The 144179-nt window shown below is 39.9% G+C and overlaps 1 protein-coding gene and 1 long non-coding RNA gene across 2 annotated transcripts; one reads left to right on the forward strand and one right to left on the reverse strand.

Moving 5' to 3' along the window:
* Positions 1-16786: 16786 nt before the first annotated feature.
* KLHL14 (kelch like family member 14) lies at positions 16787-110533 on the reverse strand. The gene is made up of 8 exons (XM_037032601.1): positions 108698-110533; positions 82386-82507; positions 39507-39596; positions 31329-31407; positions 23197-23387; positions 22959-23117; positions 19794-19951; positions 16787-17461 (listed from the first exon to the last, which is right to left on the reverse strand). Exons 1-8 carry the CDS (start codon positions 109642-109644, stop codon positions 17321-17323), a joined length of 1887 nt encoding a protein of 628 aa, XP_036888496.1. The 5' UTR covers positions 109645-110533; the 3' UTR covers positions 16787-17320.
* LOC118977651 (uncharacterized) lies at positions 108933-112455 on the forward strand. Its single transcript, XR_005064576.1, has 4 exons — positions 108933-109020; positions 110637-110768; positions 111075-111286; positions 112329-112455. It is a non-coding gene; the product is annotated as an uncharacterized LOC118977651 (long non-coding RNA).
* The last annotated feature ends 31724 nt before the right edge of the window (positions 112456-144179 follow it).

The raw sequence follows: 144179 nt of genomic DNA on the forward strand, positions 1-144179 counted from the left end.
CTCTCCTTCCTTCCCTCTTCCCGTCTTTCTCTCTCCCTTCCTTCCCCCTTTCTTTTTTTTTCTGAGCACCTGTCACATGGTTAAGCACAATACTTAAGCAATGGAAGTAAACATTGAGATGACTAAAACAGTAAAGAAATTGGCTCTATCTCATAGTCATGATAATGAAAGAATAGGTTATCCTGATTCTGCTCACACTTTTTTCTTCCAGGTTCTGCCAGTTTTCAGTACTTATTACTCCTTGTTTCTCTTCCACCCTCTCCCTGCCCCTTTCCTCGTTCCTTCTTCCTCCTGATGCAGCTTTACCTGACACCCACTATCATGCTGAACCTACCTCATCGCTTTTCTTTTTGTGTGGGCAAATGGGCTGAGATATTTTAAACTTTCCTTGGTAGAAAGAAGCCTATGTTCTGACCCATATTTCCCAACCCTTTGACTCAGCAGCTTCTTGGGGACTTGTTTTAATATTTGAAACCACCATTTAGTGCAGGAAGTGTCATCCCCCTTCTTCACCAAGTTGGGCTTGAACAGAGGTATAAAAAAATGGGAATGACTATGTAGAAAAAGAACTAAGAAAGACAGTGATATTTTTTATTCACAAAGCATGAATTTATTTTCTTGATTTTTATTATAAAAACATTAACAACTTATTTTCAACCACTTATTCCAAAAATAATACAACTGTATAAAGAATACAAATGACTTTAGTTGAGTTCTGATAACCCACTACCATCTCTGAGAAGGTCAGATTCAGAGAGTTCATCATCAGCAAGCCCTTATTATATGAAATGTTAAAGGGACTTATCTAAGAAAAAGAAGATAAAAAATATGAACAGTGAAGGGACTGTAAGCAAACTCACAGTTATTAACAACCACACCTAAAACAAAAGCAAACTAAGAGGACAGCTAGATTGGGAGTGGAACCATAGAAATGGAGATCACATGGAGGGTTAGCAACAGGGGAGTGGGAGGAGGAGAAGGGGGGAGAAGGTACAGAGAATAAGTTGCATAGATGGTAGGTAGAAAATAGAGGGGAGTACAAGGATAGTATGGGAAATATAGAATCTAAAGAACTTGTGACACATGGACATAAAGTGGGGAATGGTGGGGGAGGGGATGTGCAGGGTAGAGGGGAATGAAGGGGGAATGGGACAACTGTAATGGTACAATCAATAAAATATATTTAAAAAATACAAATAAGCCCATGTAAACATTCACCTCAATTTAAAAATATATTGGAATTAGATCTGCACTAAAGAATCTATAACATATATTAAAAGTAATACCCCTGGGGAGGGATTGCTGGTATAGTAATTTCATTTTTATGTTTCCTTAGGAGAGAACCAGTGAGTTGCTTTAAAAGACACTGTTGATTTAGACTTTTGTGGAAGGTAGCTATAAAGTGCTTGAAAAAGAAGAAAAAACAAAAACCAAAAATACAGGCAAAAACTTAGAAATGGAGGACTCTGGTCATGTCCCTTGTTCTTCAAGCTCCTTTTTTTTCTTTAAAGAACCAACCCAGAAATAGTAGACACCACAATCTGGGTGTGTGCCACCAACATAGTTCTAACCTCATTTGAAACTCAAAGAACAGCCATAAATGTACACGTGAATATTTTAAGTTACAACCACATTTCAAGGTACATTTGTATTACCTCTCTTTCTCTCCCTCAATGGACTGTATTGGACAACTCGTCCTAATCTTTCTACCTTTCGTTTCATACAGTGGTAGAAAACACGATGCAGTTAACTCCAGGAAAATGTCATCACTTTTGGTTTTCTTAATTAAACTTTAAGATTTTTTTTTAAAAAAGATGAAACATTTTATGGTAAGGTAATTGTAGATTTACATACAGCTGTAAGAAATAATGCATGGAGTCTCTGTGCCCTTCACTCAGTGTCCTGCAGTGGTAACTAACCCCTTGCAGAACTATGGTGAAATATACCTGGGAAACTGACAACGATGCAGTCAAAACAGAACATTTCACCACTGCAAGGATTCCTCATGTTGCCCTACTTTCTGCTGCCGCCAGTTCTGTCTTAACCTCTGACAACCACTAATCTGTTCTCCGTTCTTTAATTGTGTCAGTTTAAGAATGTGATATAGATGGATTCATACAGTATGTAACTTTTGGGGATTAGCTTTTCCTCCCAACCTAATCCTCTGGAGATATATCCAGGCTGTCACCTGTATCAATAGTTCATTCCTTTTTATTGTTTAGTACTCCATGGTGCAGGTTTACCACAGTTTTTTAACATCTACCTACGGAGGGATATTTCAGTTGTTTCCTATACTGGGTTACTATGAATATGGTTGTTGTAAACACAATGTATGGATATTTGTATAGCATACATTTGCATTTCTCTGAGATAAATGTCTAGAAGTATACTTGTTGGATTGTACCGTAGTTGCATACTTAATTGTTAAGAAACCCCAAAACTGTTGTCTAGAGTGGCTGTACCATTTCCTTTCCCATCAGCGATGCATGAGCAATCCATACCATAGCTGACACTTGATGATGCCATTCTTCCTTTAATTCTCGCTATTCCAATTGGTGTGCAGTACTATCGTTGTGGTTTCAATTTGCATTTCTTTGATGGTTCATGATATTGAGGATCTTTTTATGAGCTCGTTTGCCATCTCTATGTCTATTTGTGTCCTTTGTCCATTTTCTAATTGGATTGCTTGTGTTTTTACCGTTGAATTTTAAAAGTTCTTTATTCTGGATATTCACCCATTGTCAGATTTATGATTTGTAAATATTTTCTTCCAAACCGTGGCTTGTTTTATCATTCCCTTAATAGGTAGGGACTTTGCCAAAGCAGACTCAGTGTCTCCCTTGTGGAGCTCAGAGATTAGCAGAACAAATGGAAAAATGGGACCAATTAAATTTACTTCCCATGCTTGTTTTTGATGCAATGTGCCCTTGCCTCTCCATAGAACCTTTACAGAAGGTAAATGTATACAGATAGTTTCTAAAAATCAGCCATGTCATATGAAAAATAGAGACATTTATTGAAGAAGATAAAGCTATAAGAAACATTGTACAAAGGACCATAATGTCTTAGTTCCTTTCGAAGTAGGAGTTTTAGGGCCTCACACAGTTCTCCCAGTGTCTCTTCCACTGTTCAAAACACTCTGCAAAGTCCTTTGTAGGAATTGCCATCAGCTGCTCTGTCGTATTTTTCTGAATCTCATCGACAGTCTGAAATCTCTTCCCTTTCAAAGGTGATTTCAGTTTTGGAAAAAGGCAGAAGTCACAGGGCCCCAAATCTGGGATACAGGGGGTTGAGTCACCTGGGTGATTTGATGTTTTGCCAAAACACTCTGCACGAGACACAATGCATGAGTGGGCCCATTGTTGTGATGAAGCTGCCAGTCACCAGTTGCCCATAGCTGTGGCCTTCTGAATCATCCAAACAGTTTCCGCGGAGGAATGTTCAAGCTTAATGTAAAATTTGATGCAGACTTCTTGCTCTACTGGTTCAGTCATTTTGAATGTGAGGGCCACACAGTGCACATGCTCACTCAACAAGTCTACCACCCCCACTGACTAGTACAGTGAAGTTGTCATTGTTCACACATGCTCATTTCAGTCCACTCTCCTTGGCTGCCAGCTTACATCGATGCCACAACGCCACACAAACTGTTTTGTTATGTTAACAATGGTGGACTTTTTTCTGGACAGACCTGGTATATACACATATATATCAGTTCTAAACATCACAATGACATGGCATAGTATAAATTGTCAGGCATATTGTTTTGGGTTCCACAGAAAAACAAAAGAAGGTGTTGTACCCTCCCATAGCATCATCTGTATTCTGTACAGACAGGCTCTAGGTACTTAGAAATAAGGTATAGCTAAACATGTGTCTAAACACGGGGATGGCGCTGATAAATGAATCTATAATGAACATCAGGTGGTCAATGAAAGGTGGAAACAGACAGGTCTCTTGACATACGTTTCTTCTTCACAGTGGTGGCTGTTGCAAGTGTAGGTTTTCTGTGTCCACAAGGGCTGCGGGTGCACTGATGGCAAGTGTGAAGAGTGGGGCCTCCAATCATGGGAACCCTGTTATTCCCTCCCATCACGCCACCGCCTGTGTTATGGACAGGTGGGCTCCAGATGACCAGATATAAGGTGGAACCAACAGTGTATCCAAGCACTGGGGTGCTGCTTATCTTTCCTACTATAGTAGCCTTGCTGCAGTCAGGTAGATCCCAGGTTGTATGGGCAAAAATGGCACATAAAAGTAGTGCTGTGCGCCCTCCTAAGTGTATCTCTACTGTTAATGCTCTGGATGCCTGGGAATGAGTGGGGACTTGGGTGGACATACCGATCCCATATTTCCCACCATCCATGGGAGCTGTAGGCCTCACAATCACAAGTGGACCTGGAGTCATACCGGCAAACCATGAGCTTATTGTACACAGTGTTAGGCATTCTGGTGGCAACTCAAAAACCAGCAGTACTGGATGTGTCAATGGGTAGAATACCTGGGTTGTCACCAAAGGCCAGCTGGGTGTTGATGGTGGTATCAGATGTGGAATCTGGCAATTGTAAATCAGTACCACCTGAGTGTGCGCTATTCTGCCTCTGGTTGGCTAGGACTACAGCCTGTGCTGGGGCTACCACATTTCCCAACAGCAAAGAGTGTCCAGGCTGCTGGCCATTGTTGGCCCCAGATGTGGGCTGAAAGGTGGTTCCTGGGTCCAAGGAAAGGTTGGAAACTTGAGTCCCTCTGCTGACGGACTTTTTAGGGAAATGGGTGGAGGCACCGGCCAAGTTAACTTTTGTCATTGGTGGTGTGTTTTCAGGATTAGGAAGTCACGTGTACAATGGGGACTGGTTCTCTCTGGAGATAGGGGGAGACAGAAAAATCACAGTGTGGGAGGAAGGAGCAGTGCCCATTGCCTTGGTGTCAACAGGCTTCTTTGGAGGGTCCTTCCAGCTCACCAAGGGGAGAATCTCTTGGGGGGAGCACATGTCCTTTCCCTTTTGGTGAGGGACACCCCCTCCGTGCTCCATGTTAAAGCTGGATGGCAGAGGCCCACTATTGCAGTGGAACAGCCTTTGACCAGGGAGGAGGGCAGATGGGAGAGCAGCGGAGTGGTTCCAGCAAGGTGGCCAGTAGGCCAGGTAGAACATCATCACACTGGATGGGGAAAAGCATTGGTTGTTGGCCACTGGGCAAGGGAAGGTAGAGAGGTGAGACACCAAACTTACAAAACAAATTGCCCACCTAGAGCCACTTGTGTGTCAAATGAAGCTGAGAATAGAGTAGAATCTGAGAGGGCTTCTTCTTAGCTTCCCACTCCTCTCGATGACTAGCACACACTGAACTAACTCCAGCCAGGTGCTTGTGGTATCTCCTCCAGCACATCACAGAGGAAGGCGTGATGTGGGAGGGAGCATGTGCTCAAGCTCCAGTTGCGTGTGTGGGGAGGGGTGTGTTAGTCCAACATAATGCCAAAGGGAAAAGGGCAAGGCCTCCGCAAACAGCTGGTTCAGCCCTTCTTGACTTCCTAATACCTGGGCCCTCCTGCGGGGGGTTTGCAGGTGTTTGGTACCAGATGGGCCACCATGCAGACTGTTCGGGACTGGAGGCTTCAGCTGCCAGAGCTCACCTAGCTTGGCCTGAAGGCCAGAGCCTGATCAAAGCCAAGTGCTGGAGCCATCCTGATCCTATCCGGATGTAGTTCACTTCCTCTGGTGACCTCCCCAACTTCTCTGAGAGGCCTGGAGTCAGGTCCACTTTCTCCAGGGCTGCCCTGGCCACCAGTGTCACCAGCCAGGTGCAAACATTTCTGAGGAGTGTATGAGGAGGTGCCACACCCTGTGCTGTCCCCTCCTGGCAGACAGGTTTTTCTCTCACTTCTCTTTAGAAACTTGGTGAGACAACATTTAAACCTTGGACCTGTCCACAGGTCATACAGTTGACAGCGGCTTGGCCAGGATTCAAACCTCACTTTTGTGAACACAGCTCTTGCTCTGGACTATGGTGTTTCCTTAGTGAAATCCACATTTTTTAAAACTGTGTGAGGATTTTCTGTTATTGAAGGCAACTATGGTACCTTCCTGGAGGATTTTAGTTTATTTTTCATTGGTTGCTTTACTGAGCCTAATCAAATGTATTTGCTTTGCAGAGCTGCAGTGGATTAATCCTGAATAAGTAATTTGGAAATGTTTTTATTCATTTCTGTGGAAACCACCTATTTGGATTTTCATATATCAAGATCATAGAGATTTGTCCCAGTCCAATTGCAATCTTAGTTACAGCAGTGTCGGCTTACATATCAAGGGCAGGGTTTTGCTCTGATGGCCCTTCAGAAATCTGTAATTGGTATGGAACACTGACGCGAACAGAATGTGTCTTAGAGGTCCTGTGACTTATGCTTCTGCAGATTAGTGGCATCTTTTTAGATGGAACAAGCCCCTTGGAATTGATTAACACTATCTGCCTCTCCCATTAACTACTCACTTCTCATACAATTTCTTTGGTCTGCCTTTGCTGGCATCTTTAAGAGTCAGACCTGACTCTGAGAGTCTAGTTCATTTCCAAGGTGATATACACTAGACATATTCCTTGACTTTTTACCTCCCCAAAGGGCTTTTTCTGTGTGTGTCTACTTTGGAATGAATGATAATTTCTACATTTCCTTTCCAGAGAATAAACCTCTATCTTTTTATTCTCAGAATATGTCATCTTGCCAACAAGCTCACTTTGCATCTCCTCTTTACCCCAGGGTTTTAGGGCATTTGGGGACCTAGTGTCTGTTCCGTAAACATTACTGAGAGGGTTGTGTGTTTGTGGGGTAAGCCTCTGGAGATGTGCAGTGTAGACCTCCTGAAGGCTGTAAAATATGTTTAAAGAAACAATTCTGTACGGATGGCCTAAGGATCTAAGAATCGTGTTAGAAATTTAAGCAATAGACATAAATTTTAGGAAAGTTTATAGTAAATATCCAAGATTATCTATCTATCTATCTATCATCTATTTATCTTAATAATATCCAATCTATTATCTTGTTTCCTTTTTAAAATCATGTCAAATAACTTTTCATAAAAAAATTATTTCCTAAAACATTGATTAGCTGCAATGGATTTATAACATGCAAAACAGCATCCAATGTGCCAAATTATTACCAACTTAGAGTTGCTAGGCTTTTAATGTAGAAAGGAGTCATGCCTATTTTGATGAACTTTGTCTATTCTGTCTTTATACTATATCTAATGGTAGTATAGTCACATTAGCTTTCTTTTGGTATGTTTGCATAATTAAAATTTGTCTCCTATAAGCATCCTATGAGTTTTTTTTCAAAAACAGCCCGATAATCTTATTTTTTAACTTGAAGTGTTTAGTACACTGATTTGGAATAAAATTATTGACATTTGGTTTTATGCCTCCACTTACTATTTGTTTTTTTATTTGGTCTGTTTTATATTCTTTTCTCTTTTTCCTTGCTTTTTCTTAAATTAATTAAAAACTTTTATTATATTTTTCTCTTATTTATTTGTTAATTTTATATTTTTTATTACTCATGTAACGGTTAACCTAGAGGTCACAATATGCCTCCTTGACGTATCACAAATTATTACTTTTATCTCTTTCCTAACACTGAAAGGAACTTAGAACACTTAAACTCTATTTAACACTCACATCTGTCTTTTAAATTATTCTTGGTGTATGACTAAGTTTTAATTTTAAAGAATTCACAATTACTTTTTGTATGGCCAATATTCATCTATAGTTACCCAAATATTTATCTTTTCCTATGTTTTTAATTCCTTCCTATTTTTTTCATGATTCCATCTGTGATCACTTTCTTTTGCCTGAAAATGTCTTTTTGGTATTTCTTTTAACATAGACCTACTGTTAATGAACTTACTTGGTTTTCATTTGTCTAAAATGGTTTTTTGTTCATTTTCAGATTTTTGAGAATATTTTCACTAGATATAAAATTCTGAGTTGGCTTTTATTTTCTTTCAGCACTTTAAAATGTTATAATAATGTCTTTTGGCTTTCATCCTTTCTGCTGAAAACTAAGTTGAAAATTTAATTGTCATTCCTTTAAAATAAGGTGACTTTTTATTTTTTGCCCTTGGTTTTCATGAATTTTACTGAGATATACTGTGTGATTTTATCCTTATTCAAGCTTCTTGAATCTGTGGGTTGATACCATTTAATAATTTTGGAAAATTCTTGGACAATATTGTTTAGAATATGGCTTTACCACCATCTCTCCTCTTTCTTTCTGGAATTATAACAGCACATATGTTAGACATTTAGAGCTTTTCCTAGAAGTCTCTTTCACTTTAATGTATGTATTAGTCTATTTTTTTCTCTTCATACTTCATTTTAGGCATTTTCTATTAATCTCTCTTCCAGTTTACCAGTCCTGTGTTTGGCTGTGTCTAATTTACTGTTAACTCCATTAATTGAGTTCTTAATTTATCATATTGTTGTTTTTTCTTAAATAACCATTTAATGTTTTAAAAGTCTAATTCTTGGATGAAATTCTTCATCCTTTCATTGATTTGTCTACTTTTCCTTCATTTTAGCATGTCAATCATAGTTATTTGTTTGCTAACTCAAAACTCTGGATCAGCAGTGAATCTATTTTTAATCTGTTTAATTCTATTATTTTTTCTAATGTCTAGAAATTTTTGGCTGAATGTACAGTTTATGTTAAAAGAACTGTAGAGGCTCCGTATAATTTTATCTTCTACCAGAGAAGGCTCTTGCCTTTCTCTCTTATGCAGATAGAATATGAAGGTGATTATTTCAATTCCACCAGGGACTGAGCCTGACTAGGGCTCATTTCAGTATATCTCAGTCTACTTTTGATATGTCCCTACTCTTAAGGCAGACTCTCTCTCAAGCTTTTGGCTGAGAGTCTGATCTTTGTCCCCTCAGCCTCGAAGTCTGGAGAAGATTTAGCTCTTCTTTCCTCCCGTGGTTTTCAGCTTACCTCTTTATCCTCCTAACTCATACAACTTTACATACAACTTTACTTTGTCATACAAGACATTTGCAAATGTCTTACAAGGATGAGCAGTCATGTATTTGAAGTCGATCTCTTCCCCTGGCAAGTCTAGTTCCTGAGTGCTGTAAATTTGTGGGAACTTTTTGTTGCCTTCTAGAAGTTTTTGGTCTAGTTCCCCATCTTCCTGTGTAACACCAGAACTCCAAAGATGACCCTCAGGGAAAATTGGCTGTGTGTTTTCCCTGAGGAAAACCTAGGGCTCCTCAGGCTTTCGTTTTGTCACTCTAGTTCTTTGTGACAGCTGAGAGTTGGCCGGTTTCCCTTTCCCACAGAATAGGCTCTCTATGTGGGTCAAGATTGAACAATTTGTGGCCAAAACTTAAAAATGTCCCCAGAGGAAAAAATGACTGGCTATTATCAGCTCTCCTCAGAACGCTGTTTCTGCCTCTGGCACCTCTGGAACTTTAGTTCATCTAGTCCTAATTACTTTCATACCTGTGTAATATTTAATATAAAATCTGTTTTAAAAACTTATTCATATTTTGCTAGTCATCACGGTGAAAATCTTGTCTTGCCACAGATTTATTTTATTCTATGTAAACATGAAAAGTCCTTGCCCTCACACTTTTTCATTTTCTTTGTCAATTATACCACATTCCATACACTAATCTGGAGGTGATTATAATACCTAACAGTTTTCCATATGAAACTGGCTTAGTTGTTATACACTGTATTTTGAAGAACTAGCTTATGAACATTAATTGAGGAAAAATATTTCTTTGTTTTCTACCTATTCTTCAGGACTGACTTTATATATTCTCTCTGCCCCCACCTCCCCTGATTCCCCTAGTTGGACACAAATTCTTCCCTTCTGGAACTTCCACATCCACCTATTTGTATTTCTTTTTGCACATATACTTTGCGCTACAATTACTTACATATACTTATATTCTTGACAGGGCGTCTCATATTGGTTTGTCCCAAGTAGAAGGAATAAATGAACAAAAGACTGACAGTATAATACTGAAAATATTCTCTGAAAATACCAAGAGATTTATTGTATATTCATCCTCATTATTTGTGAAGAGATCACTCTTCACAGTATTTGTAAATGTTTTCTGAGCTGGAGGCCAGGATTACACAATTACTCTCCCATTTATGTACTGGGGCAAAGGTTTTCATAATAGTAGGGCTTTTTTAACACAACTGAACAAGGGTTTTTGCATTAAAAATTCTGATTTTCACAGTCATTAAATAGAAAAAAAGCATGGTTAATTTAACAAAGGCAACTAACTTGCACACACTTGCAGACAGGGTTTGTCATATTGGCAGCAGCCAGAACTTTGAGAAAATCCTTTGAGAAAATCCATGTATAATTTACATTTTAAAGATTGTGAGCATGAAACGTTTGAGTCAGAAGTGCCTGTGCTACTCCAGGATGCTAATCCCTCTGAAATAACCATTTACTGAGGACCACAGGGGGCAAAGCATTGTGGGGAGACACATTCCAGGCATTGTCTACTCTACAGGAAGAGGATTAGTTAAAACAAGGCATAAATATACCATAAAACACCATCAATATAATCTGACATGATAGGTGCTATCTGAACAGTATAGATAATAAATATTCTAGGAATTTAGAGGAGATGATGACCGCCTTAGGGATGGGCTTGCCGGAGAGTTGGATTATATTTTCTCATCAGACATGTAGCCTCCAGGGTTTTTTGGCTTTAAAGTTCCTTTTCTTTTCTTTCTTTCCTGCAAGTCAGATTAACATTGGTCAATCACGTTGGCAAAGAAATGAGTAAATTTAACGTGGCATTCCATCCCAGCTGGTTTTAATTGTCTGAATTACTTTTAAGACAAACTTGTAAGACAAGTAAAGAACTTCCTGCCAAACTGTATGAATGCCATGTGGCCTGAAGTGGAATCTTTGGTGGTCTAAGTCCATTCACAAGGAAAGTACAATTTACCACAAGCATTCTGGAAGATCCTGGAGGTTGGGGGAATAGCCGCATTTCTCGGCAGAGATGTTAAATGAGGAAAATGACCAGAGATGAACTAAATAAGCAATATCTCCAGAGAGCCAGAAGTTTTAAAGTGTTTGTTATGGTGAAACAATACTGGCAGTTGAGGAGAACGCGAACTGTGGCATGAAATCTGTGGGAGGAAATCAGAAAGAACACACGAGAATGTTGTTTGAGGGCATAAGTCAAAATTTGCCAATGCTTGAATGTTCTTTCAGCATACTATGACATCATTAAAACTTGCTATAAAGACCACCTAGGCACAGGGAAACATGCCTGTGAAGGGCTAAAAAGTTAAGATGTCAAGATATAAGTTCAGTTGTGCAGAACGCAATGAAAAGACCAGTGAGAGCTCACACTGCCTAAAAGGAAAAGTTAGTGTGTAGGATGGTGGGGTCAAAGTAAGTTTCTTTTCTCCCCTTGTATTCCCCAAATGTTTATAATTTGATCACATTATACATTAAATATAGTACTTTATTCAGAAAATACTTCATGGCTTTATTTAAGACATACTGCACTCATCTTTACCCTCAAAGAACAATGAATACTTATCTAGTATGAGATAAGACACAAAATCTTACAAATAGCATTGAATAGGTGCAGGGATGTCCAGCCCATGGCCCAGGATGGCTATGAATGTGGCCCAACACAAAATCATAAATTGACTTCAAATATTATGAGATTTTTGTTTTTGTTGGTGTTTGTATACTTAATGGGTGGCCTGAGACAATTCTTCTTCATCCAGTGTGGCCCAGAGACACCAAAGGGTGGGTCACCGAAGTCAGATGAAAAGTATGACATAAAACTGTCATGATCCTGAAGCCTTGATGAAGGCAGTGGTGTTTGAATGGGGACCTTGAAGGACAGGATTTTAATATATAGTGTTGAGCATGAAATGGCATTCTCGGTGGAGAAAATATACAAGCAAAAGGGTAAAGTTGGAAAAGCATAGCTGTGTTTGTGGAAAAGCAAGGATTCATGTCGCTCAATAAACAGAGCAGTAAAGAAGAATGTGACTTAAAAGTGAGGCTGGGGCCACATTTTAAGGTATCTCACATGGCAGGCTAAAACTTGAACTTAGTTGTCATATCCTAACAGCTGATATGTGTCTTATATTTTACTTTGGAGCTTACAAGGTAGAGTGTTTTATTTACATATTCTTTACAAATGATTTTCACAATAGTTTTTTGAAGAAGGATCATCACTCCATAGACAGATAACAAACCTAAAGACGCAGAAACTAAGTGACTTCCCAAGGACACAGAGCAAGTTCCTGCTAGCTCTGCTCACCTCTGTGCTTCCCCGTAGTTCATTCGCACAAACAGTATAGCATTAACCATAACACGTCATCATTAATCGTTCACTTCCCCCCAGCATGTTTTATTCACATGTGGAAAAGCAGCCAATCCACCAGGATTCCCACCGGACTTCAGGTGATTGACTTAGGAAATTTCTTTGTGAGCAGGAGACTGTGGTGATTTGAGGATGACCTTAGATTAATGCCTTGGTGCAAATCCCACCTCTGCTACTTATCAGCTACTTAACTTCGTCACGTAGTTTATCTTTCCTGTGCAGAGTTGCCCTCACCTTTAGTACAAGAATATCATTTACCTTATAGAGCTGTTCAGAGGAGTACATGAGAAAATACGTATTAAATGCCCAGCATTGTGCCTGGCTCAGTAAGCACTCAGTTAGTGGAAATGTTACATAATATTCTTGATATAATAACTTTGAATTAATAACTAAATACTGTTCTTTTTATTCCTTTTTCTTAATTTAGTTCAATCAGTTCCCAAATGTCCCAGATTTGAGCAACTTAATTGGAAGCCAGGAGCCTGCCATCTCCCTAAATGCGGGATGACCTCTGTCCTGCAGCCAAGTGTTTACCTGCCCCGCCCCCCAGATGTCATTATTTTGTACATGGAAGATTTGGAAGGTCACAGAGGAGTCAGGTTATGATGTTAAAATGAAAGAGAAAGTTACCATAGGCATAACTTTGCCTGAAGTAGTCTAATTCTTCAGAGCCTGAGCAGTATGTGGTCTTACATGTTGACTCCAAAGCCATCTCGTTTTTAGCATTATTAAAGAGTTAAAAACACTAACGTACTACTACTTTTGTTAATGTGGAGAATTGAGATTTGCTGAGTTCTTAATATATGCAGACAATAGCCTAGAAAAGAATAAAAAAGAACAGAATAATCCACACGATTTGTAGATTTGTTTCTTATTCCTAAACTTTTGTACTGTATTTTTTTTAAAGATTTTATTTATTTATTTTTAGAGGGGAAGGGAAGGAGAGGAGAGAAACATCAATGTATGGTTGCCTCTTGTGAGTGCCCTGCCGGGAACTGATCTGCAACCCAGGCATGTGCCCTGACTGGGAATTGAACCGCAATTGTTTGGTTCACAGGCCCGCGCTCAATCCACTGAGCTACACCAGCCAGGGTAATGTACTGTATTCTTGAAGCACATTTTTCAAATGTATCTCTAGAACTGAACTTCTTGTCATGGCATCAGGTCTATCGAGTCAACAAATACTAAATACCTCCTTTAGGAAACCCCACATAATAATGGTCCACACTGAATACACTATTCAGAGCATCATTATGCAACTACGGCTACTGCCACGCAAGGCAAACGTACTATTTGGATATATTCTTAGTGTGGCCTTTTTGCTTCTCATTGCCATTTTGTTTTCTATCAATGGCAACACTCTCTAGTCGGTTGCTCCTAGGAAGTCAGGCTTGATCAGTCAAGATCTTCCTGCTACCCCACCTATGGGAACTCACTTTATCAAGATACCCACCAGTGTGTATTAGTTGGCTTTGGTATGCTTACCAATCCTGTTTTGGCCCATTGAGTCATTCATTTAAAAATATTTTGATCTAGAGAACCCAGTTTAATGAGAACTCTGGCATTTATGGGCTGCTTTTTGGGATATGTTCGATAAATACTTGATACTTACAATGTTGATAATTTCACAATTTGCTAAGTGCTATCAGTGTCAAGCAGCTGGGAAAATAGAAATTTGGTTTTATTTTATTTATTTATTTTTTGGGGGGGAAATTCAGGTAATAACTTGAAGTCTACAGACACAATAAGTTACTTAAAAGCTCTAGTCCCTGTGCTCACTCTCCCAGTTCTAGCCTGGCTAGTTATGGACTTAAAGAAGGTGGTTGCTTGGGATTAGGAAAAGATCATTATACTCACTTAATCACTCTTGTTAGCTGGTCAGCACTAGAGTTTAGGATTCGGGGCACTTGGAAGAAGCCCCATGACAACTAGCCATTGGCTCTGGAGAAGGTGGTAACTCGGGCTACCACAGAGAGAGGCCTTTCTCTGGTATGCCATGCTGGTGTCTAGACGTGAAGGCGCAGGGGAAGAAGACAGAAATCTCACTACTCTTGCTTTCAGGAAATACTTCTAGGAAGGATCAAATAATCCTTTGTGAGTTTAAAGCCTAATCATGGTAGATTTAACTGGGAAGCGTTGAAGTAAATGCTTTCTAAATGGTAAGTTTCAGGAAGTTGCCTCCAACCCTTCATAACTGTTTACCTGGAAGGTTGCCCAACTATACCTTCAACTGCATACCTCAGTTTTTCCTATTGTCTCCCACAGCCTCTTTTCTTGCCCTACAGCTTCTTTCTCAGATTTTTTAAAAAAGAAAATAAAGTTAAATGTATTTAGAGAATTTACCTAATTAAATGTGTGGTTCACTTATTCTTTCCCTGACCAGCATGGCTCAGTTGGTTGAGCATGATCTTGTAAAGCAAAAGGTTGTTGGTTCGATTCCTGGTCAGGGTGCATGTCTGGGTTGTGGGACAGCTCCTGGGTGGGGCATGTGCAAGAGACAACCTATCTGTTTCTCTTGAGTATCAATGTTTTTCCCTTCCTTTCTCCCTCCCTTCCCCTCTCTCTAAAAATAAGTTTAAAAAATCTTAAAAAAATAAATGGCTGGTTCACTTATTCTTTAGAAAGTATACAAGTACTATTTAACACATATGGTGCTTCTAATAATTTCTATAAGTATTTAGATATTAGATCTTGGGTAAGTTATGCCTTATAACAGTTTTACAGTGGAAAATCAGATTCAACTCACAATATTCTTCCTGAAGCATTCCATAATTTTTAGTACTGTCCATTGTGTGTGTGTGTGTGTGTATTGCCAGGAAGCTAAGTAAACTTGTAAAGTATACTGTAGAATAAAAATATTGGGCCTTTGTATACTATAAACATTTAAACAATTCAATGTAGGGATTTATACATATGCTTTATAAGTAAAAATATGAGAGACAGTTGAATTAGTACATAAAGTTTTTATTTAAAGTTTTCCCCTTCCAAGCAAGCTTCATTTACACATTCTAATACTGTACAAAATTTACATCCTCTGTGACTTATTTATTCACTTTTCACTTTCTAATAGTTGTGTCTTTCTGAAATACAGAAAGCTTTACTTATAGTTCTCATAAATGCTTTTATTTATGTTGGCTAGAAGTAAAAATAAATGAAGAACCAGTCTAGAGAAAGCAAATACCCTTGTATAAACTGAGACATCCAGACGAGGTGGTGACCACGGACAGTAAACGTTTCAAAGCAGACCATGTTCTCTTTGTGATGTCAGCTGGGATGTTCCCACAAAGTACTGTAACTTTTCTCTCTCTCTATTCATATGCTTTCAAGGAAAAGGAAATGAAAGTTAATTGCACTGGATATATATTTATATATATATTTTACAACGGATCCTTTGGATCTGAACATACAAATAAATACAAAAACAATGAAGATTGCACTCGACTGTGGAAACGGCACTGGATTCCAGGACATCGGTCCATCTTGACATGTTCCGCAGTGAAGCATGTCACCAGGCTTTTTTAACCTGTGGCTTCCCCCATGGTGTAGTTTAGAATGACACGTTTGTTGAGGGAATCAACAACATCTCTGGGTGATTAAAAAACATGTTAAGCTTTTTTATTTACTCCTAACAGATGTTGTTCCAGATCCAAAGAGCTTGAAAATCAAATTCATGTTCTTGGCAGTTTGTTTCTTTCCATTGGTCAGACTGAGAGGATCTCACGCTCTCCGAATCTTCGGTTCCTGAATCCTCAGGCTCCTAAGGGCAACTAGCAATTGCTCGCTCAACTGAGCTCAGGCGTCTCTGGTGATGACAAACACACATGATGAGTCGGGGGAATAATTAGGGGAAGTCATGTGCTTTTTCTAGAGCCATATCTAAAGCCGTTTCTAGAGCCAAGGTAAGGAAAGAAGGGGAAGTATTTGATAGGAGCTATAGTTTGCTACTGTGGCTCTTTTAAGTTGTGTGTTTAGGGACAGAGGGACAACTGGGGCTGTACTTAAAAAATTATTTTTTTCTTTTTATTCCTGAATTACTGAAAGCAATCTCCCAGTTTTTACTGTGGGTTGTTTGGGTCAGATATGCCATCCAACAGAAAATACAATATTGTATGACTGCCTGATAATCCTACGATTTGAAGCGAATAACAGGTGTGTTCACCACTTATCTATATACTGCAAAAAAGAAAAAAGAAAGAAAAATCCTCCCTGAACGGAATAGTGATGCTGTGTACTTTGTTTTCATCTTTCAGATAAAACTGAGGACACAGAAATGATGACTTCGGTTAGCATGGAGCTGATAGGGCAGAAAGCAACTGCTATAAGAACCAGCATCTTCTCTTCTCTGATCCCATGAGGATGTAAGGGGCAGAAGGTATGTGAAATAAAGTCATACGGAAACGAAAGTGTTTCTCTCTGATCTTACACGATTTCCCATGAGTGTGTTGCCTATGGAGTCTGTGAAGCAGCCACAGGTTAGGAATATAAAATCAAGTGGCAATTTCCATAATGCAGGGCAAGTATTTTAGGGGGTCCAGTTTTGAATCATTCATGAACACAATATCCCCAAAACTTCAACATAGATCACATGCGGGCAGACTACAATGCACAATACTGATCTTAGGTCCTTCTGAGGGTACTCTTCTGTATTTATCTTTCTCCTTTTGTAAGTTAAGATCCACAGGAGGAGTTTTTGTAAAGCTGGGATGAGTTAAAACCAGTCTGAAATGGAAGAGTTTGTCACCACAGGAAGTTTGCTGTGACTCGAATGACAGACCGTATCTGCTGAAGAACAGGTCTTTCTCTTTTGCAGGGACTTGTAAGTCATCAGCAACCAAAGGTGGGTTGCAGCAGCTGTACCATTCAAATGCACTGTTCCTAGTTGTAAGTGTGATGTCACCTGCCATTATTTCCTAGAAAGGAATACTGTTCACCCCAGGGTTTCCTGGTGTTATTTATTGTAAGGTACACAGGCGGGCAGGATAACCGTTGCACAGGCCGGGCCTGCCAGTGGTTCTGCTACATCTCCTTCCAGTTCTGTCCAGGTGCCTTTTTCTGGACAATAGCATATTGTAGATGACTTGTAGGCCCCCTGTAATGGTAGAACAGGGAGCATTTAGGGAAGAGTATTCAGAAAAGTGCAATGGCAACCTTGCTTATCACATTCACCTGGCAAAGACCATATCAACTCTCTGCTCTTGTCTATGAACTTCAAAATGAAAGCAATGGATTTGAAACTGTTTTAGTCCAAGGCAAAATTTGAGATTGACAAGATTTTAAAATCTGCTTTTATGTGTGTGTGTGTGTGTGTGTGTGTGTGTGTGTGACAAATAATAAAACTCAAGTACCTAGCACATCCTAGATGATCAACAAATCCCTTAAAATAATTGACAAAAAAATAGAAATTACCCTGTTGGTTTAACTTTGAAAAATTTTACCTTAAATAGTCAACTAATTGAAATAAATTGGATTCTAGATTACTGCCTCGTGTTTTCATTTTTATTTTACAACTGTAGAGAGAATTAGAGCTGGGATTCAAAACCGTTTAAAAATAAACTGGAAACAAAATCTTGCTGATTTTTTCACACATTTATTTATTTATTTTAAAAAAGATTTCATTTATTTATCTTTTAGAGGGGAGTGGAAGGAGACAGGGAGAGAAACATCAATGTATGGTTGCCTCTCATGTGTCCCCTGCTGGGAACTGGCCTGCAACCCAGACATGTGTCCTGACTGGGCACACATTTATTTATGTCCAAAAGGCCACATGATTTATTTATTTTCAAGGGGCCAGCTGCATGAGAAACAAACAAACAAAAAATCTTGTTTTCTTTGTCAACCTCTGGGGCTAGTGCTTATATAACATTTCCCTTCCCAGACCAAAACAGCTTTCTTTTTATCATAAGTGACAAACGAAATTCCCTACCAACCTAACAATCATTTTCTGAAAGTGTACTCCTGGTGTCTGATTCCAAATGTGTTCACTCTCGCAGCTAGTGACTCGTACCAGCAACCAGGCACGTGTGCAGATAGCTGGTTATATAAGTCAATATATATTTGCCTCCATATAACTAATAACTTTTTAAAGCTTCCCCCCAAAACTTTATATAACAACCTTATTTGATGCCAAAGAAATAAAACTCATGTTATTGAAGCCACAAATTAATCTTACAAAACCAATACATACAAATAAGAAAAAATAAGATGTCATTATTTAAAACGTGATTATGTAGACCACTAGACCTTATGTGTCTCCTGATATCATGTAATTTGAATGATAGAGCCACCTCCTCAAGTGTTTTTGCCAAAAATAAACAACATTTTTTTAAAGAAAAAGCTGAACATAAGCTCTTACCTCTTACTTCCTGTCTATGGGAAATATGGGGCAAGATGATTGTAAATGACACCACAAGGAAGTCATTAGCTAATAACAGAGTACTGGATATTCTACACCCTAACTGACCCTGCTTTTCAATGAGCCAACAGCATGGAACGTGAGGTGGGGCAGGGATAACGTTCCAGTCTGCAGGAAATGTGTAAGAGGTGATAACTAATATGAGTGAGACTTGTTTTAACATATTGATTTGAAAAATGCATGTTTTTCAATGAACAGAAGTTTAAATATAGATTAGATATAAAGACATTGTTGTTAGTTTTGTTGGATGTGATAATAACTGTGTGTTTGTATAAATGATGATTTTTTAAAAAGATAACTACTGACACATTCAGAGTAAAATAATATGATGTCTAGAATTTGCTTCATTAAAATTTTTTTGAAGAAAGTACACATGGGTAGGGTGGGGGAGTTGTGGGGGGAAAATGGGGATAACTGTAATTGAACAATAATGCAAAACATAAGAAATATTTATAAAAGTAAAAAAAGAAAGGATAAATGACGTTAAGGATGCCAAAATGGTGACGGATGCTGAAGTTGGATGATAGGTGCATAAGGCCCATGGTACTCTCAATTTTGGTGCATGTTTGGAAACTTCAATGATAAGGCAGGGAGAAAAGTGAAACACAATGGCAAATTACATATCCTAAATGGAATTTGTCGATATTGAACAGTTGATTTCTGTTTTCATACCTTACTGGCCAGAAACTTTTTAGACTCTCCAATGCAAACGATTTCAATAGAACATCAGTAAGACCACATTGGTCTGTCTGTCAGTTGAAAAGCCGTAACTGCAAAGACTTGGGGAAGGGAGAGAACCACAGACCTCGCCCATTTCACAATACAGTTGATCCGGGAGCAGACCAGCTCCACGGCAACCACACTGGTTCTATTACTTAAAATGATTTGCTGTTTGCATATAAGCATGATACTCTTAAAAGGTACGTGCACGGGTGCTAACACATTTTGAGGGAAACAATGAGGAAGCACAAAGAAAAAGAAAAAGGAGCAGTTCACTGTGGGTACTTACCATGCTCCAGCTGTAGCCCCCCACAAGGTAAATGCTGTCATCAAGCACCGCGCAGCCAGGACCACTTCGGCCCTCCAAAATGGGAGTCTGGAGAATGTTCCACTGGTCCCCTTTCGGGTCATAGCACTCCACGAGCATTACGTCAAGGTGGGAGAAACCTAAGTGACATAGCAAAATGGAATTACAGAAGAACAAACTCTCACGGTCCCGATTTAAGGCTAGGGTTTTTTTTTTTTTTAAAGGGTCTAGAGCCAAAGAGCAGATAATTGTGTCTTTAAGGCAAAAATGTATAAATGTACTGATGAAATGAGGAGATATGTCAGAAAGATCTAAAACAAACAACCTAACTCTGGATGTTTCAGATTAATTCAAAGCAAAAATACCTGATTACATGGGGGTAGATCTTACTAAAAATGGTTTCTTAAAACCTCTTTTAAAGATTTAAAAAAGGTCTAATAGTTAAAGCAAGCATTTTGTAGCTTTTTAAAGTGCTTTACATAAAGCACTTTACTGCTCTCATCCTATTAGAACTCATTTACTCCTGTCAGTCATCCTATTAGATAGTTATACCATTGTTTTCATTTTACAGATAAGGAAACTGAGGGTTAGAGAGAGTTAATGACTTGAGTAAGTCACATGGCTAAGTAAGTAGATAGGCTGAGATATGAATCCAGGAGAACAGGCTTTGAAGTTCACACTTTTTCAGACAAAACTATATTGCTTTTCTTAAATGAGTAGTTAACTCTCTTAAAATGTTTTAGTTAATTAAAATTTGTTGTTCAGCATATTTTATCTTTTTCACAGCCTATGTTTATAAATAGCCATGATGATGTTAACTGTCTCCAGTATCCACCAAGGATCAAGGTTTTGAGTAGGGGGCTAACTCTCATTGAAGGGCTTCCCTTCCCGATTCTGATAAAGCTTCTTAGTGGCTGGGGCAGTTACTAGGTCACAGTGAACAATTTAGGTTACTAGACTCTAATTGGACCCTTGCCTTTAATTTAAGGAGTCAAAAATCCCAAGTGGGGGCTTCATGGTCACTGAGCAAACTAAATCTTTCATGATTTTTGTCCTAGTTAAATGCATGGTATAGATGTTTGCTAGCTGACAATTACAAGGCATATAATATAATTAAAACAATATACTGAACTGTTCAAATTAATTGAGAAGGTAGACCAAAGAGCAAAAGATTTTCATTTTTGAAGAGGCAGACAGAATATCTAAGGCCACTTACTTTTTATGTAAAGTAAGTCATGAAGATTTTGGAACAATGGATCAATATGCTTACTGCAGTTATGTGGTATATTCCTTTCTTTTACCATTAAGATAGTTGATAAAATTTTTTGAAGCATACCTACTTGCAATGAGGATTTGGGCAAATTCCTGGTTCTAAGATTCTAGTGGTACCATGTGAGAATATGTGTGGTTTCTCTGGACCAAGTAAACATTTTACATTTGTTGACTGTAATCCTCACAACTACGACAGAGAGGATCACTATCCCTTGTTTACAGACATGAGATTAAGTGTCAGGAGTCAGACCACCCAGCTGCAAGTGCAGAGCTGGGATTCAAACATGAGCTTAGAGGCGATGCCCACGCCCTGTCCTCTACGCCACATTGCCTCTCTGAGCCAGGCTAATTTGATGTGTGCATGCTACTTTTTATTTAGGTCAATACCCAAACCTTTTCTGTCCAAGTAAAACCATAGGAGTAGAAGTTCCTAAAACAGTTAGGCATCCTTGTGCAAAAAAAACTAGCAGAAATCATATTTCAATGTGAAAACTACAAAGTCAATATAAAACATGTTGATATAATGGCATGATGTATGGGTTGACAGGAAGAAGCTCCAGTGAAAGAGAAAAAAGCATGAAAGGCAACAGTCTCAGCAGTAGAGGCGATCCTGTTCCGCGGGGAGAGCTCTAAGGTGAGCAGTGGGCATAGACCAGGAAGACAACATTTCCGACTCAGTGTGAAGGTGGATGAATTGTACATAGAAAGTATACTTGTCTGGTCTTTATTATATTTAGGGGTGATTATATATTAAAAAAAAGAAAAAATGTCTCTGCCTAACCCATCTTTAAAGATGGTATCTAATTGAAAAATGATGCACAGACAAGCCTTATCTACCACACCCAGATGGCCTAGTTTTCCTTTATTTCAATTTCAAGGGTTATGGAAGGTCAGAGCTGGAGGAGAGTTGAGAGACCAACCAGACCAGTTTCTTCATTTTCAGATGAGGAGACTGAGGCCCAGAGCAGTTAACATTCTCAATATTATACATCTCTCTGCTTTTCTATCAAATTCCATGTTATGGAAATGCACTTAAAGTTACATACGTGCACATATACTACAAAAAGTCGCAGGCATATACAAATATGGAGAAGAAAAGGAACCAAGACACAGCACTAAACAATTATGATATAATTTTTTTAAATTTAAAAAGACAAGTAGAAAAACTTGAGAATTATAAATGGTTTTTTAAAAGAAATAATTCAAAATTTAGACATCAAATTCCACGTGTTGCCCTGGCTGGGGTAGCTCAGTGGATTGAGCATGGGCCTGCGAATCAAAGGGTTACTGGTTCGATTCTTAGTCAGGGCACATTTCTGGGTTGCAGGCCAGGTCCCTGGTAGGGGGGTCATGAGAGGCAACCACAAATTGATGTTTCTCTCTCTCCTTCCCTTCACCTCTCTCTAAGAGTAAATAAATAAAATCTTTTAAAAAAAGAAATTCCAAGTGTTTTCTTTAAGGAAAATCACATACTAGTTTCTTTGCACAGCTATGACTAAAGTTTTTATGATCACCACAGAAAACAATTTTCTGGGCAAAATTCATGACTATAACTTTGGTGAAAATAGGTAAATTATTTTATTGAATTCACCATTACAACAAATTGTCTGTGCTTTTGCAGTTATTAATGCTTTCTTTTTAAATTTTCGGTAGTCATCATTACTCATTTCTTTAACGTGTGTGGTAACTTAAAAACAATTCCTTCTGCAGAGGAACCAAAGTAAATGCTTGCCCAAGGGTATTGGTAATTCACACAGAGTAAATTTTATTTGGTCAACATAGTTCTTCCTTGGTTAAATTAACTATGATTATCTTACAAGAAACCCCCTTAGCAAGAAACATGGTATGGAAATGTTACTGTGATTAAAAAGAGACCTTTCAGATGGTTTCCTCCAATTGCATACAAGCGATCATTCATTACAGCCAAAGTGTGGATGGCGCGTTTTGTGTTCATATCTTGTTTTCGAGCCCAGACATCCATCACCGGGTCATAGCAATATAGCCATGGCACATATTCTCCGTTGTGCACACCCCCTGGGAATTAAACATACATACAAGTCAAGAATGTGCCTTGGAACTGAAATTTGTAACAGAACGTGGAGGAATGACTTGCCTGAAATGTATATTTTCCCATTGTGCACTGCTCCTGCATGAGCTGCCAGAGGCTGTGGCAAAGAGGACACGTAACGCCATTCATTTGTTTCTAGGTTATAGCACTCCACGCTGGACAAATAGCCGGTTTCATTCCTCCCACCAATAACGTATAAATGTTTGTCCAACCGACATGCATAGAAACTGGCTCTTCTGCAATGAAAACAAAAACCCCACTGTAAATCACAAAAGGAGCCCAGTCCGTCAGGGAAAGGAAGCTCAGCAGCCTCAGAAAGGGTGGCAAACCTTTGGAAATCACGCATATACCTACCTTCTACAATGGAAACCTTATACAGTAATCATATGCATTGCCCATTCTGGGTAACATTCTGATATTAAAGTAACAGTAGAGGAGCAAGCAATTCACAAACTCTTTGTTTTAGCTCTTCTTATCTTGCTTTTGGTACACTGGTAAAGTTCATTAATGTTTGGGAAATTTGGTACCCTGAAAGGATATCACAGCTCAGTAAGACAAAGTAAAAAATGAGGTAGATAATGTAACAATAATAAATTATCTTGACATTCACTTTCTTTATGGTCCTTCAAGGGTCATTGTTCCCAATTTATAAGAGAACTACATCATCAAAAATTTTCTTCAATTATCTTTTTTCCCCTTTTTTTCTTCCCACTACTATGGCAAATGGAGACATTTTTGTGAACTGAATAGTATTGAAATTTTGCTGTTATATAATCCATTGTAGAGATTTCACCTATGTAGTGTTTGGTGTTGATTCTTACACATATTTTACACACATGTTTTAGTAGCTATTTGATAAATTATCTCACTATGTCACCAAAAGAAAAAGATGCAAGCTGTGTTGAAAGGACTGGAGACACGAAGACCAATTCTGAGGTAGACTGTAAGGTGGAAGTGAGGTACTGAGGACCTAAATTAGAGTTTTAGTAGAAAACATGGAAAGGGGTGACAAAAATATTTTAAAGGCAAATACATATGACTGGGTTACTAATAAGATATGAGAGCTGAGGGAGAATATAGGTTTAAAGAGGACTGAAAAATTTGGAGTTAGAGAGACTAGGTTGATATCTTAAGCAAATCCTTGGCCCTTTGCTTCTTTTTTCTCATTGATGCTACTGGAATTATACATTCATAAGGATAGCATGTAGTTCAACACTGACAAAGTACAATTGTTAAGTGCCAAGTCTCTTAGTGAATATAATTTATGTTCAATGAATTACGGTCTTCATAAAAATTGATGCTAAGACTCTTGGGCAATGTCAATAGCAATGTGAGAAGTCCCAGAAATTGTATCAGGTAAACCTACATGGTTTTGAAATTTTCTGGGTTGTGTTTACAAAGCACCCAAACCTCTGGGAAGCAGCATGTAGCATCCTGATTAATAGTTTGGTCTCTGGAATAAGATTGCCTGGCTCTATGGCCTTTGACTTATTACTTAACCCCTCTTAGCCTCAGGTTGCTCCTCCACAACATGGGGTTATTTGCAAATACACATATAAAGTGTTTGTTATAGTGTCTGACATTTTGTTCATGCTCACAACCCATCAGTTAATATTACCTGAGTAACTTTAAAAACCAGTCATCAAGATGTTTGCATATAAGCCACAGTGGGAAAACGCTGTAGAGATTCCTCAGAAAATTAAAAATGAAAGTGCCTTCTAACCCAGTGATTCCACTTCTGGGTTTATACCTAAGAAACTCAAAACACTAATTCAAAAGAATTTATGCACCTCTATCATCATTGCAGCATTATGTACAAAAGCCAAGATTTGGAAACAGCCTAAGTGCCCATCAGTACAGAGTGGATAAAAAAACTGTGGTACATACAATGGAATATTATTCAGCCATAAAAATAATGAAATCTTATCATTTACAACAGCATGGGTGGACCTAGAAGGTATTGTGCTAAGCGAAATAAGCTGGGCAAAGAAAGACAAATATCATATGAATTCACCTATATACATATATATATGGAATCTAAATAACAAAACAAATAAAATAGAAACATACATATAGATACAGAGAACAGACTGATGGATGCCAAAGTGGGTGGGGTAGAGTTCAGGGGCTGGGTGAAAAAGATCAAGGATTTAGAAGTACTAATTGGCAGTTACAAAATAGTCATGGACATGTTAAGTAAAGCACAGAGAATTTAGTCAACAATATTGTAATAACTATGGTGCCAGGTGGTTACTTGAAATGCTGGGGGGAATACTTCATAAATATATGATTGTCTAACCATTATGCTGTACAACTAAAACTAATACAAAATAATGTTGAATGCAATTGAAAATAAAATTTAAAAACTATTTGCATATCAATTTTTCTTAGTAATTTAGGGGTGGGGCAAAAGTAGGTATACAGTGTTGTAAGTACCTACTTTCGTTGCTCATTGGTTAAATTACCAGCCATCATTACTTAAAAGAGAAATCACCAGTAAGGATACAAAATAATAACAAGACCATTAATACAAATAATTAATATAATAACTAATAAATAAATAACAGTACAAGAATAAACTCTGTGTTTCATGTTCCAACAACTGTAAACATACTTTTGCTCCCCTGTATTTTAAGTGACAACTGAGTTCTTTAATATTTGTATAGATGATTTATTTTCATACTATATGTTATACATGGTGATGTATTCACTTTTATTTTCAGCTTTATTGAGGTATAATAGACAAATGTTTTGTAATATACTTAAAGTGTAAAATATGATGATTTAATATATGCATATATTGTAAAAGGATACCCACTATGAAGTTAATGAACACACCCATCACCTGACACAGTTACCCCCACCTCTTTTTTTATGAGAACACTTAAGATCTACTCTCTTAGCAAATTTCAGGTGTACAATACAGTATTAACTACAGTCCTTTACATTAATTAGATCCTCAGAACTTATTCTTAGAACTGAAATTTTGTATGTGACCAACTGCTTCCCCTTCCCCCACTCCTAGCCCCTGGAAGGTCTATTCTCTACTTCCTTAAGGTCAACATTTTTTCGATTCCACATATAAATGATATCACATAGTGTTTGTCTTTCTCCATCGGGCTTATTTCACTTAGCACAATGACTTCCGGTTTCAAATGGCAGGATTTCCTTCAATTCTATGGCTGAATAATGTTCTATTATATGCACACATCGTGTTTTCTTTATCCGTTTTTCTGTTGAAAAAGTTGTTTTCCCACCTTGGCTATAGTGAGTGATGCTACAGTGAAGTGGGAGTGCAGGCGTCTCTTCCAGACACTGGTCTCCATTCCTCTGGATGCAGGTGCGGAAGTGGGACTGGGGGATCATACGGTTCAGTTATTTTTTAGAGTCCTGAAATTGTTACTATTATTAATAATTTTGGAATAATATCTGGCTGTTTTCTTTCATTTCTTTTTGTTTTTGAAAACTGTATGTGCTGTGGAAAATTCAGAAAAGTCATGAACAACTATGACGGAAAAAGAGGAAGGGAAAATGTAGGAAGGAGGATAGAGAGCAGGAGAGACAGATTTCACAAAGTAAGGGTGGTTAGCCTGGGCCCATGTCTTCTGAGGAGTGCATGAAGGCCTTTTGAAGTTGTAATAAACTGTTGTATATATGTGTTTTGCCTATGTGCATTTGGGGGAAGAGTATGGAGAAAGATTTTGGAAGAGGATTTCATCAGATTTTCAAAGGAATGCAAACCTAAACAATTTGGGATTTCCTTTACTCCAGGAGTAAAATGTCACTGAAATACAAAATTAGGTTTGAAAATGATGGTACGGGCCTGTGAACCAGAGGATCCCGGTTCAATTCCCAGTCAGGGCACATGCCTGGGTTAAAGGCCAGTTCCCAGCAGGGGACGCATGGGAGGCAACTATATATTGATATGTCTCTTCCTTTCTCCTTCTCTTCCCCTCTAAAGATAAATAAATAAAATCTTAAAAATACAAAATAAAAAAGATTGCAAAATTAATTGCATACAGATGAGCTACTGGTTTCTTCATTTCTCTAGCCAGATTTCAATAGCTCTCTAATGAAATATAATAAGTCAAGATTATTTTACTGGTGCTTTTACCTTCTCAATTAAACTGTTTCACTGAAGAGGCTGATACCCATTTACAAAAATCTGTACAAGGATGTTGCTTTGCACCATTGACCCAGGGTAGATCAGTCCCTCTGCTCCGTGACTCTATGACAGGCCTTGGAGCCTCTGAAATACTGTACTAATTTCACTAAAGTGCCATTTTAACATAATTTGGACTACGTGGGTTGTATGGTGAGTTCTCCTGTGCATTATATATAATTCTAAGAGAAAATGTCCATCAGTCACAACAAGTACGAAAACCCATCATTTAAGTTTTGATAGTGAAGAACAAGAGAAGGAGCTCTCTTTAGAAGTGTGAACTCCTTTTATCTAGTCCGAACTGCCATTTCCTTGCTTTTCCTTCCTCCCTCACTGTGACGCTGAGTCAGCCTGCCAGAGCTCGCTCTCCTTTTTGGGGAGGAATTCTTAACCGGATGCTTGGCGTGTACGCCTGGCTCTATCCACACAGTGTCACTGTTAGGAACTAAGGGCGGGTGGAGAGGCAGAGGACAAAATACAACACGACACGTTTTACTTCCTGACAAAAGCTCATTTTTATGTAGAAATTCCAATAGTGAAGGTTCTGAGCCTCTGACTTCATCCCTTGCATGTCCAAAGTGGGAATTCATGAAATGCATGATAGAAACACTGGCGAATGGTCTGTCGGCAACTGTGAACTTTTGCCGGAGGCTCAGATTTTACTGTACCAGGTCTCTTGGGAATGCTCCCTGCCCTGTCTCTCCACGTGAAGATCACACCTGGTTTAGGCTATTTAGGCTAGTTTTGGAGAAGTAAGTTAAGATTATTAATGATTCCTTAATGGGATTACCCTGTTTGTATTTTATATCTATCATGTCTTCCCCCCACGACAGCCCCTTACCCCATCACAGGCAGTATTCAGTGTATTGAGATAAGTTAAAAAGCACTCATACAACTTCTACAAATATGCACTGAATCCTGAGTATTGCCCATGTCTTTACAAGTCCTTTCTTACCCTTAGGGTGGCTGGTTTATATCCTACAGCATGAGATGGAATTATTACAATCTTATCTCTGTTTAAATTTTTGAGTTTCATCATCTGCTTGAAAACGATAGATTTTTCAAACGCAATATTTTCTTTTTTAAAAATATTTATTTATTTATCTTTAGAGGGGAAGGGAAGGAGAGAGGAAGAGAAACATCAATGTATGGTTGCTTCTGGTGCATCCCTTGCTGGGAACTGGACCCTGCCGGGAACTGGCCTGCAACCCAGGCATGTGCCCTGACTGGGAATTGAACCGCAATCGCGTGGTTCGCAGGCCCGTGCTCAATCCACTGAGCTACACCAGCCAGGGCTCTCAAACAGAATATTTTCTCACACTGTCTCTTGTAGGTGTCTAGAAACAAAATAGTTAAATTTGGAAAATTTCTGATGTCCTTGCTTCTAGAGTTCACATACTCTGTGAAACACATGCTTTGTTGTTATTCTCCAAACTGCTTTTACTGTCTACTTTTTTCCCTGGACTAGCTAGGGAGTAAGATCTCCACAAGAATAATAACTAAAATGTCTATTTTTATTTAAAAAAAGTGAAGTCAATGAAGCATTTCTATTGATTCCTTTTTTCTTTTTGCCCTCTTCTCTCTGAAGAATCAAATCCAAATAACTCATCTGCATGACATTTAAATTTATATTTCTGTGTAATCATTTCTGTCAGTAAATTCATAGGTAGCAGGTATGCAGTTCATGAGTGAACCCCTGGTTGAGGAAGTTTAGAGGCCGTGTGTCCACTTTCTGGCTGAACTGGACGGTATTCTGCGCTTCATTATACTCTTTTGGATGCTCTGATTAAGTAAGCTATCTTAAGAATCCGTCAAGCCAGGTCTGTAAAAACACTCTGTAAAATGAGTGTTTTACAACTTCTTTCTATTATTCTCAACCAGTTTGGTAACTGACTGGCAGTTCGGTAGCAGCGAACAGATGTGGGGTGGGGCGGAGAACTGCGGCTGAGTTTGATTCAGAACCTGTACAATGCAAAACCAACTCAATGAACTGTTTCAGGGAATTATTTTCTGATCTGAAGCCTATCTCATATATTTTAGTTTTTCTTTGTTTAGTCACTAATTAGACCATGCTGGTAACTGATTATACTTGTGATGTTGAGTGGAAGCTCAGCAATGACAGAAAAAATTCATTTTAAGTTACGACTTGCTGCCTGGGTCAGCCACCCCATAGGACACACGAAGCTAGAAGATTGACCGGGGAAGCTACGAGTTCTGCCTTTCCCCATTCTGCTCCGTTAGGAGCTCTTTATTTGGTCTATCGAGTTGATTGTTCTAAATCTAAAAAAAAAAAAAAACTTCTCTTACTAGGGACCTGACATGATATACCATAATGACTTAGAAAGAAACGTTAAACAGTCCATCCTGTCAACGGTGGCTGCCGGGCGCCGTCGGACCGTGGCGGGTCTTTTTATCAGGTCAATGAGCTGCTCCAAACTGTCTAAGTAAGACCCTGCCATGATAGGCCATAGTGCCTCAGAGGAAGTCATTACAGAATATCAAGTAAACAATACACATTTGAAAAAAATTACTAATTAGGTTTTGCAGCAACACTTCTCATCCTTAGGGGCTCCAGAGTGAAATAATTGACCGCGACGTGAGTTATGCCTCCCAAACCCAAGGCGTGAAGTTCATTATCGTGGCGTGCAGCCCCCAGCAAAGGGGACTATGGTGATGAGATGCTGACATTTCAGATATGTTACTGATGTTTATTTTTTAGAGATTGTTTAAGTAAAACTTTTTTCAGTGGTTTTGATTAAAGAGTAAAGTGATGGCAGTTACGATAACAGCAACTGGGAAATAAGTCCCAGAAAAAGGGGAACAAGGAGAAAGACATCAAGGGTTTAAGTGTCACTATATATAAACAGGAAGGTTGAGAAGTTTGTCAAGACATTAACTTAGGTTCATTTCTTGGGGTACCTTAGAATTAGACATTCCTGAGAGTGTCTGGGTCCTTTTAATATATTGTGCCTTATTATTTTCAGTGCACAACTTTGAGTCTCCTGAAAGAACATTTCATCATTTATCTGGAATAGTAAGTGAGTTTCTTTATAATAACATAGATTCGTAGTCTTCCTGCAGCAATGTCCATTTTTGAATGAATGCTATGGTCAGAAAATTTCTTTTTAGCTTGGAATTTATGATTAAGGATCGAATTTGAGTGGATTGAATACTTAAAAAAAGGAAACCTTAAGGTGAAGGGTCTTCAAGGAAATAAGAATATTTATTTCTTAAATAATTCCATTGAGAAAATAGTTTGTAGATTGTTGTTACTGTTATATCGAGGAATTTGTTCACAAGGATGTTGAGGTAGTAATTGAAAAGAACCAAGTGTTCAAAATGAAGCATGCAGATTAACATAGGCATATCGAGACACAGCCTCACGCCTAAGTAACAGTCAGGAAAACCAAATAGGTATAAATGTAGTTGTCATCTTGTCCTTTGGTACTAGGAGAATTGGGTGAGACAAACACTGTACATAAAAAATGAGAGGACACCTTGCAAAACTGTTCCTTTTTAAAAGCTAACAAATGACCTGTTCCTGAACGTATGATGGAAAGATATTTGAAGAGGCAGATGTAAAGGATTTGAATCAGCGAGACTTGAAAAATTTAATAATAAAATTTCTGCATCAAAATGCATATCGCGGTCAGAATGGTGTTTTATATTTCAATTATAGGATTTAAATGTATCACACACAACCAAGGAGAGTGGGATAGCCAGTGAGATTGCTTGCCAAAAAAAAAAAATCGATGCAATTGTACTAAAGGGAGAAAAGTCATACGATATTTTTCTTCCTATGTTAGGATAAATAATTGACTTTTTAAATTATTTTTCTCCATTGAGTCAATAAGGCAGTTAATCTATGTTGGCCGGCCCAAGTATTGTATTTTGCCTCATCTGTCTCATCGGTGCCATTTAGCACACCTTACCATGGAACCGTTCAGCATCAGTGGGGTAAGTGCTTCCTGTAAAGCAGCCACAAATGTTTCAGATGCAAGAAATGAGCACTTACCTTTCTTGCATGGGTGGAAGTTGTATCCAGCTATTAAATCGGGGGTCGTATCGGCTGACAAAATTGGTACTGTGTTTTCCTGTAAAAATATATTTGAGACACTTAAAACTTGAATGTCTTTGTTGTTCTCCACATTTAATAGTATTTTATAAGATGCCTCTGTTCGCATATTTAACAAATAGATGAATTAAGTAGAGGGAGCATCTACCATGGTCTGAGAAGCGACAAAGTCAGTGGAAGAATAAACGAGCTACCTACAATGTTTTTCCTTTTTTTTCACTTCTCCTTTGTACTTTAAAAAAATGAGTTAGAATAAAAACAAATGAGCCATAATAATAAAAGTTAGTATGTTTATCAAACAACTTTTATCCTAAAGTTAGGGTAAAACTTTCTGGGTTTGGGGGTTTTTATGCCTTAAACATATGAAGTTATTGCCTATAAATAACCCGTTCTAGAGAATACCCTATGTGATACATCTGATTAGAGGGTTGGGGGTTTTTTTGTTTTTGTTTTTTTTAATGAACCAAGAATTCTAGCTGCAGCAGAGTTCACCCTCTCTCCGGGGAAATAACAGCAATCCCTCAATAAGAGTTTTAAGAAAATCAGTTTTATTCTGTGCTGTAAGTTCTGTGTGTGTATTTGAGGGAAACACAGTTGCGGTGACCTATCGCAGGCGCAAGTACTGGGTGGGAATCATGAGTCCCTGGAGCTGGTTAACTAGCTTATCTCCTCTGTAGAACCTAATAAGCACAGTAATGCCTGTGAGGCTTGAAAATTATTCTCATTTTGCATACAGGTTCCCATCAAGACATGGAAGCCAAAGAGTGCATTCTACTTTCTGTGTAGCACCTGATGACAATCATCTAAAGCACCTGAAGTTTTAACTCTAAAAGTCTGCTTTTTATCCATATATGTACAACTACCCATTGAAATACAGGTACCGAATTTAACCACAGGAATAAACAGATAGGAGTGAATGTGTGTATGTGTGTGCACACATAGGCATGTATACAAAACACAATTATTAATTGCACAATTACATACTTAGCACTTATTATGTGTCTTATTATTCTAGCTTCTACTGATGAAAAAAAGAAAGGCCAGATTCCTGTTTTGGTATGTGAATANGTGTTTTTTTTTTTTTTTTTTTTTTTTAATGAACCAAGAATTCTAGCAGCAGCAGAGTTCACCCTCTCTCCAGGGAAATAACAGCAATCACTACAATAAGAGTTTTAAGAAAATCAGTTTTATTCTGTGCTGTAAGTTCTGTGTGTGTATTTGAGAGAAGCACAGTTGCTGTGACCTATCGCAGGCGCAAGTACTGGGTGGGAATCATGAGTCCCTGGAGCTGGTTAACTAGCTTATCTCCTCTGTTGAACCTAATAAGCACAGTAATGCCTGTGAGGCTTGAAAATTATTCTCATTTTGCATACAGGTTCCCATCAAGACATGGAAGCCAAAGAGTGCATTCTACTTTCTGTGTAGCACCTGATGACAATCATCTAAAGCACCTGAAGTTTTAACTCTAAAAGTCTGCTTTTTATCCATATATGTACAACTACCCATTGAAATACAGGTACCGAATTTAACCACAGGAATAAACAGATAGGAGTGAATGTGTGTATGTGTGTGCACACATAGGCATGTATACAAAACACAATTATTAATTGCACAATTACATACTTAGCACTTATTATGTGTCTTATTATTCTAGCTTCTACTGATGAAAAAAAGAAAGGCCAGATTCCTGTTTTGGTATGTGAATAAACAAATATATAGCACGAGGAAGGCTGTACAGAGGGGAGGCCAGTTTAAGTAGAATGGCCATAGATGCCGTTTGCAAGCCATGCAAATACCTGTGGAATGAGCCTGTGAGGCAGGTAAGTATAAAGTCCCTGGGCAGCTCCTGAATCCCAAACCAGCAAGAATCCTAGAGTGACTTGGACAGAAGTCAGAGAGGTATAAGATCCAGGACAGTGTGCCTCATGGACTAGTGTAGGATTGTGCCTTTTGTTATAAGAACAACAGGTAGGCATGGGAGGGCTTTGAGCAGTCAGGGAATATGGTCTCATTTCTCTTTTACAAAGATTACCCTGGCTGCTGTGTGAAGAGCAGATTATAGAGGGGCCACTCTTGAAGTGGGGTCAGGAGGTCACTGAATAAAGGTGCAGGCAGTGAGACATGGTCGGATTTGAGCTCTATTGCATGGAACCATAAAAATTATTTTCTAATTGATTATTAGTATGAGGTAAAAGGGATTTAATTAAGGAAGTTTGCCAGGTTTTGAGCCTGAGTAACTCAAAACTTGAATTTTAGAGGTAGGGAAGACCAGGCAGGATTAGTTTGCAGGTTGGGGAGAGAAGTCGTGAGTTCTGTTTTGGACTTAACCTTGAGAAGCCTATGGGATCTCAAAGTGGAAATATCTGGAAGGACACTGGCTAAATGAAGCTGTAGGTGCAAAATTTGGAGGCTATTATTCCAGAAATATTATTTCAAGTCATAGAACAGAATGAAATCTCTCTAGGGAGAGGGTATGTAAATGGAAGGTAATGTAAATCCTGGGAATTAGCCCTGTGATAGAAGGAAAACCAGCAAAGAAAAGAAATTGGCAGAGATAGAAGGAAGTGTGGTACTTTGAAAGCTTTGTCAAATAGTGTTTCAAAATGGGGCATTAGCATCTGAGAACTGACCATAAGATTTGGAGGCATGGAGGCTGGCGGTGGTGGCTGCACCAGTGTCACGCCAATGGGAGGGTAGGGAAGAAGGCCTGAGTGGGGACCCCTCTGGGGCAATGGAAATGGGATAAAGCAGGGAAAAGAGGATAGGGAATACTTTTTAGAACTTCTGCCATAAAAAGGAGATTATAGCTGGACGATGCCACATCCAGGGAAGCTTTTATTGGCTCGTTTTTTTTTTAAATTTGGGAGTATTCAAAGGTGCTCGAGCAAGCAAGAGGGAGTGAAAAATAGGCCTTAGACTGGAGCAGAACAATAATAGGAGAAAGGATAGAGTAATACATGAATAGATTTGGTAGTAGCAGGATAAAGATTTTTATCCTGACTGCTTCTATTGTAATTGAACTCAGAAGATGGCCTATGCACTGCAAGGGAGGAGGGGGGGTTTGGAGAAAGGCATTTATTTGAGAGAGAAGGTGTGGAGTAGTTAACCTGGAGGGAGGGAGAGTGCACTGACCAGGAAAATTAAGTGGAGTTGGCTAGTAATCAACATAGTTGTTAGTAGTCAGAGTGGCTGTTGGCTCTCTACATCCACATTTAGTTGCTCAGGGGCAGGGGCAAGGTGGAAAAGAGTGGATTTAACCAGGATCGAAGCTTTACTCGGTAAGTGTAACAGAAGGAGGTGGCCATGAGGATTGCTGGTGTGTGTGTTGGAGTGACTGATTATGGGGATGGGTGATAAGAGTATAAACTCAGTAAGGCGGGCATAAGAGCAGGAGGGGATGATGGACAGTGAGAAAGCAGTGGGGTCAAGTGAAGGTGGTAGTATTATCAGGAGAGCGGTGGGTAGCTGCCCCACAAAGGGCCAGCAGGTGGTATAATCTGGAGACATCCAATAAAGTGATGAGTTTTAAGGGTATGGGACTCACAATGAAGAGGAAGTCAAAAAGCTCCCCACCTCCAAGAACAAGAAGAATGGGAAGGTTGGAAAACCAGGTCCCCATTAGAGAGGGTGGCTGGGGAAATAGCCAGGTTATGATTAGAAAAGTGGGGGGAAGCATTCAGAGGAGAGTTCAAGGACTATTGGGATTTTGTTGGTGTGAGATCATGAGTTCTTAGGATCCCGTGGGAGGGTTTGGATGACCTGGTTAGGTGACAACTTCAGTTTTATTTGGGGAGCACAGAAGGAGTTAAGAGTTCTTGGATTGAGGATAATCCAAAAGGTTCGGATTCCACAAAGAGAGGCCCCAACGCAAGGAATAATTATGTCTAGAGTTGGTTTATAAGGGAGTCTGTAGATTTTGCAATCATTAACCCTGTAGATTCCAAGATGCATCTGAAGATTAATGCTATTAGTAGAAATACAGAACACATCCACCATGTACAAGAATGTTTCTCAATGAAATTTTGTTCATAATTTCCATTTGGAAGAAGACGTCTGCTTCCTGTCTGTAACAGGACTGAGAGGGCCTTCACATGCTAAGCAGTGGTGGTAGAAACCGGAATGTTTGTCTCTGGTGGTAATGGTAGTGGCCTTCAATCAGAGAAAAGGCTAAGCAGGGTCTGGTGTGGTATGTATGCAGGATAAAGAAAGTTTCCAGAGGCAGGGTCAATGGTGCCCAAAGGGGCAAGGAGCGACTCGGGAGCTAAGAAGAAGGAAGACATTCTGGAGTTGGCAAGGGATGTGCAAGGGGCACAGTGAACCTCAGAGGGAATGAGTGTGGTGGAGTGAGGGAGGTGAGGTTAAATGAGGTTTCACTCCATCCTTGCGGCTTCTAATGAGACCCTATTAGCAGCTTGAGAGCGGTGGCCACATTCAATGAGATTTTGGATTACTCTTCACTATTTTAGTTTTTTCTCATCTTTTCCATTTTTTTCTAACTCTTCTTCCTTTTCTTCTCTTTCTGTGGGGAGTCTCTGCCACCAGACACCATTTTTTAATGAGTTTGTGAAAAGTTTTATTTTTTAATTTTTTAAAAAACGTAATCGTTAATTGTATTTTTTCTGTTACCATTTAGTCCCCTTATACCCTCCTCCCTCTCTGCCCACCCAGAAATCACCACACTGTTCCATAAATTCTTTTTCCTTTGTGCTCATTGCTGACTATTACTTAGGTCACAGGTACAATGGAGCAAGCGTGGCGGTTTCCAGCCAGTGGTGGAGTGGAAGAAAATGGGAGGGAAAGGAAGTCCCCCATGAGCAGTATTTTGGGAGTCAGTCGTCAGGAAGTGACAAATGGAAATTTGTTCTCTGTAAGCTGGGGCTCTGACAGAATATATGCATCTATATTAGACTATTATAATGCATTTCTGGCACTCATGACATGAAGGATGTTAGTAGGAGTTAATATCTATGGCTAAGTAGAAAAATTTATATCCTGTTTATATTCCCAGTAACATATTTTAAAACTTCAAATTTTGGTCTTATAATCAAGACAATCAATAAATAAAATAAACTTGTGTTTTATGAGTGCATATTTGTGTTTTATGAGCAGATACTGAAATTTACAATTCTGTATGTCTTTAAAGGACATGCATCTCAGGCACCATTTCATAAGAACTAAAATTTAACTTCAGAAGATTCCATCTTTGGAACTGATGTATATGTAATATTTCAACCTATGGGTTTTGAATTTTTCCTCCCTGCCAGAAATGAAATTAAAGCACATTATATGTTTTCTTGGGATTATTATCTTTTATACATTTTGGTATCACATGCTTATTTTAATTGCAGAAGGTATTATGATACGAAAATCCCATATTTTTGAGACAATTGAGTTCCTTTTTGGTTTCCTAACTGGAGAATAATGAAGAGATTTGTTTCTGAGAGAGTGAGAACCCCTGGCCATTGTGATACAATAAAGATTGAATTTCACAAGATCAGTGGAAAAAATGACTATTGTTTCATATTTACTCAAATACAAATGTTGGTCTGGGAAGGCAGTGTAGTATTGTGGTTTGAAGACTAAGGCCCTGAAGTCAGATACACCTATATTAAATCAGCTCAGCTTCTTGCAAGCTCTGTGTGCTAGCAAGTTCTTTAACCTCTTCAGGCTTAGTCTCCTCATGGTAGAACTAGAGCAATCGTGGCCTGGGCCTCAGGGAACGGGTGTGAGGATGAAGTGAAATGATGAGGTGAGTGCTTAGCAAAGTTCCCCGCAAAAATTAGTACTCCATGCATATTACTACTAATGCTAAAAGGAGTCCACTACGGTTTACCAGATGGGTGGTATATGAAGCTACATGGAAAATGTTGGAGGGATTGTAGTGAATGTGTGTTTTGGTTCCTGGTCCAGATCTCTTCACCAGACTGGTGCCCCCCTTTCCTACCTGCTGTGAGGGCTGGGTGCTCATGATGGCAGCTGCTCCCACCCTGGGGAACTGTCCTCAGCAGAACAGGCCACCTCCCTGCTCACCCTCATCCCCAACCTGGGAGAAGGCCTCAGCCAAGAAGTGACTGATTGACAAGAAGGTCTGCTTGCCTCGCAGTGTAACAATTCTCCTCTGTTTAGAAAGGAGGGCCAATCAGTGGTTCCTCAGCATTTTCTCAGATCTGTACTAAACGACTCCGCCTGCCACATGAGCCAGGAAGCACGGCTCAGCATTGCAGGTGGGGGCAGGTTTCAAAAAGGGTCTCACAGAAAGAGGGGGTGAGCCGTCAGGCCCACACTGAGACTAAAAATACCAGAATTCAATTCTGAGCCTCTTAGTGGCTGGAGCAAAAGGGAACAGATGCATTCAGTCACAGGAATAGCATCAGTCACAATTTTCAAAAGTGACTCAGTCCTTTGATCTGACAAGAGCGTGCCTTCACATGGGGCACGTTGGGTGGTGACAGGCATGCCCACAGGAAATGTAGTGCTGTGCGTTCAACAGTTTTGTTAGAGCATCTTCACTGAGGGCTTTAAAGCAAATTGCTGTTCTTCTCGGGGGTGGGGGAAGGCAAATCAGTGAGGTCCTAGGACACAGGTTTATGGAATATTAGTTTGAAGATAACATCTTGATTCTCTCTAGAGTTGAAGAAGGAATATATCTATTAACTCTCCCCTAATTCCCCAGCCCAATCCTCTCAGCATGTGTCTTCCATAGAAGTTGAACAGAAAGCCGTTACAGGTCATTGGGGCAAGGGGGCGGGTTGTGAACCTAGGGAGCAGGTCTCCTATGTTGTTGATTAAGGTCTGCCTCATAGGCATGGTCGGTTCATCAAGTCTGGTGAGCACTGAGTTGTGGCGTCGAGGATGGTATTTTGACAGAGGCTCATTCCACCTGGGAAGAGGGGTGGGCTGAGGGGGCACAGCCATCAGAAACAGGGCTCTCCAGCCTCTTTGGGGGTCAGGGGTTAGTTTTCATCTAAAACAGATTAAACAGCAAATGAGGAGTTTGCAGGGCATTGTACGTATTCCAGGGTTTTCGGTCATGTCAAGTTCATTATTTCAAAGATAAGTTAGAGCAGAGATACTGCCTATCATTTTTTGCTCCCGTTCCAAATCCGTTTCTCACAAAGCCCAGGAACTGTCTCCTTTCCACCCATTAAAGACGTGGACCAATCGAGCTGCAGGTCTTGAGAAAGAATGTGCCCCTCGCTTGCTTCAAAGAAGTGTTCTTGGAGGGTGGCCTGGGTTGTTTTCCTTTAAGATTTTCTAGAGTGAACAGATGTAACAATTTCCTATAATTTGCCTTGGTGCAGATGCTGAAAGAGAGCATTCACAATAAAATATAGGCAGTATATGTAATTTCATCTGGATGTTCTGGGGTTTTAAAGTAAAAATGTGTACCTGCAAGCTGTTTTATGGTTTCTCAGTCATAATTATCTCTGTTACACAGAAGGCTACAACGGCAACTCCTGCTTCACGTGCAAGCTTCCCCCAAAATATCCTGATAATTTCCCGTGTTTTCTGCAAGACACAATGCTCCCCCTGTGTTTGGCTTGGGAAATCCATTAAAGTGTTTGATTTCCCTTTGCGATAAATTTATGAAGGAACCCCATCCACAGGGAGGATGGTGGGTGATCTCTGAAAGAAGCTCTTGAAACGGTGGGACAACGCGAAGTAGTAAATGTTGCAAAAGAACTTCAGCGAAGGTTATGTGCAGTGTGGCTGCAGATAATGCTTCATTATTGAAAGTGCATCATCGTGCTGGTGAAATGGGAGAAGAGCGGTGGAGAAGGTGGTGAGAATTCTAAGTAGCTGCAGCCTGCCACCTGCCTCTGGGGAGTCCATGTCTGAGCTGTGGCATTCCTCAAGGGACGGACGGGAGAGGGGCTGGGCCATCAGTGCGAAGCTAAATCCCCAGGCAGTCAGTGAGTGAACGCTCTGCTGCGTAGTCCTCTGCGAGCTCAGTGATTGACCCTCCCTCCAATTGTCAGCCCACTCCACCGACTGCTTCACTTGTCCCTGCTGCACAGATAGATACACGTTCTCCCCAGTGATTACGGGATGGACTGTTACTGGTGACTCTCACTGAACACACATTGAGCAGCCACTATTATGTTGTTCAATAGTTACCATTAGGGTTCCATTGGTCCTCTCCGCCCAACACAAACAAGAAATTCTCTACCTCCACAACGCAGTGGTGGGCACTGTTGTACGGCATAACTGGAATTAAGAAGAAAAAAAACAGATGTATCAAATTTTCCATCTTAGAACTTGCCCGTTGGCTCACTGGTTATTTGCTTTCACCGAAATGTATAAAATGTGAGACAAAGTCAGTAGGAAGAAGAGAGCCAAGCAGCAGAGCAAGGCACCCCCCACCACCCCTGATCCTCAGTGGCTCAGTGATGTGTTCTCAGCAACTGCAAGCCCGACCCCTTTTGATTAATTTTACATAATGTTATTCCACAAATTAGTCAAGAACAACCTGTCATGCTGCTTTCAATTCTTAAGTTCTCCTCACTTGCCTGATGATGGGGATCTCATTCCAGAGCAGTGACTGAAACTCCCAAATGGTCAGGGCTGAGGTTACTTCTTGGAAGAAATAACCCTGCATACACTTGGAACCATTAGGATGCTCTGCCCAGACTTGGTTTGCTGGCAGTCTTTCCATAAACAGGCTCGGTGTGCTTGGGAGCTTTCTATTCCGCAGCAATGAGCAAGCTGAATTTCCATACAGTTTTAAGTTTTTAAATTAAGGTCCTGCTGATTTAATGCCTTCTCCAAATGTATACGCTTAATTTCCTGTACAATGTCATTAGCAGCACAATCTCACATTTTCTATCTATCTGCTTAGGAGCTCTTCTGTGACAAAGACCCAAACCGTCAGGAACATCACAAATATTCATTCCCCTCGTCTCGCCCTTCTCCCTGCCCCGATCTGGTGGCTGTGGGGAGGGGGTGTCGTTCAGAAACCCGTGAAAGCCAGCTTCCTCTGCATTTGTTCTCATTTACATTTTCATGTGGGAGACACACACAGGCAGGAGAGGACACCCCTGTGACCCCACACGCAGTGCAGGGTTGGTCTCTGCTGTTAGGATATCATGTGGTAAATGTAAACGGACACAGCATTAGTTATCACACATGCAGGGGTTTGGGCCCAGTGACACCAGCAGTAAAAATGATGTCCTTGTTCAGCTCATCATATGGGCACCTTAAATCTAGGTGAGGAAAAATGGGGAGGCGATGTGCATGTGCAGCCAGGGAACTTATTGCTTGACACGGATCAGCAGAGCACTTGAGAAACCAGTGCGGTGGGAAATCAGTATGAGCCAAGGCCAGCTCTGACTCAGTGCTCTTCCAGGGGGAGAGAGGGAGAGAGAGAGCACACCTATCTCATCCCCAGCACATCTGGGGTGGCACATATGTCTCATTCCATTTGTTGTTCTGTTTTAATTTTTCTCAGAATGTGCAGAGCAGGCTAAGATACGTAAATAAAAATAATAGGAAACAGGCAAGGCTTTGGAATCTATAGGACAGTCTCTGAGAGAGCAAGCCAGATCATTGGCATTTTTTACTGAATGAAGGATTTTAGGAGTTTTGATTATTTTATCATTTATTTATTTTTTTTACTGTGACTATTCATTGCTTTTGAACTTTTATGCACAAAGGAGGGGGCATTGGTATGTAAACCTCTGATTTAGGAGATAATGTAGAAGAAATTGGGTGTGCTGTGGCTTTGTGAGGTCCATTAATTAGGTCAATTGACTTAGGGAGTCATCTTGGGAATGTCCTTTGTCCCCCCAGCCCTCACTTATCTCTTCGGGAAATGCTTTTAACCATACAGATTCTGCAGAATCCATTTGGGGCAGAATGTATGCTGGGTACATTGAGCAACTAAAATTAAACAACAAAACAAATAAGCAAGCAAAATATGACCAAAGATACTGAAATACGGAACAGGCTGACAGGGACCAGAGGGGAGAGGAGAGAGAATCACGGGGGAAAAGGGGAAGGACTCACATGAACAAGTTAAGTATAAAGGACACATGGACAATAAGTAAGGTGGGGGGCGGAAATGGGAGGGAGGTGGGGAGCACTGGGGGAGGCATGGCTGGGAATATAAGACAGAAATCTGTACTTGAACAAGAATTAAATAAAAAAATAAAATAAAATAAAAAATAAAATTGGATATAGTTTGAACGTTTTTTTAAAAAACATTAACTCATCATTGTTTAGAGTATGATGATGGTTCTAGAATACCAAACACTAAACTATGCTACCCATATGTTATGTCTATCCTGACCAGCCTGGGGCTGCTCCGTTCATCGTCATGTCATCTGGTCAGTGTAAACGTATGGCACTGGTTGGCATCCGCATGCACCTACTCACATGAGAAGTGAGTGTGCAAACAGAGGCCACTGACTATCACCGACTCACACTATGATCACCACTCTTCCGATATTTACTGTAAACTTTTGGTCCATTCAATGTCCAACTCTTATAAGTAATAAAAAACTGTATTACCTTCTTTTTCACTAGAAGTCCAGCTTTCTAATACAGCACTATCTCTGAAAACGAACACTGGGATTTTGTTCTTGCCATTCCTTTGCTCCCATTCAGGCAAGCAGAAATTAAGTGAAGGAAATAATGGACGATTTATTCTTAAGCCTCTTTTTCATTTGATTACCCCTATTGTTATGCTTTATGCAAACGAATGAAACTATTGCACTAAACTGTTGAAACCTTTAAAATAAGAGAGAAGGTCTTTGAAGTTCTAATGTAAAGGCTACTTGAAGGCATTCTTATTTATCTACACATATTTACTCTGGTTTTTAAGCCTTGTGTGCTATATTTCTTGGCAGAGTATTTCAGTATTCTCATTCCTGAATTATTGTCTTTTTCGAGTTATTACCATGAATTAAGAGGCTATAAATAAATATACACAAAACCTCTTTGAAATTATTTGGAATGTAAAATGCTCCAAATTTATTAGAAGGAAATCTATATTAAATCAATGTTTGAGTTTTGCAAAAGACCTACTTTCTTTGATTTCTGATTAAACCTGAAGGAAAATAAAGCAGATAGGGCAGTGAGCAAGGGCAGACATCTGTTTAAAATGGCATTAGGTACCCTACTTATTGATTACCTTTTAAGTCACAAAGAGTGCATGCCTGACCCTTTCTAGATTTCTCTAGAGGTGGACACTAGCCCCGCCCTCACAAGCAGGTCATGGAGGAGAAGCCTGTACTCCACGTTCACAGGCAGCCCAGTGTGGGCTTTTAGCGTGTCAGTCAGTGAGTTAGAGGGAAAGGGTAAAGAGAAGCTAATCAGGATGAAATGAGATTAAAGGCTGTCTAATTTTACAGCAACTGTGATCCATCAGCCACTGTGAAAGTGACAGTGGAAATGAATGATGGAGACAGACAGGTGGGGCTGTACATTTCACTGATTTATCCTCAAATGCACTGGGCCTTATTTTATTGAGTGAACATGACCGCATTTATCATGACTGTCATCTAAACCCACTTCCCTCCATTTAAAAAGGTCACTTTACTCAGAGGGAGCAGGAGAGAGGCACTTTCAAATCAGATTTAAAATCTAATAACACGTGTTTATAAGGCCCTTTGTGAGAATTCTCAACTTTTATTAAATAAATTGCAAGTGTTAGAAGGAAAGGAGGGGGAAGGCCAGAAAATTGGTGAAAAAAAAGAAAAGAAAAAGAAACCTTTGGCCATCTGTGGGAATATAGTCATTCGGTCTCTAAATTTGAAGCAATTTGTACAATTTTTGCCTTTCCCACTCCAAGCAAGTGACATTGTGTTACAGCCCGGGAAATTAAATGCAACATTTACATTGAATAGTTTTAAGTAAGAAAGTAGGAAGCAGGTAATATTATAAAATAAATTTGGAGAGGATATGAAGTCCCAGTGTTCACTCTGCAGAATGACTCATCACCACACACTCAATACATGTTAACAGTTGTTGCGAGTTGAATCTCTGTCAATTCACGTATATGTCTGTTAATTGTTTCCCCATAACCATAAGGCCATAAAATCTCAGTTACACCATCTTTTACTCCTCCTTGTTCCAGTGCAATAAAGTACCCTGGAATGTTAGGTAATAAATAAGTCTTTTTGGCTAAGAAATCATTCAAACCCTCAGAGTACTTTGTGTTACAGTTACTGAATATTCACCACGTGCCAGGTACTGTGCTGGTACTATGTGTATATATATATGTTTATAATATATAAGTGCTTATATTGTATTGCTGAAAATATAATAGCATTTATGTGTTGTTCTTGCCATTCCTTTGCTCCCATTCAGGCAAGCAGATATTAAATGAGGGAAATAATAGATAATAGTTACTACATGATAAAATATAAGATGTGATAAAAGACACCTGTATTTGATTTACCTGCATTTATCTATACCCTTCATTTAATACAACAAACTACAAGGGTGGTGTTGCTCGCTCGTTTTATTTCTTTAAGAAATACTGAGGTTTTCAGAGGTTCTGTCACTTGTTGAAGGTCGTGCTCAGCTAATGAACGGCAGAGGGAATCCAGACACAGGGACGTCCAGATCCCAACCCGAGCTCTTACCCATCCCACTCTGCTGAGTTTCAATAGGTGTGTTCATCCAACCAGCAAGTAATTACCGAGTACCTGTATCTCCAGTGATGATGTTCCTGAAATTTCTGTATAATTTTTTGTACTAAATCATATTTAAAGTGCTCGTTATTTCCATATTTAAAGGAATTCTAATTAAAGCAAGGGGGCACTTCTTTAGAGATTTTTTCTATAAATCCGATATTCAAATTTTTTTAAAGGAGGATGCATTTATTTGATGGGGTCAGAAAAACACTGAGAAAAATAAACCAGTCAGAGATGGGTAGAGTCTATTGGCAGAGGGCTTTTATTTTTATTTATTTTTTAGCACTGAAGGCATATTTCAACACTGCAAGCAGATTCGAAGTATCTTGGGCATAGAGGCCCTTTTCCTGTTATAGTAAATGTGCAGAGGCTTGTTGTGTTTACGAAGGCCGTATTCTGCTAGAGATTGGCAGTATTTCCTCCCACATTTCATATCTAAAGAATGTATAGCTCTTCTACAAGAAAGTTATAGGTATCCTTCAAACCACAAAATTTTCATGGACATCTAAGCAAGAGATTGCATAGGGCTAAGCTGAGTTTACAAATGCCCAACAAATGGTTATTGAATGTTTATCATTTCAATGTCACATTTATGAGGGCCTTGATTTCCTTTCAGCCTTAAATACATAAACTTGAAAAACTGTCAAACTGACATTCTTCTTGCTTTTTTTAAACAGTAATGTCCCTGGTGAAAATACGAGCTTACAAAAAATAAGAAGATAGAGGACCCATAAGTCTCCCTCCCATTCCCGACCCTCCGCCTCTCAGCACCTTAGCACAGAGGCTGCCTCTGTCACTGCGTTCTTCATGTTCTTCCACAGGGAGTGTACTTGAGTCCTTTTCTTTAACACAAATGGCAGCAGTGTCCTATGGGTGCATGTTCAGTACTTCGCTTCTTTTTGTTCTCAAGAATACATTCATTTATTCCCCACCAATCAAATCATTTTTCAGCTGTGACTCTAGGCCAGGCAATGTTCTACCTGCTGGGAGGTCATGATGAACAGCAACAAGGAATGTGTTGGCCAGGAGGAGCACATAATAAACATGTGCGTGCTAAATAGGTACTTCCAGATGACAAGTACCGTAAAGAAAAGTAAAGCAGGGTCTGAGGGGAGGGAAGGACAGGGTGAGGAATCTTGAGAGTGGTCCGTGAATGCCTTCCTGCGTGGATGAATTTTGAGGAGAAGATTGATGGAAGAGAGACATGTACGATGTAGATTCAGGAATAGCAAGTGCAAAGGCCCTGAGGCACAGGGGCAGAGTACATCAAGAACAGCAAGAAGACCAAGAACAGAGGGATTTGAGATGAGGTCTAGAGGGAGACTCAGCGCAGATCAGGGGTCCTCATGCTGTCTTGGTCAAAAGACAACCCTTGGATCATCAACTACCACATTCTTTTAACAGCCACACAGTATTCCACTTGATGTGTCTCCTATGGTGTACTCCACAGGATGGTCATGTATGAATTCATTCAACAAACTTTACTAAACACTCCTGTGCAGACTGTTTTGTGGTTGCTGATAATACGGCACGGAACTACACTGACGATGCCCTTGTTCTTATAGTGCTTACATTACAGGGGAAAGAACATAAACAGATAAATACAGACCTCATAGCAACACAGCTGTCATGGTGATGTGATATAAAGAGAAATAAAATAAGCCAGGTGTTGAAGGACAAATACCATATGATTTCACCTTTAACAGGAAGCTAAACAACAAAACAAACAAGCAAGCAAAATATAACCAAAGACACTGAAATAGAGAGCAGGCTGACAGTGACCAGAGGGAAGAGGGGAGGGAATTTCAGGGGAAACAGGGGAGGGATTTAGAGGAACAAATACAAAGGATACATGGATGACAACAAGAAGGATGGAAATGGGAGGGAGGGGGGAGTAATAGACAGAAAACTGTACTTGAAAAATAGTTAAATAAAATTTTAAAAAAGAGAAATAAAGTGGGACAGTGTGTTACAGAGGGAGTGCCTGGTTACCACCCTAGCTGGCCTGGTCAGGGAAGACCCCCTCAATGGGGGACCACACTGACGGTGGGATTTGAAGGGTGAGAAGTCACCCTTGTTAGAAAATAAGGGGAAGGAATCCACGCAGAGGCCCTGAAGCACAAATGAGCCGGACGTGCCCGAGAAGCCTGGAGGATGCCTCTGCGGGTGGAGCAGCACGGGTAAGGACCAAAGCGGCGTGAGAGGAAGTCAGGGGGAGGGCGCAGGCTGGGTAGGTGGGTCTCCATCAACCGGGATTTTATTCTTCGCTTGGTGGAAAGACACTGGCTGGGTTTTAAGCAGCAGAGTGACACAGTCTGATTTACGTTTTAAAAATATTACTCTGGCCATTACAGATGTTTCGGGTAGAAGAGGGGAAAAAAGGAGATCACAGAGGGTGGTGTAGAGAGATGGTGGAGGCTCAATCAGGGAGGGGCTCTAGGGATGGACAGAAGGGGACACGCTTGGCAGCTGCTCCGAATACCAGATACGCTCTGCTGAGCGTCCTTGTAGCCACTCCGCACACACCCAGGAGTTTATCTGTAGGATCAATTCCCCCAAGAGAAAGTTCTGGGCTAAAGGATGGGTGCATTTTACATTTTGATGGATATTGTACCCCCTTTTACACTTGTGTCTTTGCCCATCTGTGAGGTGAACAATTGGAACCTAGTTAAAATTTAAATTTGCGTTTATTTCATTATGAAATAGGTTGGGCGTCTTTCCATATGTTTAAAATCCATTGCATTTTATAGATTTTTCTGCTGGATACTAATTTCTTCATATAATTTATGCTACCTGCAATTATTTTTGTCTTTAAAAAGTGCTTTTCTACGGAGTTATCTAAACAGGCAAAATAAATGACATCTTGAAAGCTATTGCATTGCTAGAATACGTATTTGTGAAATATTTACTCATTGACCTAAATTCAAATAGCAATTACATGCTATTGAAGACAAATATAACCTGAAAGAAAGATGCCTCATTTAACAATACTGAATAAGTATACCTTGGCATGAGATTGTAGAGGGTTTTTTAAATGATTTTTTGTTTTATACTAAGTGTAATTGAGAAACAATAATGTTAAAAATGTTACTAGTTTGTTTATTCCTACCACCCCATCTTTCTGCAAAAATCTAGCGGTTTCTGTCTCTGCAGACAGAAACAGGCATCCTACACAAAGCCGTGCTTGAAAGATACTATTGATAATCTACAGAAAAGGCTCTGTTACTTTTTTCTGTTTTCTTTGGATTGTACTATCTCCGCTGACTACAAATGAATGGGAATGTGTTGTGTATTGGAAATGATTTGATCACTATGGACACTTAGTCTGGAAAATTAAATCCCACAAGAAAGTCACATAGTCTGACTCCAGCGATGAGCTGGTGGAGGTTCTGAATTAACCCAAAGGTTGTTATCACTTTCTCCCTCATTCCTGATTTGTTCTGCACACAGCAAGCCAGGTTTCCACAGCCCCACCGGAGACATAGTTTTGGAAGGGAGTTCAAGATGTGAGAATGGGGAAGAAAGTGCACATGCGTTAGGCTTTGGAGGCTGTGCAAAAACCGAGAGAGTAAGAGCTTGTTTCTCTGCCATAGGAACTCGTATCTCAGGGGGATTTTTCCTGACAGTGAGTGTCCCCTTGTTCCTCCCTCTCTGTACAGTCATTGTACTGAATGCCGGCTTTTACCGTGCACTTGCCACGTCATGGCGCAACGTACTGAAACTGCCGGTCTTTTGTTTGTCACCCTTCGGGATCTGTGAGCTCCTTGAGGCCAGGCTGTGTCATCCCTACAGCTTTATTCCTGACATTATGCTCAGTACATAAAGCTGGGTCAGACTCAGGCATCCCTATACCTAACACAGTAATTAGAAACATTAGTAGAACAATAAATGTCAGTAGCATGAATGACTGAATGCTAGCCAGCCAAGGGAGACTGCGGAATTTTCTTCTTTGGAATTTGTAAAGAATGTGCTGGGTACCAGAATATGAAGGAGGGAGGAAGGGAGGAAGATGTGCCTTAGATTAGGATTCTATGGCTTCTAGAGTAGATGTTACCCTATATGCCATGCATATGTTAGCTTTCAACAATGGAGGTTTATAAGTTCTTCAAAGACTGGGACGTATTTCATTAGAAACTATCTTGGGTCTGATTGCACCAAGGTCAAAGATTTTTAGTAAATCCTTGTCTGTTTACAGTTTTAGCTCTGAGCAGGGGGAGACTGCTAACAACCAGTGAGACTAAGGGGTTTAAAATAGCACTTCTACTAGCTAGAAATGCAAAACTGACTTCCTTTTATTTAAATTAGAATATTGTCACCAATACAGTCCTAAATTATGTTATTACAATATTGACTATTTTATTCTGGATACTTCCTAGCATGTTAGTTAGAAATTTAAAATAGTTTTATTTTCACTTTTGGAAAGTAAAAAAAAAATCCTTGGGAATAAAAGCCGCAATTTATTCCAATCTTTTTTCTTTTTTGCCAAGTGGCAAAACATGCTAATACTTTGATGTTGCTTTGCTGTTTCTTTTCCTAAGTGCCAACACCATGTCTTCCTGACAGCATCTTTCAGTGCAATAGGAAATTGAAGTATTCATTGTTCTACACCTAAAAAGGTTCATTAAAACACAGTCAACATTGTAAATAGATTAAAGTAGTAAAGCAACACATATTATTGAAACTTATGAATACAAAAATCCTTGACAAAGGACGAGGGAGGCAGTGCTACTTAAACTGTGGGTGAAATGGCAAGAGGACAGCAAAACTGATTGCGAAATAGCTTCAATTTTCTTAGAGGGTGGTCCCACAATTGTTCCCAGTTACTGAGGGAAGGAGGAAGGAAATGGGTGTGGTCTGTATAATGATAATTTATTAGGAAGTGTTTTCGGATGTAGACCACACACACACTTAATGTGGGAAAATGAACTCTGGTTGTTCACCTCATAACCCACAAGATATCAAAGGTACACTTAACAAGCATTTGTGTATCAACACATTCATTCACTCATTTCATTCAACATATGCATTTGAGGAACTATTAGTTATCGTGCTAAACTCTGAGCATGTGAAGATTAATTGGATACTATTCTTGCATCCCCAAGCCCACCGTGCAGAAAGAGAACACCGAGACAGCTAACAGACTCACAGTGCTCTGGGGGACCCGCAGGAGAAGCACCAGACGGGACACAACTAACGCTTCAGAGGGAAAGAGAGGCTTAAGCTAAATTACAAGATTAAAAAAGGTTTTCCAGGTTGTCTGTCACATCAGGAAGATCATTACCAATAAAACAAACAAACAAACATGGATTTAACAAATATTAATTGAGCACCTACTATCCGCCAGAGCTTGGGTTAGGCCCTAGCACTCTGATTATTTTAATTAGATTATTTTATAAAAATTGACTACTACAATTAGGTGAATTCCCAAAATGTTCTCAATATTAGAATTATATTATTACACTATCAGTTATGTTGTGGAAGCCAGAAGAAATGTGTTTATGGAACCTGGGAGCAAAACAGGGGAGGTGCTGTTGTCTGCACTGTCCTGGTGGGCCGCTGGCCCACTCCCCACCTCCGGTGCCCTCTGAGCATGTTCTCCTTAGGCAAGCCAAAGCAACGGCCTCTGCACCAACTAAATCTCTGACATTTCCATCCACCTGATCATTCTGGAAGCAGTTGCTTCAGTGTACTATTGCGCTATTGCACTTATCTGACTTCAAAGCATATTTCACTATAAAGATTCAGAAAGATTTGCTACATATTTCTCCCAAAGCCATTTCCTGGTGTGCGCATGTGTATGTGTATGTTCCTGTGTACGTGTGTGTGTGTGTTATATCCGGGAAGTACTAGTCAGGCTGGCCACTCAAGGTTATACTAATCAATAGCTTTAACGCCCATGGGAAATTAAAGTGCAGCCCATGATCAACGGAGATGAGCCCCAGGCAGGTGGTCTTGGCCTGGAATGGCACCCGGCACTGCCTCTTGAGAAACCTCTGACCCCTGCACTGCTGGGGAAAAGTGGAGAACTGAAGACCCAAAGATCCGCAGAGAGAAACATGTAGGGCAATAGGATGAATATTGAAGTTCCATTTTCTTTTTTTGGCACCATCATTTATTGGCAAAACTAGACAGTAATTGAGTGTTAAGTGATATTTACTTACAAATGTATTTATGACTGTGCACAAATCTTTGGCACTTCTCCTGTGTTAGAATTTAGACCTGAGACTCCTAAGATCGAAGCTAATCTAAAGATATATGCCAGGCCATCTTTGTAGGACTTGCTTACCGTTGTTCCTAAACTGGTTTTGATTGATCGTATCTACGTATGTAAATAGATACACATATACATATTTAGCCTATATATACAATTATATGGAAGGCTATTAGTGAGTAGGGGTTTTTTTTTAGAGAGAGTATTTGTGGGTGATTGTGGGAGCCCTGGGCATTTTTCATCCACAGAAGAAGTCAACCCTTCTCCCATCCTCTGCCCCCAAAACAAAGCAGATGCTGGTGGAACAGAGACTTGGGCCAGATGTTTTCATGCCTCCTGGGGATGGACAGACACAGGGGAAGTCTGAAGCAAAAGGCTGGCAGAAGCTGTCTGTGATGGGAGTGGAAGGGGAGAGAGCTGGGAGAAGTGGCCGGTACTTGTGGATTTGGGGGGACACTTCTACCTAGTATCTTCCTAGTACCCCCCTAGTACCTGGGGGCTGAGTTGGTGCTTGGGACGCTTGCTTGACCAGAACTTCACAAAGGGATCCTCCACCCAAGAAGATCAATGGCCAGGTCCCTCTGTCTCTAACAGAAGCTATGTGGCCGATAGCCTGTGGCGCAATAGGAAGTTTTTACAAAGCTTCACAGTGGAACCCATAAAGACAGCTATTCAAAACACAAAAGTCAGCTTTATAGCATTTGCCTCCTGAAAGCAACACCAAGCAAAAAAAAAAGGGTTAAAAGAGCAGGCCTGAGTCTGCTATCCTTGCAAGGCCTGCTTGCAAGGCTGGCCTTTGGCTGAGGCCTGGGAACTTAGATTTGAGGAGTGTTCCCATGGCCCTAAATAAGAGAGGCTGTTTGTGCCCAAATTAGACAATGTGATTCATGCTACACACCTGCTTTTCTTATGAGGGTATGAAATTTTGGTATGTGCTAGGCAGAAGATGCCTGCCTGACCAGCCCCCAGTAGAAACCTTGGGCTCTGGGTCTCTAATGAGCTTCCCTGGTTGTTGTCACAATTCATGTTGGAGGAATAAGTGTGTCCTGTCCCGTGTGACTCCACTGAGATGAGACTCTTGGCCTTGCACCTGGTTTCCTTCGGACTTTGTCCCATGCACCTTTTCCCTTTGTTGATTTTCCTTTTTTGTTTTGCTGTAACAAGTCATAGTTGTGAGGACCACTCCACACTGTCCTGTTGGTCACCCTAGAGAATCACTGGACCTGGGGGTGCTCTTAGGGGTCTCCGGTACAACAGGAGACAGAAAAACCTCTGACGTATTTGGAAAACCAGATTTTGATTTAACGCACTGGTGTTGCTTTAAGAACGTCATGAGGTATGGCTCACAGAAAGAGATGAGACATCCGGCAGAGAGGTTCTGAAAAATCAGTGGTTGGGAAAAATCAAATTGCTTTCCATTGGCTCCATATGGGAAGCTCGTTCCATAAAGGATTCTGGATGTACATATTTATGACAAGACTGCTTCTGGACTCCCCATGAATAGGTTCAGCTGGGGCAGCGTGGCTCCAGATTTCCTCTGGTTGGAGCGTGCAGATCTTCTGAGAATCCACTCGTGGCTAACATTGTCCTGTTGCAGGTACTAGAAAATTTGGCAGAGAACTTGACACTACGCCCTTTTTATTTTCTCAGAAAATGTGCAGACGAGTTGAGACTGATACAAACACATATGAGACCACCTGAAAGGAGTGACACGGTGGAAACGCAGCACAGGAACGTTGTGTCCAAGATTCTAGAGAGGAGGAAGTAAGTCACGGGGGCTTGGCTCCTGCAGGCAAGGATGTGCCGTCCTTCTCTCTCCCCAGCCGTCATACCCTTCTGCTGCCTTCACAGGGTGCTTCACCTTGTCTTTAAAAAACAACAGAAGGTGCTAACTTCTCTCGTTCTGTTGCTTCTTCCAGCTCTCACTAAAGCACCCCATTCCCTGGGCCAGAAAGCTGGACCCTTAATCACTGTGCTGGACACAGTGAGTGACTGTTCTAGAGATGGTCCCATGACCCCACCAGGCCCTTCTCAGGCCTGCAGCTGCTTGTGGCAAAGAGAAGCAGGTCCTAGTGGAGAAGGAGTGAGGAGAAATGAAGCCCACAAAGAATGAGTATTGATGGTATTTTGACATTTTGCTTCTGAATCATCCCTAAGGCCCCTTCTATCATGCCCTCCTGGTTATGTGGCCCCATAAATTCTTTCTGTTCCAGAGTTTTACAATAACTTCCTAACCAGCCCTTTGTTCTCTTCTTTGTTCCTTTTGGCCTCATCTCTACAGAACACTCAGAATGATTTCCCCAAAACCTGGGTCAGATGATGACATTCACTTCTATGTCCTTTTCTTACTTCTCATTACCCTTAGAATAAAGCTTTCAGAATGGCCTACAAGGAGCACAGGGCCTGGCTTCTGGCCACCTCTTCCACCTCCTTTCCCACCACTGTGCCCTCACTGATGGTGTGCACCAGCCATACCGGCTTTCTCGCCATCTCCCCACGGCGCAAACACACCTCTGCCTCGTGCCTGGGTGTTTCCCCACCTCATCTGTTCTTCCCTGTGCACTCCCATGGCTCACTCTGTCGCTGTCCTCGGGTGTCCGCTGGAAAGAGAGACCTTCTCTAACAATCCCACTTTAAAAAGGCTTCCCCTGCCGTCCACTGCTCCACATTCATTTAGTGTTCTTAGTAGCACTCAGCAATGCCAATCATCATTCAGGTTTTTACTTGTTTATAAACTATTTCCACATTAATATACTAGCTACATGGGTAGATAGTATTCTAATATTTTAGCCGTGTAGCTGCATGATTGTCTTGTTCACCGCTGAACCCCAAGTGCCTAGAAAAATGTCTTGCACACACTAGGCACTGGCTACATGTTTGTTCAATTAATGGCAAAATAGGCTGCATTGCATTGGGTCTGTAACTTGCAACCAATGCTTTGACATTTCGGGTGGAGAGATTTGGTTAAGGTGAACTGCAGTTCAAAAAGCATGGGGCTTTAGCTGCTTGGTTCAATATTGGAGACACGTGCACTTTGCCTTTTAAAATGGAAGATAGTGCCGTACAGGCCTGGGTTTTATATCATTTCACTGCGTGAGTTTTGGAGTCTCAATTTTCTTCATCAGTAAGATGTGGATTATAATATCCACCTCACAGGGCTATTGTGAGAACTTAATTTAATTGGATAACTTATGTCAAGCACCAGGCTTATTACAAACTATCAATGTTAGTTCTTTTATTGTCCCCTTTCTTTAGTTCGTTCACTAAGTATTCTTACACTGTTTAATTTTACAAAAGACAAAATATTTCCAAACAAGCCAATTTACTTCACTTGCACTATTAAGTAATTAATAAAAGTGTGGAATGGTTAAAGCATGAATTTGATAGAGAATTAACTTAAAACACTGTTTGAGCTTATGGGGTAGAAATTAATGGTTCCCCAAAGAGGATCACATCCGGGTAGATGTTTAGAATGAATGACACAAGCTCCCAGTTTCAAATTATGTTGGCAATGCTTAAAGTGGTTTAAACTCACATTCTAACGATATGCATTGCATGACAAGGATGAGAGATTCCGCTTCCCTTTTACCCAATATATATTAGACATCTACCATGTGCTGTGTATGAAACAGAGAAGAAAACAAGCATAGTGCCCAACTATGGGGCCCACGTCCAACAGAAGAGAAATTTACATGTACACAGAAATAAAATACAAAGCAGACTGTAGGCTGTAATATGATAGATGTCCGAAGTGTAGAGAAAGATGAGGCAAATGAAGAGTTATTCTTTTCAGTTGTCTTCGAAAATAATAGCTACCAGAAGATTTGTGCTGGGTCCTTGAAGGATGGGTGAGGAACGGACCGATGGAGAGATGCTCTGGGCATTCCAGTCAATGCCATCTGTGTGCACAAAGGCACAGTGGCTGGGGAACTGTTAGCAGGTGTGTGGGGCTGGAGTGTAAAGTGAGGTTTGAGGGGCAATGAGATGTAAAGTTGGAAAAGCAGCGAGAGACAAGGTCAGGGAGGTCCCTGAATACCAAAGAGTCTGTTACTCTCAGTGGAGAGGCCTTGAAGGCGTCAGAAGCAGAGGAAAGCTTGAATGGCGTGAACAGGGAATAGGTCCTGTCCTTTGATCCTGCTAACATTCTTTCATCACCTGGGTATGTTTCTGCTAGAATTAAAAGCCATCATATTAAAGCTCAATAATCCAACAGAAGAGAAAAGGTCAATAGGAGGAAAATTATGAAAAGTATAAAAACCTTCAAGTGTCAACCCAGAAAATGTGAAACATAACCACATATAAAGGCTAACAGGAAAAAAATGAAGGAGACATTAAAAGAAAAAAAAAAGAAAAACTATTAACTAAAAATGACTATGGGATATATATTATTCATGGAGGGTGAATGGACAAGATCATTTTAATATAATAAAGGGGAAGAAGAGGGAGAATAATAAGTTTCACCTTCATAAATAAGAAAGTAGATATTATTGTAAACAAGACTGCCATTCGAATACCACTTCCATCTCGAATTTGAATTCTCCTTCCCTTCATGTTGCCAAAATGGGGAGAAACATTATATCTATTCCACATAATGATGACTGCTCTATCCATTGCCACCCAACAAAGTGACATCATTTGAATCACTATTTAGTTCTTGCTCATCAATAAATTAGCGAATGAATTGTTCTCTTTCCTCGAGGAAAGTGTCAGAGCATCGAAGTCTAGTAGTGAGGTCTACATCCATTGATACCTCCCTTCACTCTCCCTTCTACCCCATAGCCCTCACGTTCTCCCTTCCCTCCTGACCAGGCTTAGATTTTACTGCTCATCTTTGCAATAACCCCCTGGCACACAATCTTAACTCTCTTGCTCTTTTCTTTATGCTTCTTATTTGCACAGCGAAACCAAATCTCAGTTGTATGCAGCCCCATGTCCTCACCAACACAACCGAACGTAGCTATGCCATCATGTGAATAGCCTCTTTTAAAATTGCTGTCATTGTTGCCTAACATTTCTACTGTGTTTTCCCTGTACTATTAAGTACCCCATTTTTCTAGATCAAAGTTTAACAAACTATGGCCCGTGGACCAAATGAGGCCCACACCCTGATTTTGTAAATAAAGTTTCACTGAAACATAGTCACACCTATCAGTTTGTGTGACTGCCTTCTTGTTGCCGTGACAGAGCTGAATAGTTGCAACAGAGAGAGAATGGCCTATAAAGAACAGAATATTTGCCCTTTTGCGGAAAATTTTCTGACTTGTCCTAAAAGACTATTTCACATCTTCTTTCTTCTCAAGACTCTAACATCTGCTTTCTGATTTACTTTTAGCTTATAACCTTGTTCTCTATTTCACGAGGAAAATGGAAACATTTAGAAAAGAACTCCCACAGGCTCCCCGAATTGTACATACCAAATTACCTTCATCAGCATACCTAGACCCGCAATCTGCCTTTCTGTTTCCTTTTGTTATCAAGGGTGGATAAACTGTCCACGGTAATGTCTAAAGTCAAGACCTCTATGTGTGTACTAGGTCTCACTCCCTCTTAACCCCTCCAGGATAATTTTCCCAGGCATTTTATCACATCTTGTATCATTAATTCCTCCTTCTGTATCAGATCTCTCTCATCAGCAGAGAAACATGCTGTTACATTTTCACCTTACAAAAATTCTTGGATCAGTATCCTCTTCTTCCTACCTAACTCATGTCTCTGTTTCTTTTTATGTAAATAACCCTTGGAAAGTTGTCTTTACCCCGACTTTCCAATTTTTCCCTTTCCCCTTTCGCTTGAACCCTTTCTCATTACACTTTAGATTCATCGTCCCACTGAAGCGGCTGGTGTGAACGTGCACGTCCGTGTTGCTAAACAGGATGTTGCTCCTCCGTGTGCATCTCACGTGATCTATGATTTGACACAGTCGACGGCTCCGTCCTTCACATGTGTCCTTCTGGGACACCATGCTCTCTGGATCTGCCTTCTACCAGATCGACTATTCCGTGGTCTGAAAACTTGCTGGTGGTTGGTCATCTCTTCAAGTCTGTAGACATTGGCGTGTCCCGAGAACCTGCCTCCTTTTGCCTTCACCCACACTCACCACCTCGGTGATCTCCCAGCCACACGGCAGCACAGATTCACTTGGGTATCACATGGGCTCTCCTGCTTCACATGCCCCAAACCAACCCCTGGCTTTCCCCATCAAACACTCCTTTCCACCAAAGTCAATGCCAACTCTATCTTTCCACTTGCTCTGGACAAAAAAACCTTTAAAGGCATCCTTGACTCCTTTCTTTCTCTTATATTATGCTTGATAAAATACATTATTTATTCCTCTTGGAGTAAAAGACATCCTTGTAGACTTTTTCTTTGTCTCCATACAGATACATCAGAGTGGATTATGATATACATGCTTTTCTAATCTTCCCTTTTTACCTGTAAGTATGTGATAAACTATTTTCATTTCAAAAAATACAGATGAATCTTAATGAATAGTTTTGAATAGTGTTATGCTATTTTGGGGGCATGGATAAACTAAAACTTATTCAACAATCCCTAACCGTCCAACAGGAGTTTGGTTCCAATTAGTTGCTACGATAAACGAAACTAAAACAAATATCTTTAAACATATAAATTTCCAGAAGTGGGGACTGCTGAAATCAGGACCATCACGTTTCTTTAAAATCAATCTTTTATGTAATTTACATATAAATGTATAGTATAAATATATTTTTCCAGATTCTAAAATGACAGCAATGCACTACTATTTACTGATGAAAATTATATAATGAATAAATTACTTGTAATTCAGTCATTCTCTTTTACTAAATACATCTGAATTGTATGTATGAATCCAATGTACATAAAAGACACCATATATTCAATTTATAGAGTATGTGCCTTGTGGCTTTAGATGCAGGACCCAAGGACCCTTGGTCATAGCTTCACGGCTCTCCCGGAGTCCACAGACTGGCAACCACAGCTTTGGCTGATGATGGCTTAGAGAGGCAATTCACTTAGCGTATGATCACAAATGGAACCTATTTCCTCTTTCACTGTAGTTGCTTACTTCATGATGTAACAAAGTGTTACAGTAGTAATATTAATTCTGGCACTAAGCAGGCAAGTAAAAAGCTCTCATTAAAGCAGAGCAATTATAGATATGTAGCCAGAATAAAGTGGCGTTTTAACTGTGGGCTATTTAAATTAACATCCTAGATTGAATCTTTTTATGTGCTGTGAGAGCTTCCCTTTGGAATTCATGGCAACCACTTCAGCGTTCCTCAGGCACTTGGAGAAATGCTGAAGGAAGAACTAAGTCTGTTAATTGCCATGGCGGCAGATGCCCGTTGCTGCATCTTGGTTGAAGGCGCCTTTCTTGGACAGCCGCAATTTTGAACGGAGCCACTAGATGGTGTACTCTGTTCTTTGCTTGCCCCCCAGAAAAAAGCGTTGAGAACTAGGCTAAGATATGGGGCCCTTAGGAAACACAACAAAAACAAAGAGGAAAACTGCAACAGGAAGACAAGAATTAGGGGGGTTTCTTTAAAACTCTGGCGTTCATTTTTTTTTTGATGCAGATCCTGTCGAGGTAGAGAATAATACTAGTATTATTTTCTTCATTCCTCCTAAGTAATTTCAAATATTTGAGCTGGACCAAAATCTCTTTATTCTCTAGCTATTCATGGTAACCTACATTCGAACTTTATACTTCAGTGCTTCAGGCAAATACATATTCAATAGTTTATTTCCTCTTTTAGAAACTCAGATGGACAAACACTTAGCAGCAATATCCTAAGAGCTAATATTGTTAAAGAGAGATATTTAAAGTAAGCCAGATTTTCCAATAACCTGAATGTCCACCAAGAAGCCCTGTGACAGAGATGTAATGAGTGAGAATTTACCGCTTCTCTTTGTCTATAAGCAACTTTGATCATGTATCAATATAAACTTGTATTTCTATATATTGCATATATACAGTTGGAAAAATGATTTGGCTTTCTTTACATTTTAGAGAATACTTCCATAAAATAATTATTCCAGATGTTTTTTAAATGGAAAATTTCTTTAAGTCAAAAAGTAAAAATTTTAGAAAAGTTGAAAAAAAATAAAGTTCTCTTCCTTTCCGTAAAGCTCTCTATTAGACTTTAACAAATACACAGGCATTTAACTACGGATGATGTTTTCTGTAGTAGATTCAATGCATTTTTTACATCTTATTGAATTCAATTTTAAAACAGTAAAGTACCTTCACTGAACAGACAAACAATTAAGTGAAGAAGGTGAGAGAATAAAAAGAGTCCTCTTTCTTACTTTAAAGGATTCTTGCAGCTTTTTCTAAATGACACATGTATTTAAACTATGGATGATCCTTTTTTGAGTAAGTCATTTCAACATTATTTTTTACTCTTTTTTGTCATATTAGCCTGGGTCCTCTATGAATTATAATACCTCATCTCAAGCAGCAGTTTAACTTTCAGAATTCTTAATAGTCAAAGATGACTGTGGCAAATCAGTATGATCATCCTTTGTGGGAAAAGTAGTATTTGAACGAGTCAGGGCCTTCAAGATGACAAGAGCTGCCTGAAATTCATGTCCACTATGCCACATGAGATGAGAAAATGTCCACAGGTGGCTCTTCAGTTGCAAAATGTAAAAAATCAGTGAAATTGCTAAAAGGCCTTGATGGTACTTCGGAAAGAGACACTAATTTTATGTTCTCATTTTTTGAATTACATTCATATGACATTTAGAAGTAACTTTAATAGAAATTTTTTATTAACTGAGAAATAAGATTTCTTGGACTATAATGATAAATCATATTATAGTCAACTCATGATTACTCAATGACCAGTGACCTGGTTTGTATATTATTCTGGTATTATTACTTTTTTGTTTCCTCTTTCCACACTGTCCCTTGGTTATTTAAATCTTCAGACAGTGAATACAGCCAAAAAGTGTTAGTAAATGCAAGTAAATTGATCATGTATCCAGTATGGAAAAAATTTTTTTTCTTGGCATGTGGTGAGAGAACGAAGTGATAAAGTTAAAATTTTGTAAATTGTGAAGTTTTTAGTATCCTTGGGTTTTAATAATCAACTTGACTGCTTTATTTCATATAATTAATGTTTAGAAATTGGCTCTTTTGATCACATTATGTTTTATATCTAGTTTATATTTTAAATTTCTTTTCAAATACTAATTTTAAAGATAAAAGTCTGTACCTTATGACTCCTGAAAGCTTTAAGTTTAATTCCTTATTATTTACACATTCTTATTCATCCTAAGAACTTCGTCTGCCAGTCTGGTTTGGGCCTATAAGAGCAAAAAACCAATTCAGATTGAGATCCAAAGGTCCTCCCTCCAAAATGGGCCCAGTGACGATCAAGGCGTTGGACCAGTACTCCAAAACCTCTCCCGTGGGTCACAGTAAATGAAGTGAATGAATTGGATATTTTTATTGTATTTGGCCCACATTTAGTACATGAAAAAGTGCTTTCAGTTCCTGTCATTGTAGTATAGGCAGTCTTGAAGAAAGACTTGTTATAACTGCAGTTCGATAGTAGATTTAAGTAAATAAATCCTGTGGAAGTAAATAAAACACATGGAAGTGAAAATGAAAAGGGAAAAAATTCCTCATGGTTGCCTTAAATTTAGGCCATATAATTCACTTTTCCTCATGGGGGCCAGATGGTGGATTGCAGAATTAGTCCATGCTTCAGATAAAACACTTCAGACAAATCAAAGGGCTACTACAAGATGCCCAGCTGTTCTTTATCTATTCCTGAAATGGTGTTCATTCGTTCCTTCATTTATGTATTGAGCACATACCTGCTTATGGAAGCCTGCTTTATGCCAGACATGGACATACATAATCTTATTCTCTGAGTTGAGTCATTAGTTCTTTCACTCCATCTCTTCTCCTTTTCAGATGCCAATGATGCTGTTTGCTTACATGCTGACTTCAGAATTTGCATTTCTAGCTTTTTCTTTCCTGTCATGTAGACCAATATTCCCCAATCTTTTTCTGGATAACTTCCTTTAAATACCTCCCAGTCTTTAATTCTTCATTCCTTCACTGATGCATTCAACAAATATTTATTACACACCTGCAACATGCCAGGCGCAAGGCTGAGTATGGTGCATGTAGACACCACAACTCATCATGTTTAAGATTAAACTTACTTTATTCTCCTCTGAACTTGGATCTTCTTGCTTCCCTCTTTTGAGCCAACGCATCAGCTCAAATTGGCCAATAAACTGGACTGTGTCTTACCTCCTGCTGCCCAGAATTACCAAATGATGTTCAATTCTATCTATGAAATGTGTTTTAATTTTGCCATTCTTTCGTTGTTTTCATAGCCATGGCTGTAAATCAGGTCCTTAGTATCCCCTGCCTGGGTTATGTAAGAAATAATTACCCTGTTTCCAATCTCTCCTTTCCAATTCATCTGAAATTAACTTTTAAACCACAGATTTAATTATGTTATTTCCCTGCTCAAAGATTTTTTGGTGACTCCCCAGTGACTACAGAATAAGATTTAAATTGTTTTCACTTGACTCTTTGTACCTGATCTCAACCCACCTTTCAGAAGTTCCCAACTTTTTGCAATTTTCTCATTATATTTTTTGCCACTTTCCAGATTACAAGGGACTTTTCCATTTACCTTCTGTGAGGTAGGTGGGTATTCCCCAGAATTTAAAATTTAAAAAAGGCCAAGAGGCTCTGAACATGTCAATGATTTGCTGAGGGTCTTATGATTAGCAAGAGAGCTCAGATACTAAACCTCAATGGGCACTAGCACCAAAAGAGAAATTAGATGGAGGGGTAGCATTTTTACTGAGTAAAATGAATTTGGAAGATAGATTTCTATCAGCATTCAGAATCTTATATTTTATCTAAGAGCTTCTTTCACACAGAAAAGCAATTCTTTAAATTTTTTAAAATTTATTGATTTTAGAGAGTGAGAAGAAAGCCAGGGAGGGGGAGAGAGAGAGAGATATCAATTGGTTGTTCCACTTACTGATGCATTCATTGGTTGATGCTTATACGTGCCCTGACCAGGGATCAAACCCCCAAATTTGGAGTGTCTGTTTGACACTCTAACCAACTGAGTCACCAGGCAGAGCAGAAAGGCAATTCCTAAATTCCTCATATCTTTGGATTATTATACTAGTCAGAGTTCAAAAATAATTTCAGTACTTTATAGTCAGTATGATAAGCTCTACCATATTTTAATCTTTGTGCATCTCCACAGTGACACAGACATACTCACAATATTGGTAGTCTAGCTTTCACAGACACTTTGTAAAAACAGAAGCTGCTAGTCATCAAAATGTATAATTTACTGTGCCACAACTTGATAGAAACACACTATTTCAACAGATATTTAGCTGGTACTTCTTTTGTGCAACTCTATTAGGTACCTAACAAAAGTCCATGGGAAACAGTCCATTTTCAAAACTTGCCCACAGTTTTTGAACTTGAACTCTAAATAAGATATGTCCATAGCCCATAAATCCATCATTCAAAGATCAGGATGATTGGGATATTTCTCTCATCATTAACAACTTTGGGGACTCACTATATAACATTATATATGTGCATATCAAACATTTGGATGTAGCACTCACCCAAACTGATTACTGCATAAATAAAATGTGAAGATAAACAGACTTTGATGTCTGTTAGCTTGCTGATTGCCAAGGTTGCTAACAGACATTGCTGTTGTTTAAGCACTCCTTGCTCGTTTCTTCAATAATTGTTACATGTGCTTGACACAGTGGCTCTAAAGATAAAAAAAGGTGCGACATTCTTACTTCCACCATAGGAGGGCAGACATTTGAACAACTATAATACAAAATGATAAACTTTCCCAGGCAAGTATGGGAAGGGCACTGTGACAACAAAGAGGAGGCAGCAAGCACTTGTTAGAGGTGGGTCAGGGGTTACCCTGGCACTTGGTCAGAAGGGTTCATGGCCAAGTAGGTGTAATGGCATGTGCTCCCTGGACCTACTTTTTTTATCTTGGCCTATCACATTATGCAGAACTGATTCATTTCCGTTTCCCGTGAAAGGCCTTAATAAGATGGGCCGTGTCTTACTCGTATCTCAATTTCCTAGCACCAAGCTTCAAACTGAGCAAGTGTCATGCAAGGCGTGTGGATTTAGGCTGAGTGGAAGAGCACCCCACGCAGAAGAAAGGACATGAGCAATGGCCCAGGTGGCAGAAGGACCGCATGTCAGAGATCTGCATGTGGTGTGGAAAACCTGGGGGAAAGGGGCAGGGTCGGAGAAGCAGCACATAGTGAAGCTGGGGAGGCAAGACTTAGAAGCTGTGCAAAGGAGCTGGATTTCACCTTTTGTGTTTTGGGGATTCATTCACGATTTTATGCTTGGGATTAACAGTGTGAATGGAGATGAGGAAATGATCGAAATGGATACAGACGGTGAGAATGACAGCATTGTTGACAGGATGAAGATGGGGCGGGGCAAGGCTGGGATGACACAGGTTTTAAGGTTGGGGAGATAAAGATGTGCTTTACTGCAACAGAGCATGAAGACAATGGGTTTGAAGGCAAGATGACAAATTTAAGGCCAAATGGGGGTGATGAGGAGGCAACTGGAAATGCAGAAGTAGTCAGTTTCAAGAGAGAGCTCTGGGAAGGAAACACAGATTAGTGGTCCACCACCAAGTGTCATGAGCCCACAGCGCAGGCTGGATATTTGGCATGAGAAAAGGCTGGGGATAACCTTCTGCCAAAAACTAGCACTTTAAGAGGCATCTGGGAAGGTACACGAGAAAGTATGTTTTTGCAAAGCTACATTTTTATATTGAAAAGATGACTTAGCCAGATAAATACAACTTTCATTGAGAAGAGGGATATGTTCACAGCACCAGAAGTACAGAATGGGTTCTCTCTGGATCAGAAACCGTTGCCAAATAAAACCCACTGCATTCCGTGTGATTTCATCACCAGGCCCACCAAGGTCCCTCACCCATGTTGAGAATACTCTCCTCTTCCTCATGTTCCTCCTCTTCTCTTGCCTCTGTAGCACAAGTATTTTAAGATTATCCTCTTCACATAGCTTTTATCAAATGAAAATGTGAGAAAACAGTGAGACAGCACAGTGGCCAGATGAAAAGTACAGGGGAGAGAACAAAGTACATTCTCCAAAGAGAAGGTTCTTTATTCACACATGGGCCAGGAGTGTGCTAGGGCTCTCGGGCTGCCCATCTTTAAGCTGCTAGAACAATTACACCCTCAATTCCACACTGCTGGACATTGAGATAAAATTAGGAGTCACAGGGCAACAAAAGTGGCAAAGCGTACACTTCAAATTCTGCTGAGAAAACACCTGGGCATTTCTTAGTAGTTTGCAGAGTGACGTCCACCTTGGGCAGCTTCAGGGAGGCAGAGGGGTGCAGCAGGGGTTTGCCAGCCTGCTGCCCCGGCACCACACCCCCTCAAAATGTACAGAGGTAAGAGGGAAGCTCCTCTTTATGGACACCATTTTAAGGGGTAAAAGAACAGAAAAAATGACTTTCAAACTAGAGTTCTATTGAAGTTAATAATACTCATTAAAAACAATCCGTTATTGATGTCTACATTCCCGGAGCATTTGTTCAGGGTTGATTTCTGTGAAATTTACATTTTTACAGAAGTTCACTGGAGGGAAGGGCTTCTGTACTCCAGCGTTGGTGTATTCCTTTAAAAGGGATAATTACTCAAACTTGACTGGCCTTCCTCAGCGACCAATCTGAAAACCTTTATGTGGTAGAAAAACCTTTATGTGGTACACTTAATTCTCCCCTGCACACACCTTTGGGGAAGCCTTCTTCCATAGTCTCCAGTACCGTGAACCCGCTTGGCCAACTCACCCATTTAAGCCCACAAATACCCACCTGACCTTGCAATAAAGACAGTGTGGCTCTCCTGTAGGACCCTCAAGGCAATGGTCTTTCCTTCAGCATTTGGTGACAATCAGGAAACCCTAGCCCACACCACCTCTCAGATATTTAGTGCCTTTTCTAAGCAACAGAAATAGAACCTTGAATCTAATGTGATATGAGCAACAATGACAAAAGACAGAGAGAGAGAAAGAGAGAGAGGAAAGAGAGAAAAGGACCCTGGGAAAACAGAGAGGGCAATACAGCTGTAGAACTGCGCTCTATAAATAAGGAACTCACCGCCCAACAGGGGGCTACTGTATGGAAGACAGTGGTTTCAGTTCTCACCACAAACCCCATTTGTGCTTTCTGATAAAGGTGAGTCAAACTACTCATTTTCACTTTGTCACACTAATGTGGATAAAGCACAGTGCTGTACACAGAGACTTTCTTCAATTGGCAAAGAGAATCATGAGGAGATGAAAATGAGTTGATCTTTTAAACATCAAACAGACATCCACAGTCATTCTTACTGTGTGGGGTGGGTCTAGGATACTACTGTGGCCTGACTCGTAACTGGTAGACAGGCTTGATGGTAGCATGTCACTGTCCCCTTGACACCTGCCTGCACTCCAATTTGTTCACTTGGTAGTGGGCCAGTTGGACCCAATAGGAAATATAAAACAGCTCAGGTACCAAGGAGCTTTGGTATGGCAAACTAGGTATTACAGTTCCAAAAAAGTGATATTTTGACATTTTTAATCACATATTTTTGTCTCTAATAAAAGGAAGCTTCATGAATGGTGAATGTTGGGTATCTTCTGATGGTCCCTGCAGATCCACTCTCCATCCCCAGTGACACTGCTCGGTTCTTCCGAGAACCAGTGGCACTGGTCACAACATTTAGGGGCTCCCTTTCTTCAGCGAGAAGGCCAGGTGTTTCCTCCCCTGGCTTCCTTCCTCTGGGTCAGTGTGGGCTGCCTTTCTTGCTTGAATGAGGGTCCTATTAAATGGTTCTCTCAACACAGCCTTCTCTGTCTCTGGTTCTGGTCACTTCTCCCTCCCCCTGCCTTTCAGGACTAGAGGTGGTAACAGTGCCCACTGTAATTAGCCCTGGGGAACGAGGAGAGGAATACACTATTCCTTGAGGTGTTCTCAGCCCTTGCCCACACCTCTGTAAGCAGCTTTCTAATTTTTTAGATTTTATTTATTTATTTTTAGAGAGAGGGGAAGGAAGTGAGGCTGAGAAACATCAATTGGCTGTCTTTCACATGCCCCCACTGGGGACCTCAGGACCCAGGCATGTGCCTGGACTGGGAATCAAACCAGCAACCTTTTGGTTTGAGGCCGGCACTCAATCCACTGAGCCACACCAGCCAGGGCTGTAAGCAGCTTTCTTATTAAAACAATATCATCTGTTTCCTGTTGGACCCCTGTGTTGCTCATCAACTATGCTTTAGCTCTAACCTGGAACCATGTGAGTTTTAACCCCTGTATTATATGAAAACAAAGAGTGAATTATTTTTCATTCAAAATGGCTCAAGTGATTTAAATCTTCTGATACATACTTTTCCAAATAATCCAGTTGGGAAAAAAATACCATACTAGAAAGAGATCAAATAATGTTAGTTACAGGTCAAAGAACTCCTAATAAGGTTCCATAGAACATGGTTTAATAGAAAGAGCACGGAGCTAAATTAGGTCAGAAGCCACCAGTGTGAGTCACAAATTCATCAATTATTGCATGACCTTGACAAGTCACTTAACCGCTCTGAACTTCAGTTTCCTCATATGTCATCGTGATAATACTGCCGGACCTGTGTATTTCACGGGGTTATTATGGGGGGACCCAATGAATGATAGGCTTGAAAGTTGGAAGGAGTAGATAAGGATACTCTCCAGTGTGCTTATGAGGATAAAATGTATCCAATAAATAAACATGTACATTTCCATTATCCTAGGGAGCCCTCAATATATGTCCACTCCTCTCCCGAATATTTTAGGGACAGGATAATGTCAAGTTTGAGAGTTAGGCTCTGAAGCCCATTGCTTGGGTTGTAATCTGGCTCCACTGCAAACTAGCTTGGACACACTGCTTGACCTTGAGGTCCTCAACAACAAAATGGGAATGAGAATAATCTCAACCTCACATTGTAGGTGAAACACTCTGAGTATTTAATGAGATAAACCACAATAAGGTTCGCAGCACAGTGTCTTGCATGTCGAAATTCTCCATTTATGCCAGCCTCAAGCCATGGAGGTGGAGAGAGAGCACCTCCATAAAGACAGTGTCATGCAGTGCTTAAGCATTTAGCTTTGGAGTCAAAGATTCATGCCTTGGAATATTTACTCACATATTTACTAACTGTAAGTTTTTCTACACCTTCATTTTTAAAATCTTCACTAGGGTAGTTATAAGTGCATTAAAATGGGACATGGGATATTGTGAGCACTAAATAAGATGTATGTAACATATTAAACACAATGCTGGTCACATAATAAGTGCTCATTTAAGATGTCACTACCATTTGGTGTTGCTAAAAATTAAAACTCCTCTTCTTTTCTTTTTCTCCCTTACTTATTTTGCATGTATACTCTGAAAAGGGGCTGTTTAGGTGACAGATATTTGCAAGTTCAAAGACAGAAAAATCTAAGCACATGCATTTAAGGGCTGGACCCATCTCTGAAAGGCTGACATTGTCTCAGCACAAGCAGGAACTCGTTTGGCTAATGAGCCAAAGTTTAGCTACTTTTGGGACTTGCCCACTGGCCCTCGCAAGCAGGAAAGCTAACCCCCTGATGTGACACTTGTACTGTCCCTGTGGGGTATGCCCTGTGAGCCAGGCCGGGCGAGTGAGGTTAATCAATGTGGCAGATCCGATGTCCATTCCACGCCGTGGACAGAGGAAGTGTTTCGTTTCTGTTCGGAGCGGAGTCTGTGGGATGTCAAAGGGGAAAGGTCACAAAACCTTCCTGAGAGTTGGTGTAGCTTGTAACTTAAGAGTGTGACCTCTGGAGTGAAGCTACCTGAGTCTGAACCTCGCTTCTGCCTCGTGGTGTTGGACAAGCGCTTTTATGCCTTGGTTCTTCTCCTATGAAATGTGGGTTGTGGTAGAACTGGTATCAGTGGACTGTTGTGGGTCTTTAATGAGCTACCACCTGTAAAGGGTTTAGTCAGTATAATCAGTGTTGGTTATGATTATCAAAATACGTATTGTTTTATGACAAAGCGGTGTGATTTGTGAATAAAATAAATATGCTCTTAGATTGCAGTACAAGGGTTGGCAAACTACAGCCAGCAGGCCCAATCCAACCCTCTGTTTCTTTTTAATAAATAAAGTTTTTAAAAGTCTTTTTAAAGCAAAACCTGTCATATTCATTTCCATTATCTGTGGCTGCTTTCACGCCGCATGGGTGGAGCTAAGTGATTGTGCCCAGATCTCCCGGTCTCGGAGCTCAACATATTTACTGTCTGGCCTTTATGAAAAAAGTTGCTGAGTCCTGGAAAGGCAAGTGCTATTCACACATTTTTCTGAAAAGAAGTCTTTTCTATCTTGTTTACTTACTTGTTCTGGGAAATCTGTTTATATTCATGTGTTTGCACTCTGTCAAGTGACATGTGACACACGGCAAACAAGCGAAACTCAGAAGACCTTGGAGCCCGCCCCTCTGGTTCCGCTTAAGGAAGCGACGTGCACGAGGATGATGTTACTGCCCTACTTCTAGGAAAAATAAACGTCCTATTATTTTCCAGTAGCGTTAATGGATTTGTACTGTTCCATCTTCTCTTTCAATGGGCTTCCAAGAGTCACTTATGCTTATGTGGATCTGGTGGCGGTGCAGCCTATGTGCACCTTGGAAAAAGGATTCTCTCTATACAGAGCTGGCTGAGCTGTAGGAGGAACTGAACTCTCATCCTTGACTTCCCTCACCGCGTGATAGAATCAGGCACTGACTATCAGGCTTGTATCATATTTGTAAATGATTAAACTTTATTTGGTTAAATAAACAAAAACTGCTTCTTAAAGAGATACATATTTTATTTTTCTGTTTTCTTCTTTAAAACAAGAAAAAAACAGAGTATGGAAAACTTAAACATTTTCCAAAGGTCAATGAAGGTTAATCTGTCTGGGAAAAGTGCTTGGTAGCACCACCGTTGGGTTTTATCTTGAATCCACGTGTGCATAAGCTTTGAACTCCAGGCTGGAACTGGGGTAAGGCATGAAAGAACTCATCCAGGTTATGACATCCATCCTGGATTGTTTTCTGAATTAGATCTAGAAACCTGTTTACGCGTATTTATGGCAAACACAATATAGGATATCAAACCTTGCAAATTTAATAATGAGATTGAAAGCAATTAACCATTGGCTTCTCCTTAATTCATTTGCACACATGTCTTTTGATTATCACTCAGGTTGGAAAAATGACTTGGGTTTGTGGGAGAAATAATTTAATCCCAGGAAACGTTTATGCACAAGCAGCTACTGATGTTTTGTAAAGTTAATGATTATGGTAATGAAGACTTCAAATACATTTATGAATGGATAGGAAACAGAGGTGTGAGGTTTCCCCAGGTACCACAGACCTTGGAGTACTTCAGAATCATTGATACCAGATAAAACAAGCAGCTGAGAGAACACAGATACACAGCTTTTCCCTCTTTAAAAAATCATGTCGTGGTGCACGGATTTTGCAATTATGATTTTTCGCAAGGGAGGAGGTACACACAGAAAGCAGTGGCAGGATCTGCAAGCCCCCTCAAAGAAAGATCACCCCATTCTAAAATAACTTTCACCTAGAAATAACCCAATATAGTGCTCTGCCTGTCGTCTTCAATTAATAACAAAGGGGATAGTGGAAGGTGCGGCACAGAAACAAGCATACTAGGATATTAACATATTCCATTTGTGTAAAGAATATCTTATTCTGCATGAAAAGCTGAAGTAGCCCGTGTAATCTTGCTTTTCCTTTAACTCCGTTCACAATCCACATTCTGTTATTCCTACAGTAATGAGAAACAGATAGAAGGGCAGGCCCTGGTGCTTCATTTGGGTACACATCTTGACTCTGTCATTTACCATCTGTGTGACCTTCAGCAAATGACTTAATGTCTCTCTGCCTCCATATCTTTATCTGAAGTAGAAATAACCATAGTTCCTAATACCATAGAGTTATTGCTCTAAGATTTAAATAAATGCAAGTAAAGTTCCGAGAATGTGTGCCTGACAGCTGCTTGTTTTGCTGTGTTTCTTCCTTATCTGTGTCATTTGCTAGGTGTACAGAGCTGAATTGTGTCTCCTAAAACATATGTTTACATCCTAACCCCCAGGACCTGTGAATGTGAATTTATTTGGAAATAGGGTCTTTGCAGATACAATCAAATTGGATTAGGACAAGCTCTGAAGCAGATGGCATGATAAGAGAAATGGGAGGGAAATTTAGAGACACAGACACAGAGGAGAGGCACAGGGAAGGAGGCTATGTGGACACAAGTCAGAGACTAGAGTGATGAGGCTACAAGCCAAGGAATACCCAGGACTGCCGGGAGCCAATAAGAACTAGGAAGGTGAAAGGAAGCATTCCTCCCTTAGGGTCTTGGGAGCAGCACACGGCCCTGTTGACACTTTGGTTTTGAACTCCAGGCTTCCGGAACTGTGAGAGAATAAATTTGTGTTGTTTTAAGCAGCCATGTTTTTAGTACTTTGTTATGGTAGCCTCAGGAACTGAATATACCAGGTAAACTAGATGAAAAAGTGGGGATTTGTGGAAGGACAGAATGAGAAAGCAACAGATGAAACCCTAGTGCGTAGGAGAGGGCTTACGTGTGGTTCCTTGGGTGTTCTTCGAATTTAGTTATTTCACGAGGGCATCTGTTTTCTTCCTTGCTTACTGGGGACGAGGTTTGGGCCAGCGGGAGAGGCAGACAGCTCTCCTAAGTGAATGTGAACATACAATAGAGCTTTCTGCCATGTAGCTGTGCTGTTAAATCAGAGGCCACTTGTCACAGGGGGTTATTCAAATGTAAGTTTATTAAAATGAATTAAAATTAGAAGTTTAGTTTCTCTGCTACTAGCCACATTCGAAGTACTCAATAGCCACATATGGCTAGGGGCTGCCCCATTGGACTGTGCAGATACAGAACATTCCCATCACTACATAAGGTTCCACTGGGCAACGTTAGGTGACATTTTTATTGTAATAGGATTTACTTAAGAGGCAAGTAAAACTAGCAAACAAGTTGGGTAGAAAAAAGGAAGGTCTCACACTCTTGTAATGTGGGCAAGCAACTCTGTCATTTAGTTAAAGAAAAAGTGGATATGGTAAAACTGATACTTGGACAGCTGTTCGCAAGGCAGGCCTCACCTGTTGAGTGGTCTACTGTTTTCTTTTTAAAGTCCTCCCCATCACTACTTTTCTGTAATTTGGACAAAGGATATCATGTTTAATTCCTGTAGACTGAAAAAACTAACCCATATTTGTTGCCAGGCTTCACCATGGAGAAGTATGGCTGGCTTTTCCTTGATCTGGTCAAAATACACCTTGTATTGAATTGGTTAATATTTTGGTCCCTTAATACCATGCAGGAGGTAAGTGCTATAAAGCGACAAATGAGATCAAGAAATCCGAGAGCTACAATCTCTCCTCCTCTTCAGATCTAATCATACAGATGAATACATTGCTATAAAAATACCAAAAATAAAACTGAAAACAATGACTGAATCATTTTTAAAAAAATCTCATGTACTCTGTGTTCAGGTAGCAAGAAATTTAATTCCAGTTGGACCAGTCTCCTGTGATTTTTTTCCCTTTTCATCTAAGATATTTTTAATGCTCAGAGGCATTATAATAGAAAAGCATGTATTTTTGCCTGGTTTATACCCATCATCCTTACCATTACAACAAGACAAAAGCACTAAAGTAAAATTAATCATGTCAAAAGATTTTAGCAAAAACAAGTGAGACCATGCATAAAGCATCGCTTTGTCTAGTGTGAAGTCACGCTCTGATTAAAAACATATAATGAAAGTGAAAGTGATACATCATTGCCTTAGCAGTAGGGTTTTCTGAAAGTGCTTTGCGTTCTCAACATAAAAATGTGAGAAGATTTCAGTCTTTGAAGCTCACAATGATTATTGTTCTAGCTAAAGAACTGGAATTCAATCTTATAGTTTTTAAAAGAAATGAAGACTTAATGACCAAAGAAAACGTGTCAGTAGGATTAATAATTAGCACACCCTGGAAGGAGCATTAGTTTGCCTTGATACCTAGACAGGGAAGTAAGAAGGTGTTTGTTCAGTACTTGCCTTTCACGAAACCATGGTCAAGGACAGTTACATGTGGCCAGGCTCTTAAGGCACCTTTCTGTGAAGCCCAACTGTTTGCTCTATCAAGACCAATATAATTAATAAATATAAAGGTGTAGTCATAGAGCAGTAGTGATTCCCATGATACCCCAAACCAAAATTTCTAACTGGCCAGGTAGTCATGAAAAAACAGATTTGGTCCTTAACTCCACCACAGAGCCAGCCCATGGACCTGAAAAGAAACAGTGTGCTTATTTGCACTTTGCTTTAATTACTCCTTTGTTATGATAAAGATATTTGAATATAATAGTCATCCCAATTATATCTTTTTTGCTGTAATTTTGAAAGTCACTTCAATTCTTTTTTAATGAGGTGACTCTAAATGACAAAATCCACTCTGTTCTATGAGAGTTACATATATCTATATAATTTACATATTTGCACAACTATATTATAGATGTATAATAGTTTATGGATAATAAACAATAAAATAGTAACATTATATATAATAACAGACATATTTAAACTCTTTGAGGGGAGCCTAACTTTAAAATATTCCACCTAAAATGCATTATAATAACTTTTGAAATGCAATTTTCAACTTTTCCTATAAGGTGAAAGGCATCTAATCTTCTCTGGCTGAAGATCAGTCCTCACAAGAGATCACACTGAAAATGTGGAAAGATGCGTGGAGCAGCTGTCTCTTCTGCCTAATGAATGCTCATTGGAGAAGGGAGAACATTTTCCATGTGACAAGAAGAGTGAACCAAGTATTCGTTGAACATAAAGGTGCACTGTTGTAATGATTAGGGCTATTAAACCAATATTTTGATGATCCTCCTGAGAATTTGGGAAGATTGCACTTCTCTATTATGCACTATGAGGTTAGGTGTGGCCAAGTGATTTGTTTTTGACAATGAAATATGTTAATTCAGGGTAGACATGCAAAGAGTCAGTGTGGAATTGCCCTCTCCCTTGCCATGGAAATGACGATGCGCCAAATCCTGGAGCTTCCATGAACCCGAGTCCTGGAATGAAAAGGTGTGGAACAGAGACCCCCGCTGACCTACCATAGACGTATGACATTAAAAGAGACAAATCTGTACTTCCATTGGCCACTAAGATTTTGCAGTTGTTGTTATGACAACCTAATCCATCCCAGCCTAATCTCATGGATGTAGGCCTTGGTACCAAGAGTGCCCAGTGGCTGATGACAAGGAAGTGGATTTTGTAGGGTAGAAAGATGGAAATGCACATTATGGCATGGGAAACCACTTAGTAAACTGTGGTTTGCTCTTACTTGGATGGCTAATCAGTTATTTAATGAACATCTACCTCTAGGGGGAGAGGTTGGAAAACAGAGCATTGACAGTGTGCTATTTGCTGTTGGCTGCACTTGGCAAGATCTGCAAAAGAGATCCCACAAAAAAATTACTCATTGATGAGCAGGATTGAAAGAAAATAGTGTCCAAAAATCTAGCAGTGTGAAGCACTGAAGAAAGCAAAGTTTTTCAGTCTCATGGGTTGGTTTTATGTATCATACACAAAATGAGAAGAATTTAGAGCAAAAAGGTAAATGAAAACTTGGTTTACTGGCAAACACAAAATTGAAGATACAGCTTTCAGAGTAAATTCACTGCATCAAGGTGTCTTAGAAGAAAGTTTCCGCGAGGGCGTGAGATGCCCAGTAACCTCTTTCAACTCAGGGAAGTGAGTAAAAGGGAGCTATTCTGTTAAAGCCGGGTGGATGTATGACGTAGAGAGGGAGTATTAGAGGAGGGGAGAGGAAAATGGGGACAAGAAAGCAAAGGAAAAAGCAATCTAAGAAGTATATTAGAAAAAACTGTGGATACAAACTCTGGCCATAGAGTGGGTAAAAACATAAGAAGGCACCTAGGTTTTCAGGAAGATTAACCTGAAAGATCCATCAGCCTGGACTAGAAAGGGCTGTGACAATCAGAGACCTGAGAGAAAGATTGTCTCCTAGATGTCTACAGACTTGAAATGGACTCAGAAAATCTTCCATTTCCAGGAAGAACATATTGTCAGGTTCACTTCAGACATGGCCAAGGAAGGCAGGGAAGAAGAAAAATCTCCTACAGGGTAGAGGCAGGGACCATGGAGAACCAAGAACAAAGAGCAGAATTAGGGAGGCCTCGATCAAGGAATCCAAACTGGGATATCTCTCCTCACAATGGCTGTTAGGTGCAATTGCTCAATTGCTACGCTCTTTCCAAATTAAAGTGTTTATTGTGCTGATCCTGCCCTTATTCTATCAGTGTGCATTATGTATGAGGGGGTCCGATAATTGTGCTTTAGTTTGTTCCCAGATCAAATGAACCTGGTACTGGGATAATGGTCCCTCACCCAGGGACTGACACTGAGCTTAATGATTTGGGATGCCGTCCCCTTTGGAGGAGTGAGTGTACTTTGAGCACGGCATGGACAGGACATGGAATATCTAATGTCCAGATACTGCGGCACTCTCTTCCCCCTACTGTGCTGATGGTAGAGATACATGTGAAGATTGAGCCCACATGCCTGGGTCCCTGACAAACAGATGCCCTCTGACAACTGTGCTGCATGTGTAGCATCAGTGAGAAATAATTTTTTGTTGGTTTGAGCCCCTGAGATTTTGGAGTTGTTTGTTACCATAGCATAACCTAGCCCATCCTGACTGATACATAAAAACTTCATGCTAGAAATAGAAATTTTGTTCTGTATCAAAGGTTATGTCTTATTTCTCAAATTCCTTTTTTTACATTTTTTAAAAATATATTTTATTGATTATACCATTACAGTTGTTCTATTCCCCCCTTCATTCCCCTCCACCCTGCACATCCCCTCCCCCTTCCCCCCCTTTAGTTTATAACCACGTATCTCAAGTCCTTTAGATTCTATATTTCCCCTACTATTCTTGCCCTCTACCCTGTCTATTTTTTACCTACTATCTGTGCTACTTATTTTCTGTATCTTCTTCCCCCCTTCTCCTCCTCCCACTCCCCTGTTGCTAACCCTCCATGTGATCTTCATTTCTATGGTTCTGTGCCTGATCTAGCTGTTCTCTTAGTTTGCTTTTGTTTTAGGTGTGGTTGTTAATAACTGTGAGTTTGCTATCCTTTCACTGTTCATATTTTTTATCTTCTTTTTCTTAGATAAGTCCCTTTAACATTTCATATAATAAGGGCTTGGTGATGATGAACTCCTTGAATTATTTCTCAAATTCTTGATGATAAAAGTAGATGCTAAGATTGTCTTTTGGTTTGCTCTGCTTGCTTATAAAAATGCAAAATAGACTAAAACAGAATAAAAGTTTAGTGAGGAACAACTATATTCCTGATAATGTCTAGAGCTTTATTTGTATTATTTCATTTAAATCTCACGATAAATTTAAGAAGAATTATACTTCCCTTGCAGATGAGAAAGGTCAGAGACAGCAGCCTGCCCAAAGTCTCGCCATCAATGAAGGTCTGGGGGTGTATTTTAATGTAGGGCTATCTGTCTGGAAAGATGTTGTTCTGTGTGTGTAAGTATATGTAAGTGTGAATGTGTGTGTGTTGTTTCATTTTTGACAGTACTTCAAATTTTATCACTTACATCAAGTGATATGCCACCAAGATTATACACTTGACCACTAGGGGTAGGATATTCATTCAATTAGTTTCTACCAGTTCTATGCTATGAATGTGGTACTATGCTGGATCCATTTATATTTGCATGGGTGAAATGGGTCAGTCGAGGAACAAGGCCATTCAGCCGCTTGGACTCTCGGCTAACGGCATGTGTTAGTGAGACAGACTGGTGTGGTGCACGAGGCAGCGCCATCTGATGGAAATACAGAGACTAGTGCTGTTCCTCATTCTGCCACCAAGTCTGTGGTGCCTCTGTGTATGATGCCACCCTTCACTCACTTCAAAGCCCAAATCGTGAACCTGACATAGAAGTGCCCACGTGGTCTGGTTTCCCCTGGTCTTTGGCCACATGTCACATCTTTCTCCCTCTCACTCTGCGTTCAGTCAAGTTCCTTCTGCAGGGTCTGAGCACTGAACTTGAACTAACTTGGAGCAATCTTCTTTCACATCTCTACCTGGGCAACTGGCTAACTCCTTCTTAACTTTAAGTGAAGTGACTTTAAATGCCACTTCATTGGTGACATTCCCCACGACTCCTAAACTGGATCAGGTTCCTTCATTACAAGATTACAAGATTTTATACATTTCATGCCCTCTCTTCAGAGCACTGTCACATTTTGTTATTATATATTGCTATCTGGGTTTACTGATGTATTTATTCTTTATTTTTTACTGTTGACACTATTGCAGATGGGGATGTCCCCATCCCCCCACTTTGCTACTCCCTCCCAGCCCCCAATTTCTCTTTATCTGGGATTATTTATTAATGTTGGTTCCCCCACTGAACTCTGAGCTTAATGAAGGAATGATGGTCTTTGTGTTGACTCAGCACTGCATCTTCTGTATGTAGAACAATGCCTGCTATCTAGAAGATATCAATTATATTTGTTGAATGAATGAAATGAATGTGCAAAGTGAGCGGGCTGGGCAAGAAGATCATTTAACCTTTCAGTCTTGACATTCAGTGGTTTGCCAGCCTTGGTCTGCCATTTGCCTGGGAATGACACGGAGCAAATTTGAGCAGCCCATATGTCTCCTACTTCCTTCATGCCAGATTCAGTAGTAAATACCACCGTTTGTGTGTAAAGGAGGCATCAGAATTATTTGTGCCTATGCTATTTCCTGGAGAAAAGGCAACTGCTATATTTAAGGGGGGTATAAATCAGAAATAAAGTCAACTGGTTTTTCTAGGCACCAACTTATTTAAAATACAGTATTTGGAGTGACCACCACACATATTTTTTTAAAAAAATCTATGAAAAAATCCACTAATGCACTGGTGCATGAATACACAGTAGCAAATAATTCAAGATATATAGCAATGTGTAGCCATGTATCTCAAATTAGAATTGAGCTCATGGAAGGTAAAATTAGATGCTAGCATATTTTAAAAATCCAAACACAATTCTCTGTCTCTTTTTTTGGTCCCAAGTTATGGAAACAATTACTTCACGAACTAAAATAAAAAAAGTTTCAAGCTAAAACAGAGCAACTACATGCTATTGTAAAAATATTTTTAGGTCACTGGGTTTTCACTAACATTGGAAACCAAAATTAGAAGGGTGATCCCTACTCTCAATTCTTAATCCTTGAACCTATGTTAACAATTTCTTGAAAGAGTCCCATATAATATGCTTCTTGGTTGACTCTCCAGCCCTACCACATACTTTCCCAATCTCTGACTCTCCTACCGGTGTACAATTTCACTTCAATTTCTATAAGCACCAACTCTTTCTTGCCTTTTGGCATTCTTGGTACCAGACTCTGTTGTTACTAAAGTACTTTCTCATCTACCTCTTTGCCTTGATAATTTCTACCCACTTTTTTTTTTTCAGTTTTACAGATGGTCACTTACAAGAAAGCTTCTCTGACCTCTCATATGTAGATCAGGGCCCCCTTTATATATGTACTCCTATAATATGAACTCTCCTTATTCCCTTAGCACACTGCATTACAATGGATTCCAGGTTCTTAAGAGGAGAGATGGTTTTATGCACATTCCACTACCCAGCACAGAGGGGGTATTCAATAATGGCTTGCTACATGAAGAAATGAGGTCCATAAGTAAGTCTAAATTCTGCTCAGGCTTTTTCAGAATCATTCTGGAAGTACCTCATTGTTTTCTGAGGTTCTCCTGCAGTGAGAAATGCACTATTTATGGACTCTACCTACCTGCTTAGAAATGAAATTAAATCAAATAATTTGTGGATTTTGGTTCTTGGTAAAAAAGATAGTATGAACAAAGGAAACCCATAGGTATAAAAACCTCATTTGAACTTACATTTTAGTTTTTTCTAAAGAAATAATAAGAAGAAATGATTATTTGCTTTTGATGAACTTGGCTTTTCCCCTAACACATCCTCAGAGAAAAAAAATGAACTGAAATCAAGAAACAGAAGGCCCAAGGAAAGGAGTCTAATGGAATGCATCAGTGTGTAGGGTTATTGTTCTTCAAAAAATCAACAATTAAACCATTCTCCATCGCTCAGGGATTCGATACAATCAAACCTATAATCTTTTGGAACTGAAGTTCAATGTCTTATATCAGATTTGCTTTCTCTGTACTATTCCTTCAAAACTTGTGGAAATTATATTTTAAAATACTTTTTAAAAAGGTATGAAGAGAGTACCAGCCTCTGATCTCTGCTAACACAATCGATGACACCCAGCTCTGGTACCCTTCCTAAATGGAGGTGATCAAGTTAGCTATCCCCCATGACCAGAGGGCACCACCCAGGAAACCTCTGCACAACGGTTTCCTTTATTTTCTATGACTTACAAATACAAGTCCCCAAATTCTTGCACTATGAAGTAGAAGACAGAGTTGCAAATCACAGGGAAGGAAGAGGGAAAAAGAAGCATTCCCCTGGCCTCTAACAAAGGGAACTCACAGTGGCCAAAAGGAGGAACAAGCCTTTCCAACTTAGTTCTTCCAATTTTCACTCCTATATTATCCGCAGGAAGTCACCATTGGCACAGGGGAGGATAAACATGTCTGTTGGAAGCCTTTCACTCTCGTTCCTCACAGAAAGCAATAAGAAACACCTAATAAATAGAGTCATTATCTGAAATGTAGGACAGAGGACGTCAGGCCCTGGGAACAGAGGAAGTCAGTTCTGTGCCCACCAGTACAGAACTTGGTCAGTGGGTTCTGCAACTAGAAATGACAGCTCCTCAGTGTTGTCTCAGGGAGGCATGTCCGCAGCTTCCCACACTTGGACTCCAGAAGAACTTTGATGTGTAAGAAACACGAAAAAAAAAAAGTACACAGTAGCCAGGAAAATTCTGTTCAATGTCTGCATCAGGAATGTAGGGCCTGCAAGGTGCAGGACGCACTTTTTTGCGTTGGCCATTTTAGTATTCATGTCTCCTGAACTGCTTTCTAATACGTTAAGAATGAAACAGGAGACTGCGTGCAGGAGTGAGAAATGCAACAAAAGCAGTCCTGTAAAATAAAAACGAATGGAAGTGCATTTTAACTTCCCTTTTATTTTTAACAGTCAAGAGAACAACAGCGCCAATTGTATTGTTATGACTTAACATGTCACACTTACAAAAGGGCTTTACAGTCATTTTTACGTGTAATTTTTCAATATTTTTTTCTCAGAGAGACTGGGGAGCTCTGTCACTATTCTTAAGATTAATTTTATAATGTTATAGTAAGTGATTTTTCCAAAGAGGAGGACAAAAACGCAGTCTGTGCCAGCGTGTTACCAAAAGAGTCTTTTTGGTGAGAATAATTGGTCCCTTTGTTGTTTGGGTGGATCAAACCACTGGTTGGCTGACTGTTGAATTTGGCTTTCTTTATGTTATACACAACTACATTTTCATTTTCATTTATCTCCCCGTTAGTCAATTTATTGCTGTTTAAATGTTTATTACTACTGTAGTATTTCTAAAAAATATTTTATTTGTAGGTATTTTAATATCTAATAGGATTATTCCCTTTTGATCTGTCTTATTTATTTATTTATTGTTTATTCTATTATAAACAATAGAAGTCATCCCAATTTCCCCCCCTCTGCCCCGCCCCCCCATGTTTCTAAAATATAAATAACACAACAGGATAAGATCTAAGAAAAGTTATGACTGACCCTCCTTTTAATTCTACAATGTGTGTGAAGACTATGGCTTCTGCAGGGCAGTATTCATGCTCCTGCCTCCTTTCAAAAGGAGCGTGTCTGTGTGTCGGGCTGTGAAATGCTTGCCCCAGCCAAGTGGGCAAAGGATCCTGAGATTCACAGACTCCAGCGAACCTCAGGTTTTTGGGTTTTGCTTGTTGGCCTATGTGTTAGTCTGTATGGAGATGGCCATTCCGTAAGTAAGCGGACCCCAAACCAGAAGCTGCCTCCTGGCATGGGCTGTCATCCTCACCTCCCTGCCAATTAGCTCAGCAGCTGTTCTGGGTCAAAAGAATGGCAGCTGGAAGCTCTGCAATCCCTAATGTTGCGTTGCATTTGGGGAGAATTTGGATATTTTCTCATTCCAATGAGAAACATTTTTTATTATGATTAGATGGTCCAAATAATGTGGAAATCTTACATTATTTAGTCAACGTAGCCAAATAACATGCCTTAACTTAAAAATTCAGGCCAGCCTCAGAAATCACCCCAATAAACTGTGTGTACTTCGCCAGCAAACCCGAAAACTGTGCCTGCACTCGGGGTCGTGGAGTCACAGTCTAGCAGGTAGTAAACTCTATTTCTGAAAGTACAAGCCTCCATGAAATAAAGAGTATGAGTAGTGTAGACATTTGTTTCAAAACTCGGATTATGCTTGAACATAGAAAAAAGTTCAAGACCTTTAAATGTGTTCATATTATAAGAACTTTTCTATACATTATGCCTTTACTTCCTTCCATTTCAAATGTAGTGAATGGAGTCAACAGACACTCATCTCGACTTCTTAGTAGATTATTACACCCAACATAGAAAACAATGGGAAATAGACTCCCCACTCTGCAGCAGGGGGTCCAGGCCGTTGTGCCTGCTGTGGTGCAATTTTCCTCCCCTGTTTGTGGAGCGCATCAGTTGTTTGAAGCCTAAGGTGTAAAGGCCAGTGCAGCCCTTGTGCTGCTATTGGTCATGGCGTTACAATAACAGCAACAGTACCTACAATTTACTGAGCTCATGCTAGGTGCTAGATGGCTTATAAACACAGTTTTGTTTTTATAATACTCAAATTACGATGATTCAGTAAAGTACCAATGATTCAGTAAAGTACCCATGATTCAGGACTTGTATATGACTTGCTTAAGGTCATAGACATGGGTTTGAAACCAGTTTTGACTGATTCAAGTTCATGCTTGTTTACTACATTGCTCTAAGCAAAAAGTTCTATCAGGTATTGTGAAACATTTGAGTAGAGTGACCATATGTGCCAGTCCATACCTGTTGTCCCAGTGTCATTAATAGATCCCCATGTCATGCTGTAAAGTGTCCCAGTTTGGACAATAAGCTCAGAACATGGTTCAAAATGAATCTAAGACTTTTCTTAGGTATCATTAATGAAAGGTAATTAATCTTTTTGCCTTTAATGAAGGACTTCAAACAAATAGTGCATTGGACCTGGCCTCACTCATTTGGAAAAACAATTGGATTTGTAAATGAACGTCATTTATTGCTTGGGTCTACTATTACCCTGTCCTTTAGCCCCTCTTTCTCTATCTTTCTTTGGAAATCTTTTGTCCTTCCTCTCTCCTCCTCTTCATATTCATGTTTCACTGTACATAGGCTTTCTCTATTGATCAAGTGTTAGAAAATGAATTCTTTAGTTTTATTTTAGTTTTTGTTCCTGATGAATCTTTACAACACAGCTTGGTCATGCATTCAGATATTTAAGTCACTCTTTTTGTCAAAAAGAGATAAAAATGATTTTAAGGCATCTCTAAGGTATTTTCCTTTTTTTGTTCTCCTTAATCTCACTGCTACTGCTCCACCACTTTATACTACAGCCATAGTGGACAGGTGTCTGGGGAGCTTTCTTATGGCAGTTTCCGGACAATGCTACCGCAGGTTTAGCTGGGGTAAGCCAGCCCCCAAATGTATTATTTCAAGCACCTCATATGTCTTTGCTCCTCTTCTGCTCTTATGGGTAAACTGTTGTCATGTTTCTACCATTTTAAAGGGCTTTCAGTACAAGGAAAGGAAGTTATTTCAAAAAAATTGATAAAATATAGCCCTGGCTAGTGTAGCTCAGTGGATTGAGCGCGGGCCTGCGAACCAGAGGATCGCGGTTCGATTCCCAGTCAGGGCACATGCCTGGGTTGTAGTTCAGTTCCCTGCAGGCCAGCTCCCAGCAGAGGACGCACAAAAGGCAACCATACATTGATGTTTCTCTCCCTCTCTCCTTCCCCTCTAAAGATAAATAAATAAATAAAATCTTTAAAAAAATTGATAAAATATATAACTACTTAAAAGACACACGCAATAAGAAAGCCTAACTTTCCCTTTTGTCAGTTTTAAATGCATGGCTTTGATTTATGGATCAAAATTGGTCATTTATTATTTTATTTATACAGCTCTGGGAAATTTTGACAGTTAGAATTTAGTTTTATTGACCAGGGCAGCCACTGTGCCCACGAGGGGCTGGTGCACACAGCCCGCTGCACTCAGGAAACGATGAGTTTTGATTCCATGACTGAATCAGATTGGGAATCATAACCAATATAACAATAAGTTCCAAATCTCAGTGCCCAAGGCAAGAGGTTTGCTGTAAAACACAATCACCCTTTAAGGAGGGAGGGAGGAAGATCTTGGGTGGAAGTTTGCAAGCACAATTTAGTGCAGCTGGGGATAAGCCACAACTCTATCTGTCGGTCCAAACCGTGGTGCAATAGAAGGGGTGTTTCTCTGAAAACCAAGCTCTGCAGACTAAAAAATTAATGAGCAAAATGTCTAAAAACCAAAAGGAATATTAGTTACTGAGCCAATAAACTGGACAACCAATTTGAGGTGAAAACTTACCAATGCCATTAGCCAACTTTTCACTTCTTGATGAACAAGAAAATAACTAAAAATTTTCTTTTGAAATATCTTGATCACTACCCCTCACCCCCCTCACCGCCTCAGCACACACAGCAACACAAACTCCTGGTGATTTTAGGCCAGTTTTAATTTAGGCCTATTCCACTACCAACTTGGCCACCTTTGCAATGTTGATTTAATCTCTTACTCTAAATTCCTGGTGCCGTATAAACAGACCTCCGAAGAGTCACAAATCAATAAAGTGTCTAATTTGAATGGCCATGTTTTCAAATAACTCAAGACAGCTCTAACATGAAATAAACAGGTAGGTAAATAAACAAAGGCAGGCACTCACTTGTGAGTATTTTCCACGTCTTCTTTTCATCATCGTAGTACTGAACCAAATTGCTGGGAAGGCGGTCCGGCCCCGGAGGCAGTCCTCCGACCAATAACAGCATTTTCTTGTTAGAACGAATTCTTCACCCAAAACAAAAGAGGAGATGAATAACCATATTACTGTAGAGCCTTTTCTGTGGCATCGAAATCATAACCATCAAAAGAATGTGCCTTGCTTGCCGACTTCGATATCATTTTTTCTTGTTTCTTCTCCCAGTCATGTCTCAACAAATTTTTTTGAACGAAGCAGAAAAATGATCAGAAGAGCCGCATATCCCCATACTCATGGAATAATAAGCTCCCTTTATGCAATTTGTTAGAGGTTCATTCTAGAACGACCTTTTTCTTATATTATCCCTTTAAATCATCACTCTTTACAGCTGAGTACACATGAAATGCTCTGGAGTTGTACTAAGGTTAAGCATTAAAGTTGCATGTCAAAAATCGTATTAGTCAAAATCATTATTATAAGCCATTCTCCACTCAAAGAACCTTGAAAAAATTAAGGTTATGCAGAGAGTTTGTGAGCCAACTCTTTAATCACCCAGGGAACTTCAAATACAAGTTTGGTGCAATTAGTAGCCCAGGGCTAACTGGGGTGGGTTAACCAGTATGATCAGGACCTTTTGTTTGTTTAACTTAGCTGGGACTTCTGCCTTCATCCCCTTCCCGGCTCCCCCTCCCCTCTCCGCCCCACCTACCACCCCATCCCCGGGCACCGCGGGTGACCCAGCAGCACCGATTGGTAAAAATGAGACTGCGAGGTTGTTTTGAGCCTCCCCAGAGTGGAGCCCTGCCAATGCTTGCCACCGATCCAGCGGCATGAACCTGCTCAACTGTGCAAAGTCACTCTAATTCCCTCCCTCTGTTTTTCTACCTTCTCCCCCAGGGGGCAACCACTGAAAGGAGTGACTACCCACCCATCAAGAACTGGCAATTCACTGCTATTAACCGTGACTGTGATTCCCAGTCTGCCTGGCAGTTCCTGAGAACAGGCCTGCACTGTCTCATATGCAGTAAAAGCTATAGGATGCACCCTGGCCGGCAGACTCGGCCTGATGGATGTACATCCTCAGGAACCGTAATGGATTGAGCACACTTGTGATTGGAGCAGGGAGGGGAGGCCCAGACCCCTACGAGGGGCCTGCTGATTTAACTGTCTCTTTACATGTAATTGAACTTTTCATTTACTTGAAAGGCTGAAGGTGGTGGTGAAAGAATCAGAACAAGCATGATTGAAGGAAAAAGTCAATAAATACAAAAGGGTTCCTCTTAAATATGATCACAAGCCACAGTGTGGCTCCGAGTCTATTATTACATACTCAACCCTCGTTCAGGTTCAAGAACGCTTGGTGAAATATGCCCTGTGGAGAAGCACTGTTTGTTGGTTAAGAACCCAACGTTGGGCGAGTTAAGGTAATACGGTTAACGGCATTTCCACGTGAAGGAAGGGAACAAGAGAATTCCTTTAATGAAACTCTGGCACCACTGACTGCATTGTGTATGCCTCAGTCGGAAAAATACCTTCTGAAGAAACTCCAAATAGGGACTCGTTAACAGGAGGAGCCATACTTACAGAAGAATGCCGAATGTGGTATTGGCATGCGATGTTAATTCTGCCACAGACAAAAAACTCAACTTCTCTGCATTTAAAGTACTTTGAACTTGTACCCTTGTAGACCAGTAGTTGGGAAATAAAAACAGAATTCAATAGCAAAGAGCTCCATATGTTGATGTTTTCAGTGATTGGGGTGGTTTGTTGAGATGGGTTAAGGAAACTCAGGGCAGGAGGGACCTCTCTTTTACGTTGAGGAGTATATACAAAATTGATGTGTCATATAATCTAAATGCATGGTTACAGAACTAATATAAGACTATTTTTTAATACTGTAGTTTTAATCCACCATTGGTTTAATCTTATACCACTCTGTGAGTATAAGAGAAATCAAGATGAGAAAAAAAAACTTTTTAGGTTGCTGTCAATTACCTTGTGTAGACAGACCTGTTCAGCTGGAAGTCACAATTCTGTGGCTGTTGTGACATGACACATTTATGTGCTGCCAGACTGCAGATATAGGCAGATTGACCAATATCTGCTAGTTAGGCTTAGCGGAAAGGGCTCATTCCAATGGTGGGGTCACTAAAGCAATATAATGAAATCTTTACCACTTAAATACATATACTGCTTTTAAAATGCATTACAGGAGTGACAAAGGGACATAACTGCATGACTCAAATATGTCTGTAATGTCGTTTTATTAATTAATAAAGGCAGCTTCCCTGGACCAATCACTGGTGATTTTCAACATTGACCTAAATGGACCATCTCTGCAGATGAAAAAAAAAACCCAGAATCTTTGTCTTCTCTGCCCAAAGAGCCAGTCATTACCACCTGTCCCCTAAGAACTGGACTGAGACTATCAACATGTAAGCCACCGAACAGCTGGCAAATGGTAGCTTCGACACTGCCAACAATGACATGATTCAAAGGATTAGCTAGCATAGCAGCCATGGAAGCTCTCCACAAACTGAGATAAATCTCTACACCACCCAGGCCTTGTCAGGGATTATGATGAGGAATTACACGGAAGTAAGGAAACCTCATCTACCCTCATTGGCTGTGTGTTGTCTGGGAAGGAGCACCGCTTCGAATTCATTACATGTGGCCTCCTTCGTGAGGGAAGCCACATTCTAATTATTTTGCATGTTTTATGTCCTTGTTCTTTCGATTTGTTATGATATTTTCCTTAGAGCATTTTTGTTTCTACAGCTTGCTACACAATTTCCCAACCCAGTGCTGACATTATTTAACTCCAAATGAAGTTTAAAACTCTACTGTGCGAAGGTGAAGCACATAGAAACCGAAAATAGGATAACACGTGAGAAGTAGCATAGTACAGAAGAAAGAACATGTAAAATAACAAAATGCGTTAGAGTGTTTTTCTCACCATTTCCTCCATTGACTCTCGAAACAGCCCTACATGGCAGGAATAATAGCTCCGCCCTGCGGGGGCCAGAGGCAGTTCCTACAGTTGAGCAAGTGGCGGACACTGTTCGGACACAGGCCTCCTACTTTACCAGGCTGAGGTCTTTAAATACAAATTTAATCTGTAAGATTTATTTTACTATAACTTCTAATTTAGACCCAGATGACCTGGATTCTAGGGTTAATTACTATGGAGTGAAAAGGAAAGTTCTGTGTAAACTCTAAGGTCAATTATTATTATTCAGTCTTTAGATATTGACGGTATAAAGAGGGCTTTACTTCAACACATCAGATCTCATTAAATAGTTAAAAAAGAAAAGTAATATTTTTCATGGAGATTCTTGCTGAGTTTACGGATACAAATGCAAGCTAATTAAGTGGACTTCACTACCTAATTGTTATGATTTTGTTCTTGGAACATTATTACTTTAATTTATTGGCTACCTTTTCAGCCTTGTTATAAGAAAAGTATATATTTGGACATTACATAAAACTATGAACCTTTCTGGGTCTGTAAAGGGACCTAATAAAGATTACTTTACATTTCTTAAGAACAAAACAAATGAGAAAACCCATTACATTTTTTACTTCGATATAAATGCAATGCCAACTATTCAGTTACTCCTAGAAAGTAATACATGTGAATAATTCCTGTAGAAAAGCTTCTGTTCCTTTTACAATGTGCAATTATAATCGTGAAAATTACAATAATGACAGGTAATAATGATATGTATCAGATATTGAGAACTCCGATTATTATCCTATTTGTTAGGTATATGTGAACTTCAATTTGAAAACAGCATGAAAAAGATACCTTGTGAACTAGGAAAACAAAATTCAGAGAATTAACCTGCTAAAGTGGGTTTCAATGATTCTTTTCTAAATAATTCCAGCCAAGCCTTACAGGTTTAATTTTAGATTAGGCGAAATCTACGAACATGCCTCTACTGCATAATTAGAGTTCCTTCACATAGCTACATGGCTTACTTTTCAAAAGCTCTTTACGTAGGGAAACAATTCAGGCAAAATGTGTATATTCTCTTCGGATATGTTAATATTTTAAAAATACTTCTTTTTACTTACCATCTTAGCACCTCCTTGACTGAAGTAATGCATTTTCAAGGTGAGGAGTTAGAGAAATTGAAACAAAGAGCTGAGTATGTCATGATTAAAATAGTACTTGGATGCTTTTGATTTGAGTCTCTAGATTCCTACATAGAAAAATATGTGGTTAAAAAGGAGACGGGATCTAAAGACATCCTTTGTTCCAGCTCAGTAATTGCCCAACATTTGCCATGTGTCACATTTGTGCGTGTGCATGCGCATGTGTGTGCGTGTGTGCCCATGCGCATATGTACTTTGGTTCCCAGGATGAATGATTGAAGGATGACCTAAAACCTCCTGCTGTAAACAAATTTTTCATCATACTGGTTTCCTAAGTACAGTAAAGTCTCATTTATTTTTATTTCAGTGATTTGGAACTTTAATACTTGGGAAACAGGCCGGATAAAGGTTTTTTTTTCCATGATGCATAAAGTTATCATTAGATGGAAAGAAAAGTTTTTATCCTGGCTGGTGTGGTTCCGTGGATTGAGTGCTGTCCTGCAAACCCAAGGGCCACTGGTTCGATTCTTGGTCTAGGGCACGTGCCTAGGTTGTGGGACAGGTCCCCAATTGGGGGATGCGTGGGAGGCAACCACATATTGATGTTTCTCTTTCTCTCTTTGTCTCTTCCTTCCCCTCTCTAAAACAAATAAATAAATAAGCAAACAAATAAATAAATAGGAAAGAAAGAAAAAAACTAACCTATTTAAGAAATCAGGTAGCCTGTTAGCAGTTTAGAGCTACCAATGTACATTTAGACTAAATTCACTTCGCAAATAATAAATAATTCTCATTTATTTATTAAGGAAAATATTCTGTAGTTTTCTAAGCATCACTGAATCAGAGAGTCAGAAGAGAAGTTTGAAGTAATCTAGTTCAATGATTTCCAAATCTGGTAAATCAACAGGATCACGGAGAGGATTACAAAATTTAGATTCTCTTTTTTAAAAAAGTTTATTTAATTATTTTTCAAGTACACAACAGAGTAATAGATAGATTCTTGACATAGATTCTCAGGTCCCCATTATTCCCAGAGATTATGACTCAATGGGATGGGCCTTCAAAAACAATAGCTGGGCCCTGGCTGGGGTAGCTCAGTGGATTGAGCACAAGCCTGCAAACCAGAGGATCTCGGTTTGATTCCCAGTCAGGGCACATGCCTGGGTTGCAGGCCAGTTCCCTGTAGGCCAGTTCCCAGCAGGCCAGTTCCCAGCAGGGAATGCACAAAAGGCAACCATACATTGATGTTTCTCCCCCTCTCTCCTTCCCCTCTAAATAAATAAATAATAAAATCTTAAAAAAAAAAACAATAGTTGCACAGTCTTTCAGCTGATTCTAACAGACAGCCAGACGGGGCCACTGACTTGGTCTGGTTTTCTATATAACGTAGAAATCCTTTTAATAGTTTTTTCATAAGTATTATTGTTGTCAGTTAAAAATTCATAATGAAGTGGGCCTTACTTTTGTAAACTGACTCTGTCGCAGAAAGTTAATGGACAGCTGTGTTAGATAGATTTTTTTCTCCTAATGATGAGCTGAAAATCCATTCATTTTCTTTTCTCTCTCTGGAAAGAAAGAGCAAGTTTTCACCTCTGTGTCACGGCAGCGCTTCAAATACTGGCAGGTGGTTGCCACATGCCTTCTCTTTCCCATGTTGAAAACGCCCACTTCTTTCTGAAAAACTTTTCGTTTCCTTTAACATACTGTCCACTTCCTCTGACTATCTCCACACTATCATTGTCCCTTCCAAAAATGTGAAGGTCAGATTGCCACAATATAGAAAATGTGGTATGTGGTATAACATATGCACCTTTTTCAAGGTTTTCTAAAATCACAATAGTCTTAGCAGCCACAGCTCGGTGCTGGATTCCTGTTAGCTTCCAGCGCACTACAAACAGATTTTTTTTTAAAGCCCAAGTGTTTTCAAGCCAGGTTTTCCCTATCCTCTATTTCTTCTAGTTAAACATTTCCAACACCAAATGCAATACTGTTTGTAATTTTTTTTTATATTCTCTACCGGTTTAGGCACTTCGTTTTGATTTATTTATTCTTTCATAATTACTGAGTCCCCACTATGTTTCAGGTCCTGTTCTAAGCACCAGAGGTACTGGTGGGAAGGAGATGGATACATTCCTTCTTCCTCATAGCACTCTCCCTCATCCTAGTGGGCAGATCCACTGAAAACATCACAGTTTTTGAAGCAGGACAACCTGGTGTTTAAGGGTGTGAGCCTCAGGGAACTTGAGACACCTGGCTTCCGCTTTTCCAAACTCAGTGACCTTGGGGCAGCCTCTTTGTTCTCTTTAACCTTATTTATAGAGTAGGGAAAACAACAGACCTAAGATAGCTTTTTAAAATTTTTAGGATTAAAAGAAATAATATGTGTAAAGCATTTAAAACAGTGCTAAATAAATACTACCGTCTTCCTCATCCTTATTGCCATCACCATCATCAGTACTAGCTACACCTTTGTGTAATTTGCAGGTGTGACAAGCAAGTGGCCTATGTCATGTAAGTTTTATTACTTAAAAACAATAGAGTTGCATTTCCATTGTTCAGCTACTTTAATTATCCTGACTCTTTCTCTCTAAAACGATACCAAATCATTGAGGTTTTTACTCTGTCATTCTCCATACATGGCCTTTAGGAGAGTGTGGGCTTTCTTTATTTTTTTAAACAAAGTTTTCATGAAAAAATGAAGTGGTTTTAAAGTGGCAGAGTAAACTGGGGTGAATAAACATTATCCAGTCTTTCATCGGCCCAGTTAATTTTAACTGGGTTTACATTCTCTTTCTACCACTTCATTGTTTATATCCTTGAGCTTGTATTCAACCTCTTAAAGCCTCAGTGAACTCATCTGTGAAGTGGGAATTTTTTGAGGGCTCAGTGAAGTCACCTAAGTGTAATGAAAAGATAAATCTTTGCTACTTGTAAAGAAAACCACCTTCTTCAACAAATAAAAGCCACTTTGTGCCGTTGATGCCTCTCTGCATAATGAGGGGAGATAAAAATGAACACTCCCCACATAACCCAGAAGGGAGAGGCTGGGGAAGATTGGAATGTTATGACTCTTTCCTGTGACCTTCCGACTTCAGTGGACTTGGCCAAACCTATGATGGCTCAGCACTTTACACAAGCAGTGAGCGATCGGCAACTTCACATCTGGTGGGACAGCGGTGATGTACAGTGGTGAGGAGGAGGCAGGAAAAGCCAGGAAGGTGCAAGCCCCGGGCATTCACAGAAATGGGGATGCGTTTTGGCTTTCCACAAGACAAGGGGTTGTAGCCCTCCATAACAATTTTATCAGATCTTTATATCAGATCTGGGATATGGGTTGCACGTGGAAAATATTTACAGAGTTACCCTAGTAATCAATTAAAAATGATCATTTTACACCTTAGAAATCAATCCTTGGAATTTTGGTTGAAAATCAATCCTTGGAATTTTGGCATATTTTTGGGGTGCTTAGAATCCTTGCAGATACCATAGGTTGCACCATTTTTAAATAGCCAAAACACAGGGTGGGGCAAAAGTAAGTTTACAGTTGTTTGTGTGGAAAAGAAGAGAATGATAGATAAATAATAAGACTAAACTCTGCGTGTTGTGTACTCACAAATGTAAGCCTACTTCTGCCCCACCCTGTATTTACTGCATAAACGTGCTTCATAAAAATAAAAACCATTAGGCTTCCTGCAGTGGCATTGATCCAGATCTCATTCATAAATTCAATTTACTCTCTCGGCTGCCCTGTCTCTCTGGTAAGGAAGTCATCAAAACCTATGATATCAAGTCACCAAGTTTTATGGTAATAAAACTTGACTCTTCTCCCTTTTTACTATATTTAATGTTTACCAAGTGGCACAAGCTCTAGAGCTGCAATGTGTCCTCGATCAGTCTCTGCTTCCCAACCACACTCCCACTGGCCCAGTTCAGCGGGACTGGCTCTCCCCGAGCTGTCCTTGTGGCACTGTCTTTGCCATCTGAACTCCTGCTCCTGTCTAACCGACCCAGCCTACTTTGTCTGATGAATTTCAGCACAACTGGACATTAGTGATCAACTCCAATCCCCTTTTCCAAAACTACTAAGAAATTCCCTGTACCCTACCACCTGTAAAATACAAGTTTCAACCTCCCTTCTCTCTCTGCCTCTGCCTGTGTCTCTCTCTCTTTCTCTTTCCCAGGTAAATGCCTTGTTTGAGAGTCTTTCCAGGGATAAGAGTTTCTGAGCGAAGGGCTGAAAGCACTTGAAAGAGGAACTTCAGATGGAAACTGCTTAGACCATTGGGGAAAGTAAGTGGAGGAGGTCCTGAGTGGTCGTCCAGGAGGACACTTGGAAGAGCAGGCAGCCTCCTCTAAACTTCCAGCTAGAATGGCGCCCCAAGTCCCCAGAGGAGAGCTGCTACCCTTTTCTTAAAATTTTCCAGAGAAGTAAACTCCCCTGAGAGTTTGTTCCAGCTGATTTGCTGTTGTATTTAGGTTTCTTTATCATAGTTGTTCTTGGTAATTACACAGCAGCTTTCATGGGAAGTGCCTTTAAATAGGCCTGATAATGCCTCTCTGAGGTAGGTAAACACAAAGTATCATTATCCCCATTTAACAGATGAAAGGATAGAGGAAAAGGGTCTCAGGCACTTTTTCCAGTGCATCAGGATAGGTTGCATTTCCTCCATTTCGCAGAGGAAATATCTCCAGGGCTTTTTCACACAGCCTTTCTGCAATTCTCAGGCATGGCCTTGGCTCCTGTCTCCTGACATTTCTCCCAACAGGAGTCTGGCTGTGTGGTGACTAGAGAGGGGTCAGTCATGGACATACTTCGTTTTTCTAAAATGAAGTCCTTTTAAGAATTTGTTTGATCCTATTATAAAGACAGTGCATGTTTACTGAGAAACATTCTGGCTATACTTAAAAGAAGTATAGGAGGTAGGCCATAAATGCTTTCTGTATGGTTGGAGAAATGGTAAACAAAAGAATGAGTTGGTGAAAAGAGTCCGGGTCACTTGTAATCACAGGGACTCCCCAGGGACATGTCATTACCGAGTCTTTACCACCCTTCCTTTTTTAACCCTGTTTTAAGGTCCAGTCAGCACGTGGGGTGGAGGTGGCGTCTGAAGGCCAAAGGGAGCAAGGGAAAGGTCCGTTTCTGAACTCCAGGCTGGAAGAGTCAGAACGTCGCCCATTGGGGAATGGACAGCCTTATTGACTCACTCTCACACCTACCCTGATGCCTTCACCCAGCCCTGCCCCACCCCCATCTTTTATCCCTACTCCACCATGTCCAAATAGCTGGTCTTGCTGTTGCCACACCACCACATGCACCAGTTTGATTGGATATTTCTGTTTATCATTTTGTTCTTCAGGGTCAGTGTTGCTGGACAGAACGGGAGCCACCCAGAGCGGCAGGAGATTTACCGAATTTCAGTTCTTGGCACAACACAGGCTCTTCATTATATTTGCCATATCCACATTCTATATTGCTTACTTAATATTTTATTTAAAACCGCTCACTTAAAGAAGTCTTCAATTGCCGTCTTTCCTTGTGTGTCCTAATGCTGACTGCTCTTAAGAGAACTTTTAGAAAATGTACCTAGGATGAGGGCACCTCTCTGATTTAATGATGTTGGATGAAACCCATCATTGGTGGTTTTTTTTAAAGCTTTCTGCATGATTTTCATGTGCAAGCAGTATTGAGAATCGTGCCCTAAGCACTTATATTTATGAATCATGGGCTTCATGGGTTAATTGAGTTTTACCTCAAATACTTGTTAAAATCTAGTAATATAAAAATATAGTAATATCTAAACTATTAAAATAAATTAGAAAAAAATTTTCTCGTGTACCATCTGAAATTGTCTCAAAACCTACCAGTGGGAGGTAAACCATAGTTGAAGACTCCCTATAATAAATAAAAGAAACTAGGACTTTAAAATCTGCACCTCTGAAAACCTAGTCAATTCCAACTCAGCCGCTCACATGTTTGACTATGAGATCAACATCTTCAGTGACTGTAGCTTGGCATCTAGTCATTTTAATTAGTCACCTTCCCTTCCCTTCCTCCTCAGCCCAGCCCAGCCCCTGTAGGGCCTCCCACAATTCCTCCCTGACATATACTAATTCTAGAACACCACCATGTCCTTCAGCAGGTAGGTGCAGGACACATTTCTCCGGCCACCAAACCTATAGACTGACTAACGATGGCAGAGACAACGATGACAGAATCGTCTTAAGCTCTTCATCTGAATCATGAAATGCAAGTTTCCCAAAAGACTTAGATTATAAGTCTCAAGGGCCAGAATGGGTCTGTCGTTATACTGCACAAAGTCCTTCACACTTCATTCCTCGTCCTTTGCTTCGTGAGGGACAATGGCTTCTGGCCAATTTCCTACTCACTGCTTTTTCCTCCTTCCCCACCTCCCAGAATAAAGCTTCCTTTAGCAATGAGAAGTGGCTGAATATCTTCTTTTCTAGGTTACCTGTACAATCCCTAATTCTGATGTCTAGTACTCAATGCCTTTCTTTGGAAGAGCATAAACTGCAATGGAAATAGCATCTCCTTAATCCTCCCCACATCCCTGTGAGGAGGTTGTGTGGCAAGTACTACCTCTTAGACTAATCCTCCTGCAAGCGGGGTGCAGGGTCTCTCCACTCACTAGCACAGAAGCTTGCTACCCAACCAGTGGGAGGGGACCAGCAGTGTTTGTGTGATGATAGCCAGTGCTTCTCCTTGCTCAGGAGAGAAGTGGGTCTGTGCAGCCTGTCGAAAAGTAGCCTAGTGGCAAAAGGAGATAAAGCATCACTCTCATGTTAGTGATGAACTCACATGTAATGCCTGCACTTAAACTCCTAATAAAGCCCAATTATGAGATTCTGCCGCCTCCTGAGAACCAATCTCATTATTGAGACTGCTCTCTCTCTCTCTGCCTCCCATCTGGCTGGCTTTGTGAAGAGATGAGTGACTTCCTGACCCCAGGAAACTCTGATGTCTGCTGCACAAGCAAAAATGCAGAAAGACACAACAATATAGAATAATGTTGAAAGTTCGAATTTAGGATATAACATCCCCTCCCCACAGATGACTTGTCTGAGTGTCTAGGGCATACAGTACAAATGAGCATTTCAACACAATCACATTGCAAAGAAAGAAGTTCAGCCTTTCAGGATGATGTGGAGGGGAAGCAAGGACGGACCTCACCTGATGGTCTAGGTACTGATTTCGCCCATCACTCTAACTCCAGGGAGAGATTTCTGGTGGGAAGTGAGGAAGCTTGTTTGAGGGGCCGGAGCCAGCCTCCCAGCAAGCAGGCTGTTTCCAGTGGGACAGTCACCGCAGGAGCGGTGTGCAAGGATACAGTGAGAAAAGTTAGTTAGTAACCAAATAGATTACTCTGGGCTTCTCTTGGAATATTCATGGCAACAAATTGGTATCTGTCTTCCAGAGAAGGGAGTTTTAGCTGATAGCTTCTAAATGGGTCAGACTGTGTTTTTAGGGGGAAAATGGGTCTATGAAATCATCCTGGAGTTAAGATAAATGAAGAGGGTTGCCCTTATTTTGGGATAGATACGCAGGAAAGACTGTGGCAGGCCCGGGGTGAGACAATGAGGGGTGGCTTGTGGGATCCAGCTTAGACACCCTGCTGCTGGGAGTGAAATGGGAATCTCTCATCCTCCTCCTCTCTTCCTCTCCCTCCCCACGGGGAGCTAGTTCTTTCTGTTCTTTGCTGCTTCGCCAACCCTGGAGGGGCTAACTAAGTAAACCTTAGCTCCAGTGCTCTGCAAGGTCTAGGGTAGCCTCCCATATCCATCATCTCCAAAGGACATGTGCAGAAGCCTCCAAGACCCACCCAATCAGCCAAACCATGACACAGTCCTTTTCAATGATTAGGTCTTTGACAGGCAGAAACAAATTATTCTGGGGAAATTTACTGCATTCTCTGACGCTATATTGTGGACACTATACTGCATCGCTTGAATCATTCTGAAAATTCTCTAGAGCTAGGTACCCAAATTTCACCATCGTGAAATAAATCCCTGGAGTCTTGTAATTCCTGTAAATTTCCCTCTGACTCATTGCTCTCTCTCTCTCTCTCTCTCTTTTTATGTGAGTTATTCAGATTTCTTTTAATTTTGTAACAAGTTTTCATCAAGCTTTTCTTTCAATGAGCTACTATCAGTATTTTTCTCCCATCTTCTATAGATAGGCAGCAAATTGGAAAACAAGCAATTATTTGTTTAGTCCCATGATTTTCAAAGTGTGGTTTAAAAATTCTGATAACAAAACCTCCTGGGATGTTTCCAAATATGCAGGTTCCTGGGTCCACTTTACAGGTTGATTTATTTAGAATCTCTAGGGTAGAGCTGGAGAAGATATCTTTTATTGAAGGAGATATATTTTATTTTTAAAAAACTCTATGGTTGATTCTTAAAAGAACTACTGAGGCGAGATTTTCTGGGGCGGAGGAAAGAGGACCTCCATTTTTTCTCTTCTAGCTTTGTACTACTGCAAGAGCTATTAATATATTGCTGACTTGGATAATTGCTCAACCACCCATAGAGCTTTGCCTGTATAAAGCCAGTTGAAAAGCAACATTTCAGTTAACTTCCCTAACATATTTTCTAATTCCTTGTGTCTTATTCTCAACCCTAGTTATGAACTAAATTGTGTCTCCCCTCCTCAATTCATATGTTGAAACCCTAACCTCCATTACAAGGTAATTAAGTTTAAATGAGGTTATCAGGGTGGGGTCCAAATCCTTTAAGACTAGTGTCCTTGTAAGAAAAGGAAGTGGCCCTGATAAGGTAGTTTAGTTGGTTAGAGCATTGTCATCCAGATATGCTGAGGTTGTGGGTTCAATCCTGGATCCAGGCATATCCAAGAGTCAACCCACGAACACATAAATAGGTGGAGCAACAAATCAATGTTTCTCTTTCTCTCTATTTTTCTCCCTGTGCACACAGAGGGAAGGGCGTGTGAAGACACAGCAAGAAGGTGGTTATCAACAAGCCAAGGAAAAAGGCATCACCAGAAACCAACCCTGCTGGCACTTTGATCTTGGACTTCTAGCCTCCGGAACTGTGACAAAGCAAGTTTCTGTTCTTTAAGCCACCCAGCATGTGTTACTCTGTTATGGCAACTCAAGAAGTCTAATCTAGCCATTCTTAACAAAACTGTCCAGCCAAGAAGAACGTAGGGCATGAGTCCCACACCACTTGTGGGAATTGAGGACCTTTGAGCCTCACACCCACTTGTGGGAACTGACACTTGAGAAAGAGCCTGCTATGGTCAAATTCACATTATTGCCTTGAGAAGGGGGCTTCCTAATTTTCACTACACAACAGCTATGCTTTATAGCAGTCGACCGACTAACTACCCTCTGAATGGGGAATTAGGAAATGAGGAGGCAGGCTCCTGCTCTACTTCTGCTTGGTGTGCAGCTACTGGGCACATGTAGTAAATGTTAACGGGTAGCAATGTTCCAGTGGAGGAAGGGCAACAAGGAGGGAAAGCACAGATACAACTAAGTGGAGAGAAGTGTTTTGCATAAGCTTTTGTGGCAGACGTTAATTAGCGTCTAGAAGGCTATAGACATACATTTATTTCCTTGTGCTTTCAGAAATGTTCAGTGTTTCTTATGTTCCGAGACTCTAAAATTTCCTTGCCATAAAAAACGTGAAGCATTCTCCAGAAACATCTTTCTGCGGTGAGGTTCTTTCTAGATCAAAAAGACGATTGTTTTCTGGAACCTGAGCTCTCAGTTTGACTGAGCTGGTGGAAGGTTTGAAGGTTTGAGGGGCTCCTTCCTGTGCAAGGGGGGCCCTTCCTTGGAGTGGGTTTCTACTTACACTGCTTGGGGCTGGTTTAGTCAGCTGCTTCCCAGCTCTGGAGAAATCACCCACCTTGAATTTATTTGAGTGCATCAGAGTGATTAACATTTCAGTTTTGCTTTGTCTGCTTCCCCCCACCACCCCAAATTTTGAATATCAGAATGAGTGACAGTTGAAGTTTGTTAGGCTCCTAGGGGTTCTGAAGGGACTGCCTAGAATGCGCTCCCTCCTTTGTGTCCCCAACACTTCTGCTAAGGGGAGATGCCTGCTCTCTATACACACACCCACACACACACAAGACTAATTTTAGAGAGCTTATCTGTTTTCTCGGGATCTGCTGGTAGTGCATGCTCAACACCATAACATTATCAGACACTTTGTTAACACTTTGACCCCTTGAATATCCAGATTAAAAAAGTTATGTTAAAATTTGTACGATTTTGCACTCAGATCTATGATGATAGCCTGAAGTCATCTTTGTTATAAGTAGAGAAGTAAATCTTCTAACAGAGAGCAAGAATTTGATTGTTCAAAGAGATTCACGATCAAAAGAGAAATTGTTCCATCCAGAAGCATAAACATTAAGCTTAGAAGATGGTTTGCTGAATATTCTTCCATAGCCACACACTCAAAGCAACAGCTAGTGAAGTAACAGTACCTAACCTACTAAGAGTAGTAATTTCTTATCAAGAGCTGCAGATATTTTTTGTCTCTAAGGAGACTCGTAAGGAGGCTGTAAAAAAGGAAGATGCAACTGGACAAGTGATGATCATGATGAGCTTCTCCATGTCAGAAACTGCCCAGGTAATCTGTGAAGTGGAGGCCTCAGCTGAATCTCAGCTGTGACTGAAACTCCCGGGCTGGGCTGCCTCCCGCTGAACCCCATAAGGGACACTGCATTCTCTTTCAACTGAGGCTGTCTGTCCTTAGGTTTGCTTTTTTTTTGACATATTCTTCTTATTCTGCAGTGATTCTTATGATTTATCACTGTCTAGGCAGCCAAAGAATTTTATCTCATTTCCCTAAAATAATTGTTGTATAAACATAGTTTGAATAAAAATTTCCTTACGTGCCTTTAAGAGAAGTTAAGCAAATAGCTTAATGGTTATTTTTTTCTTTGAGTGAAAGATTTGCTACACCAAGTCCAGACTATTACTTAAGAAATAAATGCCTAACTGAGAATAACGCCAAAATAATCACACAAAGAAAACAAATGACAACAAAATCAACCACCAAGCACCAAAATTTTAAATAATAGACATATATGCCATATAAACGTATCTGGAGAATTTTCCAGTATTCATCTACATGCATCTTCATTTTTGTCAAATAGAACTGCTGATTCCTGCAGAAGGTGGTCCTGGCTATGATCTACAAACCACAAGAAACCCATTAAAATTGCTCTAAAGACTCTCACAACTCAATAAAAAAAGATCCCCCAAAAAAACTAACAGAAAAAACCCCAAAGATTTTAAATACACATTTTTCCTAAATAACTAACTAAATAAAAGTGGCCAATAAACACAAGGAGAGATGCTCAACATCACTAATCATGAGTGAAACGTAAACCACAATGAGATAACAGTTCATACCCATTGAAAAGGCTACAGTCTAAAAGACTGATAATAAGAGTTGGCAAAGAGTGGAGAAAGCAGAACATGTACATATTGTTGGTGAGAATGCACAATGGTGCAGCTGCTTTGGAAAATGATCCTCAAAAGCTTAAACATTTGTTCAGTGTTAACTATATAACACATGACACAGCAATGCCATTTCTAGGCACATGCCCATGAGAAATGAAAACATATGTCCACACAAAACTTGTACGTGAAAGTTCATAGCAACATTATTCATAGTAGCAAAAAGTGGAAACAACCTGAATGCCCAACACTGATGAATAAAGAAAATGTGGTATATCTATACAGTTGAATCCTGGTTAGCCGTAAAAAGGAATGAAGGGCTACAGGCTACAACCTGGATGAACTTTAAAAACATTAAGCTACATGAAACACATCAGTCGAAATACCACATATTGTATGCCTCCATTTATATGACATTTACAGAATAAACAAATCTATGGATCTGCGGAGACAGAAAGGAGGTTAGTGGTTGCCTAGGGCTGTGGGGGTTGGGCTGGGGGAAATGGAGGCTGATTGCTTACAGGTATGGGGCCTTTCAGGAGGTGACAAAAAAGCTCTAAAATTAACTGTGGTCATGGCTATATAACCCTGTGAATATACTAAAACCATTAGATTATACACTTTAAATGAGTGAATTGAATGGGATGCAAATTATATCTCAATAAAGTGTCTACTCTGACTCCACCGTGGTTTTTCTGACTTTCCCAGTGGCTGACAGGGGTAAACCGAGTGGGTGGAGCAGGCTGCAGCTCCGGTCACAGGTGGGTCAGACGGCCCGCCATCTAACATGCCTATCAGAGCGGCACTTGGGACGCAAGCCGTGGGGGTCCAGCTCTAGGACGGACCCGTTGTATGGCACTGGGAGTCTTCATGAGTGAATAGAAAGGCGATTATATACAAACAGAACCATTGCTCTAAAAATGAAAACTACTAGTCAAGTATTCGCATCCAGGCACCACGATGTGTTATATACAAATCCTTCCAATAATCACAACTGTCTTCAGGAGGTGGGTATTATCATGTGCACTTTATAGGTATGCAGTCTGAAAACTGAAAATAAGCTAAATAAATTACCGAAGGAAAGTCAGCTTGTATGTGGTCAAGATGGGGTTTGACCTGTATCTGTCTGACTGTTAGGTCTCAATTTCTATGCAATAGAACTGTTTAAGATATGTGCACTATAACATAATCTTTTTATTTGTACCTCCTAGTATGTCATATTCTCTCTCTCATTCATGTATCTATATTTGTATCTGTATATATATCTATATCTACTAGCTTCACTTTGTAGTGCCTGCCTGCAAATGTCATTTTGGAGTGAACACTTGTGAAAGCCTTAAAACAGGGAGATTACAGGAATTGCCACTGACAACAGTGGTACAGTTGTCATAGTAACCAATCCACCAAATTGGTCTGTGCTAGGAGGCACACACTCCTGCCTCTCTAATGCACCAACACTGGCTGGATCCCTTGTAGTATCGATGAGCCCTTGTTAATGCGTGTGAGGTAGAAAGTGCAGAGGTCCCAGTGTGTATCTTTAAAACACGGGAATTGTTTCTTTAAAGTTCCCCTTTCTGACTCACACAGATCGTGCATTCTCTCTCCCAAGCCCTTCCATTTGCCTGTGGTGACAGGTGTGGGTGGTTTTGAAAGTTGCTAAAAATCAGGACCAGACAGTGGTCTGCTGCTTTGTTCTAAGCAGCATTTATAAATATGACTATTTTCCTTTTTGGCAAAAAAAAATTGACCTTCCCAACCCAATAATTCCTCACTCAGTGCCAGACTGTGAAATCAGTGACGGTTCCACATCCATCCTCACGCACAAAATAGACCTTTATCTATAAAAACACATCTCGGAAGTCACTGTACAGAACATTTAAAGGTGGAACCCGACATGCATGTTGGCTGTGGATACACATACATCCACCTCTCCACATTTTTCCAACAATGCCTCTACATTTTAAAGGACTCTTTCTTTTTTAATATCAGTGCTTTCTTTCTCCTCTTCTCCATTTCACTGGCCTCGTCTGTCTTCAGAGGCACCTGAAGGCACATAAGGCGGGGAAGTGAAACCGACTGTGATTCTTCAGTTCACTTCCCCGCAGCCTCCAGTGCGCCAGTCTCCATACGGTGGCCCAGCTGAGCTGCGGAAGTTCGGAGTCCCCGGGCAGGGGCAATTTCCCAGCCCGCTGGCAGGCGCGCTGGGAGCAGAGACCCAGGCACACGTCTGAGGCTCTGGGAGCAGCAGCAGAGGAAACCTCTAAGCTTGAGTCAATGAGATTAAAAAGAAGAGGGACTCTCTTCTACGAAAGGATGAATTGAAAGACCTGAAGAGCTGAAAAGGCCATCGCTTTCTTTCTAAAGAATTAAATATAAACTGCAGATAGCAGTGAGAAATTCTAATTTCCCCACTTCCTTCTGATGCCCTTGTGGTCACCTCTGGGATCCTTTCAACCCCATTCTCCTGGTTTTATGAATTTTGTGCCATCTGTGGAATCCCAGCTACGTTCACAATTTTTCTTGATTGCAAAATGTGAATTCGGGTCCATTTTGCTTAACGTATCTTTTAAAATTAGTAACAAATTAATTTTGAAGAGCATTTTCTGTTTATTTAGACGTTTCTTTATCTCAGCTGATTGTTAGCAAAATGCTAGTGACCAGAACTATAACCCATTTCACTGATGTATCAGTGTATGGGGGTAGAACATACATTCAGGTTTATGATTTTGAAGGTAAAAAACATGCTGAATTTTGCATTATGGAATTCATCCATGGAAGGGGGAATCCTTAGCAGAGCTTACAAATTACTCCATGATTTAGACAATACTTCCTGCTCAATCTCTAACCACATGTACCTCCTTTCAGCTCCTGGAATGCACCAAACTCTTTTCTGCCTAGATGCTCATGTACGTTCTGGTCTCTTGGCTTGTGCTTTCCCCAGCTGCATACGCTGTCTTTTCCCTAGACCTGGATATCTCATCTTTCAAGGCTCATCTTAACCTCTTCTGGAGACAAGAAAGTCTTTGGCCACACTGACAAGGTTGCAGCACCCCACAGCAGCTCTTACGGTCTCCTAGCACGTCCCTTGTTTCTAATCCATAGAGCGTGGCACCACTCTGGTTAACGTATGTAATTACTTCCTCTTTTCCCTACACTGTAAACTACATGAAGTCAGGAACACGTCTGTCTTATTCAACTCTGCATCTCAGAACCTAGCACAGGGCTTGGAGCATTCTATATGCTCAGTACAAATTTGGGGGCTGGTCAATAGCAGAACTTCTTTGAGCATATATAAATTTATTTTAAATTTGGGGGCTGGTCAATAGCCGAACTTCTTGTGAGTGACAAATTGCAGTGCATCCTCTCAAGCTCCCACTGCAGGCACAATACGGTCATGGGTACAGGTTTAGAAAAGCTGCCCAAGGTTGCGAAGGTCCCCTTTTACTCAGTTCTGCTATCGGTTCCGATTACTCTGGGAATTCAGATGATTTTACAAAGAACATAGTAATATTTTCATTTCCTCCTGTTGGCATAACAGGCTGTCCCCTCTGAACCCTGACACTTCTGAGAAGACTGCATTCAGCCCAAGAACAAAGAGCTTCTTATTAAATGTCTTGATTAACTCATATTACAAATCCATAATTATTGAACTGAATCAAATTATAGGAATGAAGTTACCATGATTGACCTTCTTTTTTTCTTTTGGAAACACCTTTTTTTATTCTTTTGAAGACTGTGTTTTCCTTTTAACGGAATTCTATGTTCACCTTTAAATGATAAAAGCTGGGTATTTCATGATTTAAATGCTGCTAAATTTGTAATTATTTGTCCAACAAATACTGAACACCTAATCTCCAAGTTTGAGAATTTCTTTGCCCATCCTTCTTTAAGTCCTATTTCTTTTTTTTTTCAGATGGCTTCTCTCTTAATAATTTCTTTGAATTCCCATATTTTATTGCCTTTTTCTTATTGCCTGTTTTTCTTCTCTTTTCATTTTCTTGTGATTTATTTTCTTCCTTCACATCATAAAGAGTTGTTATTTTCATTTCTTTAATATTGCAGACTTAACTCTAGTATCTTACTGCCTCTAATGATGCAAATAGTTCTAACCCTATTTTCACTAATATTAATTCTGATGCTTATAGTAAAATGGACATATTCACTGTGTCATCTATGTTACAACTGAGAGTCCTTTTTCTGGTTAGCTCACTCTCCTGTCCCCATCATAACAGAGTTGATTTGTTTGTTTTAAAGCAGTCATCAGTAACTCGAGCATCATGAATTCTTTTGGAAGTTAATGGAAAGGACATGACAATAAATATATTTTCTGAAATTCTAAATGAATAACAGAAGGTATAAACATTTATGGCACAATGATTGTTAAAATGGCTTTCTTGAAACAAAACAGATACAGAATAAATTTCCAATTAGAATAATTTTGTTTTATGCTATTAAAATATACAGGCATTTTGGTAATCCTGGCTGCTACCTGTTGTATTCATCACCTGTAAGTGTCACACACACAAACAGCTTTCTACTGCCCTCTCAGAAACGAAGCTGATGTCATTCTACCCACCCCCCCCCCCCCAATGCACAGAAATCTAGGGGTCGGGGCAAGAACCTTTTGGTTTATATCAAAGTTTCAAGGCTTTGTTTTATTTTCACAATCCTTTTTTCTGTGGTTAAACTGAAAGTTCTTATTTTTATTGATTTATTTAAAACATATTGGCCCATTCTATTTTTCAGTAAGTCCCTATCATAGGGACAAAACTCAGCAAGCTCGTTATTTAACTCCTTAATTGCAGAACTAATAACTAATTAGGGCAGACCAATGTGAAAGAATTTCAGCTCACCTCTCACACTGAGCTAAGCCAGATCCTAGAGGGTCGACCTGAGTTGTATTTAAGACAAATTCCAATTCATGTTGGACTCATATTTTTGGGTCAAAATCAGACAGGGAGTTAAGTGCTTTCGATAGAAATATTCGGAGCAGTCACTGTCTAGTGACTATCCAATGGGGGAGTAAACACACAGGTCAAACCCACAACAGCTTGAGTGCCCCTCCAGAGTTACCCCCATAGGACACAGCAGAGAGCTCCCACAGACACACTGCACTCAGCCCAGCTGATTCACTCAGAGGGCAGCAGTGCTGGCAACACGTGCCCTTTGATCAAAGCAGCTGGAAATACAGGTTGGCATTTAGAAAAATAATTGTTCACATGTTCATTTATATGCCTAGATTAGTTTGCTGAATATATGCATGTCGATCAAAGAGAGTGGTGTGTAAAGTGTACATGGCTACTCTAATTTCCAATTAGAAATTATTAAACTACCATGGAAATAACATTTAACCCTCTTCTGAATAATGACCAATCTATTATACTTGATTCTATATCCAGGCATCTATATGCTTGAAAAATGAGAAACTCATTCATCATTTTTAATTAATTACTATTTACTTCCCTGGAATTACTATTTAAATTTTTACATCTTATTATGGAAAGTTGAAATTTTAACTTGGCAGGGTAGAATTATTTCGTCTTGAATTCTCTCCAAGTGTATGGGAAAAGATCATTGAGACTCTTTCCACTAGAAAAAGGACAAAATTCTGTGTCCATTTTGTTTAGTGCTGGCTCCCAAGTGCAAAGAATGGGGTTAGCAAACTTTGAAAAAAATGGGAAAAAATCCAGCCTCCCTCCTGTTTTTGTGCAGCCCACACAGAGAAGATGGTTTTCACATTCCTCAACGACTGGAAAAAATCAAAAGGAGAATAATATTTCATGACATGTGAAACCTACATGAAACTTTGTGTACACGGATGACACTATTGTCACCCAGCCATGCCCATTCATTAATGTATTTCCATGGCTGCTTTTGTGCTACAAGGGAAAAGTGGTGACAACAGAGATCATGTGACAGCCTGCCTCCCCCCACCCTCTGCAAGCCAAAAATAATTACTATTTGGCCTTTTACAGGGAAAAAAATGTCAGCCCAAGGCTTAGAACAATACCTCTCCTGAACTTCTTTTAAAGCCAGATACATGCATATTTAACCCTCACAAGTTTCTTTTTAAAGGAAAGTCTTCAGTCTATATATAACTCTAAGAACAATCCCCAGATTATATCCTAGCATAGAGAGAAGCGTAGTAAGAAGTTGAACACCGTGGGTGAGAACGGAGGCTCAGGAGCCGTACTCCCTGGACTCAGACTTCGGCTCCACTACTTAGCAGCTGTGCAATTATTGACAAAATGCTGAACTTCTCTGTGCACCAGTCTTCCCATCTACAGAATGAAGCTTATGATGGTACCCATCACTTAGAACTATCATGCGCATTAAGTGAGTTAACATGTAAAATACTTAGAACATCACCTGGTATGAAGTATAGCTGTTCTAAATAAAGTAACATTTTTACTACATTTTTATGTCAGGAAAATTGAGATATTTAGAAATTAGCTCAGATAATAAGTAAACCTCCACATGTTCCTAAATATGGGGAAAATATAAGCAAAATTAAAATGTGAACATGTCCATTTTTGTCAATATGTCCCCCTCGCCAACACAATGTATTAATACATACTCTAATTGCCTTTTGATTGTAGGATATAACTATTTGTCTCCCACACCTGTGGTATAGGAGATAATTTTGTAATCAATGGTCCTGTTGCATGCAGTAAACACATTGTATTCTGAATGGTTGAGTAAATTCTGAAAGAAAATCTAACTACCTAACAACTTCTAATGTGAGAGTATCAAATTGGTATAAAGCAAAGTAACAATTTAGAGAATACCTAGATACAAGATTAGTTTGTTTTGTTAAGGTTGTTATTCAGTTCTTAGAAAGAGCCAATAGAGAATATTGTATTACATTTAGAGCAACACTTTCTAAACACCCAAGACAGAAATAAAACTGTGTGTTAGAAAATATAATGGCTTTTTAATAATTGCAGGTCCTTTTAGCAAATAGATTATTAGTACTCCTGATGTTTAAATAGATTTTTACATTAATTTGTGTGAAATCCTTAAATAGGCTATGTTTTGTAGGAAGTGAAGTCTTTATAAGGTAGTCTTCTATCCTCTACAAAATATAATATCTTAAAAACTATATGCTAATACAGAACTCTACATGGGACTGTAACAGCTGGTTGTTAAATGTTTTAAAAATGTAATCATTCTCATGAATGCATTTCTACTACAGGTGTTTTCCTGGAGGAGGTTCAATGGGTTTTTGTCATGTACAATAGTAACATAGATTGAGAAGGATATTGGTGAAGTGCCACACTGGGGCTTTTTAATTTTATAATCTTAACTCCTTTAGCTTTCAATAAGCATTTGTTTAACTAGTACATTGTGTGAGATGCAATGGAAATGTAAAAGAAAATTTAATTACCCCAATCCAATTTGATTTATTTGGGACAATTACTAAATTAGGCATTAATATTTAAAAAATATAAATCAAAAAGAAACTTTGGGTTATTTAAGATAAACTTAGACTATTAAGTGTTCTGATGTTTACTTCTTAATGATCTAAATATTGCATGTCATATCCCTTTATTAAATTCAATTTTCATGCTTTAGAAATTCTTAATAGTCACTTTTCCAGAACTTTTTCAAGAACTTGTTTCTTAAGTTTTGTATTTCTTGCAATAGAACAAAACAATAATAACAAAGAAACAACACTTCAAAATATTTTACTTTTTGTCTACTCAAGTCTTGTTGTTTTAAATTAATTATGTATATATTTGAATACATGAAAATAAGTCTCTTATTTTTTAATTTATTATCTTTAATGCTTGGTCTGCTACAATAAAATACGAATCTGAGCATAAATGACATACTTAGAAAAAATGAAGCCACTAGAGCAAAAATGAAAAATTAATTTGAGTATTTATAAAGTCTTTGTAATTGCGTTGCTTTTTCTTTCTGGATGTAATAAAAATTGAAAATTATTTAATAATATTCATAAACATGGTTAAATTTTGTTATATCAATAGGCCTATTTCCTATACATAACATATTCTTAACAAGTAAATTTCCTTCAAAGTTATTTTATTTGTTTATATGTTGTTCTTATTTCAACTGACTGGTCAATTTTAATTTTCCAACCCCTCTTCTGAATTTGAGAAACTTTTTGGTATTTTGACTTCAAGAACTACAACTGACAACAAGCAATGAATGTAATGAATGCCTTTTCCATTCAACTGTCTTCAATAAAAGTGATGCAATTGCAAAAACAATTGTTTAACACATTTATCTCTCTGTTGAATCACATGTGAGGCTGCAGGAGCATTTCTGTATTACACTGATACTATAATAATAGTCTGATATAAAGATATTGATTGCTACATTAAAGTTAAGAACTTGATGATCACTCTTGCATTCTTTCTGTGAATTAACATTAGAATAATGTCATTAGTACCTACAAATTAAATTACTATAGTTACCAATACTGTAACAAAATCTAAATTATGTTAATTTGAGATCAACAATAGGTTCACATGAACTATTTTCTGTATCTTCTTCTTTTAAAGGAAAATGCAGTTTCTTCCTACACAGAAGTATCAGAATCTTGCAGCATCCATGACACTTGTACGCATTCAGTGGTTAGACACCAATACATATCCTTTAAATGACACGGTCCAGTGAAGCTGGAAGGTGTCGTCCTAGGGCTGGGAAGCCTGGCATCTCAGCCTTCCACCAGCACAGAGCCAGCGGGCCCCAGCTAGTGTGCTGAATCCAGACTAAGGTGGAAGGAGATTTTGCATTTTGAAAGTCAACTCTTCTAACATTGAACCCTAAGACATACTTATTTCATACAAGTACACAGGGTGCTTCAGAAATTATTTACTGAACTAAATTTATAATGCTCATTTCCAAATATTACTCTTAAAACAAATTAAATCTTAATTTTATCACCCTTCTGGGTTTTTGAATTTATACTAGATAATACATATTTTAAAAAATAGGAAGAAATGTATGTCCAGGACTATAGCTATGTTGTCTGAATCCTCACTATGTATTTTCTGTGCTAACTTAAGCATACTTGCAGGTCATTTAGAAGTTATAAAGGCTAAATAACAGAATATTAATCATCAATGCCCATTGTGTGGTGACATTTGCCCATCACACTAAGCGACAATTGTGATGGTAAGCTTTTGATGGTAACCTCTAGACAAATGAAACACCCTTACAAAATAAATACACATTCCACAGTCTTGTTCCCACTTGGACTCTGTGTTCACTATTCAAGCCCACAGGGGTTTGGATTCTTGCTTGTGCTATTGTCTTGCCATCATCTTTTGACACCACAATTTATTAACTCAGCTCTCTCAAATATTAGCAAAAATCAACGTACAAGGTCCCTAAGTTCAAGGTTTCCCATGCCTCCTGTGGGCCTCACCTGAACACCAGTGCGGCCTAAGCAGCTATAGAGAATATCTTCCATTTCTTGAAAGTTTAGTCATCTGGGACTGGTGGAAACACCAGGATGGGAAAAATAAACATTTAGTTCCACAAGGCTGCACATGGTGAACCCAATCCTTTTGACAACCTTCTAAATGGGAAAATGCCATCATGGAATTTTAAACCATGTAACTTCTCACGAAACACTCCAGTGGATTAGCCTGGGGTAGCCTGCCTGGCCTCTGCAATCATAATGTCTTGTCACAAGAAACTGAAAAGATACTGCTTCTTTTTTCTAAAAAGAGAAAGCAACCCTGTTCTTGGGCTCCTTGAAAAGGGTTTTAAAATTGGAACCAGTAAAACATGATGGTTAAATCCTACAGTCTTTTTCTTCTTAAAAAAATCTCAGCAGCATTTTTAAAAGCATCCTTTCTCTCTCCCCTTTGACCTGAAACCCTATTTGCAATACACACAAGGGACAGATTCCAAATAACAACAGCCACAACAACAACTCCCCAACTTCTTTGTGACTTCTGAGCAGGTGCACAGAACTAAGAAGCTAGGTGACATCCCTCCTCCCAATTTTCAACTTGCTCCCTTTTGAGATGGGAGCCATCAGGGGTGATGCACTCTGATACCCTGAAACCTCTGGCTTTGCTCTACTTTGAAAGTGAAAAGGAAAGCCTTCCCATAAGACAGAAAAGTTTGCTGGGGTATGTGACACCACAATTTCCAGTGGAGACCATAATAGACAAAGCGTTTTGGAGCTCTACCTCCAAAGGGGACTGACGCCATGCACTAAACCACCCCCTCCACCCCAAGAAAACAACTAGAACTCCAGACAGAGAAAATGAAAACCTTCTTCTCTGAGCACACCAGGCACTTCTGCTGGCCCAAGGCACCCAAGGCAGGAAAAGAGGGGAAGGGGCAGGAGACTTCTCAAGGCAGAGTCCACTCCTTAAGCAAGCTCATTTTGATTTGGAGGGAGGACTGGACACACAGGGTCCCAAAGCTGCACTTCTAACTGCCCTGGCCACTTGTCAATTTCTGTCCACAAGTCCCACATTTCTGGCTCTGAGGATATTGAGAATGTGGACTTTCTAGTGCTTAGGGATGCTATTATAGACCAGTTCTCTGTTGACCTTTCAGGGACTAAGACATCAACTTTCCCCCACACAGTCTGAATTGTTTGTTTATGTTTGTTTTTAGCCTGCCTGAGCCTCCAGCCCAGCCTACCCACCTCCCTCCTCTTCCCTACCCCTTCCCCTCCCTCCGGTCTCTCTCCCCACCTCCACCCCAGCTCTCCTCTTTGTGGTCTCCTACCTGCTGGCCAGGCTCTGTCTGCAGTGCTGCCTGAAGGGCATCAGGTGGTAGTTCATGGCGTCCAGCAGCAGCTTCTGGCAGACGGGGTCCGTGCGCATGAAATCTACTGACTGGACCCGCTCCACCAGCTCCGGGGCAGGGATGAGCGCGAAGCGGAGGCGCTTCATGAGGTCGGGCGCGTACTGCATGCGGGTCTCGCGGTCATGCTCCAGCCACAGCACGGACATTTGGAAGAGCGCCAGCTCCGACTCCACGGGGGGCGGCAGCGAGTCCAGCAGGGCGCGCATCTCCTCGAAGTTGAGCAGCAGCACATCTTCCACCAGGTACTTGTTGGCCAGCTTCTTGGTCTCCTCCAGGCCGTGCAGCGCTGCGATCTTGCACACCTGCTTGTAGTTCTGCACCGAGATCTGGTCGTTGAGAAACTGCACGCAGAGCTTGGTGACCTGGGGGATGTGCAAGATCTTGCTGACCGACAGCACCTCCTCCACCGTGTCCAGGGAGAGGGTCACGTTGGCCGTGTAGAGGTACTCGAGCACCAGGCGCAGCCCAATGGACGAGCAGCCCTGCAGCACCAGGTTGTTGATGGCCCGGGGGCTGGTCAGCAGCTTGTCGTCGGGGGAGGAGGAAGGAGTCCCGGGCTCCTCCTGTGGCGGCTGCTGCTGTTGCTGTGACGGCTGCTGCTGCGGCTGCGGCTGCTGGTCCTTGGGGGCCCCCAGGCCGTCCTGGCCGCCGACCCCTCCCCCGAGAGGGGGGTGGCTGGAGAAGAGAGATCGGAAGTACTGCGAGCAGGAGGCCAGCACGGCCTTGTGGCAGTGGAACTGCTGGCCCTGGGCCGTCAGGGTCACGTCGCAAAACAGCTGCTTCCTCCAAAGCAGGTTGAGGCCGTGCAGCAGGTTGTCGCTGTGGCTGGGGTCGAAGGTGGATGTCCTGTCCCCGGATCTGGACATGGCGAGCTGACTCGGCGCACCTGGCTTTAAACCCTCCTCCAGCCTGGCAGACAGGGGTGGGGGATGGGAGAGAGAGGAGAAGGGTAGTGGAGGGTGTGGGGTGTGGCCGGGGTGGGGAAGGGTGTGGAGGGGAGGGGAGGGCGAAGAACAACAATCAGTGCTCTGCTTGGCTCCGGCCCAGCACCCCTCCCGACCGCGACTCTGGGGGGAAGGTCTGAAGGCGCCGGATCCCTGAGCGCCACCAGAAGGGCCCCGCCTGGGGTCCGGGCGCCCGTGCCTCTCTCTGCTACTCCTCTCGCCACCGCCCACACACTTCGTCCCTCACTTTCCTAAAACCGCCCCAGCTCGGCTCTTGGCAGCGACAGCGGTGGCCGCAGCGACGGCAAAGTGGCGGCTGAGGCCGAGGCGCCTCGTGGGCTTGTGTCCATGCCGGGCGGGATGAAAGGAGAGGCCGGGGAGTGGGGAGCCAGGGGTGCCCCGAGAGTGTAGTAGAGGCGACAGATGGAGGCGGTTCCAGGTCAACTTGCGCCCGCAGCTTTGCGTTTCGCAGTTGGTCCAGCTTTGGGGGGTAGCAACGGGGCCCCGACAAGCGTGCGGGTGGGCGATTCTTAGCCCTCCAAAAGCTGGGGACCCTTTCGATTATCCGTGCTGCCCGGAGAAACTCCTGGGTTAATAGTCTGAGGGAGCAGATAAAGCCCTTTCTTCTCCCGAGAAAGTGCAGCGGAGCGCAGCGAGGACCAGCTCAGTGGACTCGGCAGAGGCGGGAGCTGTCCTTATCAATTCTAGCTCATTTCCCTCACCCCGGCCCTGCCTGCTTCTCTGCTTTGCAAACTGTTGGTCTCCTCGTCACCACTCTGTTTTACTAATTTTCCGGAGACACCTTTAAACCTGACAGGAGGGTCTCTCCAGCCCCCTACCCCCAAGCCCCTCTCCCCCGCCCTCCGCATTTCAAGGCGCAGAAGTTCAAACGGGTGTCTCCCCTTCCCTCGCAGGGCGGCACTGAGGAAGACGAGGAGCTGGGAGTGGGGCTACTGGGGCGCATTTAGAGCGATAGGCAGGAGGGATTCGGGTAGACGGGTCCTCCCTCCCGGGCACCTGGCGCAGTGGCTTTAACTCCAATAACTGTGAGAAGTTCAAAGTTAATACGCAGGTGTTGGGGGAGGGGGCTGTCTAATGGAGGGGCGGGGGACGCAGTTCCTTGAGGGGTCTCTGCATCCCACCAGCACCGTTGCCGCAACCGCAGTTTCCCTCCGAGTCCCTCGGTACAGCCCCCAGCGTCCCCCCTCCACTCGGGCACCCCCACTTCCCTGGCCCTGGAAGTACTTCTGTAAAAAGTCTGAGCCGCCCACATTTAGGCAAAGGAGGGCAGGATGGGGGAGGCTAGGCGAAATCGATGTGCCAGGTCCTTAACCTGTAATTGCACCTTCTAGGGCTGAGCAGAAAGGGACCCTCTGCCCACATCCCGCCCGCGCGCCCGCCAGCCGGGGACATCCGCCACCGCCGCCCGGCTCCGAGGAATCCCGCCGGACCTGCCCCTTCCACTGCGGCTCACTCTGCCCTGCCTGGCGCCGGTCCTGGATCGCCGGCTTCCTATTCATACCGGACTGGGCTCCTCTCCACTCACTTTACCATCCCGTTCCAGGTGGACCCTAACCTCTCTCGAGCTCCCTCCCCCGGCAGCAACCCCCCCGCCCCCCACACTCGCCCCCAAAGCGCTGGCTTTCCTGAAACATCTCCCAGAGTCTCTCTGTTTAAGTGGACCAGGTCATACCTCTCTAGCTCTCCGCTTCGTTGTCTCTTCCCCCCTACCCCACCCCCCATCTTTTCCTGTTACCCTTCCTTCTTGTTCTCCTTTGCCTTTCCCTCTCATCTGCTTATTTCTTGCCATAGTTTTAATCTTTATGAGCGTTTGCACACAACTGCCCCCCTCCCCAGGACTCCCTCCCCCATCCCTTCCCCCCAGCCAACAACCCCAAAGACAACAAAATACACGCAAGGCAGACACAAGGCCAAAAACTTACCTGCTTTCAACCAGCTGCAAAGTCAAGGCTCACTTAAGCTCCCCCCCAAAAATCAATTGTCCTTCCTTTTTAAAGGTTTGTTCTCTCCTTGGGAGGGGGAAAACACCTTCTGGTTCCCAACTCCAGGCAGTCACTCTTTACAATTTATTTTGTCGTACATCATTTGATCACCATGAATTAGCAACAGCAAGAAAATGTAGGAGAGGGAGAAAAAGAGAGAAAGAGAGAGGGAGAGAGAGGGAGAGAGAGAGAGGGAGCAGAGCTTTCTGCAAGAGAAGAAGAAGAAAAAATGTACGTGTGACAAATTATGCTACCAAGAAACAACACATCATTATCCTTGGGCCTGGGGCTCAGTGAGTCGTAACGAGAGTAATAGGAAATCCACGGTTGGGGAGAGAAACGGTCGTGCTTGGCCAGTAGAGAGAGACCGTACAGGGGGATGGATGCTGGAGAGACTCGCAAAATTATGGCTCAAGGCTATTGTAAAAATTGTCGAGCGTAAATGACTGCGATTTCAAACATCTTTGGAAGAAAGAAGGGGAAAAAGCGAGCCCCCCTCCCTCCCTCTCCCTCTCTCTCCCTCTCTCTTCTCTCTCTCTCTATAAAGAACCGTCAAGTTTTAGTGCGCATTGCTAATTAGTCAATTTCTCTCTGCCTTCACAGGCTGGCGACTTCGCTGCTGAGCTGAAACTGCTAATTTCTGTGACCAGCTTTTTTCTTAGCTGTGATCTGGATGAATGAGTAGCTGTCTCAGAGAGATGACAAAAATAAACTCTAATCCCCCCCAAAATTTCCACTACATCTTTCTCATGCATAGATTTATGATCTTCAAGCGCTCTGTGCAATATGCAAACTTTTTTTCTGTGTCTGTATATGTGCTGTTGTTTCCAGATTTCACTACATTGGTATGCTGCTTTTCCCTTTCACCACCCCCCCACCCCAACTATGAAATGCAGAAACCGTCTGAGTCAAAGTATGCCAAGATGCCACTTTGCAGTGTCTTGGTATTGGGGGTGGGGTCGGACTTGGAAGACACTAGCTGTTGTCTATGAGGTGAGTGGCCGAGTGTACAGATCAGGGGGTGGGGGAAGCAGAACTGGTAGACAGAATAGATGAAAGCCCCTTGCCTTGTGTTTGTTTCCCTGCACTATTCAAGCTTGATGATCTTGTGGGAAAACATATTTTCTTTGTCATTTTGTCTGGTTAAACAACCATCTCTGTCAGTTCAACAGATAAGGGTTCAGAAGTCACTTTTTTATTAGAAGATTATCATATTGTCAGATTTGTCTTTCAATTAGGACTTTTTGATCTGCAGGAGCTAGAATCAAGAGCGAAGGAACTCAGCTGCAATTTCATTGAGGTAACCCTTCAACTTTGTAGCTCCTCTGATAAATAAGGACAACCACACAGAGCTCACATTTTTAACCCTGCTTAGCATGCAAAACGAACCCCAACAGGATTCCAGAATTTTAGCTGTACTAGAGATTCATGTGCATTTTGGTAGAGGACACGTTCCCAAGACTTACCCCATGATGTATTGCACCCTTACATTTATAGCTCTGTATTTTGGTTGTCAGTGGGGGTTGGAGGTGTCCAGGAAAGAAAGAAAGAAAAAAAAGAAGCAGAAATAGGAAGATATGCCCTTGAACAAGATGAACATGGAAGAAAGCTGGACATGAGTTAAATAGAGTTTTGTTAGCTATTAAGTATAAGAATATGATTCATTCCAATTTATATGTGCTCTGATGAATGAGTTTAGTGAAATACACATCAGGGCACCATTGAAAGGCTGTCTTTTTACCTTCTTCTTTGACTTGTGAGAGATGGAAAGACACCTGCTTAAGGGAGGGGGAAACCTGAAATTCTTTGGTTCAGAAATAGGGACTTCCCCACTGAGAATGGTGAACACTAACATGCACATAGGATATTTCTTCTTAAATAAATGAAAAGGGATCTATCTGAAAATGTTTCCCTTACAAAGGCCCTTCTCCATCATGGTCCTAGATTATCTAAGGGTAATTCAAATCTTGCTGAAATGCTACATTCTCATATTCATATGTATAATAGAAAGGCCCAGATACATGGTGAAATAAGGCAAAAGAAGATTTTTTGTTGTTGTTGTTTAAAGCAAGGGAAAAAGAGATTATTCAACTCTTTCCTATTATTTGTTTTGATTCTTTTCTTTTTTGCATTTCCCTTATTTAGGTCTTGAATAGGAAGATTGTGGGACTATCACGTAGTATTTTGGGGGGGTTCTGTTTCATTAGCAGTTAAAGATATCAGGTCTAAGGAATGGCATCAAATTCTCATACATGCAAAATACAATTTGTATTGTGCGCTTTGACGTTGATCTTTTATGAGTTTCCAATGAACTATTTGGAACTAAATCCAAAGGCAAATAAAAGTACCGATCACTTAAATTGCTGCCATCTTTCCATTCTATAACAAAGCCATTTAAGTGTGTTCTGTAGACTTCAAAATATCTGTTCTGAATTTTTTTCTGACAGGATACATTGGTCACTAATGATGGCCACTAGGATCTTTGTTGCTTCCAGGCAATATAAAAGCCACATTTTGAAAATTTTGACTACCTGTAATTGTAATACTTTTTAACAAAGGTGGAACAGGAAGTGAGGGCATTTGAGGCCATGCAATTCCAAAGCAGCTGCTAAAATGAAGGAGCTGGGTTGCTTTCATCTGGGCTTTACAGTTATATATACTATTTGAGGATATTTAAAATTACAGAGAAGAATTACAGATAAAAATATTGATAATAAAGACATCGTTTTATAATCTGTGCATAAACTATCATAGATATCATGTAAATCTCCCACCTCCAACTGGTTTTGGCTGAAATTATTGCAGAACTCACAAACGATGTGACACTATTCACAATAAATCCTGTTATGAAAGATTCATTTTGCAGCAATCAGATGCCTGCTCCTAAACGGTTGTAAGTATCTGAATTTTATTCTACTTCACTGTTTAACGTACATAAATTGCATCTGTGTGTTTGATCTGTCCTGCTGAGCACTATCAGCAGCTTGCCTCTCCGCCACTATTGTTTTTAAAATGGCAGGAAGGACGTGACTAGTCAAGAGCACTCAGCAGGATGGATTCTACATGGCGTAAGAGAAGCCAGAATTGTCTTACAAAAAATTAAATGTGATCATGTAAGTCATCTAATTCAAGCAGTCTTCATACTTGGATGGAATTATCAAAATTATGTATCAGTGAATCTGCATTTAAACTATGTACTGTAGAAAGATTCTGAAACAGTTGCCACAGTCAACTTAGCGTTGCTACGAACTCGGAGCAGTCTGGTCAGCCTTCAGAGTGGCGGGGAACGAGGGGGATCAGTGAGTCCAGTAGCTCAGAAACACCATCTCACCGGGCTGGATAAACTCAAGATTATCCTCAGGGTAGTTCTAGAAGTGTTTTGTTGCCTAACATGAAGGGACAGCCACATTAAGATTTATTTTCCCCATTCTTGACTTTCCTGATGGGGCTTTGTGAGTATAAACGTCAGGTCCTGGCCTCCTTTGTGTTTCTTTTCCTGAGTAAATACTATTTCCTGTGGCTGACCGTTAAGATTGTTAACATTGTGAAGTGGATGGATAAAGAGAGAAATTATCCCATTTCACTGATGAAACAGATTTGAGTGGAGAAGGACCTCAGAGCTTCCTCAAAGCCAGGAAGTAGGAAAACCTGGACAAAACTCCTAAGTTTCCATTTTTTTTTTAAATTTTAAATCCTGGGAAGATGTGGCCAGAGCTATCACCAAGCTACCAGCATCAAGAAACTCACTGAAGAACAAACAAATATGAAATAACAATAGAAGATAAGAAATGATGTTATTGGCTACCATTTTCTCCAAAGCCAATGATTTACTATCGCCCCAATGCTTTACTATGGCAAACATTCTGGATTCCCAGGGTCTGAGTCTAGCTTTTCTGGGCAGTCTGTTGTTAGCTGTTTTCTAACAATGCTCTGCTTTCACACCATAGTGTCTGTGCTTATGTTGTGTCCTTACAAGTGGCCTTGGTTCTCTACACATAGAAATCCCACCTGTTTCTCCATATTAAACTCAGGTTTCTTTACATTCTCGTTGTGAAACTATTCCTGGCAACCTTGAGCAGAATAAGACTTCATGGTTATGGTATTACTATATACTAGTAATTAACTTAATACTATAATAGTTAATACTTACTGAGCTCATTACTTGTGTGGTAGACACTAGTCTAAATCCTTTACGTGTTTTATTTCCTTAATCCTCTCGCTAATCCTGTGTGAGAGCATGGTAGATCATCCTTCTGGGTATAAACACCCTGCTTTAATGTGAGTTGGCTGTGGTTTCCCATCAAGAGCGAAGCCTATTTCTTCACTCCTGGAGTGAACTTGCTCTGACCGATAGGATATACCAGTAGTGACTTTGTGTCAATTCCAAGTCTGAGCCTCAGAGGCTGTGTATACTTCATCTCTCCCTCCTTGAACCCTTGCCAGCTGCCATGTGAAAAAGCCCAGGTTCGCCTGGTGGTAGCTGAGATTCCACATGCACCAGCTGCTTCCCACTGACCTGGTAACTAAACTTAGGTGTATGAATGAGCCCAGCAGAGACAGGACAACCAACACAGTCTGAATTACTGACCCACAGAACTCTGAGCTACAAAAATGGCTACTATATCAAGCTATTTGTTTTTGGAGTGATTTGTTCCATAGTAAAAAAGCTGATAAAGAACAGTACTGTTATAATTTTACCAATGAGAAAATGAAGTGAAGGGAAATCAAGTAAAATTTTCAGGGTCACACAGTTTTTCAAAGGTAGAGCTGATACTTAATACATTCTGATTCCAAGGGTTAACTGTTCGGCTACAGTGATCACAAAAGAAATGCCCGTGTCTGGTGAACTTCTTTCATTCATTTGTTCCTCAAGCATATGTTAAGTGTTTATTATATACCAGGCAAAGTGCTAAACTATAGATGCAATTATGAATAAAACTGCATCCTTGCCCTCAAGGGGCTAACATTCTAATGGAGGGGACAAGCAGGTAAATTAGACCCATTAAGTGGATAATTATGATGTGATAATTGTTCTAATAGGGTATGTATAATGAACTACTGAAGCAGAAAGATGTAGGCCTCTAACTTCCTTATAGCACTTATTATCTGTAATACTCTTGATATTTATTATTTACTACTTTATATTATTAGTTGCTTATCTAGGGAAATATGTTTTTTGATTTCAATTAGAGAATAAGCTTCTTGGGAGAAAGAGACTTGTGTCTGGTAAAATCTCTCATGGTCCATAGCTATGTACCTTGCCCACAGTACTTATTTCATACATATGTTGGTGGACTACTAAAAGAGAATTTTCAAGTTTATTAGGCTAACAGCAGAAAAAACAAGGGAGTATTTAAAAATGAGAGACTGGCCCTGGTTGGCGTGGCTCAGTGGGATGAGCACTGGCCTGTGAACCGAAAGGTCCCTGGTTCAGGGCACAGGCCTGGGCTGTGGGCCAGGCCCCCAGTTGGAGGCGTGAGAGAAGCAACCGATAGCACATTGATGTTGTATTCCCTCTCTTTCTCCCTCCATTCCCCTTCTCTCTAAAAAATAAATAAAATCTTTTTTAAAAGGTAAAAATTAGAGACTGTATTGGGCATTTGACTAAAGTGCCACTGAAGCTATTGTCTAAAAATGAATAATATTATATTGCAAAATAACTTATTGTTCACAGTACATAGATAAGAGCTCGATGGGACCTGAGTGAGTGCTTTTCTCAAATCTTTAACTTATGGCAACCGTCATTCAACAAAGTGCTCTAAACAGTTGAAAGGAGCAGTTCCTTTCATGGAAATGTTGCAGTACTGAACAAAGGTAGCACCGTGTCGTGATTCCAAGCCTGGGCTTTGGAAGCAGAACCACCTGTGTCTGAATATTTGCTCTGCCACTTTGCATCTCTGTGACCTTGAGCATATAACCTTTCCTAGTTTCCTCATCAAAGAATGGAGATAATTATAGCACATACTTGCTGGGGTTGTATGACACTTAAATTTTTGTGAATATTTGTAAAAATGCTTAGAACAGCGCCAGATGCATAGTGAGTGCAATGTAAATGTTTGTAAAATAAAAACTGAATAAACATATGCAGCTAGAAAGATCTCTTAGCTTTTCTGTCTAGTGCTCAACAAATATTAGGTGAAGAAAGTAATAAAGAAGTCACTTTTCTCGGGGTTACAACAATTCAGGATGCTAGTCAAGAGGCAACTGGTGACTTTAACAAAAGTACCACTACTTTTGCCTTTGTTCTTTACGTACTTTGTGTTTGTTTATTTACCCATAGTTTTAGAAACCATCATTCTTTTATCGTTGGGGCCATTTGGAATTTCATGTACATTCTTGGGTAATTGATATTCTAAAAAGGTAAAGCTATTTGTTACTAATCATAGTTTCATGATAGGGTGTGGACTGTTGCCCTGACTTTGACAAGTAGCTTTCAGGCAACAGGCCTTCATGGCAATGAATGAAATGAGAGAGGATGGTGTGCTTCAGCTTCTGTCTTTGACGTTATCTGGCTTTGGACAAATCACTTTTCTTGTTTTGGTTTTCCAGTATTTGGAGAGAGAATTTCTTTTGTTTAACTACTGTTTAGGGTTGCATTGAGAAGAACTGACTAGAATGAATAATCCCCAAAGAAAAATTGGGAACTTTCCAGGTCACTTGTGGAATCAGATGAAGGTTTACACAATAAAAAAAGAAGAAGAAAATTGTCTCCTCCAGGAAAATGCACAGAGGCTTGAGGCCAGTGATATTTACCCAGTCATCCTTGTGTGAGTAGTCATATTCAGACAACAAATCAAAAATTGAAATTATTTTGAGTGTATGGCAGAAATTATACTAGCTATGTTCATAAATAAATTATTTTATATGCATCAAACATTTTTGAAGAGTTAAAGTTTATGGGAAAGTATTTGTTTTATAGTAGAAATGCCATATTCTGAATGTTCATTAAAAAAGAAGCATGGAATTATTTTCCTGTAAGCAAGACAATGCATGTTTATCATAAAATGTTACCATCCAAATTTGCAAATTATTCCAATCTTCTCCACCCTCAATTTTTTAATTTTTTGACAATATTTGTTATTCATTCTCCCATGACCATTTATCCCCCCTTATACCCTTTTCACCTCCGCCCACCCCTTCTCCCCACAATCTCCTCATTGTTGTCTATGTCCATGCGTCCTTTTTCTTTTTCAGTGGATTTCTCCACCCCCTAAACAACCCCCCACTGTCAGCCTGCTCTCTATCTATGAGTCTATCTCTATTTTGCTTATTAGTTCACATTTCTTCATTAGATTCCACATATGAGCAAAATCATACGGTTTTGTCTTTTTCTTTTTTTTTTTAAAGATTTTATTTATTTATTTATCTTTAGAGGGGAAGGAGAGAGGGAGAGAAACATCAATGTATGGTTGCCTTTCATGCGTCCCCTGCTGGGAGTTGGCCTGCAGGGAACCGGCCTGCAACCCAGGCATGTGCCCTACTGGGAATCGAACCTCGATCGGTTTTGTCTTTTTCTGATTGGCTTATTTTACTTAGCATAATATTTTCTAGGGCCATCCATACTGTCACAAAGAATAAAATTTTTTTCTTTTTTATAGTCATGTAGTATTCCATTATGCAAATGTACCATAGTTGTTTTATCTACTCATCTGCTGATGGGCACTTGGGCTGCTTCCAAATCTTAGCTATTGTATAGGGGGGCTTATATTCTTTGAATTAGTGTTTTGGGTTTCTTGGGATAAATTCCCAGAATGGAATCTAATAAAAGGTTAATATCCCCTTATTTACAAAGAACTTCCAATGTATAAAGACCTTAAAAACTCAACACCCCCCAAAACAAACAATCCAATTAAAAAATGAGCAAAGGACCTGAATAGGCATTTCTCCAAAGAGGAAATACAGATGGCCAATAGATATGTGAAAAGATACATAATGTCATTAGCATCAGAGAAATGCAAATTAAAGCCACAGTGACATATCACCTCACACTGGTCAGAATAGTTATCAATAATAAATCAACAAACAGCAAGTGCTGACAAGGATGTGGAGAAAAGGGAACCATTTTTCACAGTTGGTAGGAATGCAGATTGGTGCAGCCACTGTGGAAAGCAGCATGGAGTGACCTCAAAAAATTAAAAATGGATCTTACTAATTCTTAAAAATGAAGGTATGTATTGTTGTGTTGGAATATTCCCTAGCCCATTGATCTAAGTTTCTTAGTCTATTCCCCCTTACAAATGATCTGTTTATACCTTGAAATATCTGTTTATTCTTGCTCCCAGTTTTTTTGTATTAGTGCAAATTTCTTCATATTTTATATTCATAATAACTTTACTGTACTTAGGGAGTGAGAGTTATGCTCCAGCTTCCTGGAGTGGGGTATTTACAGAAATATTTGAAACTTGTCTACAAGGGAGATTTGTCTATTCTCCCTTATTCATTCATTCATTCATTCATTCATTCATTTTTATCAGTATGGACCTGTGGGTATTTATTTTGTATGTTATGTTATAATCCAATACCACTTTATTTTGCTGCTCAAACTGTTTTTTATCTTTGGCCATCAGAAGGTTTTGCAGTTGGCTCTTATATTCCTCAACATACTCTCATCATTACTCACCTCATTCCCTTCCTTCCTTCCTTCCTTCCTTCCTTCCTGGCATGACAAGATACTACATGTCATCTTGTATATTTCATGCTCTAGTCCTAGAATCAATGATTTATCAAAAAAACCTGGACTCCTTTTATTAGAGAGTGGTATTGGAAATGAAAATGTGAGTATTAGGTGTGCTAGTTGCTAGCAGGGTGTTTCTTTTAGGCCCTCTTAGGTGAAAAGCAAGGAAATACCTGTATGTATAAGAACCTTGTACACACACGTTTCTATGAATGTTTCTATATGTAACTATCCATATTTTATTAAGCTAAACATGAGTTGATATTGATGTCTTCAACTCTACTCCATTACTAGCCAACTTTATGTTAATTTAAATGGTTTACATGGGAAACAACGTGGTGAAGAGGAAGAATGGGCACAATGATGAGATGTTAGAGTATAAACAGCTCTCACAGGATGTGAAGAAGTGCTCCTATGAAGGAATATACTACATCCTTTAGTAATGATGTTCAGATATACTGTATAATAGGGCTATACTTCAAATGCTTTCAGTGTGACATATGGAAAATGAATACTTCACAATTAAAGTCCAATATCTTTTCAACTGGACTTTTCAAAGTCCAATATCTGTTTAATAGGAGAGATGTCAGGAGTCTTACCTTAGAGAAAGTTCACAGACACAGGCCTATTGGGAGGAAGCTATAAGAAAAAGCATCCCAGCCTAGCCTGACCTTGCTTTGATAGGCCACTGATCCTGATGAGCAATGGAAGGTTCTATAACAGTGGTGGTTGCAGCTACAGTTCAGCTAACAATTCACTGTCCAGTGAGAATAGGAAAAAAGAACATGGGACTTGGAATAGAAGAAAGTGGATTTGCGAGTCACTTCCATCCTTTGCTGGAGTAAATAGTAACATAAATATCTTCATGTCTCTAAACCTTAGTTTTATCATTTATAAAATAGGATAATAATTTGTACAACACTTACATTTTAGGGGCAGTGCAATGACCAAGAAAGCTAACATATGTCAAAATCATTTATAAACTAATAAAACAATGCAAAAAGTATCTCTGGAGTAGGGAGGGGGATTGTGTAGTTGCTAATATATTTTTTTTAGCTCTAAATCTCTCAAGTTTTGAGTCTCTATTTCCTGAAAATGATGACTGAGGCATGGGATATGAGCTCTCAGTTCATAATGCAGAGCTTGGGTAAATTCCCTTGAAGTAAGTAGGGGGCTTGGGCCTTCCAACTTAAGTATGAGAACCCATAGACAAATTACACCCCAATTCAGTGATCAGAGAAGGCTAAACCCTAGAAAGGCCCCTCATTTGCATGAACCCTGGGAGGGGAACTAGCAATGTATTAAATTTCCAAAAATAAGACATTTCAATTGCAAACAATTAAGATTGCTTTCTGTTTCTGCTTTGATATATCCCTCATGTGAGATGGTGTTAGAGGAGCCCTGAGCATTTCTGAGATATGGCAAAAAGGAAGTTACAATTGAGAATTCAGTGTGGCTTGGGTTGGTAGCATGTAGTAGGATGCATTTATGTATTCACAAGTTACTTCCCATGTGGAATTAAGTTGTTCCTTAATGAAAGAATGACTACCAGGATGTTCTGATTTCCATCATGCTGACTCACACAAGCACCAAGGCAAGAAAGTGCTGCATCAGAAGTTGTATTGTGATGTGAACCTATATGATTGCAACAGTCCTTGAAGAATATGAAGATATTTAAAGACAATTCCCTAAACAAGAAAGCTTGAAATGTTATAGCTCACTTATGAAAGAAACTTATACAGTTTTCCCCAAGTACATCATATTATTGATGCATACAAGTTGGGAAGTTGAAAGACATTTTCTAGCCATTAATAATAGAAAAAGAAATTTTGATCAGTATGTTAAAGACTAGAAAGACTAAGTGATCTATTTTTGTTTTCTAGAAAATAAAAACTTAGCTATTGTGCAATGGAAGACTATGAAGCCAAAATCAAGGGAATGAGTATATATAGGAGTGTCTTAGGCAGTTAGTTAGTTAAAATTTTTATTTTTGTGGATTTTGCAATGATATGGTATTGCCAGCCTTTAAAAATTTGTTATTATAGGCACCAGAGAAGGTGTACCTGTCCTTGTATGTAATATGCATTTGCTTCTTTGAGAACCTTTTTAAATCTGTAATAAGTAAGTGGATTTTTCTGGTGCACAAACATACAGACTGAATGTATCTTTCCTTGTGAACCCTTTGTGTCTTGTATGAAACTAAAAGTTGAGATTCTTAGAGCTTCCTTCTGTGTGAACAGCCCCCATCCTGGCTGGCCCAGAAGAATCCTGTGGCTATGGAAGGCTCAACTCTATCCAGAGCCACTTAGGCAATTAACTTGTCACCACTGGGGGCAAGAGACTTGGTCTTGTTTGTTCAGTTATGTTGATATATGGATGGATTCCATTCACTATTCATTCATTAATTCAACAAAATATGTAATGCTATGTGCAAGATGACTTCTGCACTCATTCATTGTTTCTTAAGTGTTTTGAGATTTGAGCAATGGGAGAACTGACTCTGTCTGGAAATTTGATCATTTAAATATAACTGTCGTCAGTATGGTTCTGAAATCTGCACACACCTAGAAACATTTCTGGTGTCATAACTGCTAACCTAGATTTGATTGAAACCATCTGGACTTATGATAGCAGTGCATTCCAAATTGCTTTATTCCCAAGGCTGCATATTATAAGCAGACAGGATATTTGTGCTAAGTGAATTCCTTAATAAAAGTTTAGTTTATTAAAGCATTTTAAAAACTGCCCAGTTTTTTAGAAAATAATTTGTTGTCAATCAAGACATCTGAACAAGCATTTAAGAAATAAGGTTCTCCATCCCAGGGCAGACATGGTGATTTTGTATATGTGTATGTATGTATGTAGTACATGTGTGCACACAGGAATTATACAATTATATACACACATGCCTGCATACATAGATATACACATAGAGTATATCTAATCACTCTATTTGTGTACTTTGTAAAACTTAAGAATTACTTTACCCATTCTTAGAGGGTATATATCTATGAAAATATTGCTTTAGGACTATGTAATAGCTTTAATCGAGTAAGAAACACTGTGTGTCTCCTATGACCCAAGTGGGTTCTACTGCTTAATAATATATACACATGTTTGCTCAGTGGCTTTGTATATTTCCCAAGAGTGAGGCACCAGGTGGCAGATGCCAACATTAAGCAGATAAAAAAAATTCACTCTACTTTGTAAATATTTCAAAGGGGCAACATACGTCCACAGAGTTCAAATTCTTGTACAGCTCTCCTCCACAGCGTGGAGTGAATGGAAGGAGAATACTCTAGGCAAACGGGATTTCAGAGCCCACCTCTGGCCTCCTGGCAGCCAGTGGTGGCAAATAAGTCTGAGCAGCAAATAAGTTAGGCATAGTCGATCATTCTACCTTCTAACAACTGGGTCTGTGTTACCGTTAACAGATGCATACCAGAAAATACACCAGTCTGTTCTATACTCAATAGTCTACTCAGAAAGTAACTGAAGGCTGCACCTGTCTTCCAGTATCACCTTCACATGGGAGATGCTCTCCTACCTGCCCTGCCAAGAAGATACGCTGTTCCACTATGAAGGCCCAGGAGTAGCTTAAATAATTTCTGAAGTTACAGCTTACCGTAAGCTTTCATGCACTTACTCTGCTGAACAAGATGAATTTACTACATGGAATCACACTCCTCCTGAAATATCCCCGGGTCTCTACAACTTACAGATGTATAACAAGCAAAAGAGAGCTTATAGACACTGACCCAGTGAGCCATTTTCCTAAAATACCTACCATCGTTTCATATGAAACAGAAAAAAATCATTAAAGCTATGGTTTGCCAGACAATTACTTTGTCAAATCTCAAGAAATTGCATAATAAATTGTGTACACGCATCAAACACGAACACCAGAGGAGAGTAACAAGCTGCGTGTTTCCAGTCCACTTGCTCTTTCATCCAAATGGTAGCTTTTCTTTTCAAGAACAATTCTATATTCTTTTTGAAGACTTTCGTAAAATATGGCTGTACATTTACCTATCAAACTAAGTAGAAATAATTGAAACACTTAATATGCACAGTAATAGGGAAATGCAAGAATAGCTTCATTATTAATGTCTATTGATTATGTTTTCAAATAGGCAAAGGTAGCTGCTAGGGTTTTTATCAAGTAAATCTATAGGTGTATTTTGGTTTTACCTGTTTATTGGCAAATTTACAATCTACAATATGGACATTTTTATTGCTTTACACACTTATTTGATGTGCGCATAACCAAGGTCAGTGTATAAACTAACTAGTGTTTACTCAATTTGATTACTACGTTACATTTCTGAGCTTATTTTTCCCTTTGGAAAATTAACGGTACAAGAAAGCCCAGTAAATCTTTACTTAAAAATTCCAAACTTTAGATTGATTTCAGCAGTGAGCTTGTATTGATCTCAAAAGCTTTGCGTTCCTAACTAAAATCTAATCTTTATTTCACCCTTTAGTGACTGCAGTCATAAATATGCTCACTCCTACTGGTATAGAGTGGATTAATGGTTATTGGAGGTTGGGGCTTCCCACTGGGTCTGGGGAACCTTAACCTTCGGAGGACAAAACGAAGGCGATTACCCCTTGTCCGCTAATCTGTAGGTCCATTTTTGACATTTACCTGAGTCTTAAAAAGGGAGCAGAGCAGGGACTGGGGAATAAAGCTCCAGAGATTCTGCTTGGCTATTAATCACTCGCAGTTAGATTGACTGCTGCGCCTGATCCAGCTGCTTCTGGCTGACGGAGTCACCGAGAAGCATGCCCCTGGCGCTCCTCCACCCTGGAACCCAAGTTAACTCCTCCTGGGGAAGACCTTCACTCTGTGCCTTCAAGGAGGGGCTTATTGCATTGCTGTAAGTCATTTGTCAGTATCGTTCCAACTTCGCTGTACTTATGGAGCAAACATTTTGAGGAGTGTGTCCATCCCATTTGTAAGACTAATTATAGAGAATAAAAGAGTAAAAAAAAAAGAAACAGAACAGAATTTGCTATCAAGGGATGATCAGTAGCATTCCAGGCACCCACAGACAGATGGCTGACAAATGGTAATGAAGTTGTAAAGCTGTGTTTCTCAAAGCGTGGTTTTTGGTACCTCCTGACCACAATGACCAAATTAGAGTGCTAACTTCAACAGGCATTCCAAGGAGCTCTTTTCTTCTGCAAAGTGGGAGACCCACACCTGTAATGTTGCTGTGTTTTACCCCTTTACCCCTTTCTATGATGGAAAGCAAGAACTTTAATTTTCTTGGACTTGATGACAGCAATTACTATTTGCTAACCCAATATCCACAGTTTTCTTTAGTGGTAAAACCTTAATTTTCACCTAAGCTGCTTGCTGCCCAGTTATCATTTCCCAGACCCTTTGACAACCAGATGCAAGAGGGGCTTTTGTGTGCAACATATAAAACGTTCCCCTTGAAGGGTGAAAGCACACCCCTTTACTTCCTTTACTCCTGTCTGCTGCCTGGAATGAGTCTATATTAGCTGGAACCTACGCTGTACCTCCTGGACCACAAAGACGAGGCTGATACCTGGGCTTGGGGTGTCCAAGAGCCTGAAGGGATGTGAGGCCCTGATAATGTCATGAAACCATCACACTGTGTCTGGACTGCCTATGATTGGATCTGTTTTATATGAGAGAATAAAACCTGTATGTTTAATCTCTTACGGGGGGCGAGGAGTAATTGTAATTCATAGCAGAATAAGCATCCTAACTGCTACAGACCCCATTTAGGATCATAGGTTAACTTGAGGCAAAACCCTTTCACTTCAGACAACCCAGCTTTTCCCAAGCATCATTATGGACCGGGAGAGTAAGAGTTGTGTCTGAATGTTAACAGTGACTTTGTTGTGTTTCTGTGAGTCCAAGAGGTGGTAGGGGGTGGACAATCCTGGTCTTGCTTAGAATTTCAGAAAGGTTTGTGCACTTCTACCTGTTGTCCACAGAGAAGTGGGAGGCGTGCAGTGGTTAAGTGGCCACAGGGGTTCTAGAGAGAGCAGCCGTCCCAAGGAGAGATGTGCGTGCAAGAATCTAGATTGTCTATGAAAGTAATTGATCGCTTAGTGGTGCCCTCCATGCTCCATGAAGTTGACCTTTATCCGACTTAAGGTGAGGACTGTTACATATGGATGGAATGCAGTGTCTTAAAGGCAGTTGGAGCTTACTTAAAGTGTTCCTTTTACCTTGAGGGAGAAAAGGTTGTATTTCTTTCTCTCTGTCACTATTTTTATTTCTTCTGTCTCCAGATCTGATGCTATCAGGTTGCTAGCTTTGTAGCACTTCTGGTCCTTACAGTCGTGACTCTGAAGGGAATATTCAAACGTAGTAAAAGCAAGATTCTCTATTTCCTTCACTGATGTTGGCTCAGTTATCGAAGTCATTTATTAGAAGCTTTTCTCCTTTTTTCTCTTCTCTTTCATTCTGCTATGGATGTAGTTACAACATTTAATGTGGTTACCTTTATTGATACATTGATTAATGGGATAGCTGCTGATCCACTTGCACAAATAATTTGTTATTAAGTTTCACATTCCAAGCTCCAGTGTGACCCCAATGTCCTAGGTTACAACAGGGGTACTCCGAGTATGGCCCCAGGACCAGCAGCACCAGCATCCCCTGAGAACTTGTTCAGGCTGCAAATTTGTGGCCTCCGCCTGGGATCCACTGAATCAGAAACTCTGGAGCTGGGGGCCAACAACTGTGATTTTACAAGACTTGTAGGTGATTCTCAGGCCCATTCAAGTTTGAGAACCAGCCTTTCAGAGTGAGTCTAGTCGTATCTTCAAATCAATCCACCAAACATGCTTAAAGGTTAATATTTCTTAATGTTTCTACACAACTGAAATCTTAGAGATACTCCTACATGTTGGCTGTTGAACATTTAATTATATTACTTTTATCTCATGTATCTTCAACCTCCAGATAACTGGGCCAGGCAGTAAAATGACTCAATTTGTGCTAAAATAGGCCTAATAATAATAACAGCTAACATTGTATAGTATTTTTTCAGTCTTCAAAGTGCTGACACATTGAAAATTTCATTTGATTATGCAATGGATTCAAAAATACCATCTGAATCAGTGCAATTTAATTGCAGAAAAAAATAATAAACACAAACTGTCACAGACCATGTTTTAGCCTTCTCTTCATCTTTACGTTTCTGGTTCTTTGGCAGTGGAAACTATACTTCATAAAAGGAATATTGTTTAATGAATGAATGCCTAGATGAATAATATCTGAGTATGATACATTAGTGAATTAAGGGGAAAATCTACAGAGTTTTAAGCCAAATGCTTTTGGGTGAAAAGAGAATTTCATGAAAAACATTTTGGTTTCCTAACTACATATTTGACACTGAGACATTCAACAATGATGAGCAGTCACTGACTTACAGACGCACTGTAGAGAAGGACTCATTGCCTTTGTCTGAGTGGGAAACATAAACCCAAGAGGGCTACTGGGTCCCATTGATGAGGCGGATATTCTTTTGTGTTATTATTAAATAGTATTAGGTGGGACAATGTGCTTTTTCAAGAACATCCATATACTATTTAGGAATTGATTCAAATGATTCTTAAAAACATTTTTATTATACCTATAATAAAATTTAGGATATTATGTTCTATTAGTCTATCAAATATGACAAATAATAATTTTTAAAATAATATTAAAATTAAAATTAAGTTGTTTTAGATAAGGGGGAAAGTAAAGCGAAACCCTTCTTAAAAACCTGGCACCCAGTTAAGTGCTAAGTGTATAAAAGGTGTTAATCAGTAGCTTTACTGGTGTTTCAGGATTGCCATCCTAACCAAATATTTCAAGGTTTGATGATGTTCTTTCTTTGTTCAGACACTCAAAAGATAACATTGATCCTAAGATTCTAAATTTTTTTGCAAGTGTTCCCCAACCAGCAGATCCCAAACCACAGTGTTCTGAAACAAATTTCTGATAAGGAATTTGGAGTATTTTCAATAAGAGTAACAAAATTAAATTTCCAGGAGTGCACTTTAGTGGACAAAATTCAAGCTTTGGGGTTGAAAAACTGGATCAAGTTCCAGCTCTGTAATTTGCCAGCTAGAGTAAACTTACTTATCTCATCTAACCTCAGTTTTATCATCTGTAAATTGGGAGTGATAGTTATACCTGCCTCACAGAACTCTTGTTAACATCAAACAGAACTGTGTGTGTTGTCTTAACAGACTAAAGACTGGCAAATAGAATGTCCTTGATGTGTAATAACTTTTGTTGTTTTGAAAGAAAATGAGACTGTACATGAAATGATTTGTAAAACATGAAAGGATATATAAATATTGGCTGATCTATTAGTTTTTGCCAGAGACAAAGTAAAACAATTATAGGAGGGGGATTGGTCTTTCTAAGCATATACTGGAAAAATTCAAACCTGTTTTGATCACAAGTTTCTTCAATTAGTGCACTGAAGATTCACACAAGATCTGGGGAAATATCAAGGTTTTCTATCAATTTGTATCAGGAACAGTCATTCACAATTTTCTATCAATTCAAAATAAAGCTGTTCTTCAATTCTCATATACTAGAAGAAAAGAAACTAGACAGGCATATTCAGATAGCCTGCATGTCTTTTAGCAACAGGAATGTGGTATGCAGTTTTAATTATAAATATAAAGATTACAAAGAAAGGATGTAACAGTGTCCAAAAAATGATCCTGCCTTAGGTTCCTAAATAATTCCCACATCACCATCAACCACTTACCCTAAATAAGCAATAATAAAATAAAGAGGAACCATATCACCCTGGAAGATTACTTTCCTGTCACCCCTTAATTCATTGAGCCTCATTTTTTCCTGAGCACTTATGAAGAAGCACATGCTAGGAATTTGAAGATGAATTAAGACACAATATCTGCTCTGGAACAATTAAGCAATCCAACTCTTCAGAACATGAGAGAAGGACAGATAGCTATAAGAACCCAAATAATTTTTGAATATGGGGCTAAAATCAAGTAAGTGAAAGGAGCCAGCACACAAAACACTAATTAAAACACACTCATTCACCCGAGGAACTGTCACATGGACACTTACATACCTTTTAAACAATACCACTGGTAAAACAGAGAAGACTTGAAGGCAAGAATGTAGAATCTCTAATAGCTCTAAGTTTCCTCGAGTTTCTTGCAGTTACAAGCACAATAAATGATTTATATAAAACAGTAGTACTTAAAGTGTGGTCAGTAGACCCTTGGGGGTGCCTAAAAATTTTTCAGAGGTCCCACAATGTCAAAACTCTTTTTATAATAAGCAAAGACAATTGCATTTTTACCATGCTGACATTTGTACTGCTGGTGGAGAGCAATGGTGGGTAAAACCGCCAGAGCCTTTGTAAGGATTAAGGCCATGGCACCAAACTGAACTAACAATCAATGGATTCTTAAATGCTATGCACTTTTAGTTTTGAAAGATTGTCAGTGTTGCTTAAAAACATCTTTGGTGAAGCAATATTACATCTTACCCTTGAATACATATATGTCTAATATTCTGTGTGACAAAATGGGAAGTTCAAAGTAAAACAGTTGTCCTAAGGAAAAGTTCTTGTGCAACTGTTTGAGTTGCAAGCTAAACTAGCCATTTTTTCATGTAATATGACTTGACTTGAAAGAATGACTGAGAGATATCTTCAGACTTGGATATATGGCAGAATTGTTCCTGACGATGAGCAAAAGGAAACTGTCACTTCAAGAAAAATATCTGATATTTATTGTCAAGGATGAAATTTAAACTTTTTAGTGATAAAATGAATTTTGGAAAGCTTGCATTCAACACCATGAATATGATTTAAACAGCCAATGAAATTGATGGTACTATTAGTAGGTTATTTTTAAAAATATTTATAATGGTATGTGTCAACAAGGTTCTGCATAATTCCCTGAAGCAATATTTTCCAAATACTAATGCTTGAGGATACAAAATCATACATGGGTAAAAAATTCATAAAAATGCAAAGTAGGCCAATGGATTTTAATGTAACAGAGTACAGAAAGTTAATGTAATTTCTTGTTCCATGCTACACAGCTGATCCCCAAAAATGATCACTTGTCAAGTTTTAATATAATATCAAAAAGGAATATCTCAAATTATCTAAAATGGCTACAAAAATGTCTTTGTGAGTCTGGATTTTCTTCATATGCTTCTACCATACCAACATATAAAAAATTGCATGCAGAACCAGGCAGGAGAGAATCTAGTTTTCTTCTATTAAGCCAAATATTCAAATTATTTGCAAACACATTTTTTAAATACCACAATTCTCACTAATTTTTATTAGTTTGGATAATATTCACTTTTCATAAAGTTATAATTTATTTTAACTTGCAACAGATTTGTTGTTTTAAAATAAATTATTATATATATATTTAAACCTTTTTTGTTTCTGCTAAGTTAAATACAAATAGGTCTAATCCATGTAACTAAAATCTCTTTGGAGTACTCACTGTTTTTTAAGAGTGTAAAGGTTCCTGAAGCAAAAAGTGTGAGAATCACTAGTGTGGACTATGAAAATAACTGTCGGCAACACCTTGATTTCTTCCTTACACTCTCTTGGGAAGATCTCAACAATCTTAGCAAATGTCACAGTGGGCAGGAAAGGCCAAGGTTAAAATTGCTGTGTTGAAGGTCAGAGGGGATCTCTGTGGGTGGGTGGGAGATCATTCTTGGACTTCCTGAAGAGACACGTGAAGGAAGGCTCCCTTATAAACAAGTCCCTCTGGTAAATTCCTCAGGGCATTTATTGTCTGAGGCCAAAATAGTTTTAGCATAAGGTACTTTGATTCTGTGGTACCCTAGGATGTAAAAAATGATCTCAAGATGATTATTAAAAAAACCTCAGTGTCAAGTAATTTTAATTGCTTTAATTTAAAAGGGCTTATACATATTGAGTTTATGGTTGCTTTTTTAGAGTTGTGTATGCATATGTGTGTGTGTGTGTACCAAATACAATGTCTGAAATCTACTAGCCATGGGGTAATGGACATTCAACTAGTATAAGTCATCCCGTGACTGTAAGGACAGCGCTTATGATAGCAGCTGATATAACTATTACTGTAGTTTACCTGTTACACTTTTCCTTCAACTCTAGCCACTTTATTCTTTATTTTTCCTTCTCTTTTGCAGCGAGGTTCTAGCTCAGTACCCTTATTGTAATTGACTCCCCCAGGCTCTGTCCATTTTTATTAGGCACCAAAATGTCAGCTAGTTAGCCAAAAGATGTTGATGAACTCTGCATGGTGCATTGCACACACTCATATTTAAAGGTGTGCATGAGTGAGGGAGTCTTTGTGTAAACCAGGAGGAAGTCACAAGGAGAACGCCCCTCCTCCTGTCATTTCCTGCAGATGCTAGAATTTCCTCTTAGGACAAAATCCCTTCAGTTAAAGCTGAAAACATGGGGGAAATCCAAAGAGTGGTTTAGGGCATTTGTACCTACCTCTCTGTGAAGGGAGAAATCCAGGATCTGATTAGTTGGGGTCTGGACGGAGAAGCTGTCAGAGGCTCTTCCCGTGGGGAAGGAGAGCTGAAGGATGCCGGGGTTGGAGACACCAACACTAGTTGCCTCTGAAGTCTGTGCAGTGTAGTCACAAGACCAGGAGGGTTGGTGCCAGTTTGCCGTGAGTTTGAGTTCTTGTCCCCCCATTCACCCTCCAGCTGAGTGACTTGAGGACATCTACTTAATCTCATGGAGCATCAACCTTCTCGTGTAGTAAATGAGGACAGTCGTATCTCCCTTGCAGGGCTGAATGAACACTCACTGAGAGCAAGTGTGTGACATGCCTGGAACACAATAGTTGTCCAATAAATCCCTATTTTATTTTTCTACTTTAGAAATTATCACACAAATTTTGACATGGGTTACCTTTTGAATGGGCAAATGGATCAATTTTTCAGGGAACAACTGAACATTTTCTAACTTCTTCCCCACATCCCAATGAGTTTACCTGTTTTCCAACGTTTCGTAGTATCTAACAAAGACCACTATGAAAAGCTTTCTTTAAAAAAAAATGTGAAGAATAGAATGTTCATTCTATTCTCCCAGTCTTCACAGTCAGTGTGTCTTCCAGAAATTCCAAGGAGTTAGTGAGGCCTGACCTTCCTCTTTTTCTCCTTTTCACTTGATAAAGCACGCTAGCAATCTTTAATCATGCTGCGATTTTTTAATGCCACCCACGTTAGCTTCTGAGACGGTTTCAAACAAAGATTCAACCCACAAACACGCAAATAACTGATCTGTACTTCTCAGACAGTACTCAGAAGCATCTTATTTTTTAAAAATTTATATTTGACTGTTTTCTCCTTTTATTTCCATATTCATTTCTAGAGAGAATCACTTCCTTTTGTTATAGATTTTAATAAAAATTCAGGCCTAATGACAGAGATATTTTTGTGCTATTCTTTATTGAGGTAATTAGCACACAAAGCATTTTTATATATTTGTTTCTTTTTAAAGAAAAGTGAATAGCTAAAGTGAACAGAGTTAGCCTATTAGCTGCTTCCTAAGTCACTTCGTCTTCACCTGACAAAAACTTATTTGCTTAACAGAGTTCACTATTCAAAATGAAAAAACTTGGAAAAGAAGGTTACTAAAAAGGAAATAGGCTCAAAGGAGTTAGAGCAAGAACATCAAATGCTCTAAACATTAACAGAGATCTTGCAGTCGATCTAGCTTACTACCTGCTGGAAATTAGCTGTCCAGTCTCTCTTGTGGAAGAGGAGGATGGTTGAGATTTAGAGTCTGGGACAGATGCAAATGGACATGGCCAAGACAAAAACATCCAAAAATCTACAGCCAAACAATCCAGAGGAAGCAATTTCTTAAGAAATATAAGTAGACCTAGGAAAAGCAACGCTCACATGAGATTTTTTCTTCTCAGTTAACATTTCTCTGCCCTACCTGCTTTGATGTGGTACTGATGAAATCTGAAATGATGTTGAAGAAAGACAAGAGTACAGTTCAAAGAGAAGATCTCAGGATGAGTAATGTGGTAAATTGAGCTGCAAAATAAAGACGATAATCTAGGGATGTGTAGAAAGTTAAAAAATGGTCAAAGTATCACTTAAACAAAGTCATTAATTTTGAATTCTTTTCTTTTTTTCGCAAAAAAATCAGAATTTTTTTGTTTGCTGAAATGGTATCTCCAATGGAAAGCTCTCTGTTGTTGAGACTCAGGGATAGCTCATCTGTTTTGTGTTGTATACCTCTTCCTTCACTGAGTACTGATCATAAGAAAATGCTGGAACTACTTTTTGAAGTAAACTGAAACATATGATTTATGTGTGTTAAGACAAAAACATCAGTGGCATTTGATGATGAAGACATAACCAAGTAGACTTGGTGTCTAATGTGGTCAGCTGTTTTGCATTTTCTTTTACCTTAGATTTCTGTTTTAGAGATTTACTTCCATTTCTTTTTAGATCTCCAGTGCATGCAGTGGAAATCCTTCTTAAGCATTCCTTTCTACTTTTTTTCCCCCTGAAAGGTTGCATGCTTCCCTCACCCCGTGAGAAGAAGGTCTGGCAGCTTGGAGGTGGGTCGTTCTGACTAGGGGGAATGTACTCTGTTATTTGTTGAATTTTTTTCTACAAGGGCTCTCCTTCATCTTGCCCAATGTGCAAAATACATGGCAAATAACCATCTATCACTGTGCCATTATATCATTTCACCACTTTATTCTTTTCCTTTAGGTAAGTGAAAATGATGGTCTAAGATCATAATCATTGCTGATCAGTACATGGCCTCCTACAAGGATCTGTGTGAGCACACAGGCTTTTTGTAAGATGCCACTGAGCAGGATTCAGATGGTGCACCCTCCCCCACCACCTTCTTGCTCCTGAAAAACTTAATAACCTGGTATTGTTCAGCGAGTCATTCAACCGAGGAGAGTGGAATTCTACCTGTTCCTCAGGTAGAGTATCTGCTGAGCTCCTTCAAAGACTGTTAGGCATTTGTAGCTCTTTTCACAGGCAAAGAGCTCATGGTTAGGTGAATGCAAACCTTGAGCGAAAGCTTTGTGACTTCCTGTGTTTGTCTGAAATCATGCACAAATTAAGCCTGTGCTCAAAACAGAGCTCAACAAAGACATTCCTTTTTTTCAGTGTCATTTTTAATGCTATCTATCTATCTATTTATATATTTCTACAAAAAAAAGAGGTGCTCTGGAAACAGCAGAAACACTAGGAGCTGAAAACTTTATGAAAGTAAACTTTCATAAATGACACAGTTTCATAAATGATCACGTAAAGGGTTTTTTAAAAAACATTGGTTGTAATTTCTACTAGGTGTCACAACTCAGTGAACCATTAAAAGTGAACCGGCTCACTGAACTGAACTGAACAGATGGAATTCCACCCTTGCCATGCTTGAAAGGCTTCATGAACAATACACGTTCTTCTTTTAAGTCCCTTCCTCACAGTCCCTTACCTCACTAATGGAAGCGTGGAGGGGCTTTTGGCTAGAACATGGCCCCTCAGCTCTTTGTTCCTGTACAGCGCTGTTGTTCAGGCAGAGGGGAAAGCAGTTCATTTGGAAACCCTCAGGACTACCCAACCCCATCATTTTCAAAGTCCTAGTGTTATTTTCCAGTTGTTCCCAAATGGATGTTGGTAATAGAATGTTTTATTCTCTTTTAATTCTTGCCCTTCACTTTAATCTCTCCAGAGGTAGATGTACATTGAAAGAATATGTATGTGTGTGTGTGTGTGTGTGTGTGTGAGAGAGAGAGAGAGAGAGAGAGAAAGAGAGAATAGGCCCGAATTACATGGACTCGTGTTAACTTTGCCTGCCTTTAATTTATTATTTAATTTCCCTTTCTTTTCAGGAAGTGAAGATGAATGTCAGACCACTAGTCTGATCATTTTAGTCCTATCCTGACTTCTAAAATCCTCACAGCATAGGGAAAGTACACTGGTAAAAAGGGCTATTGATATGCTTTATTTACTTGTTTATTCAGGTGCTGAACATGGTCTTGGAGGACCAAGAGATCAAAAGGCTGTTTGTAGTGAATTCACTAAGTGCCAGTCAGTCAATTAATTTTGTATATATTTATGAGGGCTAACTAGTTCCAGGCATTATTCTGGACCATTATTCCGGACATTGCGTGAGCTTTAAAATGGAATGAAGTTCAAGTATTCCTTAAAGAGACCGTAGGTTAAGAGAGATAAGCTAGACATAGAAAATTGCATGTTTGACAATATACACCATTCAAGCCAGTTCTTGATCTCTCCTCCGTACCCTCCTTCTCACCTTCCTCTTTGGACTCATGACTGGTGCCATGGTAGATTCACATGTGATACGCATGCCAGTATCTTCAGTTTTGGGTTTTGTGGATTTGTTTTTTTTTCCAAGTTCATGTTTTAGAAAGCTTCAAAGTGATTTTTCTCCTTGGAAATATCAAACTGTTGCTTCAAAGCATGTTCTAACAGGGTTTGGGGGACAAGGGACCAGAGATAAAGTCATAAGTACCAGGGCTGGGAGTTTGATTAGGCGCAAAAAGTACTGGCAAGTGGATCATTGATTAATGACAGAGAGGTCGGCTAAGGGAGAGATTAGGAGGAAAGAGGACTAGAGAAGCCTGGGAGATAGGCAGTAGGGACCAGACACTGAAATTAAGATTCTGGAACACACAAGTGGGCGTAAAAGAAGTTTTGGACTACATGGGGTCAGGAGTCCAGGTCAGAATCCCTCGCTAACAAGATATTAGAAGCCATTCAAAGGGTCTGAATTATAGGCACAAGATGGCCTGAGATTGGTACTGACTCACAGCTCTTCACATGGCTCTCAACTAAGGCCAAGCGCTGGTTACGGGATAAGCATGCCTGTCTGAGTCCACAAGAAGAGAGATTTTAGATTACATGAAGAATAGGGGAAAGAATTAAGTATTTTGTGAGAGCATTAAAATATAGGATTTGGAAGCTGTGAATCTAGATTTATGAGTTTATATAGTTATTTGGGATTAAATCTATCACTTAATTTTTTGGCCATAAAATATAGTGTTAAAATCCAGTCTTCAGCATTTGTAGAGTTGAACTTGAGTCCAGGTTATACTACTTATGTGCTATGTGATCTTCTGCAAGGTACTTAATGTCTTAAAGACATGGCTTCCCCAAGTGCAAAATAAGAAAGACACCATCTAAGAATAAAAAATATTAAACAGTTAAAGATAATAGATATAAAATTATTAGTTGTAGACATTATTATTATCATATCCTCATGATTACAACCTGGATATTTTTTATTTAGGAATTTTATCCTTTTCCCTTCCAGAATACAAATATTATATCCTACAAAGTTAACTGTTTAGCTACTCCCATTGATTTTTTCCCACAGTTTTCTCAAAAAGTCTTTGATTGTGTTATTTATTAAGCTTGATAAGTAACAATACTATAAGCTTATGAGGAAATATATGTAAAACTCCTGTGTAAAATGTCTCTAAGCTTATTCTCAGAGATAGCCATCTAGTAAGATGAAATGAAACACCAGAAAGTGAACTGGAAGTCTATGATAGCAAATCTAAATCCTCCTCTATTTTGTTCAAAGTATAACTCATTGGGGGCAAAGATTTTATATTGTCATACTCCAACAACACAAAAATGAGCTCCGATATGATTCTTTGGATTTTCTATATGCAAACAAAGTTGATAAGACTTTCATTTGTGTGTGTGGTCAGGATTTAAACCAAATGGATACCCAAATGTAGAATGGTTTAGAATGCATTTTAATTTAAATCCTATTTAAACTACTCCCCATGAGTTGTTATGAAAAAAAGAAAGAAAAGAAAAAAACAGACATAAGTAGAAAACTTCTGATGCAGAAACTGAGGGATGNAACACAAAAATGAGCTCCGATATGATTCTTTGGATTTTCTATATGCAAACAAAGTTGATAAGACTTTCATTTGTGTGTGTGGTCAGGATTTAAACCAAATGGATACCCAACTGTAGAATGGTTTAGAATGCATTTTAATTTAAATCCTATTTAAACTACTCCCCATGAGTTGTTATGAAAAAAAGAAAGAAAAAGAAAAAAACAGACATAAGTAGAAAACTTCTGATGCAGAAACTGAGGGATGCCAATATATTAAAGAATTAGTTTTATTCCTTTTTTATATTAGGGATCCTAAACACTTTATTTAAAGTACTAAAATAACATTAAATACATAAAGGGTGAGTTCCCTGCTTTCTAGCCTGCATCTGAGCCTGGGTTATCATAGGTTTTTAAGAAATGTTTCCAAATGGAATTTTCTCTATTTTCCTCATGTCTGCTTGCATTCTCAGTCTTACTATTTATTCCCTCCCATTTTCTGACCTTCAAAAGCACTTTTTGCACCTTTTTCTGAGTGCTGACTCATTTCATTGCCTATATGTTGGTGCTGCATGCAGTGTGGGGCCAACTTGGAAGTTAGGGACAAGAAGGCCATTGTCTGAAGAACTATCATCAGTCTGTTGATGGCTCCACAATCATACAAATTTCATTCATCTATAGATTAATTAAAGTTCCCTCAGAATTTTATGCTTTTACTTGGGGGGCAATGGAACAGGTTGTGTCTGCATTTTCTCAATGGCTGATGTAAAGTTGACAATATATTTGCAGTTGTAGATTACCCTTACCCCATAAACTTTGGGCAAGAAGGCAGAGTAGTTAGAAATCTTATGTCTACATTCAGGTTTGGTGTAGCCATTGCAAGGCCTAAGAGTGGATGAACCCCTAAGAAGGAAGGAACCAATTCTACATTGCTCAAGCTACACTCAACTACTCAGAGTTTCTTCCCCAAGACACCTTAGAGATTTGCAGTATCTTAGTATCATGTTGTTGTCTCCGGAATGTCTGTCTCCAACCCCTCATTTGCCCCTCAAAGTCGCATATAGTCTTTTGCAACACTTTCTTACACACCTATTTGCTCCAGCCCTAAACAAATTTAATTGCATATTTCTCTGTACTTCCATAAGTTAGTTATGAATCTTTCTCCTCCATTCATCCATGAACTGCCTCACAGGAGGTTCTAATCTCATTTATCTTTGCAAGGTAAGATACTAAGTGGATGAGAATATGGCCTCTGGAGTTAGAAAGTTTGGGAAAACTTCTGCTTCTTCCACTTAGTAGCTGTGTGATCTTGGGAAACATGTTTAACCACTCTGAGCCTTAGTTTTATCATCTGTGGAATAGTTATTACCCTAAAGGGGTTGTTTTGATAATTAAAAGAAAAACCCACCCAAACACTAAGTATGTAGTAAGGCCTCAACAACGGTATGCCCTCTTTGATCATATTAGTTTGTACATTTCATGTCCAGCAGTGTCGGACTCATAAAAAGGCCTCAGTATGTTTCATTTAGCTCATATCATCTTTAAACCACAAAGTTAAAAAATGGCTTCCAGAAGCAGTTTACATATTTCTTTTACTAAGGATGGGAAGGAGTGAAGGTAGAACATTTCTGTGTAAGACAGTAGAAAGAAATAAAAACAGAAATGTTAAAGCCTGAACTCATATTTAACATTGTCAAGAATATTCCCAAGATAAAGAGATTGGAGAGTTAGATTTTCAGTTCCAGCTTTTTGATGGCTTCTCATTCACTATTTGAATCCAGACACATCCTTTGCTTTTTTTTTTCAGTAGCCCTGTTTCAATATACACAAAACAGATATTCTGGTTTAATTAGCCTGTTCTAGCTGTAAAGAAAACAGCACAACCCTCAACCAGTTTCATTATAAGCTTCCACTACTCTTACAGCAGGGAAACTGAGATACAAGTTTGGGGACTTGATCAAGGTCACAGTCAGAGGCAGAACCAAATTAAAATTCATGTTCCCAGAGTCCTTTCCATGCCATTGCTTCACCTACTGACCCATGGTGTTCAACCAGAGGCACTTCTGATTAAGTGAACTTCCAGGTTTCAATAACACAAAACCTTGGCAAGGACTTTAAGTAACAGTTTCATATCACATACTCCAGTTACTTTTTGCCGAGAACTGGCTCTCCCATATATATGCTAACTTAATTGCCTCATACGGGCTGACATTGAAGAAAGTACTATGTTTCCCAAGCTGCACTGAGAGGACAAAAAGTTAATAAAGTCTCTATTTGTACAATAAGGAGGGCAAGTGAAAATGGGACAGATGCTTTCCTTGTAGACTGTGCAGGAACAATGATTCTTTTTTGTCACTATTGTGGTTACAGAGCTTAGCATGGTACCTCCATATGACATATGTTCAATTAATATTGAATAAATGAATGAATGAACACACGGACACCTCAATATTGCAGGTGTAATTGAGTAGTTTCCCATAATTTGGTGCAATATTTTTGAATACTAAAATAGTCGATATTTTTCTTTATCCAGTGTTTATTTTTAACTTGATATGTGTATATGTGATAGAAAGTTAATTTTTGTTTTGAGCAAGATTTGATGATACTATAGATACTACACACCAAAGTGAGGTGCTGAATCAAAATGTGTATATTTAAAGCAGACGTACTGGTAGTTTCACAAACTTGGAGCTTGACAATAGGGAAAACTGAAATGGACGGTGCATAAATGTTGAGAAAAGGAAGAGACAGCACCTTGAGGGCCATCTCTCAGAAAAAGCTGCATTACAGTATCGTCTTTCTCCAAGGAAGGAGGACTGTGGACATACCTGCCCTCACTTGGTGTAATGGACAGCATAAAGGATTGCTTATTATCCCTCCTCTGGGTCTGAGCCCAGAGTGGACTGGGTCTGACTTCAGCCCAGGACATTGAAGAGCAGACGAGATGTTGGACAGGTGGCTTGGCAGCCAAGTGGAGGTGGGTCTCTGTTGCATCCAGAAAGGAACTTTGCTATGGATGAAAAAGAACTTTTCATCCACAAGTTCAAAGATGTAAACCCCTAGGGACCAAAAGAGACCTGATGTAGGAATAGCCTGAAGCCTTTTTATGTCCTAGCAAAGTCGCTGGTCTGAAAAAGGCAATAGGATGTCAGCTGAGAAAAATCACTATTGAATGGACCATCTGAGAACTGAGACCAGAGCTGGGGTGGGGGTCGGGGGGGTGTGGAGAAGAGGGGCTTCAAAGAGAAGCATAAACTAGAGATAGAGTTGGAGGTGACCAGCAGGGGCCTTGCCAAATTTAGCCACTATTATCTCCATGAGTGGAGGAGTCAGTTTCAATGTCTTCTAGGCCCAGATTGTATAAGCAACACCAATTCATATAAGAATCTTTCCTGCCTACTTTTCTGCTTTCTGGCTTTCTATCCTGCAACTGGGAGGTGTTCAAAACCGTAGCTAATGAGTAGGATAGGAGGAACAGAAGAGTCATGCTGGACAGAGAAGTGTCCTGCCCTGCAGGTGGCAGGCAGCTTTCCTGAAACTCCTGCAGTGGGTGAATGGGAGAAGATTTCACTCTAAATCAAGTATAGAATCTGACTAATTGCCAGCAATGGGCATCTGACTATTGAACCTAAAGTGAACCTAGAACCATCTATTACTGAACAGTATAAATAAAAGTGAAGAGGGTATTTAATGGCAGGGTAATTTCCCCATTGGATACATTTTAAAGGAAGAGGGAAGACCAAAATACAATTACATTTTGATTATACCATAGAAGCTGAGCTTGGTAAAAATAGCAAATAGATAGATTACTCCTGATTTTATTGTGTAGGTCCTTTTGTAAGCTTGAATAAAGCTCTCATGTTAAAAATGTACAATTTTAGCCCTGGCTGGTGTAGCTCAGAGGATTGAGCACGGGCCTGCAAACCAAAGCATCATTGGTTCAATTCCCAGTCAGGGCACATGCCTGGGTTGTGGACCAGGTCCCCAGTGTGGGGGCCTGAGAGGCAACCACACATTGATGTTTCTCTCCCACTCTTTCTCCTTCCCTTCCCCTCTCTCTAAAAATAAATAAATAAAATATTTTTAAAAATGTACAATTTTGGTAGCTTTTGAAAATCACGTATGTGTGGCACCTCTGTGTTTCTGAGACCATGCTGCCCACCTTTTAGGGGCCACAGATCTGAGGAGGCTGCTGTGGTTCACCAACCCTACTCCCTAGAAGCCTGTCCTGCTGGAATCAGAAGAAAGGAGTTGAAAGAAAACTAGAAATCATTTGGTTTCGCCCATCTAATGTCTGCATTGTCTCCATTATGCACTGAAAAAATCAATCCATCACTAACTCTTTTTATAGTTTAGAGCTACCTTAATCTGGATCACTGTTTGCCAGCTTGTGAAAGCATTTTCTACGATGTGGTCCATTTATATGTTTTATTCTCTCGAGACTTCTCAAGGTCATTTCTACTCTTTCATCTTTTTCATTGGACCATCAGATTTTAAGAGCTGACCAGGCAATGGGGATACTACTATCTTGGTGGAAGAAAGAAGAACATGAGAAAAGAGAGCTAACGTTTGGTACTGCTGGCCATGGAAAGGAAAGGTGGTAAAAGGAGTGGAGGTGATGTTTATTGAGCACCTACCCAAGGTGAGAGTGCTTTCACATGAGTGATTTGACTTACTGTGGACCACAGTTCCATTAAAATAGGTATTCTGGTGCCTTCTGTATAGAGGAGAATGAGAGAAGTGTCATGAAGTTCACATCATGAAGTTAGGGCAGTCAGACTCCAAATTCCCAGCCCTTCCCGCAATTTCAAAGAAAGTTTCAGCTTCCTTTGAAACTTCACTTCACGTACGTATGAAGTTTGCTCATGACTCTCTCCTTCTTTCTAATCCTATATCAAAGCTGATAGTGTTTTTTAAATAAGGAAATTGTTTTTGATTTCCATTACCACACTTTTATGAGACTACATTGACTTCTGTTATTAGAATTGAATTTCAGGATAGCAAATGACATATGTTCTTTCTCAGCACTGTATACCTTTCCATTATAGTGCACAACAGTTGATTCCAATCAACTTTTTTAAAACTCATTCCACATTTCCAATATTTTTATACTTCTATTACCATTCACAAATATTCTCAGAAGTGTGTTCCAATCTGGTGATATTATGATAACTTTCCCCTAGGGGTTTATTAGCTTCCACGTTACAGTATTCATTTCACCTATTTCATTTCCTTGGACTAAGTCCAGAATAGCCCCTGGTCCTGTTGATTGCTTCACAAGCTGTGTGAGGGAACATTTTTGCAATGCACTCAGAGACAAGCATCCATCTGACTCCATTCCTGTGGTCTATCCGTCATTGTCAGGGGGTTGAAATTGCATGCCAGTGACTACTTTTATTTCTCTAATGCTTCCACATATTTTTTCTGTTCATTGCCTAGCTTTCATTTATAGAAAAGCATATGTCCTCATATTAATATTTATTTTTATGAATTTGATTCTTTTGAGAAAAGTGGTCTTGCTTTGTAACATTATTTTATTTTTTGAAGTCAACTGGACAAGGAATTCCACTTTGAGTCCATGTTGTATTTCCCAAAGTCTTGGCAGGCTTCTGGAGGTACAGTTGCCCTTTGGGATAAAGTAACCTTTTAGAAAAGACCTCCTCCTAAGGAGGTTCAATGGCAAAAGGTAATTTCAAGTCATCAGGGACATTCTAAGTATGGCGGGGTGCTTGTCCTGTGAAGGGTCCAGTTGGTTAGTTAGCAGGACATAAACCTGAGTCCTTGGGGTGAGGAGCATAGAAACAGAAGACCAAGTAAAAATGAAGTGAGCCATTTCCCCGCCTCTGAGGGATAAGAACACAAGATATAAGTGGCATTAACATCAGTGGCCAAGATGTTTACAGCTCAGCCGGGAAGCAGGAGAAGTTGTCCTGTCCTAGGAGGGTACTAGTGAACTAGAGCAGGTGGCTTTGGCAATGGTGGCACTGATAATGACATACTCTCTATGGTGTCCTTAAAAGCCCTCAAAATTGAACGTTGGCATCAACGATGGCAGAGCTTCTGATGGGCAGCAGTGGAACCTGACGTAATGCTGTTATGAGCACCTAAGGCAGAAGGAACTGGGCATCCTGAAGGCCCACAGAGATACCACCTTGTGATTTCCAGGACTATTTATTTGGCAGCTTGAGGAGGAAGGTTGAAAATCTTGAAAAGTAGGTGTTAATGGGGTCAGAGAAATATTAAGTAGACTTAGAGAGCATTTTTGAGCCCCAGGCTAATATGGCTTGAGAAACATAAGAAATAATAAGAATAGAATATTCTCAACGACTAACACTGTGTTCTGGGTGATGCTTCATCCCTTACAACAATCCCACCAGGGGGTACTGTTATTTCTCCATCTTATACATGATGAAATTGAGGTACTGAGATATCAAGTAACTTTTCCAAGGCCACATAAGGAGCAAGTGCTGAGCCTCGGTACAACTTAGGAAGTCTAGTTCCAGAGGCCATGCTTTTATCCATCTTACAATACTGTGCAACCTCTTTACTTTAGTCTTAATATATAAGTAAATTTATAAATACAATTTTTTGAAGAATTTTTTGAGGGCTCGCGAAATTCTGTTGAGAAAAACCACTGAATACATTATATTAAGATAGAAAAAAATTAAACTTATTTAAAGAAGGAATATTGTTTTTAATAAATAAAATATCTTTATTGTAAATAAAACTCTCCCGATTTTCCCAGTTTTCTTCTTATTCTAATTATCTTGCATTTATTTTAATTTTATTTGTTTAATCCTCACCCAAGAATAGATTTTTTAATTGATTTTTGAGAGAGGATGTGAGAGAGAAAGAGAGACAGAGACAGGGGGAGAGAGAGAGAGAGAGAGACAAAGAGAGAGAAAGAGACTTCAATGTGAGAAACAT

The sequence above is a fragment of the Sturnira hondurensis genome, unplaced genomic scaffold (genome assembly GCF_014824575.4).
Source record: "Sturnira hondurensis isolate 20B ecotype Veracruz unplaced genomic scaffold, ASM1482457v3 Scaffold0001872, whole genome shotgun sequence".
Lineage (NCBI taxonomy): Eukaryota > Metazoa > Chordata > Mammalia > Chiroptera > Phyllostomidae > Sturnira > Sturnira hondurensis.

Coding starts and splice junctions, on each gene's coding strand:
- KLHL14 (XM_037032601.1), bottom strand. CDS start 109,644: ATGTCCAGATCCGGGGACAGGACATCCACCTTCGACCCCAGCCACAGC. Junction 82,508..108,697: donor AGACAGAGCCTGGCCAGCAG/GTAGGAGACCAC, acceptor TTTTGGGTGAAG/AATTCGTTCTAACAAGAAAA. Junction 19,952..22,958: donor TGGAGGAAACCATCTGAAAG/GTCTCTTTTTAA, acceptor TATGTCACTTAG/GTTTCTCCCACCTTGACGTA.